The sequence below is a fragment of the Pyrgilauda ruficollis genome, unplaced genomic scaffold, assembly GCF_017590135.1.
Source record: "Pyrgilauda ruficollis isolate IOZ18807 unplaced genomic scaffold, ASM1759013v1 scaffold80, whole genome shotgun sequence".
NCBI lineage: Eukaryota > Metazoa > Chordata > Aves > Passeriformes > Passeridae > Pyrgilauda > Pyrgilauda ruficollis.
In genome coordinates, this window is record NW_024529933.1 from 1210534 (window position 1) to 1352684 (window position 142151).

Consider the following 142151-nt stretch of genomic DNA (forward strand, 5'->3'; position numbering starts at 1 on the left):
ATGAAAGGGTTTAACAAAGAATGGAATGCTTTGTGGAAAATGAAAACTGTGGGGACTAAACTAGGGACACAGGGATTTAATGATTCAGCTATGCCAAGGAAGGGAGCAGAGTTCTCCTTGAATTACAGGAGAACAAGAATTTTATTCTGAAATAGCAACAAAAAAAATGTCCTGGTTTATTTGTCACTTATTTTTTCTTCTCTCAATACAGAGCCTGTTATCAAAGACAGCTTTTCCTTCATCTGCAACAAAGGTCCCAGCCAAAGGCTTTCGACATTTGAGGTTCACTCCTCGTGCTGACTCTGACTCTTCCCAAGCTTCTCTTGTCAACATTAATCCCTTCACACCAGAATCCTATCGACAAATGCTCTTCCATCCTAATGGCAAACGGAAGGCTGCAGGAGAGCTGTAAGTGAGCTACTCTTAGGCAGCAGACTGCAATCAGACTGTTGGAAGGATATAAGCAATGGAGATGTTCAGTATCTGGACTTATTTGCTAACAATGAATCATCTACTTCTGTAGTATTTGTTGGTGTAGAGTAAATGTTAGCAGATGTATAAAGGTAACAGAAGTATAAATAAAAATCAATCATTGCCTCTGTTCAGAAAGGTAAGTGGGGGATCAACAGCTCTCTTTAGTGCTTTGGCTGCAGCTTCACCAGTAATGAGGAGGTCAGGAGAATGATGCCTCTGGACAATGCCACTCTGTCCTGTGGGCAGTACTGAAATCACTTTGTGGAGGCCTCCTAAATGGAAACAAAGAATTCCTAACCTGAGACTACAGTCTTAAGACCTCAATTAAAAACTTGTTTATCAACTCTATAAAATACATGGTTAGGCTGTGAAGCAAGGTTTGGAGGTTCATTTGAAAGATATGTTAATTTCAAACCCAGTTGGATTGCTGCACTGAAATGATACACCAGACTTTCCTAATCTTCTGTTACAGGAATGATCCTCATCCAGGAAGCCAGATTAAAAAGGAGCTACCTACAAAGGTGAGTGTCTGTACGTTTTCCTCCCATAGAGTGGATAACATGTTTGTAAAAGATTGGTGTTTGATGGGATTTGTTCTGTTATTGGAGTATAAACCATGGCACCGTGCCAGAGAATGGATACCTATGACAGAAAAGGTCTACGCTGAATGCTTTGCTAAAATTAGTTTGAGATGACAGACTTGGAAAAGGTGGAATTGTTCTTTATAACTGCAATAGCCAGGCTTATGGAAGGATAACGGTACCCTCTAGCCGAGGAGACTGGGATTGCAGGCAAATGGTCTCCCTGGAAAAACTACACCTGCAGAGCAAATCTGCTACCAGGCAACCGAATCCAAGGCTGCCGAAATTGTTGTACCTAGAAGAAAGCCTCAAGTAACTCGTGAATTACTGGACTATTATTCTGCTTGATTGCTAATGAGATTGAATATGTAATATAGGTATAAAACTGAGTAATAGGAGGTATTCTTACTGCCAAGCTTCTTAAGATAGTGTAAAATACAGCTGCCTTATGAAATGCAACCTGTTGGGAAGGGCTTCTGTTTCATGCGAGCCAGATTTTACTGGCTGTGAGGACCAACACTTACCTCCTCCTCTGTACCATAAACTACAGCAATCACAGCAGTTTCTGTGGAAGCCACTGAGCAACATGAGCTGCTGTCCCTGTAAGGGATGGAGAAAAATCACTTAGACCACTCTTGATGTTCACTTTATGCTCCAGTGCTTATCTTTTCTTTACTTATTTTTCTTGCCAGTAGGCATCACTCTCCCAGCAGTACCAGCAGTTCCTAGATCCCTAGTGGCCATTATTGTAGCAATAATTATGTTCCAACTGTTCTGCCAGCTTTCAACTCTTTGTGGAAAAGTGTCTCTGGGTGAGATACCAGTGGGAATACAAACAAATACACTGAGACCAGCTAATCTGCCATTAGCCAACAGCTGGTGCTTCAAACCTGCAGAGCCTGAGCTGACACAGAATGGCTTTGGCTGCAGGCAACCGCAGCTGCCAGGGTAGAGCTGCTCCTGCAAAGCTGGAGTCACACAAAGCCAACACACCAAGCTCCTCTCCTGAGCTCAAAACAGGCAATAGATCTAAGGTTTTCTCAAGTCCTGTCTTTAGGCCAATACCTTGCTGTTGCCTGCTGTTCATTCCTGACTGAATGCATCAGTTGTGGGTCTAGGAACTGGTCTGCCTTGTCAGGAGAAGAGATTTGATGGCAGTAACCCAAGGAGGCTTAGGCATATACAGCCAACTAGACTAAATGTCTCCTTACCTACAATTTCTACCTCTCTGGCTAACAAGTCCTGATCATATAAAACCAACCAAACAGCCTTGAAACTTGGCCAACCCAGGGAAGGTGGTGTTAAAGTGGTCAGAAAAAACACAAGTGAAAGGTAATTTCAAGAACTGAAACGCCGGTTTCAAGAACTGGCCATGCACCTGCACATATGCCTGGATGAACACCCAGAATGGGAGAGGGAGCAATGTGGGTGCTCAGTGACAGCAAGTGTTACACACCTCTAAAACAATGGCAGCTATTGAGTCTTTCAACTCCTATTTGTCTCTGCTGTTTTTGTCACTCTGCAGAGATATACTCTGAAGGCGAGCAATATGGTTTCCCGCTACAAGAAGGAGTTCCTGGAACTAGAAAAAATTGGCGTAGGGGAATTTGGCTCTGTCTACAAGTGCATCAAACGTCTTGATGGATGTGTTTATGCCATCAAACGCTCCAAAAGGCCTCTGGCAGGATCCTCAGATGAGTGAGTGTGCTGGCTGGAAACTGCCAGTTGAAATGATGGGCATGTTCTTGAGAGGTGTGATGGGAAGGAGGGAGTGTGGATCTAAAAGTATCTGATGTGTGGCATGAGCAAAAATTGGCTACTGCTGCACTTCCAAGTAACAGCTGGGAGAGTGGGGGAAGATACCACTATAAAGCTATTGGATATAAATGTCTAGGGAAGGAAGAAGTCACATGCACAGCAAAGTGAGAGGATGGAATACCTGATCACCTTGGGTCCATCCATTTCTTTACAATACAATTCAATTTCTTTACAATAACTGCCAAGAAGTTTATTTGACAGACATACTACAGTCCCTGCCTTGCTGCATGGCCAGGACTACTCTTATCTGTATTGACCAGCTTGTGATGTCCTATAGCTAAAGCAAAGTCTTTGAAGCTGCTGCTGCCTTTGTCTCTTTAAAAAAAGACTTGCTCAGCAATTATTTTCTTTAACAGCTGCTCAGGGCATTTGACCAAGGGCAGGTTTTGCCTCAGCAGCTGTGAGAGCCAGTCTGTCTGTCAAAACCTGAGAGAAAGGGGGAACAGAGGGGTTCAGGACTTTCAGGCTGCAAAGCAGTGCTCCTCTCCTGGTGCCAAGTAGCCTCTGGCAGCCTGTCACCTCAGCTTTTTCCATGTGTGCCTCCCTAGGCAGCTGGCACTGCGCGAGGTTTATGCCCACGCTGTCCTGGGACACCACCCCCATGTCGTGCGCTACTACTCGGCCTGGGCAGAGGATGATCACATGATTATCCAGAACGAGCACTGCAATGGTAAGGGCTGGACAGCATTCAAGGCTGAGATCTCTGCATGGGCAAAGTTGCCTTCTTTTGTACTTAAATGTGGGTGTTTTGGCTTACAAGAAAGCAAACTGCCCTGGGGCTGCATTTCTGTGGAGAATCCAGTAAGGGCACATAATATTTAGATGAAGCTCTGAGTGGTGCTAATGTTTTAGAAGCAGTGGAACTTTGTATTTCTGGGATTTGAAAATTGTTTCTCTTTTTTGGCTGGCCTGGAGAAGAATTCCCCATTCTGATGCTTAGGGTTGTGCTGGGACTGTCCAGGTAACACCTGATATGAGTGACTCAAGAGCTGCTGACTTAAGGGCCATGTATCTTGGCAAAACCTCTTCTTAATGGGAGTGGGTAGTGACTGGTTGGATGAAGGCACCTTGCTTCCTGACTAGAAGAAAGGGGTTTACAGCTGCAGAGGAATGGAGTAAATGATGAGGCAAAGTATAAATGGGGTGCTGCAGGCAGGGTGGCAAACTCCTACTGGAGTTTGCCCTTGGCAATACCACTGCTTGAGAGAAATTGAAGAAGATTCCTTTAACTACCAGAGTTGCTGAAAGCAAATATGTAATGTTCATCTTTTGACTGCACCTGTAGTCTTGAAGCTTAGTGAAGAGTGGTGACAACTGTTTGGAGTACTGCTCTAAAATCTGGTGGAGGCAACCACGAAATGTGCTCACTGCTGCAGCATGGGTGTATTGCTTGTGTTCTGGTGGCTGAACATCTGAGGCCAAAAGACGTGATGAGAAGTAAGCTGATGGAGACAGAGGCTATGATATCTTCTAGCTCTGAAATTTACATAGTGTCTCAATGGAGACCCACAAAACTGTGTTCACTGTTTAATGATTTTCAATCAAAAATCTGCTAGTGGGACTTAATTTCCTTGTTCCACCATTCCTATACCTGCTTTCTGCATCTAAGCACAGCAGAAGCAATTAATTTTTCTGCTGTTCACTTGCAGCAGCACCAGCATCATTAACAGGTCAACCCTTCTGGCAGGATGTAGAGCTGTAGGCCAGAGGTAGAACTACAGTTGGTCATCCTTGTTGAGCAGCAGGTGGGCATTCCAGGGCAGTGGGAAGGTTGAAGCCAAGTGGTGATGTCCAAGTTTGCTCACTAGAGCACACAGAGCTGCTGTGGTTGGGGTTTGTCTCTAGCAAGCCTCCAAGTGTCCTGGGCAGCTAAGCTGTTTCAAACATGCTGTTCCATAAAACCTCTGTCAGGTCTCAAACTGCCTGTTTTCCGCTAGGTGGGAGTCTCCAAGATGTGCTGCTGGAAAATGCAAAGCTTGGGCAGTATTTCCCAGAAGGAGAGCTGAAGGAAATATTGCTGCAAGTCTCCATGGGACTAAAATACATCCACAACTCTGGCCTTGTGCACCTGGATATCAAACCTAGTAAGTATAGAGCCCTCCTCCTTTGTGGAGGGTTTTCCTAGTGATCCCTCAAGGGCAGGACCTGTAATAAATCCTTCTGAGTGGACTGACTGTAGTGCTCCAAAGAAAATAGGACCTTGCCCTTGTCTTGTGACTGGTGTTTTGGTTTTATTTTTATTTTGAATTGTGCCCCTACTGCTGCTCTAAAATTGAGCCTACTCTGATAGTTGTCAGCATTTTACTCCTGTCTCATGACCTTTGCAATCCTAGCTCATGGGAATCACCTTCATACTGACGGCACAAGTAGAGCTGCCAGGGAAGATGGGGACTTCCTTAATTACGCTGTCCTGTTGCACAACACTTGCCTTTTGTGTGTTGAGCTACCTTGAGGGGATTAAGTTCCTGCAAAAATAGTAACAAGGTTTCCTCTCTGCAGCTCAGGATGGTCACCTCCAGGGCAATGCTTCCCCTCTGTCACATAGTTAATATTAGAGGGGAACTCCTTTTTCCTCCTGAAATTATTCTTCTGTAGAGGGCAGAGGGAGGGGAAAGCTGATTTCACTGGGATATTTTATGCACAAGATACAGCTGTCTTATGCCAGCTGTGTGTCTGAATGTGAGCTGGGCAGAAAGCTGACTACAGGGTGGGAAGCATGTGCATAATTTCTCTAGCTGCAAAGCTTAACTACTTTGACAGGTGGGATTTTTACGAAGTTGTCAGGCGCTGCAGCCTGACTACTGGTATCACCTTATTGCTGAACTTCTGTGTCTTGCAGGTAATATCTTCATCTGTCACAAGCTGGCAGTTTCAGGCCCTGCTGGGCAGGAGGAGAGTGACAGTGAAGATGAATTCTCTCCTGGTGTGGTGTATAAGATTGGTAGGTTTTTGCCTACTTTACAGCTGGCCTAAGATTAGGGCTGCCCATTACTGCCTGAGACTGCTGTGTCCTGTGGCTGAAGAGACTTGCACACAGAACTGATAGAATAGTCATGAATGCCCCAATTACTCACCAGAATTATTCCTCTGAGAAGACAAGTCACAGAAAATTCATGTGCTTGTTTCCAAGTGCAGATTCCTGAGTCAGGAGCAGGCTTGCTCTCTTACTCAGTATTTCTCTGTTAGTGCCTATAAAGGGGAAGCTTTTATTGGAGAATGACTTCAGTTTGCTTCATGACATTTCAACTGCTTGTTCTTTGTCTCAGGTGACCTTGGACATGTGACATCAATAACAAACCCTCAGGTGGAGGAAGGAGACAGACGGTTTTTGGCCAATGAGATTCTGCAAGAGGTAAAACTGCTAGAGCTGGGCAGTGGGGAGAACAAGGTGGGAGAACAAGTGGGGAGAGATCAACTGCAGAACAGTCATTAGTCTAACTTGTTCCTCACCTTATCTTCTCTTTCAACTGTCTGGTCTGGCTGTGAAATCTGTAAAATTATCACTTTATCATGAACAATAGTGGTGTGGGTCTTATGCAAATACTTAATATGTAAATACTTCATAAGTAGCTATCATTGGATTACTGCAGCTATTCCCCTTGAGGGATTAGTGAGACAAAACCTTTATCAGTTTGAAGACATTTGATTTGCATATCCAGCTGAGATGAAACTACTGGATGTGATTATTGAGGAACATATTTACCCAGACAGATGCCTTGTAAAACAAACACTGAACAAATAGTAGGAGAGGTGGGAGGTCCAACACACCTCTTAAACTGACTGCAGTTTTGTCACTCCAGCCAACATATGTAAAGGGAATCAGAATTGAATAACCAGCTTGGACGTGTTATTCAGTTCAGGTATTTAAGGGACAGCATCTGTGCTGCAAGTGGATTTAGGAACTGTTAGGCCAATGTATCAGATGCAGCCTTCAGTGTGAGTTGGGCATGGGTAGCTCACTGCCTTGTGATGAAGGCTGGAGGTACACATGTGTTAGGCCATCCTCTGGAGTTACTGCAGTGATCCCAACGTGGCCTGCAAGGTCTTTATGGCCGAGAGCCAATGTGTTGTTGCTTAGTCCTCCAGCCTGCTGCCAATGTTTTCATCCTGAATAGCAGGAAACAGCTCACTGGAGTGGTGAAGGCAGTGCTGTATACACACACTTGCTTGGCTGTTTCTTTTTGAGCTCATACCCCAACTCACCTTTGCTTAGTGTAGCAAGATGTTCCTTTCTAACACCTTTCCCTTCTCTCTGCAGCAATACTGCTACTTGCCCAAGGCAGACATCTTTGCCCTGGCACTCACAGTGGCCCTGGCAGCTGGGACAGCACCACTACCTCACAACGGGGCCCTGTGGCACCACATCCGGAAAGGCAATGTCCCACCCATCCCCCAGAAGCTTCCCCACCGTTTTCTTGAGCTCCTTAAGGTGAGGAAGTAGTCTTGACAGGATGGTGGCTTTTGCAGCAGGCATGTGACAGGAATGTTAGACTCTGAACTCCTTTGCCTTCTAGCTCATGATCCATCCTGACCCAGCACAAAGACCTTCTGCCACGGCTCTCACCAAACACCCTGTTCTCCGTCCTTCATGTGGAAAAGCTGTGCAGCTCCAGGAGCAGCTAAATATGGAGAAATGCAAGACTGCCATGCTGGAAAGGTAGAGCTGGCTTGGGCATGAAGGGGAGAAGGCATGGGCACAACCATGATGGTCACCAGCTTTGAATGGAGGGTGGTATTGCTGGGAGAATGCACGTGCAGAAATCCCCAGCCAGTTCCTGTGCCTGGGGATAATGGGGATGTAAAACAGGGACTTGCAGTGCCCAGGCAGCAGCTGTGCTTCAGCTCTGGCTTGGAGGAGATGGCTGAGTTATAACAGCAAACTTGTGTGTTTCCTGCAACCACTGGTGATGCAAAATGCTGATACAACCTGCAGCCAGTGGGAAGATGAGGAATTGATAATGCACTGAGATAGTGGGCTAAGCATAGAAGGAAAAGAAACATCAGGTGGTGGCAGATTTCCCTTGTTCCCTCTCACTGCTGTTGGCAGTAGTGTTTTGGGGTGCTGGGGTCTAAGAACGTCCCCACAACCCCTCTTAAGTGTAGACATCAGCTGGGGAAGAGGTTTTCTGTGTAGACAGAAGTGTGAATGCTCTGGAAGAGCAGCAAGTACCAGAAAGGGAAGAAAGGCAATGGAAAAGAAGCATCTGCCTTTATTTAGGTATTATATATGTATGAGATTACACTGATCTAAATTTCAGCACTCACAACTATCTGAAACAATGGGAGAAAAACTCAGCCAGGTGTTCCACATACTGGTGCCAATGTCTTACTGACCTGATACATAGTTTTCTTCTGGTAAATCTTCAGACCTCCTACCTTTTCAAACAAACTACAGAGACAGCACAGTAATCTTCATGTTATCGTCTGGGCTGAGAAGTTGCCCCCTTCCAGCAGTGCTGGAGTATTACAGTAACCCTCGTGTGCAAGATTGTTCATAGTTTGCTTCTGTAGCTACTGTGGATTCATGCATTACATGGTTTTCTTCCTTTCCTCTCCCTTCGTCTCCCCCCTGCAGGGAACTTAAAGCAGCTCGCCTTGCCCAGACCCTCATGAAGGACCAAGCCTTAGGAAGTGCCAAGTTACAAGAGTCTGAAACCTCTTCTAAGCAGAAGAGCAAGCGTCTGGTGGGAGGGAAGAGCTGTCGCTCGTTTAGCTTTACTCTGGGTTTCTGAATTTCTGTGTTGTCCAAAGACTGCTGAATGGCCCTGTGAAAGCAGAGGGTCTGCACACACCAATGCCCCATGTTCTCTCCCCGTTTTTTTTTCTTTGTTCCCCTGTTAGTTATGATGAGATGTTGGCTGAGAAAAGAATGACTGGCCTGCAAGTGTTGGATAATGGGATTTAAGGTTGTCCTCAGTCTTTTACCTGTTTAATTTCTTGTGTAATTTGCCTTGCTGTAGACTCAGTGTAACTCTGCCATGACAAAAGAATGACATTTTCTCTACTCACTTCCCTCTTTCTTGAGTTGGGCCCTGTTATTGATTTGGCAGTCTTAACACTTGGCCTGACTATATCTTTAGAGGGGTGTTGATGGCTGCACAGGGAGACAGCATCTACAGCTGGCCCCTTCTACGAGCAAGTAGGCAGAGACTATGGCAGCCAGTTTTAGCTACATATCAGGAGTCAGGCTGGTTACACACAGCTGTCCTGGGGGGCTTAGGGTGCAGCTGGAGTGGTGTTTCACTAAGGGGGGGACACAGAGTAATAGAAAATGCTTTAAGGAGTGGGAGTTGAATAAAAACATTTTTTCAAATTTCAGCAACAAAACTTTTGTAACTGGGTGTGCTCTAACAGACTAGTTAGTCCCTGATGCCCGACTCGTTTTCTGTCAATCGGGGAGGACTCCTTGTTCCCATGGGGGAGACGCGTGGGGCAGTGTGTTGGTAGCTGGGTCTGTCTGTACCCAACTCCCCTCCAGTATCTCGCACGTGGTGCAGCTGCCTGCCTGTGAACTGCAGCCTTTCAGCAAAGATGAGAGCAATTAGAAAAGGCTTTGTCAGCTTTTTGGAGTTGCCCATGTTAATGGTTGCATGTATTTGAGGTCTTACACACCCTTCCCCCTCTCCCCGCTAAATGTAACTTTGGGGGTCCTTGTCGTTTGTGTTGGTTGGACAGAGCGCTGCAATGTTATGAGGCAGCGCTTGGTAACTCGCTTATTTCCAGGTTTTACTGGTTTGTTTTATGACGTTGCACATGCTGGCTTTTAACTGTTAGATCCTATCGTTTCGTGCGAATAAAGGTTTTATCGTTTTTTAACCGATAATGGAGTGATGGAATTTTGTTCGTTATTTTTTTCCTCCGCGAGCTCTGTGTCTCCCGGGGGCTCGGGGTGCGCGGTGGCGGCGCTGCCCGTGCCGCCGCCGCCGTCCCGGGGGCTCGGGCGCGTTTCCTCCCGGAACCTCCCGCCCGGCCCTTTCCTCTTCCGGCCGGCCGCGGGCGCAGCGCGGCAGCGGGAGAGGTGCGGAGGGCGCGGGGTCGGAGGCCGGGCCGGGCCGGGGCTCGCTGGGGCGCTGCTTCAGCCCTGCTTTCCCCTCCGCAGGCTTGGCGGCAGCATGTGGCGGCGACCGGCGTGGCAGGTAGGGCCGTGCGGGGTCGCGGAGCGCGGGCCCGGCCGCCCTCGGGGGGAGCAGCTGCGGCCCCTCCGCCCCGCAGCGAGGCTGCAGCGACTCTGCGGACGCGGAACCGCGCTCGGCGCTGCCCCGGGGAGGGGAGGGGCGGACAGAGCCGAGCGCCCCGGAGCCCTCGGCCGGCCGTGCCCGCTGGCCGGGGCCTCGGCGCTGGGTCTGCTCTTAGGGAGACAGAGTTGAGCTCTGGAACCACCTGTTCTGGGAAATGAGCCTTTTTTCTCAATTCCCGCACGTGGACATCTAGCGGAAGTCTTTCTGGGCTTCCCCCCCGCCCCCTTCCTTTCTTCTAAGCTGGAATATTTGCTGGAATAATGGCAGTTCCTGTGCAGCTTTCCTACTTGCAGTTCTAAGAATTTTGTGTCCTAGATTTACTTTGGGACAAGTGTGTCAGTGCATCCACTGCTCATTCCAGTGGGTGGATGTACTTTTTGGGCACACCTGGTTAAACTCTGAAACGAAGCAGAACCATCAGACCTGTTTGTTTCCAAAGACTAAAGCTGAAACAACTAAAGCCCCACTCTCCTACAAACCTCCTCCCTTCTTATTTACATATTACAGAAAAACAGTAGTTAACTGCATGTCCCAAAAATAACTGCTGGAGGTATACCTTTGGGCCACGCTTCTTTCTAGGCAACTCTTTAACCTTGATTTAACCAGATGTTTTTTAAGTACTCTTACTAGCTTCATTTGGCTGAACAGATGTCTTTCCTCAGGTCCCCCATTAGTTACCTGGCAAAGAACATACTCGCAGAGCCTCTGCAAGTGCACAGAAAATGAGGTGTGAAGACTTGTGAATGCTGTTCATAGTTTGTGTCTTGGAAACTCATATTTCTCTGTTCCTTCAGGTGCTACGCCAGTTTGTAAGACATGACTCTGATACGGTTAACTCATTGGTACTTGAAAGATGTAAGTACCTCCTGAGATGCAATTTAGTTGTTACTCATTGTGTTTATCTCAGTTTTAGGACATCTGAAATAAGGCAGGAGAGAAGCAGGTAGGAGTGGTAGCTCCTCAGTGTAGCACCTAAGAATGTGTTGTTTCAAGCACACAGTCTTGAGTGGCTTCCTGTCTGGTCTCTGTCAGGTGAAGCAGCAGTTTAGGGGAAAAGAAGAAAGCCCTGACAAAGACTACCCCCTCTATAGGGCAGGTCGTTGTGCTTTATCTGTGGCAGTGGTTTGGGTCTGCTGTTGGCCTGGTTTCTAACACCTGCCTTCAGCTGTCTTGTGTGCTTGTTTCTCAGACTCCTGGGTCCTTGGGGCACTTGTCTGTGTGGTGCTGCCCCAGCAGGATTTGCTCCAGGTGTTCTTCAGCCTTCTCTATTCACTTCAAGTGCTCCTTGTGCATGAGGGATACTTACCTGACTTCTTCCAGTTGTCCTTGAACATGGAGAAGGGATAGACTGTGTCTGCCTAGGCCTGGTAATGGTGTAAAAACTGACTCCCTCATTCAGAGGATGGAGTATAGTAATGCAGCTTTGCTTCAAAGGTACTGCTGTGCATTGTGTTTTATCATTATGAAACAAATAAAAGTCACATAAATGCAGTTTAGTCTTAAGTGGTACATGGATGCATCTGTGAAAGAGATGGAACAGAAAGAATAAGGAACCTTTGGCTTTTTAAATCAGTTAGTTCACAGTGATAATGACAGTATAGATGTGGTCAACCATCTCCTGGGGCCTGAAAAAGCCAAATGTCATAAGAGCTTTAAAAGTGCTCAGGAGGTGCAGAAAGTTGTGATCCTGGCCCTTGAGAAAAGCTGCTGACTGATGGCTTGCCATGCTTAGAAGCATCATAATTCACCTTTGTGTTTGGTCTCTCTTGTTTCAGCCATGAATCGTGTTCAGCTGCTTGGTCGGGTTGGACAGGACCCTATCATGAGGCAAGTGGAAGGAAAAAATCCTGTTACCATATTTTCCCTTGCAACCAATGAGATGTGGCGGACAGGAGATAGTGAAGTAAACCAGGGAGGTGAGTCTGCATGAGCAACGTGTCCCAGGTCACAGCTGCATGGCCAGCAGCAGCACACTTACAAATCTCTGGGGTGCAGGAAGGTTCCTTTGAGCTCAGCAGAGGTGCTGGTGCATTTGTGTGTGTCTTACTGATCCCCAGCAGCATGTACTGAGGAGAGATCTGCTGTTGACTTTCCTCAGGAGAGGAGAGTGTGTGGAGTGGGCAGTTTGTCACTGGTGGGGGTATGTCAGAGGCATAGCAGATTCTGTACTCTTACTTGTTTCAGGATGAGAAAAATAAAGAAAAAATTATTTTCTCATTGATTCTGTCATCAGTTTGCATCTGCAGATGTCTCATTCTCTAGATTCTATTCAGTGTGAAGTGTCTGAGGGGGGAAAAAATTACTAGTGTGAGCACTGTCTTACAGAAAAAACAATGTCTTGGTTTGAACTGTGCTTCTGCACAAGAATGTGTTTGGACACAGATGAGTGGAACATTTAGTTCTGGAGTGAAGTAGGAGATGGAGTACTAGTATACTTCTGTTTTCAAATCACTTCACATAATTTGAGAATATCAATGTGTTGAAGCTAATTTCTGAGTCTTGTATCACAAAGAGGATTTGGCATCCAGCTCTTTTACTTCTGTGTACCTTAGGTGATATCAGTCAGAAGACGACATGGCACAGGATCTCTGTCTTCAGACCTGGCCTCAGGGATGTCACCTATCAGTATGTGAGGAAAGGGTAAGTGAATAACAAATGTGTGTGAGGATTTAATGCCTTAATAATGGATTACTGTAATAATTATAGTGACCAGGAACTGTAAGTAAGATACAGGTGCCATAAAACAAGTTAGCAGAGCAGCTACAAACAACTGATAAAAAAGCCTGTGTAGTTTGAATCAGATTCTGAATTCAGCCTTTTCATCAGGAAGTGTACTGATAAGACAAAGAGTCATGGGCTCCAAGTGAATGAGGGAAAATTTAGGTTGGATATATGGATGTAAACCTTACTGTCAAGGTAGTGAGGCCCTGGCGCACTTGCCCAGAGAAGCTGTATCCTGGAAGTGTCAGGCTGGATGGGACTTTCAGCAGCCTGATCTAGTGGATATATTCCTGCTATGGCCAGATGTTTGGAACATGTGGTCTTTAGGATCCCATTTTAATCCAAACCATTCTAGAATTATAGAGTGGAAAATAGCAGCACAGTTCTCTGACCAAAATCAAATTCTTCATTTTTTTCAGCTCTCGAATCTTTGTTGAAGGGAAGATAGATTATGGTGAATATACAGATAAGAACAATGTGAGGCGACAGGCCACAACAATTATAGCAGGTAAGAAGCAAAGCACCAAGGTGCCCCTTGCCCTTTTAAAATGAAAAGAGGGTGGAGGGCCTCTGAAATGAATCTTGGTTTGTCTTCATCCTCAGTATCCACACTCAGGGATTTTGAGATAATGGATAGTGTGTACCAGAAGATTTCCTCTGGCACTGCTTGTGAACACACAGAAAATGAGAGTATCCAGTTGCAAAGTGTTGGTGTCATTTGTTTATCCCACAGAATGGATAAGGAGTAGATTTGTGCCTTGGGTTGACACAACAAAGAAAACTAGGAAACTCAGCTTGTTCATTGAGCCTTTAAATAGCCTGAGCATCCTGCATCTTTATTGTGGATAGAGCTGTTCCTGTGTTGCTTTTGAATGAGGGATAAATTAATTGGGTAGTAGAGCAAACATTTCTGTTACACAAGTATGTCTGGAAAGACTAGAACAGAGGAAAAGGAGAGGGGAAAAAAAGGAAAAAGAACAGTCATATTCCTGGATGTTTCTGCAGCCTCTTTAAAAGCTAGCAATGCTGGAAGGAAGAAGCAATTATGTTTTTTAATTAGTGTTCTCCTAATGGTTTCTTGTTCAAGAGGCCCAGTCTCAAGACACTTTAGAAATTCCTTAGGCTTGATGAAGTAGGAGCTTCCCATATTCCTACAGGCCGTTGACACGGTATACAGTATATAGTGCAGAGTGAACATGACAAAAGAAAAGGGAAATAAGCTGTAACTGGTGGATATTGTAGTGAAATAATTAAACCATTATTTTAAAATATTTTAGTGTCTTTCACTGTTCAGCAGCTTTTCATCAGCTTTAGCACACTTGTTTCATAGTACTTATGGCCACCTTGAATTGTCTGCTTTCAGGGGAGATAGAGTGCATTGGACACTGTTTTATAAACTATTATTCTGTCCCAAAATCTACATATTAGCAACTTATTTTAACTCAGGTACCTGGGCGTCATGGTGTGAAGGCTTGCAACAAGGCAAAACAATGCTCAAGATTAATTTTTTAAATTTCTTTTCAGATAATGTGATTTTTCTGAGTGATGGCTCAGTGAGAGAAAAGGTGTGATGTCCTTAGTGCTTGGATCCAGGCCATTTCATTCCTTTGGTTTTTCAGTGCTTCATAATTCTGTAGTCATATATATTGCTGTAGTTCCTTTAAGAAATAAATAAAATGTTTGTTACCTAGAGGGTGCTTCTGTGTGTTTTGTTCTCCCATGTGTTTTCTCTCTGTTATGATCTTTTGTATTACTTTATTTTTTTTCTCCTTAAAAGAAGTACCCCAGGCAGCTGTATCAATTCTTGAGCTGATGAATATATAAATGGGGAGTCACTCTTTGCATCTTCAACCATTCTCAAACCTTCTGTCCTTGTCTGCCTTAATCTCTCTCCTGTCTTGCGGGGCCTGCCAGCCTGATCCCCTCTTGCTTTAGACATCCCTCCTCTGTTCTATAGGTGTAATTCCCTGTTTTTCCTTCACTAAGCCAGTTGGACAGTGAGTTTAAAGCAGAATCATTGGCCTTGACTAGTGCTCAGCTGGAGATTTCTGTCACAGACCCGGAGAAGGCCTCCTGTGCATTTGCACCTGACCCTCTGCTGATCCTAGGTATTGTCTTTCTCCAAACCCTGCTTAGGTCTTGTTTGTTGTGGTGTTTGGTGTAGGATGACATCAGCATTCCCATCCCATCCCTCGTCAGGGTGCTGTGCCCATGGCTTGCCGTCAGGAGGAGCTGGAGGAGCGACTGCCTTGGCTGTGCCTTCGGGGAGTCGCATGGAAAACATGAAATACGTTCCGGGTCTGGGATTTGTAGTGTGGGAGTGGCCCTTGTTTCACTGCGTTTTGTTGTCAGAGTGAGAATTATGTATTGGTAAGAAGTTGCTCAACTAAAACGACTTTAATTCTACTACACAAAAAAAAAAAAGAGACGGGGAAATTCCCACTGTAATACAACATGATTGAACAGGGAAAGAATAATATTAGAAGTGACAATTTCCTGCCTTCAGAGCTGGTGGGATTTTGTATCTCATCTCTCTCTGATCCCAGTGCAGAACACATTAATAGTCTTTGCAGCTCTTTCCCCTACTGAACTTTGGGGGTTTTTTAATGCCCTGTGCACATTGTCTGTACTAACAAAAATTTCAGTTATTTCAATTCAGCATCTATTTCTGGTTGATGTTAAAGCTCTAACAAGTATCCAAGCCCCTGTCACTGGCATACTGGGGTGTCAGATGTATTGCAAAGGCTTAGCTATTTCAGTGGATTGCTATCCACAGGAGATTTTCTTTTTAAATAGAAAATCCTGACTTTAATTCCTTTAACTACTTGTTTAATCTGAGCCTGTTGTACTGCTGTGAGAATTATGATGCTCTTGCACAGTAGTGATCCAAGTAGTTTGTGCTTGGTCCACACAAATTTTTTCTCTTTGCTAAAAGCTGGAGTTTGTCTTGAGCTTTCTGCTAGGAGGCCTTGAGCAAATGTGCTGAGCTTCTGTTCATTCAGTGGTCACCTTGTTTGCACTCTGCTGTGGTGGTGGAGCTCGTGGCAGTGTCTGTTTTGGTGTCTGGGAACTGCCTTTCTCCTCCAGACTCAGAGCAGAAGTGGCAGCAAGGATTCCCTTCACCACCACAATGGAGTGGCCAGAACTCTGCAGCTGCTGAATAGCTCCTGCTAATCTCTGCCCCTGGCTCAAGCTGGAGACAGCAGAGCTAGCACAAGGTATTAGGATTAGGTGCCAGCAAGGAAAAATATTTACTCAAGAACTTTGAGTTTTCTTGCCCTTCCAGTTCTATTTAAAGTAGCTAGTACACTTTTAAAGATTGACCTGCTACAAAGACGGCACACACTGACTTTGAGCACACACTGGAAGCCGTGTGCTGAATGTTCAGCACAGCTTGGCAGCAGGAAAGGCCTTCCCAAGTGATTCTGCACTGCCCTAGTTACAGCAAAAATAACCAGTGGCAAAGGCTTGCTGTGTGTTCATCTTATGTCTGCTCTGCTACTCTGGGGCACAGTTAATCTGTAACTAAGTCATTTCACTTGTGAGAAAATCCTGTGTGAAATCAGCATTCCTATAGCATATGGTTGGTTTCAGGTTTTTTTTATGGATAGGTATTTGTTCTGTGAGGAAATGGAATGGGAATGGTATCACCTGAGTGAAATACAGTGATTCCTTGTTTGTAACTAGGCAGTGTTTTCCCACAGTGTCCCCTGGAAAATGGCATTCTGCTTTTTCTTGTCTGGGTTAGCATCTTGTGTAAACCTGATGAGGCAAACCCTGGCTGCTTCCATCAACCAGGATATTTAGAAGTGTTTGACCTTAAGCAGGAATTTATTTTATGTATTTATGATGATAATTACAAAAGATAAATCTGGGTGACTTCTTTTTAAAATGTCAGCACATTCACCAAGTATTTGGAGCGTTTCTGAACAGCTCTGAGGCAGAGCTATTCTGGTCTGCAAGGCAGCTCCATGGCATTCAGTTATTCCTGTCAGCCTGCTGCAAGGTGTAGGAAACACTCTCTTCTCTGCTTGTTTTTGTGGCAGTTTGAGGAAGACACCATGGCATTGTGCCTGTGTCACAGAGCAAAGAACCCTTTCAACTTTATTTCTCATTACTCTGCAGTAATTGCTCAGTTCACGGAAATTAGGAGCCATGAAGAAGTAGGAGAAGATGCTTCACCCAAAGAAATCAAGTCCCACTTCACCAAAATAGCCCTCTCGCTCTTCTCTGTGTTCCATGGGGTTGGGGGCACTGTGCCTGCGTTCCCAAACACAGGTCACACTTCAGTTCAAGACCAGCAGTGCCTGTGGGGGCCTGGTGAAAGCCCTTGCAGGGGGGCAGGAATTGCAAAGGTAGGAAAGCTGAATTGGAGCTTAGAGAAGCCCCTGGGTAAAACAGCAAAGATGATTCTGGTAAAGGGAGCCTGTATTTCTGTCAGTGTACCAATTATGTGGGTTTAGTAACAGGCTGTCTTCAGGGCTGGCTATCCCACTTTTGTCATGTGTCAGAAAAGGAATGAAATGCCAATATGGTGGGAAGAAAATTTTACTATTCTCAAGCTCACCTTCTATTTTTAACTGAAATTTCTGTGGTGGAAGCTTTTTTGCCAAGTAGTTGAGCGTGTCTGAATGTACAAACTAAGACTTTGTGTCTGTTTATCTTGGCAGTGGTGAGCTTCTCAGCACAGCAGTCTGATTTAAATCTCATTTACACAAGAAATTTGCTTTGTTAGTGCAAGTAAAGTCTTTGCACAACACACAAAGAAGTAACTTTCACAGGGTTTCTCCTGAGACGTCCTCTTGTGGGGAACGTGTGTCAGTGTGTGTGAGATTTTTCTTCTGCTTATGGCTTATTCCCACGTAAAAAATTCAGCTCATTACCATACCTGGCCATTTCACAAAAATCTCTAGTAACTGTGATTAGAAATTGACTGGTTTATTCTTTATATTCTTAGACCTGGAATTTGTGTCCTGCACTCTTTAAGAGGTGCTGAATTTGTTGAAGAAATCTCTAGCTGTGGCTGTTTTCTGTTGCTTTCAAGGGGTAAGATTTTTACTGGTAGCTGGTCAGAAACCTGGCAGTTTTCATCCTGTGGGCTCTGTTGCTGTTTGTTCTTTTCTTGCTGGTTGGTTTCTCAAACTGATTTGAACAGAGCAGCTGTAGAAAATGGTTGGTTATCTTGATCCTGGTTGTCACAAGTCAGAAAAATGTCACCTGTAAATATTTAATGAACCTTTGTGCAGCTGACCTGATCAAGAACTGAGTAATGATGTGGTTGCAGGAGTTGTGGCTTCTGTAACCCGGATCTGCAAGGAGTAAGAGAGCACCTTTCCTTTGCCAGGCTTTGTATTGTTGCTTGCTTTGGTCTTTGATGTTTTAAGTAAGTGGTGTTAGTTTGGAGCTCTGCCTTAGCAGCCTCCTCTTTCTTAGTTGCTTTGGTTTTCTGTGTGATTTCTGTGTGGGCTTTCTGCTCCTTGTAGAAAGGGAGCAGAATTCTCAGTAAACAAAAACTGAGCTCTTCTCTTCCCTATATGTGCAGACAATAACTCCCCACCCTTTTATGTTCTTGTAGATTTTTGGTTAATTTTTGCACTCTCCCCCTGTGCTGTGGGGCGAGTTCAAACCCACTTCAGAAGAGTGGGGTGAGGAAAGGGTCTTACCCAAAAGAATAAATCAAAAATGCTCTCAGAATTATATGAGTTGGAACTTAATAATACTACTATAGTTGTTCTAAGAGAAAAGTAATGAAGCATGGAGAAACAGCCTTGATTTTCAGCAGGCTGGTAACTATTGAAGTCCACCATTCAAATCCTCCAGGGAGTATGGGATAAAGTTAGGATAGCTGTGTCTGTATCATGTTCTTGTAGGTTTTCAGGTGCTTTCCCCAGTGCCTGATTTCTGGTGAAGTGTCAGTCTGTGGGCAGCTACATGTGACACGTTAGACTACTGTCCCATGTATTGTATCAGCACACTGAATAATTAATATTCTCTGGAAAGGATTAGTTTCCTCCACTTTTGTCTCTTCCTTCTTGGTGCCCTGTATGTGCTGCCAGTCTCTGGCAGAACCTTGCTATTTCAGATTTCCTTTTCCAAGAAGCACTGGTGCTGCAGCACAAGCACATCAGTATGGTCTCTGTGCTGTCGGCTGCCACCATGCAAAGCAAATTGGTCACATTTCCTTACAAAGTCTTGGGTCATTGTTCCAGAGATGTTGAAGCTCAAAACTTACATGTAGCCTTGAACACTAATTTTAATAATGTGTCAGTAACTGGGCAGGATGCCCAGTTACCAATATTGTGGTTTTTATTTTATATTACAGCCCCAAAGATGGATAGTTTTGTGTGTCAAAATATTTCAATGGCCAAAGAAGTCTTCCAGCGTACTTATGAATTCTCAGCAGATCTGTGTCTCACAGCAGCAGCTGTGCCTCAGTACCAATGATAAAGAGAAAGCTCCTGGGGAAGAGCAGAGGGGAGAGGGACACAGCTTTATATGGTGCAGGAAGAGTGGAAACCACTGGGGAAAGCAGCGTTCTGTTTACCCAGGGTGCCTCAGTTTGTATGAGTGCTTTACCCAAGGGGGAAGGACAGAAGTGTGTGCCTGTGCAATAAATAAATAAAATTCCTTAAATAAATATTTCTGCCTGAGAAATGTGTTAGGATGAGAAATTTCAGCCCAGTACTCTTGGTCAAACAGAAGTCCTTGGGAGCCCCTTGTTCTCATCGTGCTCAGCAAAGGAAGCTGCACTCACCCAGTCAGGACCACCTTCTTCTAAGGTGGCCTTCATTTTGTTGGTTTACAAGGCAAATATGGGTATCCCTTTAGACTTCTCATATGGGCAAAACATTCATTTAGTGCCCCAGCACCAAGAAATTATCTAGTCACAGCAGTGATTTTAGAAGGTGCTAATCTCAGCCAGCAGGGTGATGGAGAGCCTTTTGTTAAAGGGATTATCACAAGGCCTCAAAAGCTTTGATAGGAAGAACACATCCAATGACAACACAGAGGCTCCTGGATCAGGAACTGACCTTTACAAATTTCACAACCTGAATCTCAGGACTGGCACAATGGAATTGCTTTGATAACAGTGCCTGGCAGTACAAACAAGAAGTTTGTATCTCTGGTTGGGCTTGCCAAAGTGGAAGGTAGCAATTCAGGTACTGGTAATTTGGCTTTTCTTTGCTGCTGAAGGCAAATATCAGACTGACTTCTTTCACAATATCTAACTCAAAATAACTAATTTTTGCAGGAGATCTTAGTGTAACTTCTGTTACCCCTTTTTTTTTTTTTTCCCTAATCAAACTGTAGCAGTTTAATAAACTTTAAAGCAACAAACCTGGTGCAATCACCATGATTTTTCCTATTTTTGTTGTTGTGCCTATTAAGTGTGGGAAATCCTTCTCCAGAACAAGGACTGGATGACTGGTGCTGTACAGATGCTGGCTCTGTGAGTGGGTGGAAGTGGCTGCCACAAGAGGTGATGTCTCAAGGGAGGTCTAGAAGAGAGAGAACACGCCAGGAAGTCCAGTTCTGGTTCCTGCACAAGGCAGCCTGGAAATGTCCATTGGTGTGGAGCTGAGCCCGCAGCACCCAGCCGTGCCTGAGCTCCGGGAGCTGCAGACAAGCACTGAGGAATGCCCAGCTTTTTCATTCCTAAATATCTGGCAGCTTGTCACCTTTTAAGAACAATGGAATGTCAGTCTTGCCCCGGTTTGGCAGGAACACAAGTCTTAAAATACCATAATTTCCCCTTGCTGGGATTATTTTTGCTGCCGGTTGATGAGCGCTCTGGGACAGATCTGAGGCAGGCACCGGCGTCCTCGGTGCGGCTGCCCGGAGCTGTGACGTTCTGGTTTTCAGAAGGTGCGTTCTGACCTGTCTCACCGAACGGGTACCCTGGGCCGCGCTGTCTCGTCCCCTCTCTCCGGGCCCCGCCGTCCCGGCCGCGGAGCCGGGGCCGCCGCGGGTCCCTCCCTGAGGGCGGCCCGGCCCAGGGCGGGGCGGCGCGCGCCGGCCGCAGTCTGCCGCCGGCGGAGGGAACGCGCCGGGGCGGGGGCGAGCGCGCGGCTCCGCGGCCCGGGGCAGCTGCGGGGGCAGGGTCCGGCAGCGGGGCGGCGGACGGACCGACAGACAGACCGAAAGACACACCGACGGGCCGGCGCGGGTGTCTGCGGCCGCCATGGAGGTGTGCGAGAGCGGCGGGGAGCAGCCGCCGCTGCTGCACTGGGACCGCAAGCTGAGCGAGCTGTGCGAGCCCGCAGACCCCGAGACGCTGCTGAGCCGCACGGTGAGGAGCGGCGGGGGCGGGCGGCGGCTCCTGGCGGCGCCGGGAGGCCGGGGGTGGGATGGTTGAGACGCCGCCGTGGGCGGCCGCGTTTCGGGGGCCGTGGCGGGATTCCTCGGGCTCCCCGTGGGTGTCCCGGTGGGCGGCAGCGTCGGCACCGGGCGGGTTTGGCCAACAGGTGCTCCCCGCGCCCCTCGCCGTGACTGTCGCCCCTCGGGGGCTGCACCCCCGGGGGCCGGGGTGTCCTCGGGCAGGCCTTGGGGTCCCCTGTGCCCCGGGGGGTCTCAACTCCCTCCCTTCCGAGCCTGGCGGCGGCTCCCGGTAACCGGAGTGCCGCAGCCCCCGCTCCGTCCGTCGCCGCTTCCCCCGCCCGGCCGGGGCTTCCTCTGCGCCCTCGGCGACTGTCCCGGCTCCGTCCCGCTCCCCAAGTGCAGGAAGCAAGCGACACAAGTTTCAATGTTTTTGTTGTTTGTTTTTTGGCTGGAATCCCCATATTTTGGCTTGCGTAAAACGCATAATTAGGGCAGTTTTGAGGAAATATGTCTGTTGGTTCACTGTTACTCAGGAGGCTTCTGGCAAGCACAGCGATACACCTCTGTAAACCCCTGTAGGTGTAAATCCCGAGTGGAAGTGTGCATGGAGGTCTCCTGCTGGTGCGAGGCACGGGGCAGCCACGCTCGGTGTGGTTGTCGAGCACGTGCTTGGATGGAGACCCAGAGGAACATGGTGGTGGCGACTGGGATGTGGCAGTGCCCCAGGGATAGCGCTTGGCAGGGGCTGCCACAGGCTCCGCGCTTCTTCCTTGCACCCAAGAGGCTGATGTACAAATGATGTACAGGGTGATGTGCAAATACAGCCCCAGAGTGAGGCACCTGGCCCTCCATGGGAGCAGCGGGGATCCCGCGGCCACTGCCTCTGTGCTGATCTTGGCATTAGTCTTCGAAGGCAAACAAGGAAAATCTTATTTGTTGTGTGTGGTGTGTGGTAGTCTCACTGATCCGGGATTGCGACCATCACAAGCTCCAAGCCTCGTTCCAGCAGGAAGCGAGCCTGCTGCACGCCTGACGGTCTTTAAACAGTGTTTGGCTTCTTTGTCTTTGAAAGTTCCAAGCTTTCTTGCGCAATGTGTATCTTCTGGTAGATCCGTGGAAAGGCAATCCTGTTATGGTGGCTTGGGCTTTTAAAAGAGCCAGCAGGAGCACTTAACAATGGAAAGCTCTTCCTTCAAACTGCTGTTTTCTTGTGGTTTTTTTTGTTTTTTTTTTTTTTTTTTTTCTTTACCAACAAGGATGTTGTGAATTAAATGGGAGGCTCATTGGAGAGTGTTCCCCTTCAGATTTTACAGTTGTGCTGGCATGCTTCCTCTTGCTCTGTTTGGATCCTTGTGATGAGAATGGAGTTGCCACTCTTAACTTTTGTTTTCTTACTCAGTGTTCTCATGTCTTCTTTAATTAGTGCTTTGAAGGAGATCTTGCACTTGAGCTAGAAATTATGGCTGCAAGTGACATGGATATGTCTTTTCTGCCCTGTTTCAAAGAGCCTGAGAATTAAGTGTGTCATGATAAAGAAAACATCCTGTTTGTCTGGTAGATGGAAATGGGATGCTTTTCCCTTTTCTGTTTTCAAGTTTTATTGGGGATTTTCAGCTTTGAATGCTATGATGATGAGCATTTTATAAGGGGCAGTGTGTGGCTGGATCTGCAAAATATTGGGCTGTGATGACTTTTGTTGGGAGTAACACTGACATTGATTTGTTTTTGTTTGCTGTCTTGCTGATTGGGTCTTTTTAGAAGTTTAAGATTTCTTCAGAGACCCTCTTGAAGCCAAATAAAAAGCATTAAATCAATTTCTCTTTCTGATTGTTCTTGGAATTTTTCTGAAAGAAGTTTCAGAAAAAAAAAAGCAGCCTGACTAAATGCTATAAAGTAGGTGTAGTGAGATATTGCAATCTTTAAAGAAGAAAAGAATATGTATGAAATTGACATTCTTTAGAGTGAAAAAACCCCACACTTGGGCCTGTTGAAGTTTTTCTTTTGTGAATGTGCCCTGCCATGTGGAGGAGAATACCATGCTTGATACCATGAAACACAAGGTCTCTATTTACCTCTGGCCAAAACTTCATAGAATCATTTGAAAAACCCAAAACAAACAAACAAGCTCTCTGGATGAAACATCTGTTCTTCTCCTGGGCTGTGCTTTCCATCTTGGAGGACTGATTTGACCCCATTATTATTCTGCTGTTTGCAAATTTACTGCAGGGTTTTTCTGGAAGGATTGGGATGATGAGGAGACCCTTCCCGTACCCCCTCTGCAGGAGTGCCCATGCCCTGTGCTGTCACCCTCCCAGCCAAGGAACACGGGTCCTACAGCATCTTCACACACTCCTGAGCTGCCCCTTAGCTGGATGTGCAGGTCTGCATCCAAGGAAACTGTGGGCTTGAGAAAAGTCTCTGGGACAGTCATGCAGTCCTGGGGAGGTGCAAGCTGGACTGTCAGGGGGAGAAGATGATGATGGCTGAGGGGAGAGCTCACAAGCAGGAAGAAGGGTCAGTGTCATTCCACAATCAGACCTGTGTGTACAGACTGGTGAGGGTGAGAATTCAGTGCCAACTGCCTTTTGTGTGTTTTGAGTTGAAATTTAACCTTTCTATGACCAAAAAGGCTGTTCCTGGCTCTTGTTGATTTGATGCTAGCAGACAAGTGTGAAAGTATGCATACACTTAAAAACTTGACCTCTATTTTAAACTGTTCCAGCCTGCCTTAATTACCAGGGCTGAAATCCAACCTCCTGGGGATTTACATTTCTCTTTAACAGCTGATGATTTCACCAGTGCCTGGAGCTGTGTGAGGAACCCTTCCCTCACCTCACTGGTGCTGTTGGTGATATCGTCAGCTGTACCTGGAGAAAGTGGGGCCTCGAGGAGCTCAGCTCTGCTATTGGCAGGCAGGAATCCTGGAGGTTAAAGTCTCGTTAGAGTCCTCAAAGTGCTCACCTGGATGCCAGATAGCTTTATAGCAGTTATTTTTCCAGAGTGGTTTCCCATGGAAGCAAAGGCTGAAAGGTTTCCCAGAGGCGTGTTCATGGTATGTGTCATATGTCTGCGTTATATAATCTTCACCTGTGCTGTAGCTTGTTGTGACTGTGTTGGTAGTGCCCTGTGCTGGCACCATGCAAGGCAGTTTATTATTATTGTTATTATTGTTATTATTGTTATTTTGTGCTTTGTGCTATATTTGTGCTATAATATTGTATTATTATTATTATTTTGTGCTTTTTTTCTGGTAATTGAACAGAAGGGAAACACAACACCTGCCACTGCCCAAGGGGAGCAGGAGTTTGGCCAGGTAGCAAAACCTCCAGCTTCTTGCTGCTGCTGTTACTTTCCATAACACACAGGTGGGCCTGAAGTGGGAGAGCTCTATTGGAGGCTCTGGGGTTCTGCTGGAATTGATCTGTGGTTGGACATGGCCCAGCTGGGACCTTCTGTGACAAGTGTCACGTCTGAGGCGGATGGATAAGTCTGACAAACACGCCATGAAATGCCAACTACCTGTCCCATTGCTGGATGGGGGCTGAAAGGCAGGTGGTTCTTGGACATTTAAAACCTCTTTATGTTATACTGAGGAGGCAGTTTTATTTCCTCCCCCCCATTTTCATGGCTATTTTAACACATGGGCTGCTGCTTCCAGATGGTAGCAAAATGCAGTGGTATGCAAGCATGGATGTGATCTTGGCATGGCACATGCAGAACTGCAACCGCCCTACAGGTATGGGGGGACAGCAGCTGGCTCAGATATTTATGTTTAAATTCCTAGATGTCATGTCCTGGGTGTCTAGATGAGTGGTTAACTGGAAGGTAACTTCAAATGCCAAGTAGCCCAAATGGGTTATTTGGTAAAGAGCCTGACTATTGAACTTGGAACTCATGAAAGCATTGAAATTAGTGAAATGTCACATTGCTGCTGCTCTTGCCTGAGTGGTGTCTGAGCCCTGTGATCCTTTTCCATGTTGCTGGTGATGCTGTGGGCAGCTCAGCCCTGGGCCAGAGGTGTAGTGTAGGTTGGAACGAGAGGAGGAGGCTTCCCGAGCTGCAGCTACCAAGTTTCAGTCTCCCTGTGAAAGCAAAACCAGAGGTGAAGGTTAATGGTCAGGGCTGTGATTGTCATCTAAGATGGGCTCGGGAAACTCTGAGCTGGCCTTCTTTCCTCCCCATCACAAACCTCTGAACCTCAGCAGTGCTTGCCTGGTGACTCATTTCCTCTGCCACAAAAACGGTGGTTGCTGCTACTTTATGTTTCTAATGACTTCTGCAGGAAAGCTGCTTCTGGATGAGCTGCAAGGGAGTGCCTCGAGCTTTTGGAGTACGGCAGTCATTATTTTAATGGATGACAGGGCTTGATTTTTACCGTCTGTGTGTATTTAATTGAAAGCTGCGGTTGCTGCAGCGGGTGTGGATGTGGAGCTGGCTGTATCTCATTGTGTGGTGGCTGCATGTAGCTCTCTGGTGTCAGTATAGTTGGATCCAGTTTTTGTTTCATTTTGGTAGAGAGAGAAGTACTTCATTTATTTGCACATGGGGTTTGGTCTGTTGCCCACAAACCATGAAGTTGAAATCCCTCATTCTTTCTTCTCTATACACCTGCAGCTGGCTTTATGTAAAATGCTTATACAGTCAGTACTTGTAAAGATTTTTCCAAAATTGCAGTGAGGAGGGGAAATGAGAAAGTGAGATTTTTAAATAGTTGTATACAGAGTCCATACAAAGCAGTAGTGTTAAATTTTGTCAATGACTTTCCATATCAGAAAAAAAGTCAACATCACAACTGCTGAACAGCAAAATTAGTTGTACATGGTGCCTTGCACTGAAAACCATTTCTCCTCCTCGTTTTCTTCCCAAATTTAAATAAGAAAACTATTCCAGTTTGCTAAGAGACATGTCACTTACTTGTAATGGGTCTAACTGATCTACAGTTCCTCTAAAAGCTGAGATAAACAAAAGTAGGAGACCTAGAAACTTTACCTTGCTGTTTTCTGACAGTTAAAATTAGAAAAATGGGGGTATTGAGTTGCTGGCTGTAACTGTATAGTGAAGTGCTTGATCTGCAGGAGCAGAAGACAGGAGCTGGAAAAAATGTTAGTCTGTCCTGGGACCAACTTTGAAGCGTGGTAGATAGGAATGAGCCAGCATAATGTACAAACCCACTATTTATTCTTTTTCCTAATGGACGTGACTGATGTGCACTGTGCTCTGTAAATGTTTCCTTTGGAAAGCCAGTCCTTACACATGGAGCAGGTTGTGCACGATAGCAGGGGTAAAGGAATTTCACTTATGGTGTTACCAGACAGGGCTTTCCTGTGTTGTTCAACTTATCTACAGGGCTGGTGGGAACTTGTGCTCTTTGCAGGTCTTTGTTTGCAGTGTGAAGAGTACCTTCTTAGCTAGAGCTAAGTGAGTTTCCCCTATCATGGGATGGGGACTAGTTTTTTATTAAAGCAGTCTCATTTTTTAGGATTATCTGTCTGTAGAGGAGGCCAGTGTGTGCTGTGCCTTGCTGGCTGCTCCTCCCTCCAAAGAGCTGGGAGCTCTGTGTTGCTGTGGGCTCATTTTCTCTTGGTCCTTCAGCTCACAAGGGCCCTCTGAGATACTTGGTTGTTGCTTTGAAGACACTTTGAAAGTAGCCCCCTGTCTCTGACTGGCCAAGTTTTACTGCTGGCTTTGCACTTGCAGATAGGTACTGCATTTTTGTGCTTTTTTTGTATCCAAATGTTGGTTATCAGGCCTTGCTGTCCTTACTGCTGTCTACACCTTCCTCCCTCCATTCCCAAAAGCTCTTTTCCAGTCACTTTGTAATACTGGGTTTAAACATCCATCATCCCTGTATCCTCTGTTTTAGGCTGCTTCTCTCCCTTCTGGAGAAGGATCATTTTGTGGGTGAGTTACTGGTAGGTGAAATTGCTGTCAGACACAGAGTGTCTGACCTGGCTCAGTAGCATTTGTCACAGGCTGTCTTGGCTGCCGGCCCTCAGCTTACAAGGTCCCCCCTTTAACTCCTCTGATTCCCTAGAGCATCTTGCCTTTTTCCAAGAGAAATAGGTTCCTGGTGGATCCCTGAGGGGTGCTCTCACAGTAGAGCTCTTAGTCTGTGTTTTCAAGAGGGCACATTCTTTTATGCTGTTGCTCCCTATTCATCTCTCTCTGAATCATGGAGATGCCTTCTGGCTGTGTGTTTTTTGTGGGTGACAAGACCTGACAGTGCAGTTCGGCACCTGGATGTAACCACAGGCTGTTGTGGCAGCTGCCTGTGAGCTCATCCAGTTTTGAAATGACTTTTTTTTGCCAGAAATTAGCTTTCAGGTTTATCAGTTTCCTGACACAGCTTGCCCTGTAGCAGCCCAGGTACTGATGCTGATGTGAAAGGGCAGGCAGGAATATTTGGCTGGGGAAGGGGTAGTGGAACTGCATTTTGAGCTAAAGGAATGTGCAGTGGGAATAGTCATAGTAGATTTATGAGTTGTGCTTAGATGAAAGCCTGATGTGCATGTGTGTATTTATTTGATACCAGTGGACTCTGAGTTGGATGTCACTGGAAAGAACAGGGTTTGCCTGGAAGAGGTATTTGTTCAAGGGTCAGTAGGAAAAAGGCTTGTTTGAGAAGGATGTGGGTATGTAGCAGAAAAACAGACAGACCTGATTTTCAAGGAAGTACTGATGTTGGATTGGTCCGTGGCCCCACCACCCCTCCAAGATGTCAAGTGCTGGTGAAAAGTGGAGGCTGCCTTGGATGCTATATTATTTTTCTTTCATAAAAGCAAAAGGAATGGCATGCAAAGAATAAGCTTGGCTTAGGACCACAATTTTGCTGGCAAATATGTTGCCCTTTCACCTTTCTGAAGTTAGTAATAGGCAGTAGAGAAGACAGGTGAAAAATGGTGGGGTTTAACAAGGCATAGCTGAGGTGCACATTCAGTCTGAGATGCTGAGTTTTTCAGAGCAGGGACTTTCTCCTCATTCTCTATCTGCAAGCTGTCAGACACAGATCATAACTGCAGAAAAGAAAGTCACTGGGCTAAGTGGAATACTAAATGTGTGCAGGAAGGATACACATACTCTACCAAATAATGAGCATTCCCTCTCCTGAGAGTGAGTAGGGAAGCAGAGAAGGCAATGTGGGAAGATAAAGTGTGGTTAAATGGGATAGACCTTAATTGCTAGAGCTGTCCCCATAGGTGCCATCCATCCAAATGTAGAGCTGAACACTGCCAGTGACCTCTCTGTGTCTTGGGAACTACTACCTTCTATTTTTTTTGCCATCTGCTCCTAACTGGCTTTCAATCTTCTGTATGTGATCTGGCTCTGCTGTGGTGACAAAAATTTAATGGAAAAACGTGACACCCACTTCATCTCTCTCCTCTCTGCCAAAGAAAAACATTTCTCTGCAGCTGTGCTGGGGCTGGCTTTGTCCTTTCATGCAATCTGTCAGTCATATGGGGTGAGAAATAGAGACCAGGCTGCTCTAATAACCTTTTCGGGAGCTTTGGGTGTCTTAGGGAGCTTCAGGCCTCCTTCCTTGCCAGACTGGATGTGTCCTGAGCAGCAATGCAGGACAGAAGTTGGTGGAGGCTCCTCTCCCGTAGTGTAGGGGCCAAGAGCAATATTCCTGATGGGCTTTAGTGGCTCACCTGGAGCTGGGCTCACTGCAATCCTGCAGCTCTGCTGAAATGAGCCCAGGCTGTTTGGTGAGCCTGCAGCACTCATGTCTGAGCTCTTGCTGCAGCTGAAGTTGCCTGCAGGGGTAAGGAGTGTGCTTTTTTGGGTGAGATGGGCTGATCTCCAGTAGACAGGAGGAAAGTAATTTGCCCTTGTTCTGCACTGAGGATGTTGAGTGTTGCCCCTGATTTTGGATGAGAGCAGAGTCCTCAGCTCTGGCAAAATTATTTGAAGCTCATGGTGACTTGTGAAGCAAGAGAAGCATCTTTCAGTTGCTGTGCTTAGGAGACCTGGTTTAATTTCTCTTCTCCAAAGTTTGGACGCTGTGATGTGAATGTCTGTAGAAAAGAGTGGAAAAAGAGTCAGGCTCTTTACACCACAGCATGGCATGAGGGTGGGAGGAAATGGACATCAGCAGAAGTGAGAGAGTTTCAGACTGGTAAGGAAAAAGGGTTTTCACAGTGAGGATAATGGAGCATTGGAGAGAGAGCTGCCCAGGAAGACTGCACCACCTCCTTCCTTGGAAGTTTTTAAGACCTGACTGGCTAAAGCCCTGAGTAAGCTGGTCTTAGCTTAGTGTTGTCCCTCTTTGGGCAGAAGGCTGGGCTGGAGATGACCTGAGCCCTGTTCCAGCTGGACCTATGCTGTGGTTCCTTTTACAGCAGTCTGGACTCAAGACACTGACCTGCTCAGATTGAGATAGGGCACTGCTGGGCAGCAGACTGGTTTGTTTCAAGGCTGTTTGTCTATGCTACCTCATACCTGTGTTATTTCCTTGTTGTGGATAACCCTGAAACCGTGGATGTGGGAAGAGACCACCTTGTGGATTAGCTCATGTGAGTTAGCTCATGTGAGTAGCATGGAGGAGGTTTTGTAGACCCTAAAACCTGAAAAACACCCAACCAAAAAAAACCCCAAATTCTGTTCTTGAATACCAAGCAGATCTCTGTCCCTTCATCCCTGCAGCAAATTCTGTGCACAAGAGAATGCTTATTCTAATGCTGGTTTTTTCCCCAGTCTTAGGAAAAAAAATAGGTTCTTTTGTTGGTTTCTGTAATCTGCCTGCAATGTTTTGAATTTGTGGGGGTTATCTGAAGACATGTGTGTTTTCATTTATGGAGCCTCTGGTACCCACAGGAGAGATTTGTGTATGTGTAGAACTAAAACCTGGATTTTCTCACCACTGCTGGTGCAGTGATGGCACGGTTGCCTTAGAAAGCCTGGGATATTACAGACACAGTGATGCCTTCAGGAGGGGCCAAGACTAAGAACTTAGAGCTAAGGCTGCAGTATTTCTTGCAGCCAGAAACCTGGCTTTCTGGGATCTGCCCTGGCTAGCAAAGGATAAAGACTGAAGGAAAATATGATGTCTGAACTCTCTACTTTCATAACTGCTAATATGAGGCAGCGGCTGACTTTCTGCAAAACATCTGTCTTTCTCATCATGGGTGTAACTGGCCTCGTCATCAGCACTGATGGTATGTCTTGTTTGAGCTCCTTGGTGCTGCAGCTCCCTTCCCCTTCTCCTCTGTGCCTCCCCGCTGTGCTGCCGGGTGGGTGACTCAGGCCTGGGAGTAGTGTGGGCTTTCAGGTAGGCTGGTAAGATGTATTTTTTAGAAAAAGGGCATAAAGCAGACGGGTTCTTTTTAGAAAAGTAAAGCAAACTGGCACTGCCTACATATGGCTCTAATGTGTGCTCCCTGGTGAAATGCCACAGGGAGTGAGGGCTCTCTGGGGATGTCCATTACGGCCCTTCCTCTCTCTGAGAAACATTTCCCCCTTGCCTCTCCAGAGGGAGAGTGCCATCCATATGATTCAGTGCCTGCTTGTCTGGCTGACCCCTTCCCTCACAGCACTCCTGCAGGGGCTGAACCCGAGGCTCACTGGGACAGGGCAGGAGCTGGCAGCTGCAGGAGGGCTCCAGATGTGTGTGGGTGCAGCTGCAGGAGGGCTCCAGATGTGCGTGGGTGCTGCTCCCTCGGGATCTACAGCCGGCTCTCTCCGCCGACTGCTGGAAGGCACCGCTCAGGCATGACTGCCTGCAGGAGCAGGCATGGCAGGAATGAGCTTTGGCACTGCTTTTAAGGCATGAGCTTTCTGGATGCAAAATTGTCTCCTCCTTGAGCCTTAATGCTTTTGCAGTTCTTTTTCAATTCACTCGTTTGCTGCTATTGGCTTTCAGTGGATGCTGTTGCTTGCCAGAAGGACTAAAAGAGAAAAAGTAGTATTTTGTACTTGCCCAGGGTGACTTGTGACTTTTCACTTGGCTGTACTCGTTCAGAACAAAATTTCAGCTAAATTTCCATCAGAAAAGTGCTTTTCCCTGTGACTTGGGAATGTTTCCCTATTGCCATTTCTTGTTTGTTGGGTTGTTAGAAATATGTTAGAAAAACCACAGGGAAAAGATGAACTTAATTTATATTGCTGTTTTTTTCTCAACTACAAACACTGCCAGATCTGCAAGATCAAAATGCACACAAAAAGTGTCACTGACTTTCAGAAATGTGCAGTTAAAATCCTGATTACTTTTCTAAAAAGTTTAAAAGCATTTTGTGTCCAGAACATCTTTTTTTAGCTTTAATGAAAAAGAACCTTGCTTGGGACAGCTTGCTGGCAAGATTAGTTGGGGAAGGGAAAAAATCCTACTAGGTTTTAAGACATGGCTTTAGTGTTCCAGAGGGACATTACATGGTGTGGTGGCTGGGATGGAGCCACTGAAACTACGAGGAAATTGTTTCAAATTCACAGGCATTTGAGGGGGAAAAGGGAGCTTGGAACTGTAAGCCAGAAACAAGAGTCTGCAGAAACTTGCATTGCTGAAGAGACTTCTGAAGCAGTTATTGAGTGCAGAAAGCTGTGAAGTCTGGGTGTAAAGGAGACTTGGGTTGTGCCTGGGGATGGCCAATTAACAGTGCTGCTGCTATTGTGGTGATTAAAGTGTTGAAAAGTATGGTTTGGGGAGATTCTTAAAAACCTGGGTCTTGCAAGTGTCACTATGTCACGGTTTGGCTGAGGACTTTTCAGTTCTTGACACCTGGATATCTGAAAGAGGCTAATTTGGGAGAATTCCAAGAACAGCCGCAAAAGCAAGTGGTTGAAGTAGATGATTTGTAAGAAATTATTAAAAACATTAAATATTTATTGTTTTAAAGGTAGACAGGTGTTTGGAGGAGTTTGAGGAAGTGGTGTGATCAGAACAGTTTATATTAAGCTAACATTGCTATTCTTGAGGCATCTTTCTCAGTTTCATGTGATGTATGTAATGTCATTTTCAGTAATAGTACCAGAATAGAGTGTCTGAAAACTTGGATTTCAGCTGTAGTTCTCGTAACACACAGATAATGAGTATTTTTGTATTCACAGCAGGATCCCTTCAGAGCTTTGTGCTTAGATTAAAGTTATCATAAAGGGGATTATGAATCTTAAGCTATCATTATGCTGTGCCTTTTTTAAATTGCTAATGTCCTCTGGTAGTACCTTTTCTCTTTTTGTCCCATCTAATGCTTACAGGCTAGAGAAGGGTAGAAAAGAATCGGTGTGAAGTAAAGAGAAACTGATGAAGATCAGTAAAGAATATCCAAGGGGAAGACACAACATTGGCAAATGTAAAGGTAGAAAGGAGACTTCTCTAAATGGTGTCATGTGAAAATTAGCCACTGTCAGTAATTAGCTTGCCTTGGAACCAATATGGTACAAATAATCAACATGCCTTGGAACCAATAAATCTAGATAACTGGAAATCCAGATAGGCTGGAAGGTCCCAGAGGGGAAGTTTGGCTTGTTGACATTGATTTTTATTGAGTCATGACATTATGAGGAAATACCTGAAAATATTGAATTAACAGAGTAAAGGGGAGGAAATTAAAACTATGCACTGGAGATCCTGGTACCCAAGATATGTAAAAATACTTGGAATCTTTTAGTATTCCACAGTTACAGAGTGCAATAATACAGAGAGGATTTAAGCCTAATAGGTAGAATTTAATTTTAATTAAACCTTAATTTAAGGTGGTCTTGTGGAGCTTTCCATTAAATTCAGACAAACCTGGTTTCATTCTTTGAGATGCAAAAAAAATGATAGTAAATGGAGAAATTGTGCAAACAATTGGCTATTTATTTCATTGTATTGGCTGAAAGATTGTACCACAAAGTGTATGGAATTAAAGGACTGACTCAAAGTAGTTGCTAATGGAAACTTGCTGTCAGAGGATAGATTTGTTGGATTCTGCTAAAAGGTACCAGACTGGAGGCTTCTCAAGGTTTTTATCCATGGTCTGAAAGCAAAGTTATGTGACTAGGAACAAAAAAATGTGTCTACCTATGGGACAGGTGAATACATATTGTAAAACAAGACTTGGAATGCAATAACAAAAAAAGTGCTAAAATATGCTTGAGTTAAGAAAAATGCTCATTCCTCAATCTTTGAGGCACACCCATGTTCTCTTCTGGCAGTTATATTTCAACAAATTATCAGATCCTATATAAGGGTACCTCATGGAAACAGTGGATTAGGACAGGGAAGATTAGGAAGGTTTCATAGTCCTTTCTAGCTTGAAATGCTATCAGACTTTATTGTTGGGTCTGTTGATTCTGGATACTTCAAGGTGTAACATACATCACAGCATTTGGTCATTTTCCTGAACTGTTGATTTCAGTGAAATTTAAATAAGTGCTTTAATTGCTTCAAGCTGTTTTTGAACTTCTTGTGTTTATCATGACGCCTCTTGGCACATATGAAGGCGGAAAATGTACAAGACGGATGGAGAAGGATAAGACTTCTGCTAGAAAAAAGGTGATAGTCCCCAAATACAGGGCCACCTTTATGTATGTTCCTTCTTGAAGCTGACTACCAAAGGTGGCCTTGTATAGAGTGGGTCAAACACACCTGATTGGTGTCAGTGGGCCAAGGGTCTTCAACCCTGACAAGGGAAGGGCAGAGAAAAAGCAGAAAGCAAGGCAGTTAGGGTGAGGTGTGAGGAAGAAGGGAATGTGTGAGAAGACAGGATAAATATACAGATAAAAAAGCAAGGTTTGTAGCTTTCATTTTAAAGGTATAATCAATGGAAGACGTTGGTTGATATGGTACCAACTTTTACTCCAGTGTTTAACAGTGGAAGATTGTTCTTGTCCCTCTGCCTCTGTGCATCACTCTACACGCCTGTACTTTTCTAAACCATCATCTGGAGGAAGCTTAAAATCCCTTGGCTGTGGCAGGCCTTAGCTCATTAATGCCTGTCTAGAACTTCTGCAGCATTTTAACAAGCCTGGAGATCTCTATGTGATCTAGGGTCAGTATCCTCATAGTTTACAGGGAAATAGTCTTTAATTTTGACATGCAAATTGAAACAGGAGGAGGAGAGGGCCTGGGACATTTGGGAAGGGCTAGTAATTTTTCTCCCTTAGCATCTCTGTATTTAGGCAGCTGGCAGACAGAAGGTACTGCCTTAAACTGCTTCCATGGCATGGCATAACCTTTTGTAGTGGTAATGCTGTTTTGGTTTTTCTCTGGAATATGCTAGAAGCAAAAATATTTTGTTCTAATATAGTTTTAGACAGTTTCAAGCATATGTAGCTTGAAGGCGTCTAAAAGCTGTATTGGAAACACGGCAATGACCAGGAGAGTGTCCATCTTCTCTAAAGCTGTGTTGCTTCTCCTTGTGGCATGAAGTCCCAGTGTGCCTGTGGGGTGGTGGTGGTGTGTGGGGGAATGCTGCTGCACTCGTGGAGTGGCCCCTTCCTGACCTGCTGAGCATGGAGTGCCTCCTGGAGAATGTCTGGCAAGGAATGAAGTTCCTCAGCCTGATGATCCTGTCAGGCTGGTCAGGCTCCACCAGGAGAGGCTGAAGCTACGTGCTGCTGGGAGTCACCTCTGGAGCCTGTCTGGGGATGGAATAAATGAGCAATGCTGGCCGTTCAGCACCACTTAATTTGCGGGGCAAGTTCTCCTCCTGTGACTGCCTTCGTCATTCTGCTGTGCAAAGGTAACCCGTGGCAGTGGAGCCACAGGACAAGACATGCCTGGCTTTTCAGAGTACTGCCAAAAGGCCTTTGAGGGGTCTCTCTTGACTTACATGTCCTCTCTTAATTGAGCCCTCTTAAGGCAATTTCCAGCAGGTGTCCCAAAAATCTCAATTCCCAATTCTGCTTAGATCTCCAACAAGAGGTGTGGTGTTTGAGGCAGGCAGGCTGCATTCCATCAGTTCAGTCAAGCAGCAGGGAAAAATGGGAGTCAGAATTCTGTGGAGAATGAAGTGAGTGAGCAAATGCCTGAGAAAACATGGAGTGAGTAGTGGTGTGAAGAAGTGTGGAGGCAGGTGGGGTGAGGAAATGTGGAGTTGTGTGCAGCCCTGGCTGTGACATCAGAGGTCTGCACTATGTGCCAAAGAGAGATGGCTGTGCTGGTGCTGGGAAACAGCTCTTTGACCAGCTCAGTCGCTGGCAGATGCTGCACTGTGTGTGAGCTTTGAGGCAGTGCTGTGACAATCTGAAATGTGTCTGGGTGATGCTTTGTTTCAGAGCTCTTGCATTAAGCAGAGATATTTGACACATCTCAGACTGAAGCTGTACTCACACAGGAGCTGATCTTCCCTCTGGACTTTGGAGGGGAGAGGGGCCTGGTGTAGAAGCAGCCCTGAGGTTACACATGGCCTGGTGCTGTCTCATAGAGCAGGGAGGAGGTTGGGTTTTTTTGTCTCTAAGCAGATTGTCAAGGATTTCTCTGAAGTACAAAGACACAATTAATGTAACCAGCACTTTCAGGTTCCTCACTGTGGTTATTTGCAACACAGAGACACTTAAACCCTCTTTTGTTAGTTTAGCCAGGGACCAAGCAAAGACCAGGTTCCTTCAGCATCCTGTATTTTCCCCTGATTTGGTCTGAGGAGTGGTGCCTGTGGTTGCATTGCTCCTTTGGGCTTCTTGGAATCTCCCTGCAAACCCGCCTGTTTCCAGTTAGTGCAGCGCTTCAGGGAGCCGAGCCAAGCCAAACAGGGATGTTCCCCACCTAGGGAGTGAGCAGGGAGCCTTAGGACCTTATGGTCAGTGTAACTGCAGACAGTGTATTCAAATGCTCGAGGTCACTGTTAACTTCTCAGAGTCTCCTTTTTAGCAAATAGTCTTTGTGTCCTGGTTGTGTTCCTTTGAAAACCAAACAGAAAAATAAGTTTGGGAGGAAGGAGAGGGTTTTTCCATCCCTCTCTGACAGGGAGGAAAAAAAAAAGGTTATAAAAATGTCATTTTTTATAGTTTTATGTGAGGAACATCTCTGCCTCATTTAGTTCTTCTCCCCTATAGCTTAGTGCACAGTTTCTCACACTGGTGGAGAGGCTCATATGAAAGGGCACAAGTGTAACCATGATGGGGGGTAAAAAGGGTTTCCACTGTCTTACTGGAAAAGGGTATAGCCAGAGGATCTGTTGAGGGGATCCAGGGAAGGGGCAAAGAGATGTAGAAGAGCTGAGAAATGTATGCTCTTTCAGCCAGCTCCTGCCCTAGAAACCATACAGAGTAGGAGAGTGTCACTTCTGCTCCCTACCTTGCTGGTACATGCTGGTGGTCTTGTGGAGCTCTCATTGTTAGGTTTTTGTGTCTCTAATCCAGACCTGCCAGCTCCTGCTGAACATGTTTTAACAGGAGAACCTCTTCCCTTTCCAGATTAAGCTTTGGAGACCTCTTCAGGGGGTTCAGACTAAGGGACTGAACAACAGTTAGTTTTACAGAATTTGGGAGGAAAAATTAGCAAGAAGTTCTCTTAGCTTAAAACTTTAATAAAGACTAGTTGGACCAGGAAGAGATTTAAGAAAACAGAAACTGTCTGTAATTTCACTTAAAATGAGTTATCACTAGAGGAGGCTGGGTTCCTCTTATTCCATATTTCTAGTATATGCATGATGAACCTGTGACTTAGCAGCAAAATGTTTATCTGCAGGCTGTGCTTTTTTATCTTTCCCTGGCAGACATGATGCAGTTTTGTGTATCGATGCCACTGTGAGAAGCTGGGCCTGCTGGTCAGAGGCAACCCTGAGAAGTCTGGGTTGCTTGCTTCGGTCAAAGGCTGACTGATAAAGTGTAGTGCAAGCTGGCTCAGCCACTTCGGTTTGGATTCTGGCTGGGCTTGGAGGGGTTTAAAGGAGGTTTAAAGACAGGGAAAAAATAAAGAAGACAAAATGTGCCCTTACCAGGAAGTGATGCAAACCTCAGAAGATCCAAATTTAATTCCCTCTTCAACAGGGGAAGGAGTATATTCAGCCTTAGCAAGAAACTGTCATCTGTCCACTGGTGTGTTGTTTTTTTTGGAGCTGTGCAGTATTTTGGAGACAGTTTTTGTATTTTGGGAAAAGAGTGGGAGTGCACCATTCAAGGCAGAATATATCAGAATGTGGCACTGGCACATTAGCAAAATACTGTTTAACTAATGTAGCTTAAGTAACTTGAAGAAATTTAAGTGGAAGGTGCGTGTTCTGCTTAGTTAGGATTATGCATAACCACAAGGAAGGTAAAGATCTTGCTCATTAATGTGGTGGGATTTTGCTAGATGGAAGCATGTGTGAAGAAGAAAACATGGAAGTGTGAAACATTTTAAAATCTGCTCTTGTATATGCAGTGCTTAAAATGTGACTTGATAATTCTATAAGAATGAAATCATTCCTGTTATGAGTTTTTGATAGTTACCTGCCAGCTCTAATCCCACAGTGATCTTGGGCAACATGGGAAGTGTACTCCTCTGGAATCTGAGATGCACATGGCTCCTCCTGGTCCTTAGACTTTGCAAGGTGATGCCTTGCACACAAATTTGGGATCTTGTGAGAGGGCTGGAGCACCAACAGCGCTACAGCAAGCGGCATCCCTGGCTTGTCAGGCTGTGTAAATAGGGAGGGAGGGGTTTGTACCTCTGAGTACATCTGTGGTGTGGGTGGATACAGACTCCGCTGAGAGAATATTTTACTGTTGCTGTCACAACTATATATGGAAGACCAGAAAAAAACCCAAAAACCAACAAACCCACTGCAGTGGTCAGGCCAAAAGAACTTCAGCTGAGTTTTATTTTCCGATTGCTAAAGAATGGCTGGATTGTTTTTGTAGTAAGAAATAGTCAGGTACTTTGTGTGTGGGGGATGGCAGATGGCCCAGAGATGAGTGGATTGCTCAGTTTGAGGCTGATCTGTTGCCATCATGAAGTACATGGCTACCTAGAGTAATCTTTTTTAGTGGGATTTAGGAACATTACATGCCAGAAGCAGATGTTCCCTTCAGTAGGAAGGGTTGAATAGTCCTCTGTGTGTGCTGTAACAAAAGTGTGCACAGGTTTTGGAGGAAGCTTGCAGTGGCAGTCCTGTCGGTGGAGCCTGCAGGACTTCGCTGATTTATGGTAACTCTGACACCTCCAGCCATTTGGTGACTCAGGGTTAGGGAGAGTAGCCTGTGAAATCTACTCGGCACTTAAATGTTGTTGTTGCAACATTATAAGAGACAGTATGTCCTGGTCAGGATGCACTGTAGCCCGAGGCATTTCAGGCTAATCCATGAGATCATAAAGATAGGGAACCACACAAACCACACATTCTTCTCTATGAAAAAGCTGTTCACCCTGGAGATAGTACAGCTACGCAGTGCAAACTTGGACAAGATGTCCAAATCAATCTGCTTTTTTTCCTGTCCTATGACCATGGCATGACAGTTTACTGAAATTGGACTTCAAAGTGCATCTTCACACAAAGAAATTTTGTGAAGTCTTTGATAGAACTCAAATTGCTCATTCCATGAATTTAAGAAGAATTCTTAAAGATGTCTGTTGTCTCTACCAGTTTTGGTTCTTCTTGAGGCTGGAGACAGAGAATCTCTTTTCCAGACTTATACATATGGGGATAGGTAGATTTGCAGATCCCTTACAGGAATACTCAAGTTTTTGTTGCATTTTCAATGCCAAATGCTGCTCTAGTTTGAGGAGGTCACTTCTTGCACTACCTTATCTGGAAAACAGATGCTAACATACCTCACTGTGTTTTATGGAATAGTTATAGAAAATGAAGAGTTGCCCATATTGTTGGCAAAGATTTGCTGCAAGAATATGGGTCTTACTTAATTTTTTTTATGGAGGTGCATTTTTCACTTCAGTGAAGTTCTGTGCACCTGACCTCAGCCAGAATGGTCTAATTGTTGCAATTAAATCACCAAATTCTGTCATTTGTAATACCAGTAAATGGAGCAGTGCTCTGTGCAAGGCAGTGTGATTTAGATGAAGCAGCCTAAACAACCTACATCATAATGTCTCATTTTATAAAGACTTACACACACCAGATGATGTAGGAAGAATGTATGATTTTTTTTATCACGTCACTGTAAGATTCTGCATGAAGGCACTGAATTACTTGCATACTGCTACATTCCCTTATGTTTCCAAGAAGCAGTAAGTTGTGAAATGAGCTGCTGCTGAAAACAATGCAGTTCTGAGAGGTCGAGAGAAAAACGAAGTCCAGATTTTGCTTGAGTTGTACAGGGCTGTGTGCTTGGGCTGCTGCTGCTCCAAAGTTGTGGAATCTCACTGATCTCTTAAATGAGGTCAGTCCTGATTGACCAAACAGGTAGAAATAAAGTGGAAATCACCCATGGGAGGGAGAGCAAGAAATAAACCACTGGTTAGGTGTTCTGGCTGTCCACTTTAGAGCTGCTGGCATAACTGAACCTGAAGTAGCTCCCTCGTACTGCTTTGCCAAGGTGGTCTCTGTTAGCTTGAATAACCCACAAATCCATCTTGGTTGAACTGGATTGGAGCAGCAGATGTGGAGTGAAGCTGAGAGACAGTGACCTCTGGGAAGGATGGTGCCTTCTGTTGAATATGAGAAATAAACCAAAAAATTTCTAGCAGAAGGGCACATATCTCTCGAGGTTATGGCTGTTAAACATTTTTATCTTGGAATTCCAGTGACACAGCAATACTAGGATTTTCTTGGTGCTGGCCTTTTGCGTGGTCTGCTGATGCTGTGGGATGCTGACAAGAGGCTGAACCGCACCTTTTGGTGAAACAGATAGGATGGAAAGTCAGGCTATAAGAGATCGCATATTTATGAACTCCTTCTGCATTTGCAGTCTGGTGTGATGGCTTCAAATTGAGTCTTGCAGTTGAAATGTGCCTCTTTGTTGTGCTCAGCCTGAGTTTTAATGACGGAGCTGGCGTAGCCGAGCTGGCGTAGCCGAGTAGTTTGCATGTGACTTTGCCAGGACTTGCTCACTTTTCAAGATGTGCTCTCATCCATTGGATATGAGCAGCATTTAGACTCTTGAGCTTTTAAAGATAGGTTGCCAAAGTATGTTTCATAGCTTGATATTGTTATAACACTCCTTCCTGCATGTGGGTTTTCAGGCACATCGAGGTTTTCTGAAATGTGTTCTTTCAGATTTGTTCACACTGGTTTGTGTCGTCTGAGATCCCTGCTTTCTTCACCGCTATCAACAGAGAAAAATGGTTTCTCAGAGTCTGAAAAAATCTAAGTGTTACCCAAAAATGAGGATAAGACTGTGGTCATTTAGGCTGGGGAGCATACCTTCAAAGTCTAGGAACAGGCAGAAGAGCATTCCATCACAATAGGCTGCCTTGTAATTGCTCCCCTTGCCCCTCCCCTTCCCCATCCACTTACAAGTAAAAGTAGAACTTCTAAAAGTAGAACTTGGGAAAGAAATAAGAAAGACAGAAAAGAAGCCGACCCCAAAACGTACCCAGCTAGGGCAGTCTGAGACTGTGGAAGCAGAAGCATGCAATTAAAAAAAGCTGCGTGCGCCCGGTCCTAGACATTCCTGCAGCTGCAGGCTCCTGGCGCGGTGTCCGGGTGGGCTGGATCCCTGCCAGCCGCTGCCTCGGCCGGGACTCTGCTGGGGAGTGAGCGGCGGATGGGGGACAGGCGGGGGTTATTGCTCTTTCTCCACAGGGCCCTGAGACTGCTCCTGCCTCTGCTCAGAAATGTCTCACTTGCCGTGTTTATGTGCCTTGGACGAGCCGCGCTGAAGGAAGAAAGAGCCTCAGAAATCCGTGTGAAAGGCAGATGGAGCACAGCTCCCCTCCAGCGGGAGCCCACCTCTGCCCTCCACCGTGCCCGCACAGTCCCCCTCTGTGCGCCCGCGGGGCTCACAACAAATGGCTCTGTGTTTCCTTTGGATCTGGAGGGAAGGGCAGGGCTCAGCGCCAACAGTCAGGCTTTTGAGACCCTGAGACCACTGAGCCGTGCGTGTGTGCAGAACTTTTAACCAAACCCCGTTGAATCCGTGTGGTTTTATTCTGCCGAAGGGATGATGTAAATCCAGGGAGGGGTTAGCACATGGGTTACTGGTAGTTAAATATAAAGTATGAGAGCACGGCTGGGACGTTGGTGGGGTGAATTGCGGGGATGCTCTTGCCTCTTTCCAAGGACAACAACTCTGTGTTTGTGCTTTGGGCTGAGGCAGGCCTGAAGCTGCTCTGGGCACATACTTGGTCTGTCTTTGCACAGGGTTGCCTTTCCATACTGCTGCCTGCACTTGTCCCTTTCGTGTCTCTGCTGGGGACTGTCATAGGAAGAGGTGCCTGGGCCTTGTGCACCAGTGTTTTAGCTTAACCCTGCCCTGGAAGGCGAGTTAGGCACCTTGTCCCTTACTGAGAACAGGAGTGGCAGGGGTGGCCTGCTCCTGCCATCAGGAGAGTAATAGTCCTGCAGGTGTCTGGCACAATGTTATCTTAAAACAGGGCTGATTTTCTGGATATTTTTCTAGACCTTGTTTATCTGAGTTTTTGGGCAGTGACTAAAGGGTTCAGGTATCCTGGGGCTAGATAGGTATCTGATACAAAAAACACCTGGGGTGTTCTGGGTGGTGGTTGGTGAAATATTGTCCCTTTTCCCAGCATCCCCAGGGCTCTTCCACATCACAAGCTCACAGGTGTGCTCTTGTGCCACCACTGGCAGAGGCTGAATGACGACAGGGTCTTTTTGCTGCTAGAGGTTATCTTGCCAAGGATGAAGCTTGTGTGTATCAGTAGAGGTGGCTTGCTGCTGGTGTTCCTGCACCAGTTTCACAAGTGTGCTCTTGTTTTCAGGAAGAAAAGACTCATTGCCATGGAAATTTGAGTGTTGAAGGACAAGAAGGGGAGCTGTGCACATTCCTCTTCTGCTCCCTAGTTGTGTTTTTGTGTCTTGTTTATTCTTGTCTTATCACTGAGGGCTTCAGAAGGTCTGTGTTGTGGTTCTCGTAAGTCCTGCTGGGGACCCTCTCTGTAGTCCTCCTTACGTGCTGGAGTTTTTCCCTAAACAAAACACAAACTTCATAGTGTTCCAGGAGAACACCTGAATATGTGCATGAACATCCCTTAGCGGTGAGAGATTTGGCTGACCCTTGGCTGGGTCTTTAACCTGTTTGCTTATTGGCCCAGTTGCCCCTCTTGGAGGTGCAGAGTCGTGGTCTTGTCTGATAATACAATGCATTGCCTAACAATACTGTGATGTGGTGTGAAAAGTCCTGTCCAGCTTTTATTCCTGCAGGTACAGCACTGTGTGTGGAGCCTCTGTCGTATCAACAGAAAAGCCAGGAATACAAATTTCTACACATCAAAAAAGGCTGATTCTCAGCATATATCCTTGTTTACTGTTTGAACTTTTAATAATGGATTTATATCAGGATTAGACAAATCATCTGCTTGAATAAGAATGGCTAGAGCACTAAACCTTTAAGAGCATATCAGTTTGTTGCTGCTTTTATTATTATTTTCATTTTAGTTAGGGAATATGCAGTTTGAATTGCTATTAGAGCGGGAATCTGGTTTAAATCTATTTCCATGTTCTGTCCTGACCTTTTATGGCTGGCTTAACAAACCCTGTGAATAGGGGAGTAGGTCTAACTGCAGCTACATGCATCAGAGATTGAAGCACTGTAGGCAGGATGGGGAGATTGATGATCTCTTCTACCTACTCCTTCCTCCCATCCCACCCACCTGGTAGCTTGTAGAATAGCACATATGGGAATTATGTTAAAAGCTGGATGGTCCATTTAAATTTCTGTTATCTCCATCTGTTTGCAGGCTTTTCTGGGTGTGCCTGGCTGTCCCCATGAAGCTCAAACTGGAGGCTTGTGTAACAGAACCCTTTCATGGAACAAAACTATTAGGTCTTTCTGTAAAATGGTCTACTGTGTTCCTTTTACAAAATGATACCCTACTGGACCTTTTGAAATGTTACTAAATATTTTTATTGCATTATTAGAAAAATAAAGATAAGTTAGTGGGGAAAAGAGGGACAGCTACACTTTCCAAAAGGAGAGCTATTTCCCTCTACTGTCCTATGCTTGAGTTCCCAGCATGTGCATGCTTGCAAGTATTACAACACAGGAGCAATTCAGCTTACAGAAATCCCAGAAATACTGAGTTCTTCTCCTTTGGCATTAGTGCCAGCCATGCTCATTTTGACTTGCTGAAGACCAGATCTTCCAAAGCCACCTGAAACCACAACTTGTTGGTAGAACAGAGGAGTTCTTTTAAATCCCTAGCTGTTTTTGCACACCCAACACTTTTCTAGGAAAGTTTGCAGACTCTGCAAGCTCGAACATATTTCATGTTCTTTAGTTTCCTTTGTTAGACTTTGCAGCTCTTGCAACTAGAAAAAAAATTAAAAGTAGAGGTATAGAGAGGAGGATGCTCAGCAGTTCTGAAAATCTGATGGTTTTAGTTTTGGCATGTCTGAGTCTTTGTATTCTTATTGCATAAGATGTGATTATTGTGAGCCTTGATTTATAAAATCTTGTAGTTTGTAGAACTTTGCTCTAGTCTCTGGAGAACAGAAGCTGCTGAAGGGTCTGGAGTACAGATCTTCTGAGGAGCGGCTGAGGTTGCTGGGTTGTTTAGCCTAGAGAAAAGGAGGCTCAGGGGAGACCTTAGTGATCTCTGCAACTACCTGAAAGGAGGTTGGGTCAGTCTGTTCTTCCAGGTAACAAGCAATAGAAAATGGCCCGCAGGTGTACCAGGGTAGGTTTAGATTGGATAATATGATAGAAAAATTTGTGGAAGGGGCTGTCAAGTATTGCAACAGTCTGCCCAGGAAGTGGTTGAGATTCTATCTGCACATAAACATTATGAATGTGAAGCTGTCTTGGTTAGAAGGATGTTGAAATGCTTTACAGAGGAACCATTAGTTCTTGTATGTTAGTTTAATGAATTAAAATTTGTGTGGCTTTGACGTGCCTTTTTTTTTTTTTTTGACAGAAGCAAAAGACACTCTGTGCTAATCTGCTGAGTGCCAGGTACTACTTTCAGTTCATTGGGGCAACATCAGTTCAGTGCTTGATCTTCTGGCACACTGATGCCTGTCCTGGCAACTTGGTTTGGTTTCATTTCGTGATGCTGAATATAAGTGGTGTGAAGTCAGTCCTGTCATCTGTAGCCAACTCCAACCCCCACAGGAAGCAGCAGTTGTAGGATCACTTCCGTTTCTTCTTTTTTCGTTCTTTTAGTTAAAGAACCTTCCTGGTGCTACACATTTGTCAGTGTCCCTTATGCAACAGCTTTCTGTGTAAAATCTGCTGCAAGTTTCAAATTCCTCAAGAGTCCTATGGCATTTTGGTCTCCCTCCCTCCCAGCCCAGATGGTCTGTGGCAGATGCTCATGCAAAATGTTACGCAGCCAACGGTGCTGTGTTAAAAAAATGATCTATATTTAATACATGGACACACAAGCACACACACACACACATACACATGTATATAAATCTATGTATATATATCCTAACTGGCTCTGGAGTTACACATTGCTGATAAGCAGTACAAGGTTCCCCTGATTATTTTTCTGTCTCTGTGCCTGTGTTTCCCTAGAGCCAAACAGACTCATTTAGCTCTGGGAGAGTTTTCCTCCCTTTGGGTGCCCTCTGCTTGAACTGTGTCATGCCAGGGGCTGTGCTGGGTTGGTGCTTGGCAGCGGGGTCTCATGTGGCCAAAGGTGCCTTGCAGGCTGCACAGAAGAAATCACAACGCCTGAAATTCCAGAATGCAGATTTTGATTTCTGAGCTCCTGAGCTTGCACTTTACCTCTGGGTAGCCCTCAGAGCCTAAAGTACTGTATGTGGTGTTGGTGAGGTGACATCTTGAATCCGGTGTTTGCCCTCACGTCAGGAAAGGCATTGAGGTGCTGGAGCAAGTCCAGAGAAGGGCAGCAGAGGTGGTGAAAGATTTGGAACACAAATCTTACGAGAAGCAGCTGAGGAAGCTGGGGTTGTTTAGTCTAGAGAAAAGGAGGTGCAGGGGTGACCTTCTTGCTCGCTGTACAGCTATCTGAAAGGAAGTCATAGCAATGTGGGTTGGGTCTCTTCTCCCAAGAACAGGTGGAAATGGCCTCAAGTTGCCCCAGTGGAGGTTTTAGATTGGATAATAAAAAATTTTCTTTACTGACAGGGCTGTCAAGCACTGGAACAGGCTGTCTAGGGATTGAGTCACCATCCCTGGGGATTTTTGAAAGATGTGCAGATGTGGCACTTAAAGACCAGGTTCAATGTTGGACTTGTCAGTGCTGGGTTGGACTTGAAGATCTCAAAGGTATTTACTAACCTAAACAGTTGAAGTGCTGGTGTGTGTGTCTCTCACTCCTGGCCTTTGTGCAGTGTCCAGTGCTGTACCCTGCAACAAGGGGCTTTCTCTATCTCCCAGCTGGCTTTAGTTTTCTTATGATCCTGGTAATTTTGGCATTGAATGTGATGCAATCTTCCATGCCACTACCCTTGTGATCCCTCCCTTGTGATTGGAGAATATCGCTTCCTTACTGCCCTTGGGTGCGTGGAATGAAGAGGCAAAGGGCGCCTTTGCCTCATGGGACAAGAGGCCCAGGCTGGTCCAGATGGTGTGTGATGGCAGCTGCTGCGTGGTCCTCTAAACACCAGGCCATACTTCTATCCTTAGAAGAAGGAAAATGTGTTGGTAAAGTCTGGAAAAACCACATTTTCCACACTACTCCCCCTGCTTCTAAACTGTGGGGTAATGGTTGCACAAGCAGGGGCTGAGGGGCCCCTGGAGGCACTGGCTGGGTGCTGGGACGGGTCCCATGTCCATCCCCAGGCACACCCCCAGGCTGGGCCTCCTCTCCCTGCTCCCCCATTTGGGCACCCAGCCGCCTCTGAATAGCTGGAATGGATCCTGGCCGTGGCTGGCAGGGGTCTCAGCTAGCGCTGGCCGGGATAGCAGGAATGAGCAATGACGTGTGCTTATGCAATGTCTGATACTTCCCTGCGCCGTCTCTGTCCCCAGAGCTGGCAGGCTCTTTCTGCAGCCTCAGGAGAGGCATCTTCCACGCTGCACAGCTCACTCACTTGCTCAATATATCCAATTAATTAAATTTCAGTGCCACAAGTGAAAGCGGCTTTGTTTATGCATTAGGGTTTGGGAGATGTGGATGGGGAAGATGCTGCGCAGGGCTCTGTGTGTGTGTGCTGGCTGGAGGTGCTGGTTGGAGCATCTTCTGCTGGCATTAATCTTGTAATTAATCTTTAAAACTGGATCAGACTCATCCTTTTCTTAAATGCTCCCTCTCCTTTCATTCTGTCAGCTGGTTGCTTTTAAAGCTTTTCTTTATCAAACTAAAAGAGCTTTAAAAACTTTTTTTTTAAAAAAAGCTTATGTCTAACGTAAAATAAGAGCACAAGTAACCTTGTTCTCGCTGTGTTTGAATAGGGTTGCACATTACACACTTGTGTTTGTGCTCTTTGTCAGATTTAAAGTAAGAATAAAGTTACTTGCCTTTGATTTCTCTGCTATGGACCGGCTTCTGCTGCTGCAAACTTGCACTTGGAAAGGATGATAGACCCTGAAAGAGATGCCCAGACACATGCAGCTTTACTAACTAGAAGACTTAAAAAAGACTTCGAAGTGAGCAGCTGCTAAATGACTTCTTTTGAAGCAAATCCCTTCACGTGGAAGCTCCCTTTTAATTTCCCCATGCACTTCAGCATTCCTCCTGCTTGGGCTCATGGGGAATGTCCTGTCAGCACTGAAACTGGCCATCTATTGGATGTGGAAATCAAATGTGGACTTTGAAAATTATAATAGTGCTCTGTGCTTGTGAGTCCTTGCAGTTTGTCACAACCACTTGCTTGTGGTGTGGTGTGGTGTGGCTGCAGATGCCACTCTGATCCTGAGGAACAAATTAGTTTCAGAAAGATAGGGGATAATTTGCATGTGTGTGTTTGCATTTCAGTCTCTTTGACAGAGAAACCCTGAAGTCCAATGCAAGCTTTCCAGATCTTTCCTCCTCTGAGACCCTCTCCCAGCTTGCTGTTGAGGTGTGGCTCTTGCAGTGATGGCAAGTGGTAGGGGCTTCCTCTCCCAGCTAGCAGGGACATGCGTGCAGCCCTCACCAACCCTCTGGTGTGGAGAGGAAAGCTGACTCCTGCAGCAGAGCTGGAGAGCCCAGCCTTAAAAATAAACACGTGAAAAGGCTTTCCGTGGGCTAGTGCTCTGGGATGTGCCAGCCACTTGGAGTTTGCTGAGCGCCGTGTTTGGAGCAGGCTTGTGAGTGGGGCGTTGTGTCTGACATGAGCAACCTTTGGTCTCAAACCTGCCTTCTTGAACTGTGTTCCCCAGCTGCCTTCCTGATAAGGATATCAGGTTATCTGGAATACAGGTATGCAGAGTAACATCAGCAGGTTTCCCAGCTCTGGCTTTGCATCAGTTTCTCCAGAACACGCTGCCATTTTAGTATACAGCCTTGTTTGGCTGCCAGAGGGTCAAAGGAAACAATTATGATGAATTATTTTAACCTTATGTAAATCAAGGGCTATAAAACTTTCCCAGATTGTTTGAATTCCTGCATATCTTTTTAGGGCAACCTCTACTCTTCAATTAAGAATGGCTTGGGTCAAAGAATTTGCACTGTTCCTTCATGATTGATTGTTCTCCCTTTTTTTAATATTGTGAACCATAGTGAATGGATCTGGCTCCAGATGGTAAACTTAGCTGCAAGCTGGTCGAGCCATCCTCTGAAGTCTTACTCCGTTTCATTACTTAGGAACATTCATGTTCTGCATTTGTTTCCTCTTTGATAAGCTGAATACGTTGGTTTCTTCTTTTCTTATTTGCTTTTATTTTGAGGCAAGATTTCTCTTTCTGTAATAATTCTCGTGATTCTCTGAACTTTCTCCAGTTGTTCAACTTCCTTTTTTAAAAAAATTGGTGGCATAGGAGTGGAGCCTGACTGTGGCCAGTAGCAGCTGCATTCACCATGAGCACAGAGATACTTGTGCTTCAGACCTCTCTGTCTTCTGAAGTCCTCAAACTCTGGTTTTGCAGGGAACACAGACTTGTGCAGCAGGTTGTGTGATTGGCATGAGGCTGCAGTACAGAGCTGTAGCTGGGGGTCGAGCTTTGCAGGCACACTTCTTTTAAATATGAAAGAAGTTTCTCATTTAAGAAACAAGTACAAACAAAAGAAGTCCTAAATAAATAAAAAAGGCAAAAAATTCTGCAATACCTCCCTGCTGTTCTTTGGGTGCTGGCCCCACAGCATGGGATGGCCATGCAAGAGTTCCCAGTGCTTGGCTGCACCTGGAACTGAGTGAAACCCCAGCACTGGCTGAGGGGCTGAACCTGAAATACAACAGGGGCCTCCTGCATTTGCGGCATGAGCACACATCTGCAGTAATTCTTCCCTAGGACTCAGTGCTTGTGGTACTTGTCCCACAGATGTTTCTTCAGCCATGTCCCTGAGTCCTGGGGTCTTGGCTTCTCATTGTCATCACCCAAGTGTGACTTGGAGCCTTTGGTTTACACCATAAGATTTTTTTTTAATTATTTTTTTTTACCTTCAGCTTTACTTAAGACATGTCTCTTGTTTATGGCTGCTTACCAAGTTCTCTGTGTTTTGGTTTGGTGACCATTTTGTTACTTGCTGCCCCTGCTGATACTGCATTATCTGCAACCTTCAGCAGTGGTGGCTTTTCCTCTCAGGTCACAGTATTAGAGTCTGGGGCCAAGAACTGATCCCTGTGGGAACCCACTGGAAAAGTGTGGCACAATCAGCTCATTTGTGTTTCACATCTGGAGATTTCTGATTTCCTTGTTACATTGAATGGGGCCTGTTGACTTCATCTCACTCTGGCTCTGTTTGTATAGCACCAAGTCAGTTGCCTTATGCTACAAGGGGTATTAAGCTTGTAATATTATTTCAGAATGAGAGAAAATTTAAGAAGCTTGATTATCAGTTATTGTGGAATTATAAGCATAAATTAGATTTCTCTTCCTTTTGGAAGTTCTTGGGCTCTTCACTACTCTCTTCCCTTTCCCATCTCTGCCTTTCATCAGAAATGAACAGTAGGTAGGTTAACTTGCTGTTACTTTGGTTGCCTTGTTGACATTTAAATATTTTTGTATTATTTCTTACAGTCGATTAATATTGTCTCCTACTGAAAATAGTTTCAAGAGCTCCTTAGAAGCTCTATTTAGACTTTTCAGATGGAAGCTTTCTACTAATTAAAATGGCCAACTTTGAGTAGCTGTTTTTATATTCTCTTCCATTATTGTTGGAATAAAAGTCATTTCATTACCATCCTGTGGGATGGCTGTATCATCTGGTCTTATATAAAAAACAGTAATTCAGAACCGCCCCCTCCCAGGAATATTCAATTAAACATTTTGATCTTCTTTTTTCTCCCCTCAATAACTGCAGCCACGCAGTGGCCTGATCTGTAATTAACATTCTTCTGGATCCTGACAAACTCAGAAGCAATCTTTCTCCATCTGAAATGCATTTTCTATTAACTCTTTCTTGTTTTCTAGATTCTGATTTATGTTAATTCTCAGTAATTTTTCCCTTCTCTCAGTAGCTCAAATATATAATATTTATGTTCCCATGGTAAGCAGGTTTGTTTTCACTGTGAGGTTTTCTCTTCACCTGCCATGTTAAGATGGCAGTGGTTTTGCCTTTCAGGTGGGGAGGAACAAATGAGAGAAAGTCCAGAGCAGTCACAAGAGTAAACTCTGTAATATGCCGAGATTTAAATGGCAGTGCACGAAAGTCAATGACACTTGGCAAAAATACACAGCTGGGGATGGAGGAAGTTCTGGCACAGTCTTAATATGCTGCTTATCTGTCACTGATTTATTTTATCCCTTTCCAGGTGCTGTGACTTTGACTCTTCCTGTTGTTTTCCTTCTGTTCTCTTGCTTTTCTGGCTCTGCTCCCCCAGAGTCTTTGCCTGCAGTTTGCAGCTTCATTCCCAGTTCTGTTGCTCTTCTTTATGTCCTGCAAGGGGATGGATGAGTAGCTTGGCCTCTCTTTCACCTGCTTGGGAGCAAAGGCCTTGGAATGGAAGGTACAGAGAGGAGCTAGAGGTGGAGGAGCGGGGTGCTCTGAGTGGGAGAGGGCTAAAAAAACAAGCTGTAGTGTCAGGTCACAGACAAATGATGGCAACACTGGTTTGAAAGTCTCCCCTGAATTCCCAGGACTCATGAGGAGAGAGATCCACCATGCCTCTTGCTAGATAACCTGTTCCACAAGTCCCTGCATCTCTGGAAGGAAGCAGAGAGGAATAATAAGCACAGAAGTTTGTTTTTGTTTAAGACCTGGTCTTAGAGTACAGATGTTTCCATCTACTGCTATCTTGGGTCCTGAACCCTAGTCCAGTGCCACTCATGGTTTATTTATTTATTTTTTTTTAAAACTGAGTTAAGTAATGTTTGTTGGCGCTGGGACAAAAAGCTTGCCATAGGAAATTGGAATACCAGCTCTCAAGTGTGGGGTATCTGAAAATGATTTTTGCAGACACATGCTTGTAAGTGTATATTTATTTGATCTTTTTCATATCCTGTCTCCTTTTCTTTTCCTTTCTGCAGATTTCAGCAGGGCTTCAAAACAAACTTTGCCTTTGACGAGTAAAAAGCAAGTGACCCACCCACACTCTTGTTTTGACATAAAATGAAATGTGTCTTCCCTCAGAGGAAGGTCCCAAAGTACCAGTGCTAATGGAAGTACTGGTCCATACAAAATGAGGTGCCAAAACCATTTCTTTGGGTTCCTGTGTGAATTTCTGCAGAGTTAATGCCGTTCAAGTGCAACGTGGGTGTCCTGAAGTATCCATCTCATGGTACAGAGGACCACTGGGGGTGGCTTTAAAATGCAAGGCTTTTTGCTGTGGGATGCATTTGGTAGGGCTGGCGCATCTGAAGCAGCTCCAGTGTCATGGCTTCAAAAACCATGTTCTCTTTAAGGTAGAGGGTAGGGATGCTCTTGGTGTTGCCATCATCAAGTACTGTCACACTGTTCTTCATTAGCTTGCTGGGGCAGTAGCAGGTTTGATATTAAACATTATGCAAAGTTTCAAACTGGAAATGTTTTGTCAGTCAGGGGTGGGAAGTCTGTGATGATTCCTGCTGTTGATGAAGTCCTAGCTCTGTGTGCATCCATGGTGTCTGGGCTTAGTGCAAGCTCAGGGGAAGGGTGAGAGGTATGTCACATCAAACACCAGGATGTTTCTACTGAAAGCAAGGTAGAGGACTTGTTTGGAAAGGTGTTCTTCAGGTGTTCTTCAGTTTGACTGTCTGGTGAGATCACACACTGGAAGAGTATTAGACACATAACCAACTTTTTTAGTGCACGGTACTTAATGTGTAATCCTCAGTGACAGCAGCACTGAACACAAAGTCCTGCCAGTGTGTTCCTCCTTCTGCCCTGATAGCAGATATCTGTGTGATAGACACAGGTCCTGCTGGGCAGGGTCTAAACCCCGTGGCAGCTCAGGTCATTGCTAGCCAAAGGCTGCTGATCCTTGAGCTCTGCAAGGATTGGGCAGTTCATCCTCCTAGGTAGGGCAATATGACCTGTTGATTTCTTTACATTTGTTTCACAGAACCACTCCATTTTTTATTCTCCCTCCACTGTGCTCAAGCACCTGTTTCTTGAGTTCAAGAAAGGGTTATATGTGTGTGGTGTGTTTTTTTCTTTTTAAAACTATACACACATCTGCAATTTCAACTGTTATGTGTATGAATTTTTGGTAGTCTTTATGGAAGCTAATTAATGTTTTCCATAATCAACTCAGGGTGTCTGCATTTAGGCACTTCATAGTCTGACTCTTCAGAACTGAAGAGTGCCTAAATAAACACTGAAGAGCTTAAATTTGTGTCTTTTCAAGCCTCAGCCTCTATTCTTAAAAACAAACAAACAATGCATCAGAACACTCCCCAACCAGTTCTATAAATCTGTAAAACAAAGACTACTAACTCTTTTGTGAAATAAAATGCCCAATCTCTCCTTAAGCTGCCAATACTGATCATAAAGCCTTACTTATTTTATAATATCAGACAGCTTTAATTAAAGGGCAGGATTTTGATGGGTGGTGTGTAGGTTTGCAGCCAGTGTTAGGAAAAAGAAAGAACGATGGCTCCTGCAAGCTGGAACCAACCCTGCCATTTAAACTTTGCAGCCATTAAAGAAGAAACACTTTTGAAGGAAAAAATAAGGATTTTTATTCTAAATGTCAAGTGCCTTGGCAGTCAGGACTGGCAAGCACTGCTGATAGAGCAGAAGTTGTTTCCTACCTACACCAGTCAGCCTGGTGAAAGCTCCTCCTTTGTAAGATACTAATTTGGTCCTCAGGGAGGAGGCTGTTGAGAATACTTTAAATATGAAACATCTGAACTGGAAAGCATCTGTGTTCTGCAGGAGGTCCCCTGCACTAATGGGAAGCTAGATGTGAAATTATGATTTTTCTGAGGTTTCCTAGCAGTATCAGTGGTTATCTTTTCCTACTTCCTGTTATAGTTCTGAAGTCAGCTGGGAGTTGGACTTGATGATCTTTATGGGCTCTTTCCAACTTGAGATATTCTGTGATCTCTGAGATGCATGCACTAGTGGATTTTGTTTAAAATACAGGAACTGTGCTGGCTGTGCCCTTTACAAAAGGCTCATCTGTACCCATCAAAAAGGGATGCTGTTGCAGGAGGCCTGAGATGTATTTTCTTTGCTTTCATCCCCTCCCATTTCCATGTTGAGGGAAGATGTTAAGTGAAGCCAAATGCAGTGTGCCCAAGTGGTGTAAAACTCTCCTATATTGTTCTGTCTCTTGTCAAGAAGGAACTGGAGCAACCATGTTCTTTTAAAAATGGCTGTAAGTTGAAGCAGCTGTGCAAGAGCAAAATGTGTTATCCCTGCTGCTGAGCTCTTGGGCAGCAAAAAGGGCCATAAGTGCCCACCATTGAAGTGTAAATTTTGTATACAATCTGAAAACTTTCTTCACTGTTTAATTTTTGGCTTGACCCTGTGAGTTACACAGAAGACACTAGTTTGATGTAAAACTTGCAGTAAGTCCAAGTTCCTTCTATAGAGCCTGGAGGTGTAGCTAGGGTGTAACCAAGCAAATTAATATTGTCTCACCGCAAATATTTATGACTGGCACTGCATGGCTAGAGCATGGAAAAAAAAACCAAAAACAACAAAACAAACAAGCCAATCAAACATACTTTTCTTCTCTACACACAAAGAGAAGATAAGTCTCTTCTGGTCTCTTTAGGTATCTTGTGTGGGTGCTAAAAATCATTGGAAACCCCAGTGAGTAAGTTTTGGAAGCTGAGCTCCCCTTCCTGTGTGGTGTGAGCCATGCTGACTGGAGGTGTCAAGGAGAGGCTTGCCCCTACTCTTGGTGGCTTGGAGGCTTGTGAGATGCAGATGGGTCAGTCAGGCCTGTCCTGCAGCCTCTGCAGTCCCTGGGGGTAAGGAACTGTGACCCTGCTGCTCACTGGGTGAGGGGAATGGCATGGGGACAAGTAATGGAGAGGTTCAGTGTTCTGTGCTTCTGCTGCTGAAGCTGGCAAAAACAAAATAAGGCATAGGGGAGTGGGGAGCGGGGGGGGAGAGCTGAGAGAAAAGAACAGCTACATCTGACCTGAGAGCTTAGTCCAAATGCTTACTTGCAACACAGAATTAATAATGTACTTTGAGGTCTCAGTCAGGGACTCACATGGGGGCAGCCTTTTTGAAGGGTTTCCAGCTCACTGACTCACTGCTCTTGCCCCAGTGACTCACTCCTCTGGCTTTGGCTTTTTGGGAAGGGGGTGGAAAATAGCAAAACATGTACCCAGCCTCTTGAAAAGTTAGGCTAGATCCAAGAGCTATGAACTGGGAGAAGGGCAGGGGATTGTGAGAAGGATTTTCCTATTTGGCATGACCCCAAGAGGCTTGGGCTAGGAAGGAGCAATAGCATTCTTTTCTCCTCTTGCAGACAGTGGACTTAAAAGTTTGAACTTGAGGGTTGTTTCTCACCCTTGCCTCTACTGCACAAGGGCTTCTGTCTTTCTGTCTTTAATTTTTGTTTTTCTTTTTTTAACCCATATTTAGATCTGTCTATTTTAGGGTTTCATTTAGATTTTAGTTATCTTTTTAAATACAAAATACTGTTTTTGGTGGGGGTTGTTAAAGAAAAAAGTGAAAGAATATTTTGGAAGATGGGCAAAGGAGTAAGCATGGTTCTTGGAAAATCCCCCTGATAAGGTAAAAAAATGCATGTCTGCTTTGCTAGTTGTGGGGTGGAAATATTTGAGTGTTTGCAATGGAAATGTGTGCATACATGTGTCCATAATGGCGTGGATTATAAGATTTGCTCAGCATGAACTTCAGCATTTCCAACTGTGTGACCCAAGCAAGTTGGGAAGATGTGCAGCTTTAATTACCATGTAAATCTATTAGCTCTGAATTTCCTGGCATTTGTTTTGCTGATGACACAACCTGTATGTTATTCACTTAGTGGGTTTTTTAAAATCTGTCTACATTTTTTTTTAGTGCTTAAAATGAGTAAATGCTGGTGTGAGAGTCCAAACAATTGTGTCTGCTCTTACAGTGGATCTTATTGCTGGTTTCAAATACCAGTTTTGTGTTACTCTTCATATTCTCCCACAAATGAGAGAATTTCAGTATAGTTACTGAGCAGACATTAAATAATTTTACAGTATAATAAAGACATAAAACCCGGGTTGTTTGTACCTACAGGTGGATGGTGAGATTTTTTTTTTTAATGAGTGCCTGTTGTGTACCTGACAGTTCCTCCTGTGAAAGGGTGACGGATCCCTTCAGGATGGGGAGACTTTGGGGTGAGCCAGGAGGGAGCCACTAACTCCCAGGAGGGTAATATCTTGAATTTGTTAGTGGTTTAAACTCTGGCAGGGCTGCCTTGCGCTGGTCTGCTGATCTTATTCTGCAGAGTGCAAAAGGTGCTGTCACTGCAGCTCCCCTCTGGCATGACTCTGCTGGAAAAGGTGGGATTGTGATGCTACAGTTGGTGTGTGGGACTTGCAGCTGATGCAGTGCATTTTCCAGGCTCAGCAAAGCCTGCTACTTGTTTAAAAATTTAAATATAATTGGGAAATATCATTCTGGGCTCTTGACTTTTCTGCATTCCTTTTTTAATGAGTTCTTAGAAGGCCAGTTTTCTGAAGATTAATTTTTAGCCATGGTAACATCATCTTCAGACAACCAACTGGGCTAGTGCTGCTCTCATCTGGCTTCAGGTCAGCTGGTGGAGAAGCCAGCACTGCCATGCACCTAGCAAAACCGGAGTGTTTTGCTTCACAGACCTTCATTTGATCAGACAAGAAATAAAAAAAAAAACCCTGGTCCCTGAGGCAGCTGGAGAAAAGGGCCTTTATGTGGCCGGAACAGGCAGTTGCTGTGCAGAGCTGCAGCCTGCGGCACAGCTGGTGTGCAGCCAAATGCTACTTTCCAAGATCTGTCCGAAAATCCCCTGTGCACCCAGATCTGAGAGCTTTCCTCTGTTTGCTTACTGCAACGGCGTGGCTGGAGGTGTTTGTGCTCCCCAAAAACACCCAGGATGTAGGCATGAGCCAATGTCCAGCCAGATGAGTGCTGAAACTCCTCAGGGCTGCCATTTCCTTTCTGTGTGTAAACAGGAGTGCTGCTGTTGTTTTTTCTTCTCAGGGTTCTGGGGGAAGGGGAGGTGGAAGATAAGGTTACATCTGTCCTAAATCCCTGACTTTTTACAGAGGTTAAAATCCTAGCTGAACACATCTCTCTGCTATGTGGTGAGAACAGTTTAATAATTCAAACAGACTCCTTGTACTAACACATGTCTGCAATTAGTGCTGGGGCTGCCAGTGGGGTGTGAGGATAGCAGGAATCTGGCAGCTGAGCTGTCTACAGAGGTATTAACAACAAAAAGGGAAAAGAAGAAGAAAAAAAGGCAGATTCTCAGTGCAAGTTTTTAAAATTTTTTAAATTTTTGTAAAGGTGAACTCTCTGAGTGAAAGATGCCTAGCTGAAAGCCATAGACAAGGAATTTCTTTCTTGTGCAGGTTCTAAGGGTCAAACTCTCAGTTTCTTTCCCAAATTGCCCTTTCCTTTTCCTGAGCACAGGGCTGGTTGCTACTGTGTCAAAACTGGGGGTTATTCTGGGGCTTTCCAGCTATGGAAGTGGCTGATGACTGCTGAGGTGCATGTGGAAGCAGAGAGGGGAGGAGGAGGAGGAGAGGGGTTGGCAATGGGAGAATGTGCTTTGAAAAGACAGAAGGAGCAGCTTAGGTGTAGGTGGAAGTTTTGGGGAGCTGGAGGTCTGGCTGCCCCCGGGTGGTTTTTGCGTTTGCTGCTCTGATGCCTTTTCTTCTTTACTTCTCTAAGCAAACTGAGCCACGTTCAATGAGACAACTGTTTTATTTGGGACAAAAAGTGATCAAGCTTTAAGCATTCACTGTAGTGGAGAAGTGTATATCATCTGAAAAATTCCTGTAAATCAAGGAGCCCGTGATTTTTTAAATCAGAGTAGTCCAGATCTCTAAAATTGTCTGTTTGCTGAGTTCTGTAGCTGCACAGTCTGACCTGTGGCAGTCTCTATTGGCCAGTGTACAATGTTACATCAGAGATCATTAAAAATAAACTTGGTACTTATAATGAAACTAGAAAATCATTTTAGAAACCAACCATTTATGTACTCTCAGATAATTCTGTTATAAATGCATATTCTATTCTTGCTCACAGCTTGCTGCTTTGCAGCTGCATGTGAAAAGGAGAAAGCACAAATATTGACAAATGTGTTGAACATCCTTCCCCACCCTGAGGTCCTCTTTCTCTCTGGTTTTCTGAAGTTGAATGTTTGTTTCCTCCTTTGCTTTTTCTGAAGTGGTTTTAGTAAAATTCCCCATTTAGAAAGGAAAAAAAAAAATCTGATGGGCCTAACTTCAGTCAAATGGAAAAGTAAAATAATACTTGATAAGCTTTTATTTCATATCAAAACTGATAGACAGCTAATAAAGTTCCTTATTTGTGAATTTGCCAAAAATAGCTGAGTAGCCTGTGACCATGTTTCTTTAAGCTGAGTCTGTTAAGTTATAACATCTAAATAGTCAGACTAAGTCAACACATAGGTATGATATTTTCAAGGATGACATCCTGAAATTGGATGATGCTGGTGGTAAAGCAGCTGCATGTGGAACCCATGGTACAAATACTGTAGCAGCTATATTCCAGCATCTGCTACTCATCAGTCAGAGTAATGCATGCAAGAATTAGAAAGAAGGAAATGCTCTAGCTTTAGGAAAATATGTAAACAAATATAATTTACTCTTGCCATTGCTCCAAATGAAAAGAAATGTGCAGACTGGGGGGAAAAGCATTGTCCCTAAGAAAGGTACTGCTTTTTTATAGGTTCATCCTTGACTTCGTTCATGGATGGGAAGTATTTCTGTGCCTTGTTTACACATTATTGGCTGCCTATACTGTTTTATTCAGTGTCTTTATTGATGTACCAGGATGTTCAACAACTCTTGTGCATCCTTTTTCTTTTTTCTTTGCATAGTGGGGTGTTGTAGTTTATACTTTTGTCCTTGTTGGGAAGCACTTGGTTGTGAAGTGCTACTGAGTCCTTGGGTATCAAAATTAAAATAAACAAGGCTTTCTAAGGTGGTCATGACCCTCTTGCAGAGTCCTCTAAGAGTTTATTAGTGTTATGATTTACAGTAAGTAAATATGAGGCTACAAATATGTTTTGCCATTTGTAAAGGCTTTTCTTGAGCTAGTTTGTTATTCTAGCATAGCAGCTGTGGTCCTCTGTTTATTGCCTTGTATTCAGTCAATATTTTCTTTTCCTCATTGTTGGTCAGCATTGACTCAAGACTTACTGATTTTGAAAAAAGGCACAGTTAGCATTTGGAAGAGGTGCTTGAACATCCAGGAACTCTGTGAGAGCCAGCTGTGCTCAGGGTTTTCAGCATGAGGCTTCAAGCCACAGGTGCTGCTGGAGCTGTGAAATGTGAGTGTGTGAGGGTGAGCACACTGCTTCCCTTGTGAGTTTGTACAATATTGACTTGTTTAATTCTTGATTTAGCCTACAGGAAGCTGAATCTTGAATTTCAGTGTTTGTTTCTGCAGGAGAGAGCATGATGAAGAGCCAAGATCAATACTGCTTGCAGAAACTAAACAGATCAAACAAACTTAGACTTTTATAGCATCGTGCCTCAGCTGACAAAGATTCCTATATAAGATGGTAGATAATTGCTCATTGTTCAGAAAATCTCATTACAATTCACTGTACAAGGATTTTTATACAAAAATAGAATTCTTTGTGTGAATGAGATGAACAGGAATGATTTGTTGCAGTGCAGATCTTTCATCTGTCAAAGGTGTAGTTTTCTGACACTGGAAAGAAGATGAAGAGACAGAGTTTTTGGCTTTTGATGGGAGCTGCATTGGAGTTTGGAGGAAATAGATTGCAAGGTTTGGTTTGTGCTCATTTTGAATAATAAACAAACATGGAATTACTCTGCTACATACAGATCTAACACGTGCTGCTGGTGTAATGAATTCAGTGCAACACACAAAGTAGTAATTAGTACTGGCTGTCAGGAGCTTTAGCTCTGGGGCCTAGAAGCTGGATACAGGCTCTAGGTGGAATGCTACTTCTAAAATAGATACATAAATCACCAGGAAACCCATTTTATAGCAAATGTGTTAATTTCTTGGCTGTGGATGTGCATGGACCCGTTTTTCTGGAGCACACGGAATGTTCTGCACAGCTAAAACAGTCATATGTGGTGTCAGTCTGTGCTGGAATGTGTTTCATTTTTCTTCTGTGCTTCAGCGAACATTAACCCCCTATATTCTATTCCATACATAACATGTTCTGGTGACAGATCCTGCAGGATCTTTCACTCTGTCTGAGGGAAATGTGCTTTGCCATTTTTCCCACTATAGTGCACCGTAGTGAGTACCTTTGGTGTGGCAGGAGGAGACTGCTTCAGGACATGAGTACCATGCTTCCATTTTCCATTTTTGTTGTAGTTTAATGACAGGCTCTTCTGTTGTAATGTATGCCTCTGAGAGGACTTTTGTTCTAGCTGTAGCTCTTCAGCTTGAAGTAGTGATTGGAGGAGGAGGTTGTTAGACAGGGTGGTCGATCCTGCTGCTGACTGGCACAGATGACCAGTGCACACACAGAATTGTTCTCATCTGTTCCCTCCTGTGCTTGGCGTGACAGACAAGAAAGGAGATAAACTTTCCCCTGCCTTTTTGTCTCCACAGCACTTCACAGAGTTCCTGGATGAATTTTCACCTGATGTCCTAGGCCAGCTGTTGAATGATCCCTTTTTGTCTGAGAAGAATGAAATCATGGAGGTGGAACTGTCCCCGGCGTCCCCAGCGCCCCTCATCCAGGCTGAGCACAGCTATTCCCTCTGTGGGGACTCCCGACCCCAGTCTCCCTTGACCCACATCTCGACTGATGACAACTTTAATGAAGGTACAACACACTGAGCCCACATTCATTTATTGTGATAACGCAGTAATGAAATGCTCCTGGTGGAACTGTGGCTGTGGAAAATGGTGATGCATAGAAATTGATGAAAACCCATTTTTAACAGCTATCTGGAATTCAGCAGTTATAAACATCTGGAGGGGAAAAAGGGGAAAGGCAAGAGTGGTGGGAGGAGAAGATCTAACCTTCTTGTTCTGGTGTGAAGTGGTTGGTGGATGAGCAAGACCATGAATATCTGGTAACTATAAGGAATAATAGCGATGCCAGACTTCGACTCTTAAAAATTGGTTTGTCTTCACCATTAGCTTTACAGTACAAAGCAGTGGAGTGTTAAGTTGCATTAGAAGAAAAGGGAGAGAGATAAGTGCTTTTGGCTAAGCATTGACCAGCTTAACTGTTTGTGAAGATCCACCAGACAGGTCTTCAAAGGCTGAGAGTTTTGTAGTCCAAAGTGCTCTGTTGGAACAAGATGAAATCTTTCAGAGATTTGACAAGAGGACAACTAATAAAACCTGTGAGAAGGATTTTTCAGTGTGGGACAGGATTTTTGGAAATGATTGGGAAACATAATCTGCAGAAAGTTTTCCATTTTTCTGTTTCCTGGCTGTTTTATAGGAATATTTTAAAATTAACACATACAGGAAATATTAGTTGTGGAAGGGAAAACAAGCACAAGGAGCGTCAGAAACCAAGCTTTTCTGGAAGTTAATAGGGGGAAGCTTCAAATTAGGCTAAAAGTGAGGGGAGTTTCCTTTGGGGAAAATTCCTGAAGAAATTCATACTGCTGAGACTACTGTAATAGAGCTGTAGTCAAATGATGATTTAAAAAGCCAAGAAGCATTAACAAGTGGGTTTAAAAATAGAAAATGAATGGAAAACACTTCGTCTTATGTTCACTCTGCAGAGTGTTTCATAAGAGAGGAGGAGGAGGAGGAGTTGTTCTTGGTGTTTGGGATTTTATTTAATCCTAACCCCAGAATCATGCTCATGTCCTTTCTGCACCTATTGACTTCAAAACAGTGAATACTTAAAGATATTGCAATATTAGAGTGAACCTGGCTGTCTGATAGATATTCAAAGGCTGATGATTTTTCATTCCTTGAATCTGTGAGAGCAGGAAAAGAGGATTTTTTGGGTGGCAGTACTGTAGGGCATGACGCTGGGGATTGAAAGCATCTCTGTTGTTAGACAGTGAAGGTACACAGTGCTCCTGACAATTCCAGTGAAGACCAGTCCCCTTGGTGGAGTAAGGGCACAGATACTGGGAGCACCAGTGTCCTTTTGGGGACCACCAAGTAAGAGTGTGGAGGGGAGGGTCCTTATGCTCCAGCATAATCCTCTGCTGCTGGGGAGCTGGGAGGGGTTTTATGGAGTGGCAGGAGCTGAGACACATATGGAATGTCCAAAAAATTTGGATTCTCCAAATACCCATCCCAGTGGGCAAATTAGTGAGCTCTTGTAGTGTTTTCACGATTTTTCCCTGGTTTTTGAGCTTCAGCATGCAGGGAGGCTGAGAAAAAGGCCGCATTGTTCAGCACATGATCTTCAAGACAGGTTTAAGCCTTTCGGTGTCTGTTTCTGTCTTTTGTTCCCCCCCCCCCCCAAGTCTTCCACCACCTTACTGAAAATGTTATTTAATGTTTCCTTTCAGCCATTATGGTGGAGTGATTGGTTGCTCTGATTCCATTTTCCTGCCCACTCCTGCAGGGGAATGAGTAATTTCTGCTGTGAGCTGTTTCTTGCTGGCCACTGCTTGGCCATTACTGTAATTTCTGAAACTGCTGAATTGACCTATTCCTGTAATTGTTAATTTTAGATGAAGTTTTTCTAAAAAGAGCTAGAACTGTAAAACTTAGGAAATTCGTGAGTCTGGGTTTAACTTTTCCGAGAAGTCCTGTTAAATTCAAGGTGAGCACACATTTAAGTGTCCATAAAGTAAAGATCCAAACACTGGCTTTCCCCACTTACTGTTTTGACTTCACTGTTTTGAGGCCATTTCCCCAGCTTTGTAAAGAATAACTTTTTTGAATGCTTGCAGCCTGTTGCTAGTGTGGGCTCTCTGAAGGTGTCACTTTTAAAGCACATGTGTACAAGACATCTGGCATTTAATGCATTGTTTGGTTTCTTCTCGTGACAAGAATCTATTCTTAGATTCAGTTTTGCATAAACTTTAAAGATACTAGAGGGAGAGAGATTTACAGGCTTGACCTACCTGCTTGCAGCTGGTTGATCACTTTTGTTTGCCTGAAGTGGTGAATAAGACATATGACCTGGGGAGGGCTGCAGCATGAAAAAGGAGGCTGTGTCCTGTGTACAAACTGTCCACATCAGCTGCACTACCACCTCTCTCCCACCAGGCTTCTGCTTTCTAGTTTTGATACCTGGGCTTTTTGAAACAACTGCAGAGTGGCTGTGGAGGAGGACAATGGGTAGCTGTGGAGTGGAAAATGCTCTTGAAACAACAAGAAGAAGCTGGGAGGGCAGACTGGGAATAGGGCTGATGGGTAAGGGAGATCTCATTGCAGCCTTCCGAGGCACAGCTTAATTTCTGACAGCTGTAAAGAAATAGGGAAAGAAGCCTGATTTTCTGTTGTGGTTGGTGCAGGTTTGTTTTCAGTTTTTCAGTCTCTGCAGCCTTTTAGAAAGGGGGGGCTGTGGGTCAGACAGCCAGGAGCAAGGCAAGACCCAAGTTTCAGTAGGTTAATCTATGGTTAATCTAACTAACAGGCTATGAGTTAATCTATGGTTAATCTATGGTTAATCTAACTAACAGGCTATGAGTTAATCTATGGTTAATCTATGGTTAATCTAACTATGGTTAATCTAGCTAACAGGCTCAAGAGTGTAGGCTCTTTGCCTGCCCTCCGATGCTTGACCTTGTTAGCTGTGGGCACAAACTTTGACATTGTGGCTGTCCCTTGTTTTGGACGTGAGATGCATGGGTGACAGCTGAGTGCAGGTAATGCTGAGGGGCTGGTGTGTAGCAGGAATGTGAAGACAGAGCCTGCAGCATCTCTGTGGGGCTCTTCATCCTCTGAGATCAGTTCAAGTGCTGAGGGTGTGTTGTGGTGGGTGTGTGTTCGATTTTTCCGGTGTTTTTCACTTAGTGAGCCTGGCAGGGCATAGACAATGGACACCTGGCCAGTGATTTGGATGCTGTGTCTCCTCAGATTGTGCCCAGGTTGCTGGGTGCATTCCTTTCCCAGTCCCTGGAGGGCTCTGCTGTTGAGGCTAGTCTGGGTTCCCACCTGCCCCTCCTGTTGATGCTTTCCTGCTCAGGAATGCTTTGAAGTTACTTTTGGATTTGAAGAGGCTTGTCTTGGCTGAAGGTTTGACAGTGTGATTGCTGAAATGATGTGTTTCTGTTTTACTCCTAGCTGTGCCAAAACGGGCTGGCCCCAGACTGTAACCTGTATTGTTACTGGGTTTTTTACTGCTGAGGTTATGATTTTCTGTAATGTGCTTTTAAAACTTGAATTTTCTTTTTCAACTTTTAAATTTCAAGTCCATCTCCCTACATGGTTTGAAAAAGAAAAACACAAACAAATAAGAAACCCAAGTGAACCAAACAAAACCCCCAACACCATGGCTCCCACTTTTCTCCCTTCTACAGTAAATCCATCTCTCATCTCAGGCAGGGCTATGAAAAACCCTTGCTACAGTGCAGAGTTTACAAGTAGTAATCAGTGTCATGTGGCGACTCTGCATAGAGGCACCTCTGGGCTTGAGGCTCAGGTTGGTCTTCGAGCGTTTTATTTGTATCCATATGTATGCACACATTTAATACATGTGTATATGTGAATCATGAGAGTTTTATTATTTATATTAGGTCATATTACATATCCTAATTTATTTTCTATATATAGAGAGGTGCACTGTCCTGTTACTGTCTGTTTTTGTTCAAATACTGAATCAATGTAATGTGAACAATGAAAATGGGAATCTCTGCTGCCCTGACTTTAAAGAAAACAGAAATGAAAGAAGAAATTCACTTGTGCTTTCAAAAGTTGCTGTCAAAGCCCTACTGGTAATTTTTTAGAGCATATTCCTGCAACTTTTTTTCTACGTCATTTTTTTTTCTTTTGTGTGTTTATTTAGGAAATGAGGAGAAAGCCATTTAGTGGGAGTGGTCTGTATTTGTATTGATTTTTATGTGGAAAGGTAGCAGTCAATCCTTGTCACCATTTGCAGTGTTAAAGTCACAGAATCATAGAACTCCCTATGAGTTGGAAGGGACCCATCAGGATCCAGTTCCTGGCCCTGCACAGGACACCCCCAGAATCACACCATGTGCCTGAAAGCATTGCCCTGTATGAGAAAACTAAATTCATACCGGAGTATGAGAAGATTTTTTGAACTTCTGTATATCCAGGGTCCACAGTCTCAATAGGTTACTCTGCATCAACCCTGTAACTCCTACTTGAGCAGCAGCATGTCTGAAAAATGCTAGTTTTGATTTAGAGGTGGGCATTTACTTATGGTTACTTAATTGTGAGCTTAATTTGCAGTCTGGCCTCCTTTAGCTTCCAGTTACACATAGATGAGATATCATTATAGCCTTTGTTTCTTTTAAAGAACCATCCGCTCTCTGAAACGTATTTCCCTAGGTGTTTGTAGGCTGAGACTAAATTCCCTCTTGACTGCCGCTTGGATACAGTCTAAATGAACTGCACTTCCTTGGTGTTTCCCCTGGGTGGAATCTTCTGGACCTTCATCTATTGCCATGCCTTTCTCAATACAGGGACCTTTGCAGTTTCTTTTTCAAACTCTTTGTCAAGTGACTACAGGAACTGATTTCCCAGGAATAGTTTCCCTGATTGTGCATGTTATGGGAATACTCCTCCCACTTCCAGTCCTGCTGTTTGTCAAACCAGTGATCTCATTTTTCCTGTAGTGTTGCACTGACAGCTTGTGCTCACTTAGTTATGTACTGTGAGCATCACGTCCATTTCATGTGTGTTGAAGCCATAATAATGATCTGCCTTCACAGCATCTGTGTGGGGTGTGAGGAGAAAAACTGGGACCTGAAAGAGAACTGTTTTATTTGACCACAGTACTTCTGTGGATAACTCTCTCATACCTTAAAAGAAAAAGAATAATAATCTTATATAGGACATTTAATGTTATCCAACCTTAACGCTGTAAATCCAGCCACCACCTCAGTCTGTGCCTGACTCTCATGTATATAAAGGTGATATGATTTTGTTTCTATCTTAGTAACTTTGAAAGTGATGCAAATTATCTGTGGGTTTTACATGGACTCCATGCTGGTCAAAGAGGGGATGCTGGTATGAACGATGATGATTTGTTATGAAAAAAAAGCTATTTCTGCTATGCATTGTAGTTACTGTGTATTACTGCTGCTCATCTTTGCCCCTTTATTTAATTTTCCCTTCCTGGCACTTCAGAAAGGACCCCAATGTTTGGTAGTCAAACAGTATCTCTTTTGTCCCAGCAGTTCTGAGGGCTTTGGTTTCATTATTTGCGGTGGGAGCCTGTGTGCACTGGGAGGGGGAAATGCCATCTGGAAAATCTGTAAGAGGAACCGTTTGTCCATGAATGTGGGCTCTCACCTCCCAAAGGAGAGAGGGGGAGAGGTAGAGGCGTTGGAGTTCAGCATTTCAGGCGTAATAAACAGGGCTTGTGTCTGACAGAGAGTGTTATGTGAGCCCAGAGCTGGGCACTGAGAACCATCTGAACCCAGGAGAGTGAGAAGGAAGCAGTTATTTCTCCAGAAAGGTTCAATTTGCCTTTGGGAGGTGGGAAAGGCTCAGACTGCAAAGCTGTGGACACTGAACTTCCTTCCCTGAAAGTAGCATGTCCAGCAGCATGCCCAAAATGTATGCATCAGAAGCCCTTTTGGGCTCATGCTCTAGAGGTGCTTCTCTGACAGATCAAGTAGTCATTTTCCCCACAAACAACTTGTGAGCCTTTTCCAAGAGGTGCTTTCCCTTTGCAGTTAGCTGGCTCCCAGCTGGCAGCTGTTCCGAGCTGGTGAGCACCCCTAGGTCCCACTGCTCCGTGTATAGAGGCACTCCCCTCAGGGAGAGGATTCAGGTGAGGACTGAACACTAGTCCAAAGGCAGCTTTGCACACAGGGACCCTGGGTGCAGTTTAAGCACCCTCTGCATCACAGTGTGTCATTAGCATGTGGTGAGTTGAGCCTGAAACTGCAGATGGTTGTCCATGGCATGGCTGTGCCGAAGCCAGGTGGGCTGTGCATGCAGCACTGTGGTACAATGGTGGCACTGTAAGGTCTGCCAGAAGGAATTAGTTGAAGCCCTATTGTTCAAATCTGTAACACAGCTGAAGAGGGAGGTTATTTAAGTGCACTTGGCTGGAGAGCACTTTGACTCATTAGGGAACTTCCTGCATTACCCTGTTCAGAGATGGCTTTTCTGATACCTGTGCAGAGCACTTTGACTGATAGTCTGTGGTTGCCTTAAATTTTCAGTTTTGTTTTTCTCTTAGTTACTTTATCCATCACTTGAACAGGGAACTTTATCAAGGAGGCAAAAGTTGCCTCTTCATTCTGGTGATACAGGTAAGGATATATCCCTTGATGATTCTAGTGATGCACACTGGTTTGAAATGACATGCAGTGCATGCATCTGTTCTCTGTGATGGGGATCCATAATGGTAGTATAGGCTTTTATTCCCCTCAAAGGTTGGGTTCAGTGGTACACCCTTCATGTGGGTTGTTTACATAGTGGTGCTATCTTACTTTTTGCTGCAGGGGAAAAAAAGGTGAAACCCATGTTGTTTTTCTGGGTACTTGTATTCTCTGTACTTGAGAGGAGTGGGGGTGAGATGCAGAGTGCATCTCTCATTTATTTAAAAATGCACAATAAATGCACATGCAGCTTAATTATCCAGCAATAAGTGTCTCTGTATACTTTAATGAAGAGTGCTGAAAAGAATGTGGGGAGCAAGAGACACCCTTTTAGTTATTTTGTAAGTTTTCCTGTACATCTATCAGAAAGGGTGAAATTTAGTCAGTGTTGGAGAAGATCTACTTTTTCACAGAAAGGAAGTGGTATGTTGGACAAGATTGAAGAATTAGTTGTATAGAAATAAAAAAGGAAAGCAAAACTTTCTGACAACTCTGATATTAGAAAAACTGTACAGTTGAGGTAAGCATTTTTCACCTTGTTTTCCACTTTGCCTACCCTGCCTTTCCATACCATGTCCACAGAATAAGAGGAGAAACAAAATGTTGCAGTTCTTCTGAGAGATACGAATATCCTAGAAAGCTGCACATGGTCTTGTTAAAAGACTAAGTAGAATTTTTAAAATATGTGTATAAATACAGATATATTAATTTTTTTTTATAAACACAGAAATAATATCTATTAATTATCACATGCAAAAACACAGCCATTGTTGCTTGTGTGTTTTTCATGTGTGCCTAAATCACACTCACTGATTACAGCTAGAGCTGTGATGCTTGGAGGAGCACATTTCTGTTGACAGTCATCATCACAGTGTGTGAGGTGTGCAGTGGAAGATGTGTGCTAAACAAGTCTGCAGGAGAAGAGGCACAAGCTTGATGACAGAATAAGCACACAAAAGCTTTCTGAAGAAATGTAATTTTAGTCTTGGACACAGGAGATCTTAGGTGCATATGTCACACACCCTGGGTGGCTGTGATGAATGGGTTTTTTGGATGACAAAGTTGAAACTCTGATGTTTAACTTGCAGCAGTGGTAGGTACTCACAGCCCAGTCTGAAAGCGTGCTGGATTTTGATCAAGTGTAGTAACAGGGCTAAATCATCTGAAAAATCCAATTCCAGTTTTCTCAAGTTGTCTCCAGTTGGCCATGTTAAATTACTAGTTACTTTTTGGCCTTAGTCTCCCCATGTCTCACTTGAATTTTCAGCTCCACTGTGAAAATGAATTCAGGTTGTGGAGTATTTCCCTAGGAGGGAATTAAATAGCCCTGTGGGAACAAAATTTGGATTGTGTTCAGTAAAGGAGAGGTGTGACTGTGCATGAGACATTGCAAAGAACAAAACATGGAATATCTTCTCAATTAGCGAAGCACCATGTATTCTGCTTGTTGGATAAAACATGGGCTCTGTAGAGAAATTGTTAGGTCACATTATTAAAGCATTCCTATTTTTAGGTGTATTTGATGTGCAAAAGGACACTGAGTTAAACATTCATAGGTATTTCTTAATATTTGGGTGCTTTGCAACCTGAATGTTCAGTTCACATGTGCAATTTACCAGCACTAGTGGATTGCATGTAGAAGTGTTAACTGGGATTTTGCTAAGTACTGTGTGGACTCCCTAAATTACATGTTCCATTTGCTAAAATGCCTAGCATTCATTGACTTAGGAAAGTGTAGGTAAAGGGGAATGCTACTCATCTAAACAGTCATTGCATGATAGAGTTCTGAGGTTTGTAGAAAATTTCAGATGGGGAGGGAACCGACAGCCAGGATCACTTATCTATGGCTCTGTGAAGCCTGTGACAACAGTGTACTGTTTTGAAGCCTGAGAAGAGATTTTTTGAGAGAACCAAAGTGACAGTTCTTAGCCATTTGGAGAGCCACATCTCTTGTTTAGGCTTTCTTGTCTCAATATCTGAATGACTTGCAGCATATTTTGTTTCACCTTTGAGGATGCAGTGTTGCCCTATTCATATTTGTCTAGAATTCGTACCATCATGGAGATCATACTCTCAGCTTCTTGTTTTGGACTGTGACTCAAAAGTTCACATGTACCTCCTGGATCATGTCAAATATAGATATAAACATAAGCACCTCCAACTTCTTGATGTCAGTCATTTACTCTTACCACAGCATGTCTTGCTTGGTTTGGTTTGGAGAAGACACTTACCTCCCTTTTCCTCCAGTGGGTCTCTTGAGCCAGCTCCTGTTGTCTTTTTCATATCAGCATTTCACATGCACCTTCTTTCTTGTTCTCATTATTCTGTGAAACTTCTCTCGTGGTTCTCTGTAACCCTCTATCAGAAATACTCTCGTCTTGGAGGGTGTGCCATACCTCTCTGTATAACCACTGGTCTATTAGCCTGCTCCATTTTTCGTCTTCGCCTAAGTTTTTCTCATTTTGTGTTACATTCTGAAGGATTTTGGGAGAAGGGTTGCCACTTTGCTCTGCTAGTACAGTGCTTGGCAGAGTATCCTAAGATGCTAAAGAACTATTGTAAGAGTAAACTAAGAATGATTTTCAGATAATTTCAACCTGCTGTGCTCAGGAAGAGGAGAAAGGAGAGTGGGAAATCCCTTGGAGCAGAGAGGGATTGTTGGTGACTTCAGAAACTAGAATGTGTCAAAAGAAAGTAACTTGCAGCACAACGCTCCCTGATCTTGGTAGGGAATGTGTAACTGCGGCGTGGAAAAAGACGGCAGCAGAAGGGGAGGGGGTGGGGGGGGAGGAGCGTATCAAGGTGAGATTTGACCAGTCCTCCATCCCTTCCTTTCACAGGATTGTTCATCTGGAATGACAGCTGTCACCATGCACTGTAAGAGGCAGTGTCAGAAAAGTGCCAGATGCAGTTGTTCAGAATTCTCTCAGTGCTAAACGCAGCGTGTTGCTGTCGCTGAAAACCATCTGTAACCCTGCAGACTGGTTAGACTGGCTTAAAGCCTAGAATAACTCTGAGCAGTTTATGCAGATCTAAGTGGTGATGGCAGGGATGTCAGGTTAATCAGCAAAGTTGGCTTCCAGAGGAGTAAAATGAAGGATTCCAGAGGAGTGAAGTGACCAGCCACAGGTCAGCATATCTTGCTGTCTTAGAGCAGTTGAATATTCGTGATGAGCCTGGGGATTAGAGGTGATAAACATCATAAAGTGCAGCCTTAGAGGACATACCCATGTGCTGGTCACCCATGGCTGGATTTCCCTTCTACTTTCATGAGGATACAAATTTAAGAAAATTAAGGGCTAATTACTGGCTTCACTAATAGCTCTAGTTTATCCATAGCCTTCACAATGGTGCTGCTCCAGGGGTAGCTCGACCCAGAGGTGCAAGGGGCAGCAAAGGGAGGCTCTGCACAAGGTGATGTGGGGCCAGCTTTGACTCAAGTTATCCAAACAGGCATTTGAATGTTGCATTTGCCAAGGGATTCTGGATTTCCAGGCAGGTACCACTTTAAAGGTTTTACCTGAACAATGCATACACAGCAACTTGTGAGGGAGCTGTGCTTTTGTGTTGCGACTAGAGAAGCTTGGGGAGGGTAGTGTCCTCTCTCCTGAAAGAGCAGTGTCCTCTCTCCTGAGTTAATATTTAGACAAGCCTACCTGGTTTGTTCCCCATAAATACTTCTATTTTTGCATTTTGGCATTTCCCAGGAAGCTTTGGGAGTAAGCTCTACAGAAGTTTAAATATGGTGTTTAGCCCTTACTCTGCAGTTAACCTGGCAGAGTGCTGCCCTTGCTGTTCTTGAGCTTCTGATTACAGGATACATATTTTTCATTTTTAATTCCTTGGTGTGTCTTTACTCAAATTACCTCCTTCCTTGCCAGTGGTAGAGATTAGGCCCCACCACAAAGTAATTGCTACCACTGGAGATGTACATTCTTCTCCCTTCCTCCAGGCACCCAGCTTCTGCCCAGTGCCTGTGTGCTCCATGTGTGTGTGTGTGGTCTTAATAGCAAGAACACACAGCAGCCCAGGCTGTAAGCCCACTCTTATTTTTGTTACCTGTTTGCTCTGTTGACATCTCACCAGCTTTATACACTCAGCTGTGAATGAAGGGTCTTGTGTAGCCTTGCAGAATGCTGGTGTCACAGCCACAGCCCATGGCTGCCTCCCAGGATGTTGGTGCAGCACACAGTTAATTCAGAGCTCTGTTGCTTTTGCCAGCCCTACAGTGTATGTTTTTGCTCTCTCTCTTTTAATTTTGTATATGCACTAAAGACTTTGTTTGAAGGCAGTAGAAAGCTTTGAAAGAAAGATCAGCACTCTTTTTCCTTTTGTGTATATTTCCTTTCAGATTCCAGCTGCTCTATTTAATGGATATGCCTCTTACAACCACTGCTCAGTCGTGGCAGAGGACTGTGCCCCATGCAGCTGGGATGCAGTGCCCCTGGTATAGGATATTCTCTGCAAGAGGAAAGACTAAAGTCTAAGACTAAGGAAGTTTTCTAAGGCAGAATTGCAATTGACAAAAATGCATTTGATTACTTTGTGTTTTTAAAGGGGGTTGTTAACAGCCTTGTGGAATTGTTTCAAAGGTTGAGTCTTTCTAAGTTCTTGGTACTCTATTATACTTCAGACCTGGGAAAATAAGTAATTTTTTAGCAAGTAAAACAGTGAATGGAAATGGAATGGAAATGGGGAGCTAAACTTACCATGCCAACCTTCTTCCAGTGCTTGACAATGCTGGGCAAACCCTTCAGCTTTGTCTAGAAAAAGGTTGCATGGCTTTCTCTTGACTAGGGAGCTTTCAATAAGTGGAGTTAGGGGATAATTCTGCGGACACATGACGCGTGTTTCATTGCTGCCAGATAAAATATTCATCCTATGCTGTGACTTCCCAGAGGCTCTGTGGAGGAAATCGGCCTGATCACCATGGCACTGGTGCTCCTGTGACATCATCAAAGCCTATATTCTATTTTGCACCTACTAAATGAATCCTTGGGGGAAAAAAAATGAAGTTAATGGTGTGACAAATACTTTGTTCTTAAAAGTATAATCCCACCATTTGAGCTATTTACTGCCTGCAAGCAGTAGAAGAAGCAGAAGGAGGAATAAAACTGAGTCAGCAGGCATTAAGCTGTTTAGGACAGGGCTCTCTGGCTACTTTACCCAGTGGCTTGTTTAGTCTTGTTCTGCTACGCATTAACAGCTTTCAGCAATGTACAGTGATTAGTGCTCTGTGTCTTTCCTCGCTGCTCCTCTGTGTATCCTGGGGCTAGGATTAGGTTACAGCCCTGAAATGGCATGGTTGTCTGCATTGACTGAAAGCTGAATAGTAAGGTCAGAGTTTTGTTGATAGACTAAAATGTCTTCTGTGTTTGTTTCCTTTCTCTGAAGGTGGAATGACATTATTTTCATTTGTAGTCTTTCTGTTTCTGATCTAAACATGTGGTATCCAATTTCCTTCCCTGGCAGGTGACCTGGAAAATGAGGAATGGTGTCTGGCTACAGAGTTTACAACAGCTGCAATAAAGACTGAGCCAGGGCTTTGTGAGACATCAGGCCTTGCTCCCTCAGTCAGTCTCACCATCATGGCCACGTCGCTGGAGGGGGAACAGCCTGAGCTACAGACAGATGCCCTGGTACTGCAGACTCTGTTCTCTCTGTGCAGTTAGCTGCAGGCTCTCCTAAGGCTGCATAGTGCAGCAGTGTACACCGTGTAGTACATACTAGCCGCCTTGGCTACTATGGAAGCTACATGTAGCCTCCTTGGTGCCGGAGCTTGGCAGTTCGGGGTGCACACTGAAGTCTGTTCTAATGGTTTTTAATGTTTGCTGGTGTCCCATTATTGCTGTAAGAGCTTGTTATCTGCATCTTTAGCTCTTAATGGTTGGGTATACAACTTCGTCTTCTATGCTAGCCCCAAAGCCTGGGGCTCTTGGGTTTTTAGAAATATTTGAATAGTTTCTAATGAACCAGTTGCACCTGAGCTGCCTAATCCATTTGCTCTATGAAGCTTGTGACAAGCTAAGTGTTTTTAATAAGACCTTACTTTTATGCTGCAGTGCCTTCCCCTAAGCAGAACAGGACTCCTTGTTTGGATGGATTGGTGAGTTTCCCTGTTTGCCTGCAAAGTTACTTTTGCCAGATCTGTGAAGCTTTGACATTTCAAGCTGCTGCTACTTCTGGACCAACCAGCCTCACAAGGAGCTTTGTGATGCTTTTCTGACCACAGCTGGAGCGGCCAGTGGACATTCTAAAGAGCTTAGTTTGGCTGTGGTTGGGTTAAGGAGAATGAACTGCAGCAGCTGGTGGCTCACCAGGGTCCCCAGCCAGTAGAGGAAGAAGCATGGCTGTTGTCAGCCCTCAGGATGCAATGTCAGGCTGGAGGGAGCTGAAAGTAAATGTTTCCACTTGCATGTGGATCAGAAATGTATGCAACAGAAGTTGTTTTATGAGAAACTGAAGAAAGCTTAGCACAAGTTTCCCGTAATTTCCTCCTAGCTTGAATGTGCTGCTCCCAGGACACAGTCATCCTGTTGCTTGGGATGCCGTGATTTGCAGAATATTGGGAGCTGCTGGTGGCTCATTGCTGTTGCATGGATTAGTTTCACAGGTTACTGAGAGAGATTTTGGCTGCAGTTAGCCTGCTGGTGTGCCAGACTGGCTTCCTCAGGCCTGGCACTGCAGCACACAGACAGGCTCTGGGCAAAGCTTGGCAGCCTGGTGCCCCAGCCTTGTCAGTGGGGCAATCCAGGTGTCTTCCAAACTTCAGTCAGCAGCGACTGTCTCTTTTCCTGCTCCTCAGCACTGTGAAAGGAACCTGGGTCCCAAAACCTGGTGCTCAGTGACTGGCACCTTGCTCGTGCTCCCAGATGACAATGGCCTTTAAGAGGCTCTCCCTGACTCCTGGGGGTGTTCCTGTCCTTGCTCAAACAGACCGTGCAGTCCAGCAAATCCTAGCAGCAGCTCTGTTGCTAAGAGAAGTAATTAGAGTGGGTTACATGTTAGCTTTCAGTCTGAAATGTCATCTCTGAGGCATAATCTTTTATTTTAGCTAAATATAGTAGTATATTTAGCTAAAATAAAAAGAAAAGCCATAGTGGGAGCAGTCAGGGCAATATTCTCTGTAGCCTGGTTTAGCAAAGTGTGTGAAGCAGTTAAAGCTTTGCCTGTGGCAGAGCAGGAGGAGACCAAACCTCTCCATTTATGGAGAAGTAATCCTGGTGTCCTTCTATTAAGATTTTTAAGATGTGTACTCCAGGTTTTCATGCTGTTAATTTCTCTTTTCTAGATGAAACCACTGACCCAGAAAGTTCTTCCAGAGATTAAACTGGAGCCCCATGAAGTGGATCAGTTCCTGAACCTCTCTTCTAAAGAAGGTCTGTTAAATATCAAATGAAAATGTAGGAGTAGATGTCCAGCAAGTACAATAAATGTACTTTACTCTGATTAAGTATTTGGATTTCTCGTTCACCATGTCAGATTTTAGGCTGAAGCTGTCATTTTATAGGGATTCAGCTCAGGCTATTGAAGAGCCAGAGTCTCTCTGAGCCTTTATGTGAAGTTTTTTTTTCTTTTTTTTTCCCCCTCCTTTTTCATCACAAAGAAAATGCCTTTTTCTCTGTAAGATATTAATAATTGTACTGAAGGGAGCTTGAATTATTCAAGTACAGGATTATTTAGGATAGAAAAGAAAGCAATTTGAGGAGACTTAGTTAAGATATAAGAAACTTGACTGTTAACCTCTGATGCAAAAGCAGGATGTGAGTTTATATGAAAATACAAGTTAGGTGAATCTGTTTGTAGCATATTAGTTGGAAGAACAATCATTATCTCTTTGTCCTTGCACTCTAATGTGAAAGGAGGAGGAAAGATCCCTACCCTGAAAGCTAAACACAAAGCCAAGAAAACTTTGGAAGAGCCAATATTTGGTGTGAGATCTCAGCAGATAACTGCATTTCCGTTAGAAACACTTGATATTCTGTTAGTGAATTAATTTCTGTGGGTAAGTAGCACTGCTCTAGAGAGAGAAGCAAATGATGTAGCAGGTGGATAAAGGGAGGTTTTATCTCAACGCAGGTATAGATTTGTTTGCTCACTTTGTGGGATTAAGGGCCTTTCTGTTTTTCAAATATGCTTCTTCTTCTGGCAACTGCAAGAGCTACTGTGTGAGACAAAAAGAGTATTATCGATTTTTTTATTACTATTTTTCTTCCATCCTCCTTCACCACCCATTTGATCTTTTCAACTCAAATTTGCATAGCATAACAGAAGTGGAAGGTGGCAAATTAGTCCTGTGTCTTCCTACTTCAAAATTCAATTGCTGTAAATTTAGCTCAGAGAAAAAGTGACTTAGTTATGGCTGTTTTGAGCATCTGCTAAATTGTCCATTTAGTAAGAGTGGGTGAGACATGCCCTGTTTCTCTTGGTCCAGACCCTTTTGATCATAAGCAGCACTTTGACAATTCTAGAGCAGTTTCTTTTGGCTGCAGCTGAGGTTATCTTATGGCCCCTGGACAGACAGCATGAGAGAGGTTCCTGTGGTGGCTGCCTGTGCTGCTCCTGCTCCATCAGTGCATTGAAGCCTTTGCTGTCACTAGTTTGTCAGTCATGTCCCAGCTGTGCCAAATCGTGTCCTTAGGAGGCCTTTCTCTCCTTCCTGATCATGTAACTCCTTGGATGTGATCCCTTCCCTTGCAAATACTGGCAGATTGTTTAATCTGTGGCAAAGTTAGAAAATACTATTGTTTTTGGAGAGAAAGTATGCTGGCTCAGGGCCCCTCTGTTAATGTGGTTTCCCAGGAACCGGGAACTTGTACTTTACGTTATATGTGAACCTCAAAGCATTTAAAAAGAAGGAGCTGAAGTGTAGGTAGAAGTGACTGGAGCGTATGCACACAGTCCTGTTTTGTCTGTCAAACCTAAAGATAGCTGCTGCGTTTCATTCCTTCTTTGGAGACCTGCATGCTCCAAACCTCTTCCAAGTTGTCACTTCTGCTTGATCCATCTTTTAGCAGACACTCCTAGTCCTGGAAACTGTGTGGTGGTGGCAGCTTTAGTGACAATTTGAATCGACACCTTAAACCCTTGTGTTACTTTCTGTCTCTGTTGCCATTTAGCAGTGGATGCCCTGCATTTGCCTCCCACCCCTCCGAGCAGCCATGGCAGTGACTCTGAAGGAGGGCAGAGCCCAGCTCGGTCACTCCCTCCTTCCAGCCCAGTCCAGCTCCAGGCCACGGCCAAGGTTGTGTCGCGCACAGCTTCGATGCTCTCCAATTCCCCTCTCCTGACTGCACCACATGTGAGTTGAGCTGGCTTTCTCCATCATTTGTGTGTCTTTTTTTTTTTTTTTAACTTTCTAAATTACTGGTTTTGACAGAGATTTGCTAACTTTGTATTGTTGTTTAGATGAATTCATGTCTGGTCAAAACTGCAGATCCGGTAATTCTTGCTCACTGGTCTGTTCTGTTCCCACAGGGAACAGCATGTGCCTCTCCTCCAAGTTGAGACAGGGTTCACCAGTGTTATTAGGTTTATCCCATCACGGACTGTGTTTATCCCATCAGGGACTGTCCTTTGCCTTAGGGCCCAGCCCTGCTGGGTTGACCTGTCTCTGGTAGATCTGCATCTGTCCTCTTGTCATGTCATTAGCAGGTGGTGATCTTTAGGGAGGGATTTTCAATAGTGTTTCTCATGTGTCTCTATCCCTGTTTGAGCCAAAGGCAGTTATACCGTTGGCCTCAGTGTGGACAGAGCTGGGTCAAGAACAACTGTTTTGAGGGAATCCTGTCCCAAAGGTTTGAACTCAGAATGGAAGTTACCTGAAAGGTCTTCCACACATTCCCAATTGCAGGAGGCTGTTCTAGTAGGCCTAGTCCTGTCTGAAGTGGGAGACCTCCTGCCTCTCCTCCCTAACAATCTTTTCTTCTAGGACTATGTGCACTTACTGTTTCATTTTATTTCATTTCTATGATTCTTGAAGAAATTACAGGGGACTGGCCCCCTCATCCTGACAGAGGAAGAGAAGAGGACGCTGATAGCAGAGGGCTACCCAATCCCTACCAAACTGCCCCTGACAAAAGCAGAGGAGAAAGTTCTAAAGAAAATCCGCAGGAAAATAAAAAACAAGGTAAATCTTAGTTAGCTTTGCTGGGTAGTTCCTACTTGTCCTTCGTTTTAAAAAATGCTGCAGAATTCTGCAGTAATGGTCCGTGGTACTGTTGAATGCTGTAAGTTGTCTTTTAACAAAGTGCTTTTCTTTGTTCCTAAACACATCCATCAAATTGTCTGTCAGTGTGAGTGTGCCTCAGTGTAGGTATTTACCTGACCCCATTAACAATAGAGTATTTAGCAGGCAGGGTATCAAGTTGCAGTGGCTTGGCTCCATTTAAAAATCAGAACAATCCTACCCTTATGGCAAGCAAAGAGCTCTGTATTCTTTGCATGGTGAGGAAGGTGTTCTTTTCTGTTTCCTGTTTTAAAATACTACTCTGTATTGCAGTGCACTAGTCTTTTGATCACTGAATTCAGTAACTTGTAAAGTTGATGCCAAGGATGCCAAAAGCCCTGCAAGTTTGGGGTTTTTTTCCTTCTCACATGCGGAAGATCCTAGTGATAGGAAAGAATGCAATTTTTTTCAGACCCAGCCAGCTCACTTGTTCTAGGGGATTTTAGCACACATTTTGTGGTTACTATGTTCTGCTACTGGTTTTGCAGATAGAGGTGTAAAATTGGACACACTAAATTGGAATTTGGTCTTGTACTGTGTTTTTTCAAAATTTTCTCAAGTGATCTTGTGCATTTCATGTACCACTTACATAGCATCAGAGTCATTTATATTGAGGAGAAATCTGGAGGTCCTTTGGTCAAAGCCCTGGCTTGGAAAGCAGGGTCAGCTTAGGGTAGGTTGCTCAGGGTCTTGTCCAGTCACATTATACTGCTGCAAAGGATGATGAGTCCTCTGTGTCTCTGGGCACCATGTTCCCATATTAGGACACTCTTGTGGTAAAAACAAATAAATAGAATCCCTAATGTGTGACTGGAATTTCCTTTGCTGCAACTTGTATTTGATGCCTCTTGCCATTTTGCTGTGTGCGTCTGAGAGCTCTGACATCATCTCTGCTGCACGAGATAGTTGAAAACAGCAATAAATCAGATTCCCTCCTTGGCCTTCTCTTCTTCAATCTGAACAAGCCCATCTTTTTCTTCCTTTCCTGAAATGTCATGTGCTCTGGCATGCATATTATAGCAGAGCTCTGCCTCTGGGCCTGCTTCTGTACATCCAGAGGATTTGTTTCTGAGCCATGGACTGCGCTGCTGTACTCAGCTGTGGTTTTGCAGCCACTGAACAGCGCGGGAAGAACCACTCCTCTGGACCTGCCAACTACAATCTCCTCAATGCAGACCCAGGTTTGGTTGGCTGCTTTTCCAACAGAAGCACACTGCTGACAGTTGTTTGACTTGTTCATCAGGACCCCATGTCCTTGTCTGCAAAGCTGTTTTCTAATACATTCATGGGCTTTTTCTCTCCTGGATGCAGGACATCATCCTGGGATCATCCTTTTATATTTGTCCTGGGATATTCTCTCCAGATGAATCTGATTTATTTTTTAAGGTTAACAGGGGATGATTTTTTTTGTGTGATTGAAAGGAGGAGCCTTGTTTCAGAATGTGGAAATAGATCAAGTCAGTGCTTTGCTTGCCAAGAATAGAATGAGAACAAGACAGATGCTTGAATCCAATAACACTGGGGCTTTTTACCAGTTTATTAATTTGTCTCTGATGCTTTTGTTTTCTATGCAAATATTTGGTATTTTTCATCCTTTTTCCTTAGATCTCTGCCCAGGAAAGTAGAAGAAAAAAGAAAGAATACATGGACAGTCTGGAAAAAAAGTAAGCCAGCCTCCTTCCTGTTTCAAGCAGGCCAATAGCACTAGCTGTGGGACTGGGAAGGGATCCAGCTGTGGCTGCTGGGACAGTTCCATGCACAGAGTGCCAGCTGCCATCTCGTGGTAGTGACTGAGAAAAGGCCCTGCTCCTGGCAGCTGCTTGTCGGGGCCAGGACTGTGCCTGCCTGCAGCAGGTCGCTAATGTGCCAGCAAACACTTCACACCTTAAATTAGGCAAGACCCAGCTGCATTGGCTTCACCTCAGGCAACTGTGTTGGCCTAGTGGACCGGCAGTGTTCAGGGAAAGATGGATCCAGAGTGAGTAAGCTCTGTCTTCTAGTGCAGATGAAAACAGAAATAGGAAGTGGGTGAGTCAGGACTGCCTGGGAAAATAAGCAGGACTCAGGAAAATAGCATGTGACCCACGGACTTCCCTTAGCAAGCAGGAGCCAAACCCCCAGTTAGTGATTTATATCCCAAATGAATCTTTCTTCCAGGAGATGAATATTCTAGTATTACTCTTATGCAATTCGCCAGATGGTTCTGTTAAAACCCTTGTACCATCTTTGGTGATATCCTTGATGTAATTTCCATTTTTTTCTTGTCTCTTTATAGCTCTGTCTTGCTTCCTCAGAGTTACTCTTCTGAAATTCCACCTCATGCATACCAAATATCAAGGATATTTTCTTTTCCCTTTTTTCTTCTTGAAGCTATTCAGGATTCTGTTTGTTTTCTTAGGAGTTTTGGACCTCTTACATGTTATATGACAATGTCCTTTAGTTTGGGGATTTCCAGGGACGGTTTGGAAATGGGTAGTATCTTGGGACAGTCTTGAGCACTGTCCTTAATCTCGTGGCTTATTAGACCTCATAAGCTTGAAATTTGAGGCTCTGATTTCAGAAGCATGGCATTTGCCAGACAGCTAATGCAACTTTTGCTTTGTGTTTCACGCTGTGAAGTGTGATTAAATATTACTACTGAAGTTCATTGGTGTAATTGTTTCTTTAAATGCAGGCAAAGTCATGGAGCTCTCAGTAAAAGCAAGTTTGGCTTGTTTTACAATCACTTGAATAAATAACTGATGTTTTTATATTTCTCTTCCATTGTGCTGTCTCCAGAGTTGAGACCTGCTCAAATGAAAACAGTGAGCTGCGTAAGAAGGTTGAAGTCCTGGAGAACACTAACAGGTAAGGTATGGATATCATCAAACAAAACTTGATAGCCGGATATTACCATGAGAAGTGAAAATCTGGAGGTTAAGAGATCAACTGAAATGTGACCAATAGCTGTGTCTGATGGGGTTCATGTCTCAGAAAGATGTGGAAGGCCAGTTATTGTGACTGCAGTGGGATGTAAAGCATGGAGGTTTTGATGTCATGTCTTAAACTGCCTCCCCAGCCTGTGGTGTGCTTGAGAAACCTTTTAGCACACTTCTCTGAGTTCCTTCACTGCCCAAGGGAATGTAATTAGCAGTACAAAACAAAAAAAGCCCCTACGTTCCAGCTCTCCCAATTGTCTTTATTTAGTGAAATTTTGCCAGGAAGCCTTAACCTGAGACATGATGCTTCCAGAATTAACAGTGCTGAAACTCAAGAGTCATTATTACTTCCTTTTGCACTACTTGATGTCATTGCAATTATTGTGCACCCTTCTAACTATCTCACACCCCAGAATTTTCTTCATTTGGAGGGGAAAATCATCTTCTTTCTTCTTAATTTCTGAAAAAATGGGTGACTCAGTGGTGGCTTTTTCGAAAGACACACGGCAGAAGATGTTGAATAGCTAAGCTTTTAATTCGATGTTAGCTGAGAGTGCAGTGTCAATCCTGGCTTATGCTCAGTATGGCAAATCCCAGTGAGTAGGTACTAGATGAGCCCACCCATAACACTTCCCAGTTAGGGGCATTTGCAGTGATGGCTGAATACTACCAAGGAGCATGATGATGACACTGAAGTGTGGGGGGAGGTTGGGTTTTGAAGATAAGACCCACGATCATGGAAAATGGCCCTAGAGCTGATCTGGCAGGCAGTGTATTGCTAATTGAGTGGCATGTGTTGTTTCTACTCTCTGGATCCAATCTCTGATTTCATGAAGCCAGCCCTGTAGCACTGTGACTTGCTGCAGAGTGTCTCCCACACACTGCTCATGCATAAAGACATCTGCTGCTTGCTTGAAGAGAGCCAAGCCATTTCTGTGCCTCTTATGTCATCCTCCATGGTCTGACATAAAAGAACCAGGAACTATTCTGTAGGTGTGGAGTAGAGATGTCTCACCCAGAATCTGTCCAAGAAGGTACTGAAGCCAACTTCCCTTAAGAAAAGGTGCAGCTGTAGATTATCTCCTTGGGGACAACATGTTATCAACTGTTTCCCCAGTTAAGATAAATTTGGCCAGCTGTTTTCATCTCTGAGCTGTTGAGGATGCACTCAAGCTTTGTTGGTGTTATCCATCCTTTCAGAAAGGATCTTTGGCATCTTACCTATTATTTGATTATCTTAATTCTTTCATGCCAAATGCTCTAAAAAGTTTTAGGTAAGTGATATGATCTCCAAATCATTCATACTTTGGCCATGTGGGACGAGTTGCATTGTTTCCTTCCCTCTGCAATAGCATTGATATTGATCTGTAATCTCATGCAGAGAAGCAGATGTTCGTCCTTCTGCACAGAAATTCTTTTAACTGATGGCAATGCTGTTTTGGCCATTTAGATATCAACTGAGTCTAAAATCTGCTAAGGCTTATGTGTGCAGTACTGAGAAATTTGTTAAAGTGCCTGCTTTCATCAAACTTCAGTTTTGTAACATATCATATTATAGAGTTTTTCACCTTAACTCCAAAAAGCCACTTTTCCTCTTTACTGTATAATTGTGCAACTGTCTCATTCAGAGAATGGGTCCAGGCCCTGGTTTAATGTACATTATCTACATCCTACAGTGAATTCAAAATGTCTCATTTCCTCATTGGTATTTGCACGGAGCCTTGGAATGACATCCAGAAACCGTTCACATGTTTCAGAACTTGTCTTCACAGCATCCTATAGCTGGAACTTTCATCTCCTACATACAGTCAGGAATCTGAGTTTGGAGCAGTGGTGGTCAAAATTATTTAGTGTCAGTTTGGTGTGTCAGATGCCTGATTTTTTATGTTTAGGACTTTATTTCTCAAAGTACCTAGCACAGTTATGCACACATGTATCTTATTTAATATGCCCAAAGCAGAGCCCTAGTTGACTTTAGCTGTAACTTTTGAGTATTCATTTCAGTAAAAATGAAGACATTATTGAACATATTATCTAAAATTAGATCTACAAACATCAAAGCTGTTCTCCCATTGTGAAAGACTGTAAGAGTGGAAGAAAGATAACAGGAAAATAAGATTACATGTTAAAATGATGCTTTCAACTGTAGATGTAGACAAAGTTGGATTTTTACCTTGTTGAAAAGTTGGGGTATAGTTGCTTACCTAATGTTAATGAACATCTATTACTGTCAGTCACTATCATGTTTGTGTAGTCTAGCTGGATTGAGAGGAACTGAAGAGCAATTTCCAAAACATACAACTGTTGAACAGCAGTTTCCTTTCAGTATGTGCAATCAGATTTTAAGAGTATGTTAATCTATATATAGAAAACATTTGCATAGATACATACCTAAGACTTCAGGGAAACCCTGCTTGCATTTCAAAATCTGGCTCCAAACCATGGAAACACTAGAATTTTTTTCTGATAAAAGTTTTCCTTCGTTTCTCTCAGTAACATGAAAAAAATTAGAAGATTCTTCCTTGAAAGCCAGCCTTAGCCTGAAAATCTGGGTTTGAAAAGATGTAATGTCAAAGGTGCGGGTGTGGTCAAAAAAACTGCCTCCAGGAGCATCTCCCTTGGCATTCACACATCTTAAAAGGCAAGGCAGGAGGCTGGGGATCAAGATGCCAGAGTTTTTAATTCTCATTACTCTGAGTGGGTGAGTGCAGTGTTTTTGTCAGCTTTAGTATTAGAACACTAACATATGTTACCTCTCCTAATTTGTGTGACTCAATCCCTTAAAAGAAACCCATCCAAGTTCCTTCCTAGGCAGTTTTCTTAAAACTAAGGAAGCACATTATTACATGCTTACCTGTTTTGTCTTATAGCCACAAGTGAACCATTGGTTTGAGTAGCATCTAAGCATGTGGGACACTGCTCTCTCAGAAAGCAAAGGGTGTGAGAAGAAGCTGGTGCTGGGTATTGAACTAAGTTGTCCCAGTCACCAAGAAGGCTTGACCCGCTCACATTTGAGACCAAAGTCAGGAACTGCCAGTGATCCTGAGAGTTGCAAACATTCTCTAACCTGGGAGCTCTGTTTGGGCTTTAAGACAGTTTTGAAACATGTGTTTCTGGGTATCATGTGTTGAGAAGTGCTTTTGCTTCTCACTCGTTGAGTCTGTATTTTTAAGTATCTTGATTGTTATAAATGAAAAATTGCGAGTGAGCCAATTTTTAATAAAAAGATGAAAGATAAGATTTATTTCGCGACCGCAGTAACAGTGCGATAGCCACCACCAAAAACGGACAGCGTATCACCCCCGGGCAGTGATGCGGGTGAACGTGGAACCTGTCTTCGCTAAGATCAGATTCTCCCCGTCCACACACACTGCTTCGATGACACAGTTCTTATACTGTTTAATTTGCCCCCGGCTAGTAGTCCTTTGTCTCTTTCCAAGTTTCACATATTCATGTTGGTATCTTTCTCTGGCTTGGGCTGCACAAAGCCTCCATCAGGGAATAGAACGATGCACTTCCCTGGGATGATCTCTTTTCCTGGAGAAATGATAGACATAGGATCCAGTGGTTGAGGGTGTCCCATATGGACAATGAATGCAAGTGGCTGCCAGAGTTGCTTCCATGGAGTAACAGTAGCCAGCTGTCTGCCAGTAGCCAGATCTGCACTAACAAGCACCTTAAAGGCAGTGCCTTGTAAATAAACATAGGATATTCTTCCATTTCTTCAGCTCCCAGTCACCTAAAGATCAAGTTGCACATGAGTCTGACCCACCAAGGGTTTATCAGCACCAAAGCTGCCAGACTTCACTGGTTTGATTGGTTGTGCTTTCATTTGAAACTGATAAAGTCATTTTAGCAAATAGTTTTCAAGGAGTAAAGGATCTAGGTATAAGTTGCAGTGAGATATCTTGCACCTAATTTCAGGCCACCCTTACAATAGTTGACAAAGCTTGGCAGCCCTGGAGTAACTCCTTACTTTCAGATCAAGAAGTTTTTATGATGAAACATCTTCTATGGAAAATTGCTAGAGATTTTCTTTGTAATTCAAATGAGGGAAGATAGTGAATTTAAGTGGTCTTTTAGTTAAAACTTTACTTTGGGATTTGTCCCCTTTCCTACAGATGGGACAGGCAGAGAAGGAATCTCTGTGTAGAATTAAAGACAGAATGTTTTTTGCTCTCTTCTTATCAGAATTCGGTTTTGTTCCTCACACAATAGGAATAATCCTCTAAAAACTTTTGATTAGGATAAAGTGTTTGGTGTCCCCTAGAAGATGTCTTGTTTGGTTGTTTTTTTGTTTGTTTGCATCAATGTTAGATTTTAAACAGAAATAGTGACTTGAGGAAGTCTCCCAGGTGGTTCTGTAGTGACAAGTTTTCTCTCCTTAATTTAAGTATCACTGGAAGCAGAAGGGAAGGCTTGACTTGCTCCATACTTTGGTAGAGAAAAAGCCTTTTCTGAAGATGAATATATGTGAATATGCACCAGAACCAAGACATCACAGACAGACCGAGTTTGCTGGCAGCATGTGGAAGGAAGTGCAGGAGTCTTCAGTCACTTTACAGCTTTCCTGTGAGGTGCTTCCATTGGCAGGGAGAAGCGTGAAAGCACACTCACACCTCCTACAGAACTGACCCTCTAATTGAATATCCCTGGAAAACGTGTCAGACACAGTGAAAATAATCCCTGTGGGTGCAAACCCCCTTAGCATGCTGTCTTGGGATTGCATTTTCTCCTGTTAGGATTTAGCCATAGGCAGTGTATTCCACTAAAAGCTTTTGTGGCCTTTCTACTGGTATTTAGAGGGAACAGTAGAGATCTGCTCCTTTTGCCTCTCCTGGTCCAGATCACCCTTGCATCTGTCCAGTCACAAGCTTTTGCATGGGAATCTTTTGAATCTTTTTGAACCTCAGAATCCAGTCTTCCACCATTCCAGATTCAAACAGAGAATAAATGCACCAAGGAGTGCATTTTGGCAGTGGCAGGACAAATTGATGTCATCTCTGATCAAACTTGTTTCTTGTTCTTGCCTCAGTTCTTGCTCACAGTTTGCAAATGCACCTGTATCCTGTCAGCTCCAAACACTGAGTCCTTGTGTGTTGAGAAGAAAGCAGTAGCTCTGCTCAAACAGATAAATGACTTGGGGAAGAAAGACATTTTATGTGAAGGTATTTGGTAAATAAGGTGGAGGATGAATCTTCCTCTGTCTATAGAATACCTGCCTAATTACACTTTCCAAAGAGACTGTTTTGTAATCAGCTCTCTGGGCCCACTCTGCCCAACAGGTTTTTTAAATTGAGCATGAAAAGGCAGAGACGAACAAACTGAGGAGAATTGCCTCTTCTCTGTTGATTTCCTCACCAGCCATTAGCTGTTTTTCTCACTGACGCCTCCACAAAAAGTGGCAAGAATGATCAGCATTTCAAGGCTGCTGCTGCTGCCAGCCCCCGAGCTGAGGAGGAGTAGAGCTCCTTCCTCTTCACTCTGCAGAGCTGTTCTGCATCGAGCCCAGTGAGTCAGGCCTGAAATGGGGGAAAAATTTAGTCTTCCAAAATAACCCAGAAAGTTCAGGGTTTAAAGGGCATTGCTATCTAACGCAGCTGGTGGCACGTGGCGGGAATACTATGGGCAAGGTGTTCTGTGCCAGGAAATGACGTGCACAGGTCTGGTGAACCCTGTGCCATGCAGTGGATGTCAGGAGGAGCTGGGGAGAGATGCCAAAGGGAGCAGGGAATTAGGATGGTCTCATTTGGGTGGTGGACACTGTTTGTATCTCTTAATTTGCCTGTGGTCTCTGTATTACTGAATAAAGGATTGCATTGGGCATATCGCTCTCTTTTTTAAATACTGAGTTGCAGAGTAAGCCATGCTCTCAAGAGCATTCAAGATATCCTTTCTTAACAAGTTGAGAAGGATCTGCTGGCCCAGATAAATCTGTGCTGTGAGAATGCCTTGTGCTCATTTCAGAATGTATTCCTGAAGTCCTTGAATTCATTAAACCCTAATTAGCAATGAGCATTGATGATTTAAAAAATCTATGAAAATAGGCAGACCAGTGTATATTGAGCTGTGAAGGCACCTCTGGGTCTGTCCTACAATTAGCTTTTAGCCAGTTTGGTCTTAAAATACTCCTTCTATTTTCTCTGACATCCTGACCTTGCCTCTTGCTTTAGCTTTTGACGTAACAGCCTCTGAAACTGTCGTCTGGAGTTTCTATGGGGTATCCTCCACAGCAGATTGTGAAACTTACAGGAGAAGTGAAAAGTAAACTTGGGAACAAATAGAAAGTTTAGCATCTTGATACAAAATTATACTATATTTGTGTTGAGGACAGGCATTTGGGTTGCTCATAGGTTGTTAAAAAAACTGCTGTGAAAATCCTGTACCAATCATACTTTGAGATCATTTCCCATTTAAATTACTTGTGTTCTGGCTGTAGTAATTGATGCTACAGCAGAAAAAGCAAAAAAAAAACCCAATAAACCGCCAGAAAGTCCCTTCTGGTCTGGGACTGTTGAATCCAGCCACAAGAGAATTGTCACTGTGGCTGGGACCTCAAAGAGGTCCTGTTTCCAAAGAGGAAAGACATAATCAGAGTAGTCACTTGAAGCATCTGCAATTGTTGTCAACTCTGAAGAATTTAACAAATAGTATGAAAGTGTTTTATTTAATAAATGAATGTGAGAAATGAAGCCTGTTTGTATGTCTGGTTTTTTAAGTTCTTCTCTTTAAAAATCAGCCAGCATGTGTTCTAAACAACTAAATAGGAAGATTTTGGGAAAAGAGAGTTTTGATAACCAACTGGATTACTGACTAGAGCAGTTGAAGGTTTTGATAACTAACTGAGCAGTTATAAACTTGATTTTGCATCTTTAAAAATAATGGCAAAACTCCTGCTGAGTTCATGACGTAGAGTCAGCTTATATATGCAACTGGTTACTTGCATGCAAGCAGTTTCAGTTGTTAATGTGCCATTTTCTATAGAAACACTGAAAATACAAATTTTATTTATAAAAGCTTACTGAAAGTACTAAAGAAGTAATTGTTCAGGGACCTAAGCTGAGGGAAAAGCAAAAAATCTTGAACGTTTCAGTGCTAATACATGTAAAAACTTTGTAAAATTAAAACCATTTCTTGCTATTAATTTTAAAGAGAAGACTTTAACTATTTTTACCTTATCCTAAATGCTGTATTGTTGCCCTGTGTGGAATTTGAAACAAAAATCTATTTAACCAACAAGCAAGTCAGTGTGTGTGATGTTTGTCTGTTGTCTTTGCTTTCCAGAACACTTCTGCAGCAGTTGCAGAGACTCCAAGCCATGGTTGCTGGCAAAGTGTCCCGCTCGTGTAAGGCAGCTAGCACACAAACAGGGACCTGTCTTATGGTGAGTGTCCCTAAGGCTGGGGATTCTAAGGGAAGGAGAATCTCTTTCAAGGCACATCTCTTGTTCTGCAAAGCCTCTCAATAGCAAATTTGCAGCTTAGGGAACTCCTTTTCATGATTTAACAATTTTGAGGGAGGTGAGACTTGTGACTGATGAAGATTAATGATTGTGGGAAGGTACTGAGTTTGGGAGAAGACTGGGCCTGTGCTTTTGGTTGGGTGCTGCAGTGATGAAAGAAGGAGCAATGCTCTTCAAAGGGACTCACTTTATTATTTCCTGCAGTATTATATGGTGGAAATTGTATCTAGGGTTGTAAAATGAAAATGAGGGTGACCTTTGGGGCTCAGTGCTTTTGATTCTAATAAAAATAAACTTGCTCAACCAAATCAAAATATGACTGAGGCTGTAAATCTACCTCTGTCCTATTTTAGTAGTAGTAGTCAAGATAAGAAAATTAGTAGAATGAAACCATTCCTTTTCCCTCCTTACACTCAGCTGTCAAGTTCCCTTTATACCTAAAGTGCTGTAAATTGATGGAAATAATTTACAAGGCATAAGCTGTTCTCCCAGTCTAGCCTCACTGTCACTTGGAAGCAAAACTGGGGCCAGCAGCAGAAATAATATTGGAAATTCTCAGCAGTGCCTGTAAGACACACATGGCAGCTTTATCTGTATGTCAGCCTTGTGATTAAAAAAGGCAGCTGGTCAGGATGGTGCAGACATTGAAAACGAGCCCCAGCATTGAAATGTGCCCTTTGAAGCACTGAATTGTTATTGTATAGGTGCCTTTGCTAGGTGTGCAGTGCTGAGGATGGCTTCAAATGGTTTGTTTTGGTAAAGTATCAGTTCTCATGAGCGCCTGTGGGTCAAGTGCACTCACCTCTCCTGCATCCTCCCTTTGCCAGATGGTGGTGCTGTGCTTTGCAGTAGTTTTTGGCAGCTTCTCTCAGAGCTATGGGCCATATCCTTCTGCTACAAAGATGGTGTTGCCCAGGCAGCATTCCTCACCAGAGTCCTACACAGATTCCATTGGTAAGTGACAGCTATCCCAGTCTTACTCTTTGCTTGGTTATACTTAAGCACTTGTTTTCCATACCCATTCCTAACCCCCTTCTCAAGCACCTCATGCATTTTTGCTCCTTAAATGGCCATTTTTATATATATACCTGTGTTTTCCTAAGAAGGATAGCTTGGCAAACTATGCTGATGGCAGCAGACTTCATAAAAATGAGCAAAACCTTTTCCCCAGTAGCCTGCTTGGTGCTTCTGTTTAAAGAATTTTTTGCCTCTGTTTGCAGAACTAAAGTTAGTGGTCTGTGAAAGGTAGCAGGGTTTCTACTTGGTAGCAGATGTTCATACTGTTAAAATGCACAAATTATTTCATTGGCTGTTTTCTTTGCCAGTGTCACCAGAGAGTCCAAGGACTGAAGGGGAAACTGTTAGTATTACATAACCATAATGAACCAATGTATTATCAAAGTTATTATTTAATTTTGTTCTTGTTTTTTGAATAATTTAGTGCTTCTTGATCCCTACCTAGACCGTTCCTGTGGTTTCTTTCTTCAGCTATCAAATTGCCAGTTAATCACTATGAAAAGAAAAGGCTTTTGCAGCTTTGGCTCTGCCCTAACAGTTCCCATTTCCTGAAATGACCAGGATTGTTCTCTGAGCTGTCTGTTGCTCATCTCATTTTGCCTTCTGTCTTTGTATGCAGTGAGGTCAAGAAGCCTATTAATTTATGAAGAGCCTCAACAACTGGAGGAGCCATCCAGCCCGATCTCCTTTGCAGATCGCAGTGACAGGCAAACAGACCCCTCCAAGTTCACAGCACTGTCCCTGGAAGCTGTGTCAGGGACACAGCCAGATGATATCATGCAGTTCACAATAGCCAACGAGACAAGGCTAGAGAAATCAGTGCTGCTGGGCCTGCAGCAGCACAGGTGAGTGCAGGGTAGGCTGCTTGTCACACGGGTGTTCTTTGTCACTCTTGTTCGTGCCTGAAGGCCATAGGTTAGACTGGCAGCTCAGCTGTGCTGGGCACCATGAAGCGTGAAGCAAGAGTTTGGCTTTTATCTGGAGAGCCTATAGGCAAAGTCACTGTAGCTCTGGAAAACTGTTTGCATCAGAATTGTAGTAATACAGCTACCAAACTTGGTACTTCTGCCAGAAACCTAACCCCTGTAAGCCTGTTAGTTGGGCCTACCCACTTCTTTAAAGCACTTACTTATGTACTTCCCAAAGGAATAAGCTTTTGGCAGTTGTATGGAAGTGTGAGGTTGTGATTCACTGGAATTTCAATGAGGTTAGGACATGAAGAGCTGGAATTTCTCACAGCAGTGATTTTACTAAAGCATTACTGCAGAAAGTTTGCAGGACTCAGTCTCAAGAGACAGAGATGTAAAATTATCTGTAAATTACTTAAGTTCCTACCCTGAGTTCCCTCACTTTTAGCATTAGTGTAAGGGATGGTTTTTTGTTTGGTTTTTTTTTAGCATAAATGTAAGTTTTGCAGGCCTCTGAAAAGAGACAGTCGCTGTTTTAAATACGTGTACTTCTTTCTGCTGCGCCTTTGCTTGCCTAGAACCAAAGAGATGACTACTTCAGTATAATTGAGTATGTTACCAGACACAGCTAACTGACAAATACCTTGCTGGTAAATACTGAATGGCTCTTTAGCATTAGCCAAATCAAGTAGTATATGTATTTAAAAAAATTACTATTAGCATTAACCTTTGGTTTTTTGTTCCCTACAGAGTCAACTCCGAACTAGAAGGAAATGAAACACTGAAGATAATTGAAATAGATAGAAGAGTCAATGCCACCTCTTAAAAATAAAAAAGGCCTTTTTTCTTGACTTCCCTCCTTCCCACATATTTTCAACCAAAGTTCCCCTGACTTGTCATCCTCAGTGAACCAAAGTACAAAAGAGAGGGAGTTCAACTTCTGCATTGACTGATGAGGCTGTGACTACAGATGGGATCTCTTGTCTTTGTAACTCCCTTCCTCATGTTGCACACAGTCCCTGTCTCTGCTTTTATCCTTTTCCTGTCTAACACTACAAGGGCAGGACTGAATTATGATGGCAGATGATGCCAGCAGTGTGCCAGTGATGGGTGGGTGTGTGTGCCTGTACATGAACACAGCCTGATCTGAGCACAAAGACATTCTGGAGAAGGGTGAATTGTGCAAAACCAATGGGAGCATGTGGGTGATAGTTTTCTTGGGAGAAGGTAATTGAGAGAGAGAGGAGATGCAGCATGATGGTGCTTAGAATCTCACCACAGCTCTGTGCCTACTGGTCTACAGCCCTTGAGCCTTTTGGGGGGATAGAGAAGCAAGTGTGCAGCCTGCTGCTGAAGGGACAAGAAAGGGCCCTGATTTGCTGAGTTCATAGCACAGGCAGGAGAGGGCTGGTCCATGATGCTGCTGAATTATCCTCCCCATGCTCTTTCTCTTCTCCCCTCCAGCCTCTTCACACTTAGCAGGGTAGGTGTCTCTGTGCATTGAAAGCAGTCCTAGTGGGCTTCCCTGCTTCCACCCTTGAGAAATTATGCAATATTTTAGATGGATGCCCTTTAGTCTGCTTAAGGCTAATCTATTTAGCTTAAGTCAGCTCCTTCCCAACAAACTAAATCAATGTAAGGCTTAAACCAGAAGTGCCTCCTGAGAGGACTGTATGGATTTAATTTATTGGCTTCTAGCTGGTTGATGAAAATTCTTGTGTAGACCTGGTCTCAGATTGTCTTGTGTTTTTCCTTTCCTTGCCATCTTCCTGTTACTGTTGTAAATAGTATTTATTAGCTTTGACAAATTCTGTTCAAGTAGTTGCAATTAAGAGAACTGAGCTTTCCTAACCCTGCAAGTGATCTGGGCAGATCCTGAAATTGGACAGACAGACATCACTGAATACTCATTTCCTCCCCTTAAGCATGAATTGTCCTAAAATAAATCCACGTGTCTTATTTTCCTCTTACCTGCTTTTCCAGAGATGTGGTCTGAGACCAGCTGCTTTGGGTACAGATAGGGCCAGCTCATGCCTAGAGGTGGTGTGGATCCTGTATTAACTGTATGCCAAGGCAGCCTCTGATCTGAGGAGCTGATTGTGTAGACAGGAGACCTCTCAAAAGAGGAATAAGATGAGCACATGAAGGGGTGAAGTGACTGGCCCGGGCTCACTGAGAAAGCCAAGAGCAGCATTCAGGTTTGATCCTGCTCCAGTACTCTTCTCCATTCTTTGTTTCTTTCTTGCCCTGTGGTGTTGTCTTCAAGCATCCCCCCTCTCTCTCCCCCTCACTCTCTCCCTCTCTCCCTCTTCCTCCCTCTCTCTCTCTCTTCATCTCTTTCTCTCTCCCTCTCTCCCTCTCTCTGTCTCTCTCTCTGTTTCTCTCTCTCTCCCTCTCCCTCAGTACGCTGGTCATGTCTTTGCCTGAGTTGTGCTTTTTGCAATTTGTCCTTGCAGGGGCATAGTTGAACTCAGTCCAGAATTTGAGCAGGGTTTTATCTGGTTCCTACAGAAGGGCACTCATGCTCCATTGAGGATGGATCTAATGTGAAAATCCTAATTCAGCAGGCTGGCATAGCTACTTAACTGTTTACCAGAAGAAGTCAATTAAAAAAAGTAGTTAGAAGCTCTTTTTTCTTTTATTTTTTTTTCCTAATGATAAATAAGGGAAAAACTAACCTAGCCTTAAAAATAATTTTTTACTATGTACAGTAGATATTTCTTGCAACTATTCTATTTTGTAAAATATTGAATTTGTATTTTATTACAGCAGCTGTCACACCAGCTCCTTTCTTGTTCTTCATTCTCCTTAGACTTTCTTCTTTCAGCATCCTATTTGCCACCTTCAGGCCTGACTCAAAATCCAGTGAAATGAATGGGAGGGATTTGGTGAATTGGAGGGGACTGTGGATCAGTCCTCCCTGTGCCATTTTAAGAGGGTGTTTCACATCAGTGACAGTGAAACAAGTGCCTGACTCCATGAGCTCCTTCTGGTGTGCAGATATGCTCTTCTAGGTAATGCTTCTTGTACCCAACTTCTTGTACCCAAACTTCTTGTACCCAAGTGCCTTACTATTTTACCTGAGGTGACAGTGAGAGGAGAAATGCAGTTGTAGTCTGCTTTGCAGGTGTTCCCATCTTGGCATGGGTCAGCCACCACCATAGAGTCTGTTTCCCTTCACAGTGATCCTGCTGGGCTCTCTGCATCATTCCAGTATCCATTAACAACTTTTGTATTTGTGGGGTTTTTTTTAATGGTTTAAGGCTTCACATAAACAGTAATCACTTGTGAGTGCCACAAGGGGTGGCTGCATTGCTCAGCAACTTGAGGTCAGCAGAGTGACAGGAGAAAGCTGGGATTGACCCCAAACATGTCAGCATAAGTGGCCATGGTTATAGTTTAGAAAATTCCTTAAATGGACTTTTTTTTTCCAGAGCACTCTTGGTTTGATGCCTTTGAGGGCAACCAAGTGGTTAAATGTTGTGCAGAAGAGGCCCCAAGGTGTGAAGCACAACACCACTTACCAGTCTTGGAGTTTGCACTGTGCAGCCTGAGCTCCTGCCCATTGCCAGCTGAATGGATCACCTCCCATTTCACATACAGCTGGCTGACTTCACTGTGTGAAAACCAAAGTGGAATTATTTCTCAGCTCTTAAAGGACAGATGATTTTGCACAACCAAAATAGCTCCTCCTCTCTGAAACCTACTGCACTGGTCACCATTAAAACTTTGCTTTTTTTTTTTTTTTTTTTTTTTTTTTTTTTTTTTTTTTAATTTGGGTGTATTGGTTCAAATCTGGTTGGAAGATAATCAATCATGTTTTCATCCTGAGCATTTTAAACTGGCCATAGTCTGGGTCAGGCCTCTGTACTAATCCACCCAAGCCGGTATGGTCATACTGATTTCTTGTAAATATTTGATAATCTATTACTATATTCTTAATTTGTTTACTCCTTTAAGTTATTTTTAGGTATTCTTTTTTAGGGAATCTCTTGTCCTAGCACACACATTGCTTGGGGATTTATTGTATTACATGTTACTTTATAATAAGAAAAAGCTTTGCTTCACTTTGCTATGTTTGTAATCATTTTTCATCAGGGGCCTTAATAGAGCAGGTTTCTCTGCCAGGGGCCAAGGAATCCCCTCATCACCTACTCACAGGCTGTTGTGTGGCAAGGACCCACGATCTCCAGAGGGGGTTTGTGCCCGTGTTCTGTACCTAGCAGGGGACAGGAGAGGCAGGACAAGGTGCTATTGCACTGCCAGCCTCAGCATGCAAGGGTGACCCCCGTGGGAATGTTGATGCACTGCAGACCGCGTGGAGAGGCAGCCTCTGTGCTCTGAGTTAAGGGCATAGGAGAAGTAAGGCACATTCAGGGAGGATGGCAGTAAGTGCTTTTAGTCAGTTCAGCTCTATTACTTCAGGCCTTAGCCTTCTGCCAGTGTGCTTTTTCTGGTGATCAGTGACTTGATGCTGTGGAATCATATGTGTGTGTATGGACAGGATAAGCAAAGGCCTTGTGTGCTACATAATTTTAATTTCCAGTAGAGGACATAAGTGATAAAGAGTCCTCAGCTGTAAGGTTATGTTGCTCACCAGCACAATTTTATACACACTAGTGAAGTTACCTTTTGGCCTGTAGCTTTAGAGCATGTTTCGATCTGTTGAGTCTTTGCTTCTAGGGAGATAAGCTATGAAGGAATATAGGGCATTATTTTATATATATGTATATTTTAAAAGTCTGAATCACAGGGCATGGGACGTTTCTAACCTTGTTACTAGGGTGTAGATAGTGTTCAGTTTTTTCCCCCCAGGCTAGTTATAGTTCTTTGCTGCACTTCTTTTATTTCATTTGTATCACTCAATATTTTTCAGCAACATAGACTAATGGATTAGGCTGAGGTTCTTAGGCCAGATCCCAGCCGATAAAACCAGCATGGTTCTCACACACTGCTCTTGGAGGCTGCAGGTCTGATTTATGCTGACAGGGGACCTCTTCCTCCACATCTCTGTGTGTAACAGTGTATCTTAATGTGTTCTTGATTCTTCTAACATAGACCAAAAATTAATCTAAAAACTTTTTTTTTCCCCTGCTAAAGAAACCAACCAACCTCTTCACTCCCATCCCTCCAACTATCAGTGGTGAATTCTGTCTAGACACTTTTAGAATGTAGGTCAAGTAAGTGAATGATGCTAATTGCTACATTGGGAGGGATTTCCACTGAGTATTTGGGCTCTAGATTCTAGCTAATGCCAAGAGGCCATTGTTCAAAACCCACGCAGCTAAGAGCAGAGGAATATGGAGTATTTTTATACACCTGGTGACTAAAATATTTCTTTCTCGAGTCACTAATTAAAAAGGGAACATTTTGTATTCTGAAGGTGAAATGATAGGTCAGTACTTTGTAGCTGCTGAAGTTGTCCCAGCCTATATAACACTGTAGTGCTATGATGTGTTGCTGCTTTGCACTATCTAGCATTAAGGTTTAACAACTTTGGGGGTTGCAAAGGGGAATGAACTGATGTGTATGTTAAGTAAGGTCTTTACAAAGAAAATGTAAGAATTCTGTCCATCTTGTAGCTTTCTCATGGCCAATAAAGTAACATTGGGCATTCAGAGAATTTGTTGAAAGTTGATCCTCATGAACACTGCATTGCTTAGGTGATCAGCATCCATTGGAGACTCCAGGACTGAGAGGGAAATTGCAATTTGGTTTTCTCATTTTTATGTCAGGTCTTTTTCTGCTTTACCAAGGTGTGTGTGTATATATATATATACATATGAATCAAATTCCTGTGTAGAAAAAAAAGTGCATCATGCAGGAAACTCATTTGTGATGCTGTTTGGATCTGATGCTGAATGGGGTTTGGATATTCTTTATTAGCAGCAGTCTCTTGTCTGCCCTACAACTGATCTCCAGATTCTTCCTCCAAGAGGTGCAACTAAAGAGGTGAGAACAGAACATGGGAAAGCTGGATTTACAGACCTGTCTTGCAGAAAGGGTGAAAGAAAAGGCAGGTGAAGGGACTTCGTGCATCACAGGGAAGCCTTCTAGTTCTTGATTCCATAAATCAGCAGTAATAGCCTGAATCAGCAGTGATAGTCTCTTTCATTAGTTACCTGCTACGTTTAGGTTTACTCCTACTCCCCTTGCTCTTTAATGCTATGCAGTCCTGTTTATGCAAACCTGACCTTTATGGTATATCCCACTTTACCCTCTAAACAGCAGGTAAAAATCTTGCTGAGCCTTAGCAGTCCATAATGAAGGGAGTGGAAGAGAGAGAGGGAGAAGCAGAGTCAGGTACTGAATTTTGTTAAACAGAACTCTGCTTATATCTGACTTTACCATAGCAGACTTTAATTCAGTGGTGCTGATATAATGGCATCTTGCTTTCTTTATTTGTACAGTTAAGAGAGAATGAGTGTGTGTGTATGTGCACGTCTGTGCACATGTGCATGGTGAATGATCAAAAGGTATCAAACCCACAGAGTTTTCTTCATGTAGTAAGTGTTGCTAAATAAAGGCATCTACCAGAACACACAGGGCACTTTGGGCTTGGTGCAGCAGAAAGTCCAGGCATTTCTCTGAAACCTGTTCACATTCCACATCACTGAGCACTTGTAAAACTGTTGTGTGAATTGCTCTGAAGACTGTCCTGTGATTAATTGTCGACTGAATGTTGTTGCACTGTGTAATTTTGTGTGTGTGCATAGATTGTCTGGCCTTTTTAGAGACCAGTTCTGGCTTGGTACAAAAAACTAATTATTTTATATTCTGGTATCATTTTTGGTCTGCAGAATTATGGCTTTGAATGCCTTTATTATTATTATTATTTTACGTGGTGTAAATTGCCTTAAAAGATGGCCCCTGGGAGCGCTGATGCCCTAACCACCCCTCAGGCACAGTGAGATGCAAGCCAGGGGAAGCAGTTTCCTCTCAGAGGGTAGTCCAAGTACATCCCAGTTTCCCTGGGATTCACTAGGCTTCCAAGGGCAAATTACCTGCTCTCTTGGTGCTCTCTTGAAGAGAAGTATCCATGGCCAATTCCATTGCCTTGGTCAGTGAACAGTCACTCTGCTGTGACACCCGTAGGGCACTTAAGCTGGTGTTTGCCTTTCCCTCTGTTCCTGTGCATATAGTTCACAGTATAGGTTTGTGCAAACATTTAAAACTGTCTGAGATACCAGGGACAGTGATCCTAGTGCAAAAGCACACCACTCCCCCCTCAAAACTCCTCGGTAAACTTCATTTGGGGCCTCTTCTGACTGCAAATATCTCTATTCTCTTGCCATGTCTATTTAACTCTGTCTGTGTTCAGTGACCTTTCTATTTTTGTACAAGTGCTGTCATCTGGATATGGTCCCACCTGATTGTTCACACTGCAAACATGTCCATTGGGTGGAAAGAAATTGCTGTGTTTCCTTTTTAAATAATTTGCCTGATTCTGTGAGAGAACAGACTACCTGCTTTTTTAGCCTAAATATGTATGTAGTGAAGTATGATATGCTTTTCATTTCTTGCAAATAAATATTTTCTGTAGAAAAAAGCAATTGCTACTTGTTTGATTTCCTGATGACTGGAAAAAATCTGGGCCCTTGACTTTCACAGGTGTGCCAGCATGTGCAATTTGTCTATCTTCACCATGGCAGAACCCTGGTAATTAAGTGATAGACAAAGAAGGATATGGGGTTTTACTGAAGCTGGCTGTCCCTTCCATTTTTGAGGTTAGCAGAGAATTATATCTCAGTAATGGGTGCAAATCAGGGAAGGCCAACAGCATTTAACAGTGATAATGGCACTCAGTGCAGCGCTGTGCTACGGCCCCATTAACAGTAAATTCTCTGTACAACTGGGATCCAGGAAGGCTGATGCTGGAGGGGGCATTGCTTCAGCCTAGTGACACTGAGGTGCTGTGCAGTCACCTGGAGTGACAGGGCTTGCTGGGGCTGATCTCTGTGGGCCAAACACACCTCTGGAAGGTAAGGCCTTTCCCTGCTCTGGCTTCACACTGGGCTTGTTTAAACTGGAGTGAACTCTTAAAGGAGCACTTTCTGCTTTGGCTTTTTAGAATTGGTTCTTCTGGTGGCCTCAGCTCCTTTCCTTTGCCTGCCTTGCCCCTGAAATAGTTTGGGAGCTTTCTCCAGCAATTCAGAAGTTTGTTCTGCCTGTGTGAGCACTCAACATGACACCCTACAGCCCAAACCCAGCATCCAGCCAGGGCACAGAGCTGACCTCTGCTGCTTTGATAGACAGGGAAAAGGAAATGCCTGATTGTTTCAGTGTGGGGACTCTGTGGCTTTGCTGGTCATCCAGGGAACTGGACAAAGGATGACCTAGTGCCGATGTGAAAATTACCCTGTGTAGAGCTGGCATCACAAATGGTACAGTAATTTGTTTTATGCCAGTTGGCTTCGGTGCATCCTTTCCAAGGCCTCCTAAAGAAGGATGCTCTAGAGTTTGGGGAAGGTGGCATACAAAGGAAATTGGAACACTGTGGCCTGCACTAAATTTCTGGCTGATGTGGATTTTCAGAAATGCCTTGATTTGGGGCTAAAGAGGTTAAAGTAGCAAAAGAAATTGGCAGTAAGGGAAGAAAAAAGGTTCTTCTCCAAGGATCTACCCTGTGTGCCTCTTGCTTTCCAAAGAGGCAGTTTCACTTGCCAGGACTATTGATCCAGGGCGCTTGTTTGCAGCATATATAGCATTTTTAGAGGAAAATCTTTAGACTGTGACTGATTGGGAAAGTTACCCTCAGCTTAGTTTTAGTTGAGCTCAGTTCCTCCAAGCAAACAAACCACAGGCCGGTGATTAGCCATCAGTTAAGAATCTCCTCGGATCTCCCTGTGAACCTTAAAGCATCACACAACAGGTGATGCTGCAGGGAGTCTGTGACTGAAAAAGAAACCCCACACAATGGGGAGATGCTGTGTGATGAGCTGCCAGCCTCCCTACCTATCAGCCTGTTCTTGGAAAAGCATCTTACTGTTTGAATCCAAGGCTGGCTTTTGATACTCCTTTTTCAGGCTGTTGCAGGACAGGAGGAAGGATGTCCAAATGCAGCTTGTGATGCCTCTCATGGCATGTTCGGGTAGAAAGTGTTCTTGTGCTGTTAGCTATTGTTTGTACCTGTGTTACAACAGCACAGACTTCACCCCCCTTGAAGGTATTTCATGGAAGATTCATTCCTGATGCTCCCTTTCCTGATTTGTTTGCTTTAGGATTTTTTTAGAAATGTGGGCCTCATGCTTGTGGCATGCTGGTGAATTTGGCTTGCCCTATTTATTCCATGCTTCAGATTCCTGGTCTGCAAAGCCTATGGTAGTTTCCTCCTCTCTGTAAATCACACTGAGATTAAGTAAAGCAAGGTGATTGAAAGGAGATAGCAATTGGAAACAAAAGCATATTTCCTTTCTAATGAATAATAATGCTTGCATGTCTTGTCTCCCTCCAGTTTGTGCCTCAAAAAGTCAAAGTGATTTATTTGATTTCTCATTTTCTTGGTGTTGTCTCCTTGTAGGCTTAAAATGGTTACACTTTCATTATTGAATTAGTCTTACACTGTGTTTGCACGAGTTCTATGCATTGGTATAAAATTACTATTTTTTGTCTCTCTAGTAAGAAGGAAATTAGAAGTTGTGGCCCCTGTCTTTGCTGTGGTACAGCTGATGGAAGATAAGAATAAGTCCATGAATGTTGGATTGTCTCATTTTCTCTGTCTAAAGAAATGCTTAGGATCTGGTTAGCCCTCTTCTTTAAACCTCTTTGATAAAAATCTGTGTTTGATCTGCTCAGCTGAGGTGGGTCCCTCCTTGCTGAGCCTCAACATCCCTCAGTTTCCTAATGGACGAGCAGCGCTCTACTAGACCTTCAAAGGTTGACCAAAGAGGAATGATGTTGTGGGTGGATCCAATCTATCAACTTTGGATCTGGAAAGGGAAGCTGGCCATTTATGTCACATTTAAACAAATATTTACAATTGGAGGAGATGCAAATACATGCATACATGTCGATGTGTATAAATTTATTTTTATATGTTTTGTACTTTTTTTCTGAAAGTTGAACGTTGGGGGCTAACCTGGGGATGAATTTTATGTGAACTTAAGGAACATGGAGCATTTAAAGTAGACTGACTTCTCACCGGCTAGCCTGGCACACTGAACAAGTAAGGTTGCTTCATCCTTTTCCTCCTCAATCCCCCTTTTTATGTATCCATCTCTTTTCTATTAGAAAAAGAATTTTCAGTCCCTCCCACTCAGAATAAAACTTACCACAGTGCACTCATTCTGTGCACACTGGAGTGTTCAAAATGGGATTTTACAGGCATGTGAGTAATGGAATAGACCTTCCCTTGGCTTTACTCCAAAAGACTGAAATCCCTCATTTCACTGCAGTTCCTCTGTCATTCCCACCATCCACCCTCCTATTCATGGCATGCAGTATGGTGAGAAGTTTCCACCCAGGAAAAGTGCTCCCCACCTGCTGAACCTTGTCAGCTCTCCCAGACAATCAGGGGAGGCACCACGGAGTGGTGTGAGGTGCTTCATTTAATGTGACAGCACTTAAGAGATGAGAACCCAGACCTGGGAGTTTGGATTTTTTGTTAGCATGATAATCCCAGATACTGGCAAAACCTGCTAAAAATCTATTTTTGTGCTCATCCTTTCCCTCCTGGCCCAGTGGTATGTCTGCAGCCACATCTTGGAGCAAACGTGATACTCCTACAAAGTTTCCGCTGTTGCTGCCTTCCTGTACCCACAGGGATTGATAGCTACACCACAGGTGTAATAGCGTAAGCAGGGCTTTCCTTCACAAGCCTCAGACTCTCTCATAATTGCTTGTATTCAGAAAAAAAGGCAAAGGAAGTCAATTTAGCTCTTCATGTTGCAAATGAGTCATGCAAATTGCAGCAGTCAGAGGAAAAACAGGTGATCCCGGAGCAGAGTGTAAATTTGATTATGTGGATAAAAGGGTTATTGACAAGCAGGAGCTACAGGAGAGCTTGTTGAAGGAGAAGGTGGGTCAGTGGCATGGATGTTCACTGGAGAGGGGGCAGGAAATCCTAGTTAGTTGTTAGGCTTTGCTCCAGATGCTCTGGGGGAGGTGGAGCCATTAGCTGGGGCACAGGCGACAGAGTTGTTCTCATGTGGACCAAAGGCTGAGAGAATAAAGCTGTGAGATGATGCACAGTGTTCTGCTCTTCGAGTGCAAAATTAATTTGCAGTTACAGGTTTTTTAGCACATTTCATTGGCATCTTCTCATAGCAACAGGCCACACAATTTTCACCAATGACAAAACCTAAAAATGGCATTGATAAGAGAGGGAGTTGTGCTGGCACTCCCCATCCTTGAAGCTGACTTTTGGGCTGGCTCTGAACTGCTCTTTGACAGGTCCACCCCAAGATGGTTTAGTTTGGCTCTGCAAAAAATATTTGTCACATGGTCTTAAATTGAATGCTTTCCTAAGCAACATTTGCTGCTGATTCCCCTGGAAGTTCAACCTGAGACTTTCCAGTTGAGGTCCCAGCTCTTAATGGAAAAGGACCAATGGTTCCAATGGAGCTCCATGCTGGTTTGTAGATCTCTCTGCACACAGTTCAGAGGAGGACCCAGACCCTCCTTTTACAGTCCTGCATAAGAACCTTAGTTTTACTTTTAACAAGCAAGGGTTTTACATTGCTTAATTATGCTTTATGTGCTTCACTAGTAATTAAAAGTAGTCTGGGAATGGTATTGGAAAGGAGCGAGGATCAGGTGTAAGGAATATGTTGACTGTCATGAACCTGATTGGCACAGGGTTCACACAGAAGAGGCAAGGCTGCTTAGGGAAGTCATCTGTGGAGCACAGGAGTTACTGAAATGTCTTTCTGTAGGGTTTGCCTTCTCTGTAGAGCATAATTGTTCATGCTTTTTTTTTTTTTTTTTTTTTTTTTTTTTTAAATTTTTTTTTTTTTTGTTTTTTTTTCCCCCGGGGCTTTCTATTTTGGATTGCATTACCTCAGGGAACTTTTGCATACAGAAAACAAAGCACTGTGCATAATTCCTGCAATAATTTCTGTATAGCTGCAGACCTCAACCTTTTCTGTTTTCTGTACTTTTTAATCGTATTGTCACTGTCAGCTCTTGTGCTGAAACATGCTGACACTTTGAAGTTTTCTTTAGTGTCCCCTAATGAAAAAAAGGGAGAAGCAAGGAACAAGGCGGGAGTACAATTAACTTTACGAAAGGGCACCGTGATGCTCGCCAGATATCTTTGCCTCTGGGTGCTTTGATTCTGAGTGCATCAAACTGAGATCACCGTGGGGACAAACTGGAAGCAGTTGGTAGACGAAGGCAGCCGGTGTGCTCCGGTGCTCGCTCGGGAAGGTGTTTGCGGTGCGACGCGGGCGCGGCCGCGGGGCGGGGTGCGGTCGGGCGCGGCCGCGGGGGCGCGGCGCTGCCATTGGCCGGCGGCCGGCGGGGCGTGGCTGCGGGCGTGGCCGGCCAGGAGGTTCCCACAATGCCCCGCTGCAGTGCGGCCGCCGATGGATGCTGCGCGGTCGCGCTGCCATTTGCAGCCGCCGCGGCTCGCAGCGCGCCCCGCGGCCCCGGGAGCTGCGGTCCCCCGGCCCCCGGTGCCCCCCAGCGCCTGCAGCCGCCGGCCGGCCCTCCCCTGCCCCCGCCTCCTCCTCCTTCTCGGCCCCGCTGCCCCGCCGCAATGAACCCCCCCGCCGCGGCCGGCGGGGAGGAGACGGGGGCGGCGGGCGGCGGCGGCTGCCGGGGGGCCGAGGGTGGCGGGGAGGTGGCGGGCGCCGCCGGGATCCCGGAGGAGCAGGGGCTGTCGGCGGCGGACGAGTCGCTGGAGGAGAAGCTGCGGAGCCTCACCTTCAGGAAGCAGGTGTCCTACAGGTGGGTGCCGGCCGGCCGGGCGCCTCTCGGTGGGTGGGGAGGAGGCAGGCGCGTCCGGCGGTGCTGCGGCCAGGCAGCGGCGTGAGGGCAGCACCGCCGGACCCGCCTGACACCCGAAGTCTGAAAGAGCTCTCCCAGATCTGCATTCCCTTAAACCAGAGAGCGAGATGCTATCAGCCCTGCTGCTGCCGTCAGGTTTAGGGCACGCCAGGGGAGATGGGGAGCGTGACGGGGAATGCGGGTGAACTTCAGAGTTAGTCCGAGTCAGAGTCGGGGCTCTTGCCCGGCTGGCTGGGGATTAGAGTTTGCCCTTTTCAGTGAAAACACAGCCGCCCGTAATCCCGGCGCCTCCAAACGCTCGTTAAGGGGATGGGAAAAACCTTTCTGGCGGCACCGCTGCTCCCGGGAGGGGTTTGTCTGTGGGAATTCTCCCGAAGTGCAGTGTCCCCTCCCTGCCTGCTCCCCACCCGCGCCTGTGGCTGTTGCGAAAGCCCCAGCGGCTGATAAGATAGGGGGGCTGCTGTGCCCGGCACCCCACGCGTGGCTGGGGTCACCAGTGGGCAGCCCCCGGGTGCCACGTGCCCTGCTATGGCCTGAGCAGGACCTTACTTTCTCAATCAGGGTCTTCCGTTTTTATGGCTGTGCATTTGCCTCACGTGTCTGATGTCAAATAAATGTTTTTGTTCCTCCTGTAAATACACCTCCGCGAAGGGGCCCTCGGTGGGGCTTGTCTGCTCTTCTGTTAGCAGCTAGGAGCTGCTAATTGCCAGCATCTGCCCAAACGGATTGCTGTCTGAGAAGGTCCATGCCAAAAAGTTTTTGAATCTTACTTAATTCTAGTTGCAGAGCCCCTATGGAGGCAGCACACCTTCAGTAACTAATGTTCTAGTGTGCTTAGGGATGAGCCCTCTCAGCTGGGAAGACAGAAAACACAGAGCTGTTACTTGTCCCTGCAAAAAAAGGGTCTCTCTAGCCCCAGGAAAATTAGCTGAAGACTCTCCCCAGCCATGGGGATGCTTAATGTGCTGTCAGTTTACAGCTGGGATAACTTAGGAGCTGGTCTAAGCTCTGCATGTGGCAGGGCTTAAAGATGATGTAATTAAACACTCTTCGTGGCTGAAGTTTTATGTAATACTTGATGTGTGAAGAGAGACTTTCCCCATGAGGGCTGATGGTCCCAGCAGTGAGTGTGAAGTTTGAAATGACTCATCCTAGACTCAGTAAGGTGAGCGATGTGAAAATGAAAACTTACTGGATACCTCTGAAACAAACATTGTGTCAGTCAGCTCTTGGTACTTTTGCATCTCTACTCTGACAGTTTTCTTAGCTTGTGCCATTTAGGGGTAAATCCCTTGCAGGTAAAGGCGAAGTCTGAGGTGAGCTGCTGAAATAAAGTGTCTGCTAACAAGACAGGTTTGCTCATGTGTTTGCTCTTAGGACAGAAAGCAAGGAGTTTGCAGTAAGTCTTCTGCCTTTTTTAGGGGTGGCATGGCGTAGGGAAGAGGAGATAGTGAAATCTGTTTCTAATGTTCTGCTGTCTAGATTGTCGAGAAGTGTGTTAAAGTTGTGGGTATTCTTGAAGTTTTCTGCATTTATTTGTAAGGGTTTCATATAAGATGCTTTTAGGAGGAAGTGTAGGGGTTTTTCCCCTCCTTCCCCTCTCCTTCATCTATGACAGCATACAACAAGTCCTGAACTTTCAGATATCAAAGCCTTTTCTTAAGCATCTCTAGATGCATGTCACTCATTCTACTTGACTTAAGATATGTGCAAGAAAGTACATCATCTTTGCATCCATGGATTTCCACACCTTTTTGTCATTTATGGCTGGTTTCCTACAGATAATATTCACTTTATCATTTATCCATAATGAGAACAATCTGGATAGATAGAAGAGTATAAAGCTTCCACAGAGGACCTCCACTGAGTTTTCCACACCCTGCAACCCCAGACTCTTTAAATTGCTACCATTTCCTTCAGTGAATTATGGTGCTGAAATACATTTGCGAATGTAAATGGCTGTATTAGGTCCAGGAAAACCTATTTATATTGGCACTTGGACTCCTTTACCAACTGACACAATAGAAATTATTCAAGGCTTCATAGAGCCTTTCAAACAGCTCATTTAGGGCTCTCTATGCAGATGCATTACATTGCCATACACACCTGTAGAGCTGTTTTTATACCTTCAGGGAAAAAAACCCCAACAGTTGGAATGTGCTTAAAATAATAAAGGTGCATGAAAATGCATATAAAAGAATAAATCTATTAGTGGCAGTTGAAGGAGTGAAATGGGATGTCAGGGTATTCTTACAGGAAAAAAAGGAAGAAAAACTTCTGCTGTACCAATGTTATTAAACTGTAGTTTGCCTGAGCCTGGGCTTAAAGTATTATCTTCTTTTCTAATTTGTTTTTAAACAGCAAATATCCTCAAAGTAATACATCTCTAATTAGCTGACGTTGTTGTTGCATGCAAAGAACTTTTTAGTTTCTCTAGAATTTTACCAAAACTATGAGTAACATGTTCAGAAATCAGTGTTTTGTACCGATGTGGCCCGTAGCTTGAAACGCAGAAACTGCTGTATTAAATGCATCATGATTTTGTGTAGCAAATACCAATGTAGGCGTGCTTGTCCCCCAGTCAAACCAGCAGGAGGAAAAACTTGTTTTAAATAACACAAGTATACTTCGTGGGGAATCTGAAAATTCCCATGACCTTGCTATGTTCCCTGCCATATCCACCTTGCAGCTGGCAGCCCACAGAGCTCGTTATCCGCCCAGGAGCTCCGCTCGGAGCAGATCTGTGCTCGCTGCGCTGTAATGGGGGACACGCGCATGGTGGGGATGTGCCACCTTCCCGTGCTTGTGCGGGAGCTGATGGCTTTAGTGTGGCTGTTCCGTGTCCGCGGGTGGATCTTCCCTCGCCCCGGAGCGCCGGGATCAGCGGCAGGATCCGCCGGGCAGACGGAGGGCACGGGGGCTGCAAACAGAACCTTCCGTCCCTTGCTGAGGGGTCTCTTGCCACGCCTGTCGCTGTGCAGAGCGAGTGACAGCCAGAGAAATTTCCCTTTTCAGGGAGAAATCTCCCTTTTCAGCTCTTAAATGAGGCCGACCCACCCAATGGTTGGATGCTGACATCAGGATGCCAACAGCTAAGCAGCAATTCTTAGCCCTAGTTTATTTTTTACCCTGCAGATATGGAGTTAAATATCTTAATGATGTTTTGGCTCTCCTGCTGAAAATCTGAAACATTGGCTCACAAAATGAAAAACTTATTTTTTTTTTTTTTAATAAACTGATAAAACCAAAAGTTCAGTTTCCTGCCCCGCTGGGAAAAGATTGGCAAATGAAAACTGAAAAGTGAATTAAATATGTACATCTGCCAGAGAGAAATGCTTTTTACAGTTTGGTTCTCAGAATAGTATTTACCCATACATTTCTAGACCCAGCTGAATATTTACAAGATATTGGAACAGAAAGTTGTAAGGTAATTTTTTTCCCTTTAATTTTTATTATTTTGTCATTGCAAAGTCTGTGAGGAACTTTGTGGTGCCTTTTAGATTAAGTAGAAGTTAAAATTGCTTTCCTGAAGTAATTTGTGCTATAAAGAGAAATTCAGATTATACCAAAGATGGATGCTTAGTAAGAGTATACAATAAATATTCAATAAAAAGCTAAAGTAAGAGGAAAAGAAAGTATTATCTGGTAGTTTCCTGAAAGTATTTGCACTTCCAAAATCTAATCTGAAATGCAGTCTTGTCATTTAATTTAGAGAAATAGTAAAAGTAATAAATAAATGAATAAAACCCCCAACCAAACGAAAGATCATCCCTAAAAATCAAAACAACACAACGTAAAGAGCAAGCTAACTGAAACAATAAATAGAGCAAATGGTTTTTAATTTCTTAATTATTATTTGGAATTTCAGGGAATCTTGATTAGTGGCATTGTAAATAAAAATAAAGTTGCAATTTTTAATGTCCCTCTTGTGAGAGCTCAAGTGATGTTTGGCAAACACTTGTCACCAGAGAATACTTTTCCTAAAGTAATGCAATTTCATTTTCAGCAGGCTGAGAAATCCTGACTGAGGCAGTGGGTGGCAGGCTTTAGAAGTTTTGCTCCTCCTTGAGCCAGGAATTTCCAAATGTGGGGCTGTAACGAGCCATCTCGGAGTCCTGTGCCGCTAATTGGCAGCGTCCTGGCAGCTCGGTGCTCGTGCCTTGTCTTGGGCCAGAGAGGGAATTCCAGCAGGGAGTCATGCATTGCCCTTCTGGTAATGAAGATGTTGAAGGCACTCTTTCCTTAGCTCCCTGAGTCCCCTGGGCACCCAGCTCCACTCCTGGAGGAATGAGTCACTGTGAACAGTCACCACCTCAAGGAGGTGGTTTGAGTTTCCTTGGCTGAAGTTTCTACCCCGCTTGCCAAATGGACCTGTTTGGGATGTGCCTTGTGTGCTTTCCTGACCCTTCCTCTGAGAGCAGAAGCCAAGAATCGAGCTGTCCTCTCCCCCTGCATCATCAGCAGGAACTGCTTGCCTGTCCTGGCAGTAAGTAACAGGAGTTATAATTAGAGGTGGTTTTGTCACTGTGTTTGGAGGGGGAAAAGTTATGGCAAGGAAATTCTGGGAAATCCTTATTACATGAACCCTGTTGCTGTTGATGAGCATTTAAGTACCTGAGACTACACATGGGGACCAAAGTAGAAATGCAAACTTGGAAACATCCTCATTTTTTTTGTTCTTTTTTTTTCAGACATGATAACAGTCATAAGGCATGCATCACTTTTCAGAAAATATTAAACATAGACAGGATAATAGAGGTGTCTCCTATTACTAAGTCTTAATTGTTTTATGAAGTGTGACAGCATTCACAAGTGTACTGTGAAGTATTATAAACAACTTAAGCTGAATGACATTTGTAAAAATGAAAACACCCAACACAAGCCTTTGATCTTTTGATTGTGTTGTTTTATTTTACTTAAGTTTCTTTGACTCTTAACACATTATAATGCTATAAATGAGTGCAGCTACTCTGCATGAAAATGATGGATGGGGTTTTATTTTGTATCAAATGTCAAGGAAATAATTCTCACTCTCTGGCCTAATCTCAGAGGATCTGCATGCAACTGTCTTTGTTAGGAGTTGTGGGTAGGTACTGTGCAGTCTTCTTACCGCCCACTCATGTAACAGTAACTTGATTTACTTTGTCACCCAAGACTTTCATCACCATTTTGTTGTTTCCTCCCAAAGCAGATGACTGGATGTTTTTGGTACATGAGGGGGCCTTCATGAAGCTATTTGATGTATAAAGCTTTGAGGTGGAAACTCTGTGCTGCAACAAAATGCAGAAAAATGCTAGGATAGTCAGAAAGAAGAATCCTACCATGGGAAAATCAAGCTGACATTTAAGGTTCCCTCCTGACATTGAGACACGACTGCCACTCTGGCCATCAGTGTCTCTATGCAGCACAAAGTAAAGGGACTGTCTTTGAATTTGAAGCATGTCTGACCTTCTTCCTTCTGTATCTGGGTTTAGCAGCACCTCACAAAAGAGATGTTGTGAGTGGTAACTCTGACTAAAATGACACATGAGCTGCAATGGAATTATGTACATAGTCAAAATGAGAAGTGCATCAGTGATCTGAAAGGGTGAGACTCTGTGAGCACATAATGAAGCTGTTGTGTAGCACAGGCACGGACCTGTACGCTCAGATTGCCCTGCAGGTGGAAAATTTCATCGTGTACAAAGTGCTGAATCAGGTGCCACATAACTTTGATGAAGTGGAAAACTGATTTTGTTCTCTCTAGTCCTTTGGAATAAATGAGCAGGTAGTCAGTTCTTCTCTCCTGGGTCAGCCATGGGGCTGATAAAATTATCTTCTTGAAGCTTCACCAGACTTTCAATAGATTTTTTTGTTTGGTTTTTTTTTTCTGATTGTTTGGGTGCTTGTTTTTTAAATTTTAAGAGCTTTTTATTTGGCAACTTGGCTGAGGGTTTGGGAAGGAGATGTGTATAGGCAACAATTTTCTGTGCTCTTCCTATTGCTTTATGGTACATGCAGCAGAGCCTGGGCATGAGATACATATGTGTTAGTTAGACAAAAGATTTCACAGATGTTAAAGAAAAGAGGAATGGGGGAAAGAATAACAATAAAAAATAGTCAGGAATGGCAGCCTCACATCTTTGTATCCACTTCCAGTTACAGAACTGTCAGTGAGAAACTTTGCCTTGGGATAAAATGTATGTAGAAATTTGGAGCTCTTCTTGTGTCTCGCTTTACAAAGTTGTTTTGGTTCTTTAAAAGCTCTTTTTAAGTGGAAGTAATGCATGAACTCAAGTATATGAGTACATGTTCATCCACTTTTCCAGTGTTGGTCTGGGGACATTTTTTTCTCCTGCTTCTTTTAGTTTTTGAATGATTCTATGATTTGTTGCCCTTAGCAAAGAAAAGTGGTGTGGGATGGGGTATGTCTGAAAAAAAGCGTTGAGAGTACCTCTAGAGAAGCCCATGTGTGTGCAGGGAGACTATAGGGGCTTCTCTGAGGATTAGTGCTGGGCGTTTGGTGGCTGTGTGTAGCTAAAGTGTTGTCCCTTCAGGGTGAAGAAGGTTTATGGTGGGACACGAGCACAAAAGACTTCGTTGTGTGTTTTAAAAGTCGCAGTCACGTGGGAAAACCATCTGTGCTTTCACCAAAAAACTGCTGGGCCCTCTGTGAGCTGAGAAATACATACCACAGTGTGCTGTGTGCTTGTGGGCCTTGGTGCATGCTCTGCATAAATATCCAGGGACAAAGAAGAAGGGGTGTCATTATGTTGCTAATTCAAATATATAGTGTGTGAGTTTTCAGCCTTTTTCTGTCCTTTCTCTAAGGTAATGCATATTTATGCATGCAAAACATTCATGTGCTTGCTCATGGTGAAGGCCATAGGTCTGATGGAAAGGGCAATGCCAAGAGCTGGGCAGTGCCAGGTTTTCAGGCACATTTCTCACTCTTTAAAAGTCCCCACATCTCTCTGGTTCCACTTCTCATTTCTATCTATGCTGTGCTTTTCCTTTCTGTTTCCCTGTGTCTCTTGGGGTGGATATGCTGGGTGCAGCACATGTGCCATGTTGTGCCAGCCCCTGGATTCTCCTGTTGCCCTTTCTCTGAGGACGCTGAGCTCCTGGTGAGGCTCTTGGTGATGCACATGCAGCCCACTTCATGCCAGCAGGAAAGTTGATTGCCTCTCAGCCAGCTCATAAAGGCTTTTTTTTTTCTACCTAGAAACTTGTCTTTTGTATTTCGCCTATAAAGGAATTCAGGGAGGATTTTTTCAATGAAGATGTGTGCAGTCCTCACGCCAGCACCACCTTGTCTAATGTGTACCACACACTAGCACAGACTAGTCCAGTCAGTGCTTGAATTGGTCTCTGAGGAAAACACTGGGCTTGAGATGACTGTGGTTAGGAAAAAAAAAGAGGTTTTTCTACCTTAAATTTCTCCAGAATTTTTCTTACAAAAGACCACAGTCCCCCATCTTAGTCTGCAGAAGAGATCCACAAACAAACCAGGAGACTACTTAGTGTCAAGGAAGAGGTTGTTTGATTTTTGACTCAAAAAAAAAATCTAGTCTGCTGGTCAGAGCCTTACCTCAAATTAAAAGTGTAATTCTTGTCCATTGCATGTTGTCTCAGCTTTTTCCACCTGTTGGGCTGTAATCCGTGACACGGGCAGTGTAGGGCCTGGATTTTTGTAGGTGCACTTTGAGAAACAGAGGGAAAGGAACATAAAGAGACTTATTTAAGAGTGCAGATGGAGTCTCTGGGACAAAGTGGGAACAGATTTTCAACTCTAGCACTTAGAGCAAGACCTCTCATCCAGGCCAAAAGAGACTGAAAGAGAGAAGGATTGAAACTGCAACTTTTAGAGAAAACCTGAAGGCTGGGGGAGAGGTAGAGGACAGCTGTGCATGAATATTACAATCTGATCTTGTTTGGAGTATAATATACCCAAATATACCTAAAAGGGCATACAGGAAAGCTGGAGAGGAACTTTTTACAAAGACATGTAGTGACAGGTAAAGGGATAATGGCTTTAAGGTGAAAAAGGATGGGTTTAGGTTAGATATTAGGAAGAAATTCTTTCCCATGAGGGTGGTGAGGCGCTGGAACAGGTTGCCCAGAGAAGCTGTGCATGCCCCATCTCTGGCAGTGTCCAAGGCCAGGTTGGAAGGAGCTCTGAGCAACCTGGGATAGTGGAAATTGTCTCAGCCTATGGATGGGGTGTTGGATCAAGATGATTTGTAAGATCCTTTTCAAACCAAAGCATTCTTTGATTCTGTGAAGTTTTGCTCCTGGCTTACTTCATTGAGCAAGTGGGAGGGTTCCTTTTCAAAGATCTTCTGTAGCCTGAGGCTGTCACAGGGCACTAAGCGGCTCTTCTGAATGTCTCAACACCTTCAGTTAATTTAGTGCAATGGCTCAGCATAAAGTTGGGGAAGAGGCTGAGGGGAAAGGCAAGGATTTTTTAGGTGTTTCTGAGGAATGAATGATCACTAACTACTGTGTTCATGACAAAGAAAGCTGGTGCAGGGCTGACCTTATCTGTGCTCTGGAATTGAGCCTGATAGGTATTTCCCAATACCTATCTATACTGCATTTTTGAGGAAGTTTGGTAGTTTGGAACACATGTGCTAGGAAAACCTTGGTAATGAGGTCCTGAACCTTTCAGTTCTGGATTTTGATTCCAATGCAGCTCTGAATGGCACTGCCAGCATCCCTTTCCATTTAACAGCTGTTTGAAAGCTTAGCTAGGTTCAAAACTTACAGCTCCTAATGGGAAAGTGCTATTTCATGATTTGGTTCATGCAATTTTTTTTGCATGAACCAAATGAACTCCCATGGGGAGGAGTTATAACATTAAAGTCTGCCTATAAAGATTTCCAGCTCACCAATCCTACGACTACCTAACACTGATCCCCATTGGTGTAGACAAATAGCCGTGCAGTCAGAGAGAAGGGAGGTGTCTAATTGTACTTGGGATTGAGGCATAATTTAACACTTCATTGCTCCTCCTGTGGCTAAACAAGAGAGATGAGAAGATGCAGGATGCCCTTCCCTCGGGCTGCCAATAAGGTGCGTAGCATCAGCAAAGAGGTCACTTATTGGCAATGGGCAGTGCTGCTGCTGGCAGCCCTGTAACCTCAGCTAGGCTGCAGAGGCATTGCAGAGATAAATGATTTTGATGCTTTTGGTGGTCTGACTCCTTGCAAGAGCTCTTGGAGGAGAGATGTGAGCTCTTCTGCAATGTCCAGGGACTTGGAGGAAAGTGTTTAGTGGTCAGAGGCGTGGGTAGTGGAAATGTGGTGGGCAAATACTTTGTCTTGCTTTCTAATATCCTTTTCAGATTTATTCAAAATTATCTATTCCTCCCTCGCTGTTACTAAGGAGTTTGTGTTTAATATGTACATCTAAAATATGAGCATATTAAGGCTATATGATACAGAAGTGTTTGGGGGTATGAGCTGATGCTTTTTAGAGAAGGAGTAAAAAATTATCATGTTTAATAGAGATATAATTATTAGAAGTATGCTTATGTAGAACTCGCTTCAATATTTGTAATTTCACCAACTTCAAAGTATTTTAAAATTGTAAACTTTGTTTCAATATTTCTCATTTCTTTCAAATGTTCATGAGTTTTGCCTGTCATAAAACCAAACAGCAAAATCCTTAGTAGTCAGTTATATTTCTTCTAAATTGTATGACTCATCAGGAAGCTTGACCCACTGGGGAGCATTTTCCAAGTGGAGCAGGGATTAAGCTTCAATTGCACAGATTCATCAAAGATGGTGAGTCGAACACCCTAGAATCCCTCTGTGCTCTGAAACTGCTCCCTGATGTTGTGTAATATGCAGGAGAGGGGACTGCCTGTGATGCTCTGAGAGGTGCCATGGGGTTTCTGGGCATCATAGGAGAGGATGAGGAAGCAAAATAGCTTTAAAGCCCGTTAGCATTAAAAGATGATGAGAAAATACCTTCCTGTCATCACTTTATTTCATTAGGTTGCTAATGAGTTTCCTCTAGGGATGGTAATGGGGTAGTTCTGATGCTTTTATCCAATTAGTGAGTGATCCCAGGAGTATATCCTTTTGTTGTGAAAACACATAGAGGTTCATTCCTCCTGGAGCATTGCATCCTGCAGGTGCTCTGAAGACAGTGAAATGCTATGTGAAGATGCATGCTAGGCCAGGTCCTTCATTACTAATTGCTGATATTAGCCTGATCTATGGTTTTGAGATGGAGCCCTAGAGGGCAATGGACTCTCCTGTGAAAGTAAGTGAAATGCCAAAGATGTGAATAAAGTTTCATTATGAGTTTTGAGGTTACTTGTAAGTTGAGACACTGAGAGAATTCGCATTTTAAAAACCCTCGTGTAGATAGGAAACAAAAGATAAGTGCCTTTGATGCACTGCCTCAAGGGATATCCAGTACCAGTGCCTTGCCAGCTGCTTGTGCTTGTAGGAACCTTTGCTTCTGGCACTGTAGTCACCTCCAGCTTTTAGCTTGATTTAAAATGACATTGGAGAAGGAATTAGCAACTGATGCAGCTGACATGTTTGGTTGTGGGTGGCCTTCCGTTAGTGAAAAGAACTTAAGCTATTCCTTGTTTTTCATTTCTGTCTCTGCAGGTAGCCTACAGTTGCAACTGTCACTTCTCTTATAGGGCACTGCATTTGGCTTTGCAGCAGGTAGACTGGTCCCTGGCCAGTGTCTACCATGTGAGAATTTATGTCTTTCTATATTTTTTAGTTGCTCTCTGTCCTTTCAATTCTATAGTTTCCCTTTGTTGCCCTGTCTTCACCAAGACCCCTGTGCTCTGTGTTATTTATATACCTAGGGCTGTGCTGTGCATGGTACAATGAACAAAGAACACAGAACTACATGAACATTGGGTTTCACATTCTACAAGGTTACATTTAAGTTATTGAGGTTGCTCAAACTGTTTTTTCCTGCCTCCAAGGTTAGTGTGAGCTTTATAGTACAGTGCTTTCTTTATCTCTGATTTTTTATCATCAAGCTGCCTCCTTCTCCCCTTTAGAGTTGCAATATGGGGAGTTTCCAAGCCCTGCAGTGGTAGGCTGTATTGCAGAGGAGTTGCATGCTCTTTTAAAGTGTAATTGGAATAGAGACTGGTTTTTGACTTCTTTCTGTCAGTACAACATGAACCTATGGCAAAAAGGAAGAGGCACTAGTTACCCTCTCCAGCTTTTCAGCTTTTTTTTTCCCCAGCTTTTTCAGGTATTGAAGGAATGCTGAGAGGTGTCTGTCTGACAAGCCCCACTGATGCATTACAAACAGTGCTGGAGTAGGCTCCCAGTGGGTTGGGTACAGGGTAGGGCTGTGATGCTTGCCTGGACTCCCTTTTGGCTTTGTGAATCTTGATTCACCCTGGACAGCAAAGAGCAAAACAGTGTTTTTAATTTCTTTGAGTGTGATATGGACCATATCATTGTTTGATAAATGTGCCGTGTTCCAGAGTGAACAGCAAAATTACTGAGTGTTGGGTTATTTGGCCTCTGTCTTAGCAGCATTTTGTTTCTCTTTTTTCAGCAGAGAGAAGGATGAGTAATGCTGGCTGTGATGCTGGGGCAGCTATGAGTTGGATTGAGACCAATGAAGCAGTTAAGAAGCCCTCTCACAGATTGTACATATGGTGTTTAGAAGCTGCTACCCTGATGGCCTTCAGTCTAGTGGCCTAGGAGTGGCAGCTCTTTCCCCAAAAATCCCCTTACCAATCAAACCTTAATCCATTTGAGAGGGAGAAAAACCATAACCTTCAGCAGGGATGGCTGTAGGCAGTCTGGCCTGGCAGGCTCTGGTATCCCCAAAGGGAGGGCTGGCAGAAGCACAGCTTTTCAGCTTTCCAGAGGAGATACTGCTTGTCTTTCCCTCTGGGAATAGCCTGGCCTTTCCCAGTGCAGAGCAAGCTGCTGTCCAAACCCCCAACTCCCAGGGATGTGATGGACATCAACAAGCCAAGCATTATGCATGTTTATGCAAGCCTTTGGGCAGTCTCAAGCCAGAAGCACTCTAAGAAATGCTGTCTGGGACAGGACAAACTCAGAGAGAATGTTGTGTGAGCTCCCCTCTTAAAGAATGTGTTTAGAAAAATCTCACATGTGATTAAAAAAAATAAAAGAGATTGAGTGGAGTAAATTCTACTAATTTTTCCTTTTTTTTTTTTTTAATGAAGGACACAAAGCTGAGCTACATCTGGCTGCAACTGGGTGGGATGTTTAATATGACACACAAGTAATTTTATTTCCTTGTATGTAGTCTTCTAGAGTCACCTGTTCAAGAGGAAGGAATACATTCTTTCCAATTTTCTCGTCATGTCTGGTGAAAATGTGAGAGATCAGATAGCAGGGAATTTAAAAGGAAAACCTAATCTGATCCCTTGGTTGGGCAATATGGCATTTTTTCCCTAATCCCTGGGTTGCTCAGTTCACTCTTTTCCCCTTACTCCCACCTCCTTAGTGCAGAAAGGAAAGCATTGAAATGTAATCCTGCCATCAGCAGATGACAGGTTGAAGCTGTGGTTTTCCTGCCCATACAATAGCTCCTTACAATTCCAATTTCCCTTCTTTCTGGAGAAAGGCTTTGAGTTTGGTGTTTATGTTAGTACCTGGTCCAGTAAGCCACAGCTGCTGAGCCCGAGGGTGGGGGCTCCTCTCCTTTCACAGCTCATGCTATTCTTCTGTGGGAAGGGAAGATATGATGACTAATTTGGGGAGAGAGATGGAAGGAAGAAGGGAGCTGACCTATGACTTTGAAAGTGCTGGGTTCATTCCTCCTCATTTCCTAATTGGCAGGGACTGTCTTCTGTTCAGGGAGAGGTGCAGTGCAGACAGAAGCAGGGAGAGCTTCCACCACACACTGATTATACCCCTCTTCTGACTTGGCAGAAAAAGAAGGTAATTCACTTTCTTTTCACTCTTTGGCCTTTGTCCTAAGATTACTCAAGTCTTTTGCTTCATGAAAATTGGAGATCATCCCATTTAACATGTGAAGTGCCAAGATACGAAATGGCCTTTCCTTTCTGCCACCAGTGATGTTATTTTACTATCCTTTGTGGCTGTGCATCTTATCAGTTATAAAGCTGAGCCTGGCTACCTTCTGAAGGATATGGATGTGGGCCTGCTCCATGTGTATGCTTCTCCCCTCTGTGCTGGGAGCTGCAGGTGATAAAAAAAGGATTTGATTATTTCAACTCAGTCAGAGTTTTGTATCCTCCAGCTGACCAAAGATAGGCTTTTCCAGTGGGTCACCAGCAATTATGAGAGAAGGAGGGGAATGAAGGGTGGAAAGTCATGCTTAGAGTGCACTGGGTAATACTCTATAACAAAAATTTTTCCAAGCTTGAAAGAAGCCAATAAGGGTGTGAAATACAGAGAGAAAGAAAAGAGGAAGGAAATAAGCTGGGGCACCAAAATCAAAACCAATTTGATCCAGTGGGTGAAAAAGAGAAAGGTGTGGATTCCTCTCCTGTAGGAGACACAGCTTGCTCTCTCAAGAGGCAGTCCCCTGGCAGGTTAGCTCTCCTGCCCACTCCTGCCTGCATCATGAGGATCATGCCCAGAAATTGTGGGGTTCTCCTGGGTTTTGCTGTGTCCCAGCTGTGCCTGGACAGCAGCCTCTGTTTCCTGCATGGTAGCCCCTTTCCCAGCCACCCCTACGCAAGCACAAAAAGCAGTGGGAGCTTTTTGTTTCTGATTCAGTCACTTTGCAAACAGTGTCACAATTTGTCAGGTGCTGAGCATGATATTTGCTTGATGGAAGTGTTGGCCCTATTGTGAATCAATCCTAACAGCTTCTCACAGCGAGGTTGTAAGACAATGAGACAAATTTACAACACAGGCAGACAAAGCAGCTTCTATTATGTGTGGAACCACAAATAATAGGAGGATAAATGAAAACCAGTGAAAATATCTTCATTGACGGGTGGCTGCAGGCACAACAGTGTGCGTCAGGGCTAACTGGAGTGATGAAGATGTTTGGGACAGCCAGGTGAACCTGGAGGGCTCGTGCCTGATGTGGCTGAGCTGGGGGTGTGTGCTGAAACACAAGGAAGATTTCAAAGCCATTTTGTGAACAGTCTGCTCAAACAGAGAGGCAGTTTAAAAAACATTTGTTTTTTAAAATGATGACCTTTTGCTCATTCTAAGGAAGTTGGGCAAAAGGTAATGCTTGTGAAGGTACCACAATATATGCATTTGCTTGTAATTCCAGTCTTCTGTAGTGGAGAAGGTTAGCTTAAAAGTTCCCAGTGGAATATTCCCATTGTAAAAACATTTTTGAAATAATATTTTCCAACTGAAATCTTCTGGGGAAGATGTTGGTTTGTTTAAAAAACCTCACAACATGACCAATGTATTTGTATATTCATCTTATAAGTAAAATATAGAATGGTTGATATTATAATTCCCTTCCTTCATCCTGAGTTCTTCTTTTCACTCTGATTCAGAAGAGAAAAGTGATTTTGTTTTGATTTGAAATACGAGAATTTTCCAATGATTGGGAGCGCAAGCCAAAGTTGTTATTTGGTAGCGTTTGTGAAACTATCTTGGCCATGATTCATTTTTTATGATAGGAATGTGTTGTAATAACCACATCTAGTGCTGGTCAGCCCTATGACACTCAGCCTCTTCTGAGCTACCAGAGACTGAAGTAACATGGAAGATGAATTGTCCTCTGACTGCTTCAAGAAGCAGGAGCTTCTTGATGTCATGATTAAAACATGTTATCGAATTAATATTGGGTGGCCATCCAAATTTTTCCAGCTAAAGAGGGAGGTCTTTCTCCAGGGATGTCTGAAAGCTGAATGTACATCAGGTGTATGGTTAATGGTTTTTTTTTCCTTCTCTTTCTGAGGGTGTTCTGTATCTGGGAGTCTTCCTCTGCAGCTGCTGGTGGAAGTAACTGGTTAGTAGAAAGCTGAGTAGCCACTTACTGGCAACAACTCTTGTCTTACAGAGAGGATGAAAGTGATGTCTGATGTTAGAGCTGGAAAGGCTTCTGCCTTGAAGAGGTGTTGATCTGCCCTTTAGCCATTTCTGCTTCTCCTTTCTGGGCATGGAGCAGTTGGATCAGCAATTACCCTCTCTCAGGGAGGGGGCACCAGGGTGCTGGGCAGGATGATGATCTCTCCCGCTATGCTCTGCTTGCTGAGCACCACAGTGTGCTCGGCTCAACAGGGTGAGAATTTTGTACTAGTCAAATTTCTGTGAAATTTGGCTCTCTGGACTGCTGGAGCAGCTCCCATCCAACTGGTCTGGGCAGCAGAAAAGGAAGGAGAGTAAGACTGGAGAGTGCTGGAAACTGCAGCCTGGAAACAAATATAAGAGAGAGGTGAAATAGCAAGGCAGTGTTTGTTATAGTAAATTAGGTCTGGACAAGGGATTGCTGAATTGTCAGTCACAGAACAGTGTCTGCTTGTACTGGTTTTGCTGTTCCAGACATATGTCTCCCACAGGATTTAAGAACTTTCTTGGGAAGAGACCATGTGAATGTGCAGTTCTTGCCATTAAGACTAATGCTTCCTTCTAATGGCTCTGCTGTGATGAATCAGTCCCCACATGCACATCTTAGTGGTTGGTGTCACGCCCTGCTGCCTCTGGAAAAATTGTGAGTGTTGGTATGTGTGAAAAAGTCAGTATGAGGAGAGGAGGAATTATTTCTGAAGGATAATTTCAGGCTGGGGAGACTCTCTCACATGCTAACAACCATTGAGTAGAGGTAGTCTTCTCCAGAGGAGTGTTTTGCCAACATAATTCTTGCTCCAAACTGTTCTCTGGAAGAGTCCATCTCTATTGACTGCAGGCAGTCCATGGAAAGCAGTCTTAAAATTAGTTTTTATGTGGAACGTTCCTACAAACAGGATGAATATATGTATATTCTTGTTAGTGTTTGACAAATGCTTCCAAATTACAAAAAAAAAAAAAAAAAAAGGGAAACCAGAATTTCTCTTGCAAAAAAGGTGGAGTTTTTTTTTTTTAGTTTTGTTGTTGTTGCTGTTTTGGTGTTTTTTTGGCAAGATATAAATCTGCTTTGAAGTGGAAGTGGTGACTTCTTTTAGTGGATGCTGGCAAGTATGTCAGTTTTATAAAGTGCTGCAATATCTCTACAGCCAAATGGAGATGTTGCCACTTTGCCTGCTGTGAACTGCATCTCGAAAATCAACTGCTTTGCCAGCTGTAAGGGCAGCTGGGAGCCCCTTGTTCTGTGACTTGGTCCTGGTGCAGGACATGAGAGCAAATCTCTTGCCCCTCTAGGGTGTGTATATCTAGGGGGGCACATTTGCCATGTTTTCCATGAGCTATAATAGATTGCCTGGAAAGTAAAATGCATGGATTGCCAATGACTGCTGGTCTCAGCCTTGTTCTTTAATGGTTCAAAGTCAGCCCTGGCTGCTGAAAGGAGCATGTGTTAGAGGCAGGTGCCTCTGTGCAAATCCTGATGTTTTTCTGTGGGACAGTCCCTTTTTTGGTGAGCTTTGCACTTACCTTAACATTTGCTGTTACTCTAATTCATTTACCTCACCAGAATGGCACAAACAAAACCTGCAGGGGAAAGGAATGGGGACAAATCATCTTTATTGTCAATATGTGACACCTCCAGCTGTTGATGATGTGCTGAATGGTACCTGGGTGGCTGACATTTGACCCCTTTATTAGTTTTGCTCTTTTCTTCCTTTGATTTTTTGGGAGCCTAAAAAGCAATAGATGAAATGAAAAAGGACTAAACAAGGGTAAATCACTTCAGGCATTCAAGTGTGTTTGTGATTATTCTGCAGGAAGAAAGATGACAGATTGTGGTTATTTGGCTTATAAGTAGAAGAAAATATGATGAAATAAGTGAGCTCAGGGGCTTTTTCTTTACTTGCCATACGTGATTGTTTTGTGTGTATTTAATAGGGACTTCACTGCTGCAGCAAATCATTGAAGGGGAATATTCAGTGGAATCCAAAGAAGGATTAGGCTTTTATAGGAAAATGAAGTGCATTCATAACAAGTCTGACTACTGAGTACCCACAATGTCACTGGAGCTGCCAGTGATTTTTTGCTTCAGGAGCGGAGAGTGTGACCTGGAGGGGCTGGAAAGGGAGAGTCTGTGCACTGCAACTTCCCATCCTTCACAGGGCACATGCCACTGCCTGTGTTTCTGTCTGCCTTGCCCTGTATTGGTGGGATATTGAGCAGAGTTCTTGAACTCATTGGGCAGTGATTTGATCAGGCATGACAGCCGCTAAGGACCTAAACAAATAGCAGAGAAGCTAATTCTGTTCCCCTATCTAAAATTCTAATCTTGTTTGTGACATCATAATTCGTTGCCATGGGGACAATTATGGTGTCATAAAAAAAGGATTAATGATGAGTTTAAGTGAGGATTAAGCAGCTGGAACAGATGAACTTTTTAATAACTCCTGCCTCCTTTGAAAACTACTGTTTTGTGCATAAAAATATAGCTCCAAATAAAGAATGATGGGCTGCATGAAAGTAAATATGCACTGAAGGAACTATTATGCATTCAAAAGGATATTGCTCTAAGTTTCTGAGGTCTATCAGTTTGCTGCACTGTAAAGGAAATCTCACCCGTGTAGAGAAATGCTAGAATGAGCAACAGAACTCCTGTCTCCTGTGGTCTTTTTCAGGTGTGAAGCTCCACAGTTTTTTATTTCTATGCATCTTTCTTTTGTATATTTAAGCATGAAAAATTACGTGTACTTGGAGTTAATGTTCCATTGTACTTAGTTTAGAAAATGGGTATGAGGGAGGTGATATAAAAGGTAAAAAATAAATGAATATTGATGCAACTTAATATATTCACTTGTGAGAGTGCTTCAAATTTTAGTGGCTTGTCTGTTTGGAATAGGTTTTGTCAAGAAAATCAGAATTCCTGGGGCTAGCATACTTCAGTATAGATCATCTTAGCTTTTGCTTGCTAAGGGACGGCTACTCAAAAGAGAGCAAATCAAGCAGACAGGATTCTTGTGCCCAAGCTGACAGGATCTGAGCTACTGCATTAAATGGTAGGTTCACACACGTTTTCCATGCTGCTGATTGTATGCAATTTGTAAAGCAAACTTTTGAAAAAATCTGAATAGTTTCTGCAGCATGAATGTCTGTGCTGGCTGCTTTGTCTTGCATGTTCCCTCAGAGCCGGGCAGGCTCCGTGTGGCTCCGCAGCTCTCACTGCCTTTGCCTGCCCTGACCCGCTCTGGCAGTCAGGTATCTGCAGAAGGACCATCAACAAAAATTATTGATGTATGACAGGGGATGGAAAAGTCGTGTGAATCGCACCTGGGGATGGACTCAGTGGCAAGAAACTACCTGGATGTCAGAGCTTTGTTGTCCCTCTCGCTCTTGTTACATTTGTTTAACTCTTTCTGTCTCTCTGCTCCTGGCTCTTGGTGCCTCTGTTATGAGCTGGAGAGGAACGACTGTTTCTGCCTGCAGGGAAGGGGGAAACACAGGGCTCCTGAGCTTTTCTGGGGATCCAGCTCTCGCTTATTGCCATGATGTTGGTCTTTGTTGTGACTTTTGGGGTGGAGTAAGAAGAGCACCAACTGGTTGTGGCTGCTGAGCGTTGGAGCAGAGCTGCTCTTGCATCCATTACTGAAGTGCATGGGAATCCTTACCAGAATGCACTGGCTTGCAGACAGGGACTTGTATGCCTGCTGCTCCTGTGATGTATTCCTGCTGGGGATTGCCTTCTGCCTTGGGGTGCTGCTGGCAGATGAGGTTGGATGTCTGTGGCCCTGGCCCTACTCTTGGCTGCTACATGCTGAGCATAAGCCTCTCACTGAAGCATTTTTAGGGAATAATGACAAACTCTGGGGACTTGTAAAGTGGTCTTCAAAATCCTGTACAGGTGTACATTAATCTCTGCAACATCACTGGGGTGGCAGAGGACAGGCTGTTCTCTTACCACAGGAGGTGAAATTCAAGAATAAAGGTTGAACTGTGAATTTTTCAGACTTTAGTAGAGGTGAAACAGGTCTTTCAGAGTACCTGCTCAGGGACACATGAGCTTGGGGCACCTAAGAAAGTTTCTGATTTTTAGCCAGGTTGAAGGTTTTACCACAATTATAAGGGATTTCTGTGAGTGTAGTGCCAGTAGGTTTGGATGCTCTTTCTCTGACTATTGCCTTCTCCTTTAATTTATCTCTTCTCTCCCAAGGTCTTTGACCTTCATTCCTTCTGGATGTAACAGCCCAATGTACAGCATTTCACCTCAATCTGCCCTGGTGCCCTCAGGCAAAAGATTTGCTGGCCAAGGATCCAGCCCTGCTGTTTTGAAATACTTTGGGAAGAGCAGTTTATAACTGCTAACTCTAACTGTACTCTAGCTAGTCCTGCTCTCTAAGGTAGTGATACTGAAATCAGCTTGAGAACAATAATTTTAACACAACTGTAATTATTAGAAAGCAGGCATTTTTTATTAAAGTGCTGGACACATCTGTTTTTTTTTTTCCCCTAACTGGATCTGTGTTGTGAAATTTTACAACAAGGTGTTTATTCCACCATGGTTGATCATATTCGTTATAACATATTTCCTAGCTAATACATGAACATCACTTTTCCTAGAATTAATTTAGATGCCTCTGCCTCTTACTGAAAGTCATCTTATGGTTCTGAAGGGTCATCTAAAGGGGTCACTGGTGGTTGTATTCACTGAGAGCCCCCAATATTGTGATGACTTTGCCTTGAACTTCTCTTAGGGCATGTGCTGTTATTTCTTGTTACATAACTTTGCCACAAAAGCCCCTATGTTCCCCTTTATCTGTTTATCCACTGGTTCTAGCTATGTTTTTCATCCTGTGTGCCTACTTTTACATTCTTTTATCTAATTTGCTAGTTAGTCTTTAAGGTCTATTTTGCATCTTCAAGGCAACTGAAAATTGTTATTCTCCATGTTGTCTGTCAGTAGGAGTATTATAGAGTAGGAGTGTGGCTGCTCTGAGCTGTGCAGACAGGCTGGGGAGTTCTGTGCTCCCAAGTCCTGGAGTAGGAAGTGCAGGACAGAGTGGCATGATGAGCCCACAGCAGGGCAGATGGCTTTTGCCAGCACAGACCTCTATAATTTGGACTTTCAGGGGGAGCTAAAACCCTCTGCTGTGTGGACCTTGGTGGTTCTCTTCTGAAATAGATTATCTAGTTGAGTCTCTTACTAGATCACAACAGTAATTCCTTGAGCAATGGCTAAGAGGGCACAAACAATTTTATCATATACTCCAGACTGAGAAGGTGTGCCCATGACCAGGTGTGGAGATTCAGGCAATTTGAGAGTGTAATGCCCAAGGAACTACTTGGTTATTTTTTCCATCTACGCTTATCCAGCAGTCTGCAAACTCCTCCCTTCCCACATAGAGATATGGGGTTCTGACTGCCCTGTGAACACCTCAGCTCAGTGCCAGGCTTCCTCAAGGTTTGTCCAGGGATCTGGTGCCACCAGTATAATGATGGGGACCTCCTGATAGATCAGAGGGATGAATCTGGAAGAAAGCACTGCGCTGGCTTCCTCTCAGATGTGGTTTTCCCTCTTAAATCCCAAGTGCTCCTTTGTAAAATCAGAGGCACACTGGCTTCCTCTCAGATGTGGTTTTCCCTCTTAAATCCCAAGTGCTCCTTTGTAAAAATCAGAGGCATTCTGTTTGTTTTCAATAGGCAACACCAGGTTCCTTCCTTCTTGGTTACAGCAAAGGCAAGGTGTACATCTGGAAGGAAAAGTGCTCTCTTCTAACTCCTGTGCTATAAAGTACTGAAATAAGCTTATCTCAGTTGTGTCTTGGACTGTCTGCCTATGGCACGTGGTCAGTGAGAGGACACAACTGTGTGCCTCTGAGCTGGGTAGGAGAACATTATTCATGAGTGATCACATGCAGCTGACAAATGGTGGAGGCATATGAGGAATTGGACCTTTGGTACCTCGCACTGGAGAACAAACAGCCTGGCCCTGCACTGAGTGCCTGCTGTGCTGCTGGGGCTGGTGATGGAGGTGCCCCTTGTGACAGGAGAGCTTATGATCTGCCTCTCTGTGGGTGAGGAACATGATAGGGCTGTCCCTCCTTTCAAACAGTGTGTAAAGAACATCTCTAGACTAGCACAACTGTTCTCAAAGTTGCCTTGCCCTTGCAGAGCTCAGATGCTGCAGGGATGGACACAAGCAGCTCTTTCTGCCCCAAGGCTGATGGTTTTCTAGAGACTGGCCCTGCCTGCCTGGGCTGCAAAAGTGTTCCCTGGAAGTGATGTTCTTGTGATCTTAGGAGGCATTAAACACAGGTTAAACTGAAAAGTGTGTGGTAACAGTGGGTCTGGATGCTAACATCTGCCAGAGCACAGAGGAAGTATGTGAAGCAAGGGGAATTTCTCTGTCTTGTTGATACCTAGGCAAGAATTGTGAGCCAGAATGCTTCAATTCTGTGTTTCTGTAGATGTCTTGAGTTCCCTGTTGCTTTCCAAAACACAGCCATAACTAAGCCTGTTTCACCTTCTGACATTTAAAACCTGTTTCCATTTGTTACATCAAAATCTTTCCCCTCTTCTCCCTCAGTATTTTATATTTGTCCTGATTAATCAGAAGATTATTAAAAGTCCTTTCCCAAACCTCATAAACGACTTAAATTCTAGACTGAGTTTATTTCACTTAGCAGGGACTGAAGTCCTCTACCACTTGTAAGTTACTGAAAAGCCTTTGCATAGGTGATATTTGTTTGCTCACAAATGGGTGAAGACACTGTTTTGGTTTTATTAGTGATCTCCATATTGGAGAGAAGACCAGGCTCTGAGGCTAACCCGGAGGGCTTTGAAAGAAAGCTAGAGGCAAGCAACACCCCAGATCCCATTAATTTCCATCAGATCTGCTCTCCAGCTTTTTCGATTCCTCTGGAAAATTGCTGCTGGTGGTTTAATTGGATCCACCTCAGAGGAGCCCCCTGTGGATCAGGGCTTCGTGGCTCTAAAGAGGATGTTGATGCTGTCCTTGTTTGAAATAGGGACTTCTCATGGATGAAGTAGTAACAGTTCATATCTCACCTAAATCTGGGCTCCCTTTTTTAGATATTTTAGAAATACTCAGTAATAAATTTCACTGCAAGATATGTGTAAATGGGAAATTATTTCTCACTTGTTATTTCATTTCTGAAGTGCTTTGTTCAGTCTTATGAGGGTTTTGATGATGGTAAATGAAAAAAAGAAAACCCTCTAGCCAAATATCTTTTGAACAGAGCCCCCTTTTCATCTGAATCTGGGAACAAGAAACTACAAATCTGTCTCTTGCTGAAAAATTTCATTTCTCTTCTAATTTGTAATAGGTCTCTAGGTGCTGAAATAATTTTCCTTTCTCTGCAGATTTATCCTGAGCATTTGTCAACAGTTTGGAACTGAATGGATGTTTAAAGTACATTTTTCTTTTTTCTTTCCCCTTACGTGTAGTACAAAGAAAAGTCTAAGCCAGTTGCTGACCAAAATGAGCCATGGAGAGAAAAGTGTTAAATATGAGTCAGACTATCTTGTTTTAGCAGATGAGTCAGCTTTGGTTTCAAGAAAAATATTTAAAATATAATTGGAAAAAATGCTCAATGGAAATATTTCAGAAGAGTCTCTCTGTCCCTGACTGAGAAGATGAGGAATTTACTTATCTCTGTGCAGAAATGATCACAAAGTGTTAAAAGTAGTACAAGTGATGAGCTTATACTAAATTGAGGGGTCTTCTTTGGGAGTATCATGCCCGGTGTCCCCATTTATGGCAGAGGAAGTGTTATTCAAAGTGTTATTCAAAGCTCAGGGATGCAAGCCCAGGTGAATAAGTCCCTTGATTTACTAGGCACAGGTGCCAGGAACATGTAGGTGATGGAACTCCAGGGAAGGAGAAAGACTGACCTACTCTGCTTGAGCTGGCTTAGAGGCCTTTGGAGCTGGACTTGAGGCAGTGGAGGCTGTTACTGCCCTTCGCTGGTGAAGCCAGGGGAGCTGCAGAAGGTGGGATGCTGTGACCACTTTTTTGGGGCGGAGACTTCTTTGTGTGTGCACTGAAGCTCAGCCATTTTGGTAAGAGGGCAGCAGGTGTGAAGGGGTAGGGAGCATTTAGAGAATGGAAAGATTGAAGAGTTGGAGGACATCTATGAAAGGTTTTTCCTCTCCAGATTTTTCATACCTGCTTCCTGTATTTCACAGCATTACCTTTTTGAAAAAAGGATGATCAGCCCAAAGGGATAATCTTCAGCTGTAAAGCTGGAAAACACCAGCAGAGAAAAGCAGATGATGTGTGACATGAAATAGCAAATGAACCAGCTAAAACGCTATCCAAATTTCCTGTAAAAAGAACATATTGACAAAAAGCATAAGAGTTGCCATTAGCATGGAATGGACTATTGCTGTGCACTGTAAATGAAGTAAATTTATTCCTGAATCCACTCTGACTTTAAGAGCTTTGCTTGTAGCCAGACAAAATGTTTATTTGAAGAGCACAGTAGCTTCTTCTTACTCATGGATAAAGATGAACCAGCAAATGGTGGTAATGTATTATTATTATTATACTTCATCACAGGGTAAGGGTTATTATGTGCTCTGCCTGGCTTTGTTACTTGTTATGAAAGACTACAGCAGTCAGAGCTTTTAGAAAGCCACAGTTGTTATCTGCTTGAAGCAAAAGCAAGAGATTCTTTATTTACTGCTCTAACTCTCAATGCTCATCCTTGGATTTGAAGTAAAATTTCAGCAGGATCTGGAAATTGTGTGGGCTTTGCTTACTCTGCTTTTACTTGCTGTCCCAATGGTCAAACATTGTCAGGTCCTCCATGGAAAAATATAAGCCAAGGAGGTGGGGCTTTTTTTCCCCCCTCCTATTTTATAAGTAGCTACTCATGTTTTCACCTAAATATAAAAAATGGGAAGGGAACTGAAACCTACTCATATGACACTTGTTCCAGTGACCTCTCAGGAACCACCTCTTTCCTCCTTCTCCCCCTCATCTTTTTTCTACTTGGATACCCAGGGGCATTCACAGGGTACTCCTCAAGCCTCCCTGGATCTAGTGTTTTCTTGTCTTCACCTGGGCACATCCTGAAGTTGACAGGAAAGCCAGACACTGGCTGCTGGGGGCAGGAGCCAGCAGAACAACTCAGGAATGTGGGATCGGTGGAAAGACAAGCACCCTTGGAACACACGAAGGTTGGAAGCTTTCATGTGTGCTGGTGCACATATATCTGTGTCCAGGTTGTCATGTGTATATTTATATCTCTGTGGGCCATCTGTGTGACCCATGTTAGCAGCAGAGTGCGTGTCAGCTTGTTTGTGTGTGTGCAATAGCGAGCTCTTGTAGTAAAGAAACAAAGGGGCTCTTTAAAGGGCTCACCGTGTTGGTTTCTGTCATGGCAATTTGAGTGGAGAGCTAAAGAGGAATTTTCTCCTTAAATGTCACCAAGAACCAAGTGGCTTTAGATGTATGGTGTGGAACACTTGAAGTACTGGGGTGTGACAGAGGACTTTGCAGACTCTAAATGATGTGCTTTTAATAGCTTCTTGTGAATTCATGCCGTGAAGTGCAAGAATTTTAGAGGGGTTTATGTGAAGGATAAGAGGACTGAAATTTCACCTGCCCTCCAAACAGAGTTTGCTTGGTGCTCCTGATCTGTGCAGTGTTTATTCCTCCTGCAGTCAGGGTGTGAAGTTCTGGATGATGTTGGCTCTGTTGCTGACCCCCTGGCTGCAGGAACAGAAAGCTGGGCCACCTTCAGGAAGCCAGGCCACTCAGGAAACCTTTCCCCTTTGGTTACCTGAGTGGATAGACTGAGCACCCATCCCTACCGGTTTTCCCTCACCTTGGTTTCCAGTGAGTGGGACTCTTATGGGATCCCCAAGAGCTGGCTTCTGTGTTATCCTCCTTCTTTTGTTGAAATTACCCTGGCTTTGAGAGCTGTAAAATTAGTAGTTTCAGAACCCCTCAATTGTATTTGTAACTCTTTATGGTTGAGATGTTTCTTGGTGTGAATGCACACAAATCACAGTGATTCTGAAGAGAGGATGATATGTTTGCAGCAGCCTCTGTACAGACTGTATTAAATACAGAATAATCTGGGACAAGGGAACCCCAATTATTAGTTCCTAGCTTTCCCTAAAGAATCATAATATTGTGTGTAGATCTTCATAAATCTTACTTGGTTTATAACTTCACTTGCTCCTTAGAAAGAGGCAGCCCTGCAGAAGGCACTGAACATTGCAAACCCCTCTGCACTGTTTTTTCAGCTGTGAGCCCTCATGGTGTGCAGAAGTTTCCTAACCCATAAGCTCTCTAGTTTCTACTTTTATTCTAAATCTTAGACTTCATTCAACAGGCCTTTATCCAAGTATTTTCCTGTCTCTTTCACAACAGCATCCCTCATTGAAAACAAAGATGGACTCAGTATGAAAGGCTGTAGGATTGATTTGTTCAGTTTTCTGCTCATCTCATGTCTAATTTGGTATCTGTTGGAACAGACAGAGTGAATCCCTGTGATTTCTTCTTTGGCTACCTTGGGCTCCACTGTCCAAATGTGATTTTGAGGCATATTTTATTGATTACTAAACAGGTGTACATGACTGCGTGAGCTGCTGTAGCTGTGATCCAAGACTCTGCACCTTAATTTTGTGTCTATTGTACTTATTTCTCAAGTTTCATTGATTTTTTTGGGGTCTTTTTTGTCATTTTTGACAAGAGATGGCATTGTAGATCATAAAGTGTTGCTACATTTTGTTTCAATTTCATGGAATATATTACAATTTTCTTAGCCATAGTAATTTGCCCAGATAAGTATGTAAGCACTCAGTGTTTATATTTTGCAAGTTGGGGAGGGTCTAATGCTATCTAGCAGGAAATCAGGTTTTATATAACCGAATATAGTACATTAGAAAAAAAAAATTTTTTATATAAAAAAATCTTATTTCATGATTATGAAATTTGAGCCCTAAACTTTAGCCTTCTGATGGTATTGGCTGTGAATATATTTTTAAAATTTAATATCTAGCTAACAGTGAAATTTTTGGTAAATCCTTCCTGTGTATGGCTTCTTTTCCCCAGTTGTTTAGAGCCATAGAGTGAGTGCATCTACTGTTCAGATTTCTTGTTGTAGTAAAACATGAGGAAAATTTTGGTGGCTAGGTCTATATGCTTTTCCTTAAGTGAGCTGGGAATAGAAAATCTGTTTTCCTCCACCTCTGAAAGGTTGTACATCAGAAATATTAATTTGCCCTCTTCGTGAGTTGGGCTGTAGAAGGGCTGCTGCTGGAAGTTCTGGGTGTTTCAGATGTAGTGTGGTCCAGAGCAAGGTCAGCAAGAGGTTTTGTTTTGTTTTCTCCTTTGGCATCCATTCACGTTACCTCAGCTCTCAGAGGAGCTGTAGTAGCTGGGGACTGATGGAATGACAGAATCCAGGAAGTGAAAACTGATGATTTCTGTTTTGAAGGAGGGGAAGAGGAAAGGTGTGTTCTATGACATGCTGTATTAATTGTTTCAGGAGAGGATGTTTGTGTCTTTAGGCTTGCTGTGTCTCAGACTCTGCTTACAGCTGAACCTGAAGACAGAGCTGAGGCAAGGAAATGGATGTGTCACCTATTCTGACTAAATAGTGGTGATGATGATAACAGTTTCTTGGAAATTATGTATATGAGGATGAGAGGTTGAAATGCTGCTGGAGACATCAACCAACTTATTTTGAAACTGTGGTGTATTTAACCCTCCTGCCCCCAAACACAGAACTCCTCCCCCTTCCCTGAATCCCAGATCTCCAGCTCTATTTCAGGACTTGATTGATCACAAACTTCCTGAAATAAGGGAGAAGGCTCAAGGAGGATGTTAAATTTGGATATTCAAAGATGTTAATTGCAATAGAACCAATTTCCTGATGAGAGCTCTTCTCCACAGAGAAGTCATCTCATCATTGTATAAACACCACCATAATTAACAGGAGCTGAAGGACTTATTGGCAGCTCACCACAGAGGCCTAGGTTAGTATGTGTCCAGATATTATATCTCCTCCTCTCACTCAAAGATGAGGTGTCTTGGATTATGCTTGCCTCTCTGTTACTGCTGATGCCTCAGTTGTTCTCTGAATAGCAAATGTGTGGTTCTTTTGTCCAGTTATCCAGACTCAGAATTAGAGTGATTAAACATCTTTTTGGGTAAAGTAGTCCAGCAACTTTTCAGTGTGTTTAAAATTCAACCTAATAAAAATAAAAATCCTGGAAAAGTGAAGAGGGCAAACTTTCTCTTATGTCTCTTCTCCCTAGCTCTGTTTCCCTTTGGCGTTTCATGTGTGAGGCTTATGCTTCAAATTTGGACACCGAGATGATAAATGCTGTGTGCTGGGCCTCTGAGTGAGGAACAAAATGAAGCCAGCTCCTGTTATCTAGAAAGCAGAGCAGGGCAGGGCAAATCAGAAACCTGTTCTGTGGGAGAAGGTAGCTAGAAGGGTTGCAGTGCAATTATAGAAGAGTCTTTTACCTGAGATGAGCCACAGTTTAATTTTCCTTGTAGGTCTCCAGCAGGGTCACTTGGTCATGCACATCCCATATAGGTTAGAATGGGAAGCCTGTAATGTTGGAGTAGAAGTGATGCACATGAACTACAGTTGCATGGATCAGGGAAACAGCAAAAGACTGTTGCACAGAAAGCAAAGCCCTTTGTGCCTAGCTCCAGGTGTTTCCAGCATTTTGCCAGTGGATATGAAATGAAGACTCATGGAAGTATGCTTCAGAAATGGACACTGTTTCTTGATCAGTACACAAGTGTGAGAGAAGACTATTTTAAGAGCATCTACATTTGGTACAAAGGATGCAGATTCCCTCATTTAATCTGATCTGTGCACTCCTTCTGCTTCAGCCTTCTCCTCAGCCATTTTCCCAACTCCCACCTGATGCTGCCAGAATTAGAAGTCTGTGTTTGTTCCTACCTAAGCGACCCACGGCTCAGCAGGACCCTTGCCTTTCTCAGTCCCTTTCTGCTCCAGGCAGACAGCTTCCCTACACAAATCCCTGAATGTCAGAAACATGTTCTCTGCTCCCACTGCATCCTCCTTCTGCATGTACATCCCACTCCTCCCCACCTGTTGCTGGTTATGGAAAAGGAACAAAAGCGAGCATGAGCGAATGTGCAGAGCTCTGTACAGCAGCAGAGGTGTCAATCTGAGAAAATCCCCAGCTTCAGCAAAAGCCTTCTTTCCCCTGCAGTGCCAGTGCTGCTTTGCAGCTCATGGTCCTTCCTGAGCTGACACAGGCACTGAGACCTAGGGCTGGAGGGGATCATTTTGTGTCCTGCCTCAGCCTCCTGCTTTATGCCCAGCACCACTGCCTACTGAGCATCCACTGAGCCTGGTGGGAAATTGGGATACCTGCTGGTCCTAAAACCTGATGAGAAGATTTTGTTGCCCTAAATATCTTGAAGCAGGGGTAAATAGTGATATACAAATCCCTCTTGTTGCACGGGACAAAATGTCACTATTCAAAGGAACCACTAGGTTCTTAAACCAGCCTATGGCACACCATGGTTGTGCTCTGCACACAGCATGTGGGTCAGCGTCAGACCCCTGTGCAGCACATGCACTGAGCTGCACTGCAGCACTAAGGCCTCTCCTCACCATGTGTGGAGACCATGAATGATCTTCTGTGCATGACAAACCTCACCTTTGCCAAAGGCTGTGCTGGTGGAGGAGGAGAGCTACCTTAGACCTTCTTGTCCTGGTGTCTTCAAGAACCAGCTCAAAATAATCTTGAGAGAAGCCAGAAGTGTGAGTAAAAGTTGAACTGATTTGGGTGGGTTTTGACTGTCATCCCAGGATGGGGGAGTGCAAGAACTGTAGGAGGAAAGTTGGATGAGAGAAGGTGGTGGGGTGAGAATTTAAAATATGTACAGGAGTGTGTGCCTTAATGCATTGAGTATGTTGGAGGTGAGGAACTAGAAAAAGAGAAGTTATCTTAATAAGTCTGAGTCACTGTGTGAGTGGGGGTGGTGGCAGAGAAGTCTTAGTGAGGCAGGGATTCATAAACTGAGGAGGACACTGGAAATTTTGCATGAATTGTAGAGGGGAAAGGAGTGAAAACTGCTGTGCCAAGCTCTTGTAAAAAAGCCTTTGAGGTTTTTGCAGAGCCCACCTATTTCTTTACAGTGTTTACCTCGTGGAGTTTGTGAAAATAGAGCATGCAAACCTTCTGAGGGACTGGAAGCATAATCTCAAGTAAATGGCAAATGGTTAACTTAATGAATAAATCTTGGACAATTTTCCCCTTGGCCCCTAGACTGCCTCTTCCTGGTTCAGGTACAAACCCAAAGGAGGCTTCAGTTGAAATAGTTTCAGCTGAATTTGTTTCTAAGGTTGTTCAGCTATGAATCTCTGAGCAAAACTGGAGGTAGGAGACTCATGAGGATTGAAGAAGAAGAAGATATAGCCCCCACAATGCTTTACTGCTGATCTGTGCACTCTGACAGCCCAGAATATACTTTACATAAGGGGGTAGCAAAGCCATTTGGGATTCCCATGTACACGTCTTCAAAAAAAGCAGCCCCCACAGAGAAATGAAAAAAGCAAAGTAGAGGGAGAGAAGAAACTTAGGTTGAATTTAAAAATGGCTTTTCTGTAGAATAAGGACCATGTTTATCAAAGAAAGGAGACTTCTGACAGGGGGCAGATTCATTCAAAGTAGGAATTTGCAACACCTTCATCCAGAATGAATGAACCTTAGCTCATCTTAGTGCTGTTTTATTCACTTGTCTCTTCTTTCTTCTTGTGGGCCTGAGCACACATACATAAATGTTCCCAGAGATGGCTGCTTGAGTTCTGTTTCCAACATTTTTGTAAGGAGTAAGAAGTAGTGGGCATGTCAGATGGATCCAGATCATAGGAGATTATAGTTTGGCAGAATACAGACTAGTGGGGTAAAGTTAGCCAAGTTGTATATATGAAGCTTCATCTGAATTATGCCTGAACTTGGCACTTAAAATTTAGGGCTGCTAATTTAAGAAGGTATATTTCTGAAAGAGTTTGGGGGAAGCCTAGCTGCATTCCTGATAAATAGAGGTATAAGAGCATCCATGTGTGCTGTGCAAAACACAGAAAAAGACAACTAATTGTAAACCATGCTGTAACAAGGACTGCTTCTCTGGCAATTATTTGCCATAGCTGCTGGGTCTTTCAGCTAAACTCAGACCAACCCAAGCCTTCAATTAGCTAGAAATCAGTGGTCCAACTGCTTTCAGAATTGTGCTTTTATCCACTGGAGGCAGGCTGAGCAATGCAAAGTCTTCCATGGGGACCGTGATTCATATGCCAGTGAACAGCTGTTGCAGATCCCTGGGTATGCCCAAATGAAGCTGATGCTTCTGCTATGGTGTGAGGTTACTTTGTTGTGGTGTGGATGAAGGATTAACTAGTTATTAATTTCAGGTAAAAAGGGTCCTCGTTTGCTAACCTGCTTTGATGTTGCACGCAGTAGGAATTCAGCCTCTTGAAAATCCCCTTCTGCCTGTTTTTTCCATCTTGAAACCACTAATTTTCTAGGTATTTACTTCCATGCAAATAAGTGAGACAGCATTGCTCTTTCTCTGAATGATATTTGTAGTACTAAAAATTAGGAGGGGAAGAACAACTAGGGAATCTCTGCATTTAGCATATATATATATATATATAGTTATGCATGTATTCTTTCTGAGATGGAAAGCATGGTTAGACAATTAAACATGCACACAAAGCCACGTGGCTTTATTCCTTCATCCAGCATCTTTTGCCCCTATTTTTTTTCTGTTACAAGAAAATACATGAAGAAAAATATGGTGTCTGTGAGTGGGAGTTATCACCTTCTAAGTATTGGCTTTAGACCAGATGAAACAAGGTTTGCTTGTTACCTACATATAATTCTGGCCTAGATCTCTGGTCCATAGAATGGAAAAAAACTTACTTCATTTAAAAACCTCTAGGCCCCTGCAAACATCTTGTCTTTTTGGTGTTTCTCATATGTTTAGCCTCTTTTGCTTTCTGTTTTCAGCTTTCATCTCTGAAACACCTTTCAGGGCTGTCCCCTCACTAATGGCATTAAAATTGCAGTGCTGATGTATAGTGAGGTAGGATAAGGCTGATAATGTGGACTTTAGGAGAAGGGAATTGTCATGGGAAATGTTGGAAAGTTTCATCTGAAATAGCTGGGATTAGGTGTCTCTGTTATCATAGCATGGTTCTCAAGCTACGTTTCCCTACCTGGTGCTCTCTGCCTTGCTTCTGATTTCTCTCTGGACAAATTCAGAGAGCAGTCAGGCCTATTGCATCCCTGTGCACCACAGTGGCTATTTCTGTCAAGTTATGGATATTGGACTTGGAAAGCTCATAAGATCTGTGGAAAAAGGAAGAGAGGAGGAAAGGATGATTATCAAACATATTATCTTTTTGGTCTCTTTTCCAGGGAAGGGGGGAGGGGTAAAGGGAGGAGAAGGACAGAGCAGCCATAAAGGAGAGTTCTGATACTAGTTTATTTAACAAGCAAAACACATAAAGATTAGGGTTCCTATGGCAACTAGCTACCAGCAGAAACACCTCAAGGATTTGGGGAGGAGTTGGTGGAAGGATGATGGAATGGTTAAGCACAAGGTTCTAGCATTTTGGATTAAAAAGACCTTTACCCAGCTGCAGCAGCATTCTTAGCTTATTTGCTCAAGAACAACATTTATGTATTAAAATGTCCTCAGCATCAGAGGCAGAAGACATGTTCTCCATGTTAGTTGAGTAAGGCCCTAAAGTCGACAGGAATAGTTTTATTGGCAGTCCTGTCATGTTCCCTCTCTGAAGAGTCTGAAGGAGAGGAGTGGGAGATGGCAGATGATGGAGGGACATTAGAAGCTGAGTGGCAAGCGCACAAGGGACACAAGGTTTGTGGATATATCTTACTCTGTCCCCTATTCTGCAAGGCCATAGGAGCCACATCCCTTCTCCTAGATGTGAAAAAGGTTGCAGAGAAACTTTCTTCTCAGACAATGCCATTTCAACAAAATCAGAGAGGATAAATGTATGTATAAGCAGCAGAAATCTTTAAAATGTCAGTTTTGTTTGGCTTAAAAAAAAAAAAAAAATTCTCCAGTGCTGTAGTAGCTCCAAGAGCCTCATGTTTGTATTTGTTCTCTGCTTGATGCCAGACCTCTTGCTGAGAACAACATCTCTCACCAGGTATTGTTTTTTTTTTTTCATTTGGGTTTGAAATGTCAAATCATGTAGTCATTTGAATCTGGGAGTAAGGGGAGGATGAAGGAGGTTAAGGATAGCTACTGTTTACATCAGCACAGTACAGAGAAGAACCATCTTTGTACAACCTCAATTGTTTGTATTGAAGGTCCCACTGAACAGTCCCCTGATCCAACCCAACCCTGGGAGGTTGATTGATTTTTTTATTCTAATTGGGTTTTGTCTGTTGATCTCACATTTTTTTTTTTCTTTTTAATAACTTATTATAATCATACCCCTCTATCTACTAAAAAATCCTCTATACCTCACATTGAGAAAGAATTGTATTTGTCCTTTTGGCATTGGTGGCTGGCATAGTTTTTTTTAGAGCTCGTGTTACTGCTGAGCAGTGGACACAGGAAAGTGTTCCCTGCTCATCCTGGGCTGTGCGCACACAGACATGTACCAGCTTGTGCTGGCAAGGATAAGAGAGAGAGAGTTTGTCAGTCAATCTGCAGGTGAAATCTGAAATCAGGCTAATTTCAATGTTCATGGAGTAAATAGCAAGTTGTGAGCTTATCCCACCAGAAAGAGCTGCTGTTTGAGTTGTGTGACACAGTTCCATGAACATGGGCTATCCTAGGATAAAGTAATTCCATTTTAGGAGAGCATTTGTAGTGCTTGTGACAGAAGACTGCATGTAGCAGGAATGAGACATGTGCGGGGCTTACAGACAGACAAACAGCACAGTAGGATGGAAGGGCTTTAGTTCTGATCAGGAAAAGGTAGTCCAAAATTTTAATGGGTCATAGCTGTTAATAAGAGCAACAATCCCACTACTGTTAGAAATGGAGAGGGTGGATGGGGAAGAAAAATTTAGGAGATGGGAAATATGCAGTAACATGATGAAAGGAGATAGGCTGATATAAGAACCTGAATAGAATTCAGGAAAATGAAAGATGATGAGGAGGTTTGAAACTGGGGCAGGAGGAGAAAGGCACAATGGATGCTGTGTGGGTAGGAATGAAGTGGGGGGAGTAGGAACTGAGCCAGATAAAAGGGGAAGGGAGGAATGGTTAGTGGAGAAAATGAATGGGGCAAGGAAGGTAGAGATTTGTAAGGCAATGGGAGGGAGGAGATTAAATGGAGAAGGTGGAAGAAGGATGGCAAGCAGAGAACATAAGTGTAATGGGGATATTGAATTAGAGAGGTGTGGGGGATGGATCTAAAAGGTGAGAGCAGGGAAAAGGAGGAGAAAATGTTCTATTACCTAGGGAAAGCAAAGGGTTTGAGAGAGAGAGCATTAATTTTAAAGGGGAGGAGTGCAGGTGATGGAGAGAGTTGTGGGCAACAAAAACTTCAGGAAAAAATATAGAGCTATAAAACAAGGAACAACAACAAAAAGGTGAGAAAATAAAAGGAGAAGAGTGAAAAAGGACCCCCAAGGATGACAGAGTGTTACTTTGCAGACACAGCACCTTCACAAACTCCTCAGATACACATGTTCCTGTGAGCTTCCATGCAAGCTTATCTTTGTGTTTCCCCTGATCTCCCTGATGGAAGTGGGCGGCCTTTGCCAAAGGAAATGAAATTTCCACAGCTACAGGGTATGACTGTCTAGATGACCTAACAAAAATGCCCTCCATGCTGCCTCTGCCTGTATATTTGCTACATCAATTTATGGTGAGGACACAGTTTAATTCCAGTTTCTAATACCTTCCTGCTGCTCAGAGAATACCCTTAGTGTATCCAGCACTGGGTAGTGTGCATATTTTTGAGTAACTTGTGTAATAAATATTTTATTTTAGTGGTAGGAGCAAATGCTATCCTCAAGAAGCAGATGTGGTCTATGCATCCTGAGTGGCTGACAGGTGCAAGTGTATAGTGCAAATAATGCTCAAAACTGTGCTGTGATCAATGCCTGAACTATCTTTAAAGAGAGCTTGATGTCATTCTCTTGCATATCTGCTCTGCCCTGGAACAGCCATGACAAGCTGTGACAGGCAGAGTTTTAGGGAAACTCCTGTTAGCTCAGGGTGCCCAGCCAGGAATGGCAAAAAACCAGGAGGATGCATGGGATGCTCCTGCAAATCTGAAAGTTTTGTTTTTGCAGCAAGAGATGTACCTAGAAATGCTACCACTTCTAAGCCAGACTTCCAAGCATCTTGTGCTCTGAATGAATTGATGAGCATAGCCTGCGGCACACTATTTCTCCCTTGTTCTGGTCTGCCTGCAAAACAGCATTTTAAGGGAAGCTGGGATGCCTACCCCAGGCACTCATTTGTGGCTGAACCCTGTCAGAGAGAGGGAAGTGCCAGACACATGCTCTGATTTGTAAGCACCATGAAGGAATTGTTCTAGAGGGGGTTGCAGCCATTCAACCACTCTCCCTACCAGGCCTTTTATAAATTTTTCATTTAGAGTCAAAGATTGAGTCAACAGAGTAAATGGTGGATGGGGTGAGGCCTCAGGGATCCTCAGTGAGACAGAATCTGTCAGGCTGAGCTCTCTGTATGGAGTGAAGTAATAGCATGGTGATGTTTCTAAGCAAGACTTCACTTTCCAAAGCTTAGTTTCAGCCTACCTGATAGCTCACCTTGCCTCTCTTGATCTCCAATTAGATTTCATTCTGCAATTGTCACCATCATGAGCATCACTCCTTTGACTTATGTTTTCATTGGGAAATGACTTTTTCCTTTCTTCTGGAAACTTTCCATTCCTGTTTCCTTTGTATGCTCCACTCTAGACTTCTCCATTAGTAGTAAGTTCTGGGTGTTCTGCCCACTTTGAAGTAAAATAGGTTGCTATATTAAAGTTGCATCTGAAATGCAGCATTTAAGTGGTAGGCTGAACATAGGTGGAAATCAATCACATCTTTGGCTAATGTACAGAAAAATGCTTTTCTGCCTGTGTGAGGGGTGGAAGGGTGCAGGCTTGTGTGCTTGTCAGAAAATCCCAACTCTTCTGTAATTTTTGAATTTTTCATTTGTTGATGCTTTGAATTTAAGCATCAGGGGAAAATCATTAGACACGTAAAACCAAAAATAAGTGGGGAGCAATAAAGAATTGGATGGGACTATGCTGATCATTGAGTACTGTTTCTGTAATTGCAGGTAAACATAATTGAAAAGTCTCGATATATAGGGGGGAAAAATACAAAATTTTCTTGTGCCTAAATTTTTAAGGAATTTTCATATCCCTGTAATAAAATCAAGCCCTCTAGCACAGTATTTAAAAACCTCTCTTGTGCTGCAAGGAACCATCAAGTGAGATGTCAGACATTGCCAGCTTCCTGGGTCCCTTCTGGAGTGGGAATTTGGTGGTGAAAATACCCAGGTGATCTTGGGGAAACACACAGGGCCATCTGTTGTAAGGAAAGGTGGGAAAATCTCCAAGGTTTCTGCTAACCTGAATTTGTGGGAAATGCGTTGCTGGTCTCAGGGTGGTGATTGCTTTAGTCACAAGTGTGTGAGCAAGACATCAGTCAAGTAGCTGAGGGTTTGACCATGTGGTTAATAGTGCCAATGCTCAAATAGTGGATATTTGTTGTAAGGAGGTCAATCAGTAAAGAAATTAAAGAAATGCAAGATGTTATTTCTAGTCTGATATCCACTACATCTATTAAAATAATCCAAGATTTATAAAGAAGGTTAATTTTTTCTCTTACACAGTCTCAAAATAGTATCATAATCTATTGAGACTCCAAGCACTGATCCCTGTTAAATTGTCTCCCACACTTTTGGTGATGTTAACTGCTTTGTGCAAGTGTAACAAAGGTGGGAAAGGTCAGTTGTTCTCCATCTGATCCCTGTCCTTCTGCTACTGTGGAGAGAACCAGCATTTTTTCTTCTGTAAGTTGGTTATATCTGTCCCCAACTGGTATTAGTGCAGCTAATGTAAAACCTCTATCAACTTTATTGTGAGTGCTGCTGGTTTGTGTTGAACCAGCAGTCTTGTTGTGGGTAAATTCACTTGTTTGTTTAGGACATTAAGTATTTAAAGCTTCCATTTTAGTGGGTACTCTTTTGGCTGGTGAGAGGTCAAACTGTTTGAATGCTTTTATTCTTTGTTTCATCCATAGAATGTTTGTCCTCCTGCTCTGACTAGGTAAGTAATTTTATGAAAGGGAGGGTTTTTTTCTTTTGCTCCTGATGCAGTTTTTCTTGGTAGCTTCAAGCTACAAGTTTAAGATGTAGCCTCCACCTTATGCAGATTTCTGGAGCTTTTTTAAGAAAAAGTCCTCCTCCCACTCCTCAAAGTTGTGTGGCTTTGTACTACTGTTCTTGCTGTGTGCAGGCTGCCTGTCACAGAGCTGCATGGAGGCTTGGCTTAGGTTCTCTTCTTTTTTCCCTTCCCTGAGGTCTGAGATACTGCTGTTATGTCGTGACTGGACACTGCCTGTGTGTGAGAACACATGGTGCCATGTTTTCTCTATTTTGGTATTTGATTGAGGATTAGGACAAACAGTTGTTTATTTTCATGCTGCTGTACTCCTGCAGTCTAAAATGGCTTTCAGAAAGAAAATGAGAAAGTCCTGAGGGCATCTATGAGTTCATCAGCTCTGAAATGGGAGGTGGCTACTGAAAGGACAAAAGCAGTGCCAACACCTTGGCATGTGCTGGGGCAAACACTTTCCTGCAGCTGCTTTCCTCAGCAGGAAAAATTTAAATTGCTCCTTGCCTTATTTGTACTGGTGAAGCTTAGTGAGTGAGAACTGAGCCTATATTAGTGTTTGTTGATGGAAGTCACGAAGAATTGCCAAAAATAAAAATTTTATGTTAGGAGGAAAAAAAAAAAAAATCAACTTGATCTGCAAAGTCTGCCTGGATACAATGAATGAGACAAAAAGAGATAAACATCTGCTCCAATTTGGGAGCAGGTGATTTTGGAGCCTACGCCATGTTGGGATAGCTTTTTGTCAAAGGAGGAGAAAATGCAATGAGAGGCAGGGCTGGAAGTGGGGTAAGCTGGGCAGGGGGGTGAACCTGCCAAGAGTCTAGGTGAATCCTGCAGAGGTAATTTCTGTACTGCAGCACTGGAAGGGGCTCTGGGGACAGGCAACAGCAAGCAGTGTTCACCAAAGGGGAACTGCGTGGAGTGTCATACCTCCTTTGGTGATGGGCCAAGCTAGGCTCAGGTTTTTCCAGCTGGAAGCCCATCTCTGGCATGTCTGGTGAAGGGACACATCAGCAGGTTGCCCCAGAAGTGTCCAGAACCAACCAGAGATGAGGCTTGAGGCTTTGCTGCTGAGTCAGTGCCTGAGGCAGCCTGAGCCTCTTGTCAGCCATGCAGAGGCAGTTGTGATTCCCCTGCACTCAGGACTGACAGCCTTCACCCTCGGAGCTGGGAGCATGAGCACTTGGGCTTTCCAGAGCTACCTGGGGCTTAATGCAGCTGAGAGGTTTGTGGCATCCTCTGTCTTGCTCCCACATACTGTACTCAGCAGAGATCTGCTCATGACTCTTTGACACTTTTCAACCCTATTGACCAAGACCCCATCACCAGATAAATATTTGGAGCTTCACAGTTGCTGAAAAAAAAAAGGGCTTTTAAACTGCTTTGCAAACTGCACCAAAGGTTTAATAAAGTATTTTTAGCATGTCATAAAAATATAAAGCCCTGCTCTTATTTTTATCCCTTCAATCTCTGCAAAATTAATTAAAGGCATTTTACCTTGCTTTCCTTTTCTTCCCTGACTTTGAGAAACCAGCTAACTTTAGTACCCAGGAGGGAAGGCATCATCAGATGCTGGCAAACGCTGGCCATGTTGTGAGTCTATTTATAGCAAGTGTGTGTCGAACCACCTTGTCGTTCTTTTCTTAGCATCAGCTGGACGAGTGCAGCTATCAATTATCCACTAAGCTAATGATAATACAAGGAAAGCTATGTAAAGCAGGTGCTCAGAGGCCAGAGAAAAAGGGGGAGGTAGGTGACAGGACATGGAGAATGAGGTTTTAGGAATTGAAAAAAAATCCCTTTGCTCAGCCTGAAAACCCTTATTATCTGTAATAATTAGTAATAACAGGGGTGCCTGCACAAAGTCATTGTGACTGCTTTCAGCTGGTATGCCCCTCCCAAGCATGATTTCCCTCATTTATTTTCATTGTGTTGGCAATCAAGGGCAGTGGGTTTTTCCTTCCTTTTTCTTTGTTGTTATTCTTTTTTCTCCCCTGCTCACATTGCTTTTGATAGATCTTAAGCTGAGTGTTCTGCTTCCCCTCACTCTGTCCTGAATTCTGATATTTGGGTTGGTAATAGCAGGTTCTAGTTTCTCTGTGAAAAACTGAGCTTCTGGTATTTCTCAAGATGGGAGATTGCACACACACATTGTTTCCTCTTTTGTCTCCATTTCAGAGAGGATTTTGCCTGTAAGGACTCTGGAGGGAGAAGGGAGGAAGTGAAGGGATGTTGTTCCACTGGCTGCCAGTGACAGAGCTGATTGTCAGCTATTTATCAGCCCTTTTTAATGGCTTGTCTTTGCTGCTTTCATCTCTAAGCACAGGAGAGCAGGACAGTGTGAACTGTGCTCTTGACAGCAGCTCAGGTTCTGACACCATCTGCCACCTAATCCACTTCCAAGGAAGGGGCTGACGTTTGTGTGCATGTGTGTGCACACATGCCCTCCCCACCTCGCCATACATCGTTTCAGCAGACTCATACTGATCAGCTCACCAGCAACATTTCTCTTCCAGGAATTAGCCTTTGATTGTATTACCTCTTTTCTTCCTCCTGCTTTAGATTTCCCTGTTACAGTTTGACACACTGGTGGGAGGCACTTCTCTGTTTTCTACCTAGCCTGGCTATTTGAGGTGTTGGACTTGAAGAATTTTTTTAAATTTTCCTGGAAGTTATGAGTGTGAGATACATGGATTTCTTTTGCAAAAACAGCAGGAAACAGAACAGGTGTAAAATGTCTGTGTCAGGCTCCTTGGATAGCTGGTAAGTGGGTTCTTGCAGGAACTGTTGAATTTTAGGCTTGAAAAGCTTCATGACATAATGCTTAGTGACATAATGGCCAATCTTGTCCACAAGCACTGAAGATGTTTCAAGATTTCTGGACTCCTTTCTCTTATGCATGAAGAAAGCCAGCTCCCATCACACGTGCTGCTGTGGTGTATGTGCTGGTGTTTTTAGAGGAACAGTATCCAGCACAGCTCACTGATTGTACTGGATCATGTTTGCTCCTGGTGTTCAGTACTGTGCACATTCAGTGCTGTGGGAAATGGCTTGAGAATTGAGATGGAAAGGCAAGAGGGGCTTTGGGAATGACAGTGAGGGAGGGAAAAGCCAGTTGTTTTACTTGCAATGATCTATTGTGCCATGTTTCTGGGCTAGGGTAAGGAATGTCTGGCAGACTGTGTCTTTCTCTACTGTTGGGTAGTTATTGCATCTGAGTGTTGGGACTTCTTTCTCCTGAGTGCTCATGCATAACCCTTTCTTCCCCCTTTGAAAGAGTCTCCCTTGTACAAAAATTGATCTTCTTCCTGGCTGAGGAGGAAGGAATAATGCTTCCTTCAAAAGTTAACACAGTCTTGGGAAAGAGAGCTCTACCTCTGCCAAGCAAGGGACCAGGAATTGAACTTTCCTGCAAAGCTGAGCAGAGCTCTGCCATGTAATGCTGAGGGTTTGATTCAGGGCTGCCATCATCTGCAGGGGACTTTGTTCAGGCTTCAAGCTCTCACTGATTCCTGTGAAGACCTGCTTTACTTTGTGGTTGTATTTTTTTCACCCCTCCATTTGCCTCTGTAGACCCTCTCCCTCATTGTCCAGGCACATACTAATGGCAGGATGTTATTTGCCCATGTGAGCATCACACTGAGCATGGAGCAGAGGAATCCTGCCATTGAGTTGTTCTTCATTTCATCAAACATATTTAAAGCAAATTAAAAAAAATAATGCTCACTAATTAAGAAAACAAAATTACTTTATTCAATTAATTTGAGGTAGTTGTCTGTACAAAAACTTAGTCTATCAGCAATCTTTGCTAAGTGCATTTTATTTTTCTTGTAAAAGAAAAAAATACTTTTTTTGTTTCTCTAAGATTACTTATGAAGGTGCTTTAAGAGAAGTTTTTAGTGAGACTGTATTGATGTCTATTGATGAAGCCTGAAAACTTCTCCCCCTTCCCATTGACAAATTAAAGCAATTTTCTACATTTTAAAAGAGATAATGGGATAATTCCCTACGTCCAACTAGCAGTTTAATATTGATCTGACTAATTTAAAAATATTTTAAAAATATAAAGAATATTTTAAAAATTGATTAAAGAACTTCTCTTCCAACCCAAGTTTCAGATATTGTTTGGGATAATTTCCTGTTCACAAGACCGTTGCAAGCTTCAGG

At 43.8% G+C, this 142151-nt stretch overlaps 3 protein-coding genes across 4 annotated transcripts in view; all 3 read left to right on the forward strand.

Annotated features, from left to right (window-relative positions):
- The window catches only part of WEE2 (WEE2 oocyte meiosis inhibiting kinase), an 11390-nt gene extending 2785 nt beyond the window's left edge, over nucleotides 1-8605 (forward strand). The window contains exons 2-11 of the mRNA XM_041487515.1: nucleotides 212-408; nucleotides 947-995; nucleotides 2581-2753; nucleotides 3422-3543; nucleotides 4811-4957; nucleotides 5713-5814; nucleotides 6140-6225; nucleotides 7132-7302; nucleotides 7388-7530; nucleotides 8449-8605. Coding sequence (XP_041343449.1) covers nucleotides 212-408; nucleotides 947-995; nucleotides 2581-2753; nucleotides 3422-3543; nucleotides 4811-4957; nucleotides 5713-5814; nucleotides 6140-6225; nucleotides 7132-7302; nucleotides 7388-7530; nucleotides 8449-8605 — 1347 coding nt within the window. The remainder of the gene's footprint in view (nucleotides 1-211; nucleotides 409-946; nucleotides 996-2580; nucleotides 2754-3421; nucleotides 3544-4810; nucleotides 4958-5712; nucleotides 5815-6139; nucleotides 6226-7131; nucleotides 7303-7387; nucleotides 7531-8448) is intronic.
- Nucleotides 8606-9842: 1237 nt separating this feature from the next.
- Nucleotides 9843-14522, forward strand: SSBP1 (single stranded DNA binding protein 1). The gene is made up of 6 exons (XM_041487550.1): nucleotides 9843-10009; nucleotides 10906-10966; nucleotides 11887-12027; nucleotides 12664-12751; nucleotides 13252-13340; nucleotides 14357-14522. Exons 1-6 carry the CDS (start codon nucleotides 9986-9988, stop codon nucleotides 14401-14403), a joined length of 450 nt encoding a protein of 149 aa, XP_041343484.1. The 5' UTR covers nucleotides 9843-9985; the 3' UTR covers nucleotides 14404-14522.
- Nucleotides 14523-20877: 6355 nt separating this feature from the next.
- On the forward strand, nucleotides 20878-96257 carry CREB3L2 (cAMP responsive element binding protein 3 like 2). 2 transcript variants are annotated; one of them, XM_041487475.1, is made up of 12 exons: nucleotides 20878-21122; nucleotides 59331-59547; nucleotides 71648-71814; nucleotides 73467-73554; nucleotides 75295-75476; nucleotides 76158-76304; nucleotides 78009-78067; nucleotides 79182-79250; nucleotides 86606-86705; nucleotides 87611-87737; nucleotides 88420-88645; nucleotides 89459-96257. In XM_041487475.1, the coding sequence occupies exons 1-12, from the start codon at nucleotides 21015-21017 to the stop codon at nucleotides 89532-89534; spliced, it is 1566 nt and encodes a 521-aa protein (XP_041343409.1). In that variant the 5' UTR covers nucleotides 20878-21014; the 3' UTR covers nucleotides 89535-96257. The 2 variants fall into 2 exon arrangements, with proteins under 2 accessions (XP_041343409.1, XP_041343410.1); XM_041487476.1 differs by having other exon boundaries at nucleotides 75298-75476.
- Nucleotides 96258-142151: the final 45894 nt, after the last annotated feature.

Bases quoted from the DNA above. Each gene is read 5' to 3' on its own strand.
- CREB3L2 (XM_041487475.1), top strand. From the start codon at position 21,015: ATGGAGGTGTGCGAGAGCGGCGGGGAGCAGCCGCCGCTGCTGCACTGG. The intron at 79,251-86,605 runs GTAAGGTATGGA...TTTGCTTTCCAG, and splicing joins GTCCTGGAGAACACTAACAG to AACACTTCTGCAGCAGTTGC. The intron at 88,646-89,458 runs GTGAGTGCAGGG...TGTTCCCTACAG, and splicing joins CTGGGCCTGCAGCAGCACAG to AGTCAACTCCGAACTAGAAG.
- SSBP1 (XM_041487550.1), top strand. From the start codon at position 9,986: ATGTGGCGGCGACCGGCGTGGCAG. The intron at 10,967-11,886 runs GTAAGTACCTCC...CTCTTGTTTCAG, and splicing joins CTCATTGGTACTTGAAAGAT to CCATGAATCGTGTTCAGCTG. The intron at 12,752-13,251 runs GTAAGTGAATAA...CATTTTTTTCAG, and splicing joins TATCAGTATGTGAGGAAAGG to CTCTCGAATCTTTGTTGAAG.